This window comes from Haematobia irritans, chromosome 1, assembly GCF_050003625.1.
Source record: "Haematobia irritans isolate KBUSLIRL chromosome 1, ASM5000362v1, whole genome shotgun sequence".
NCBI lineage: Eukaryota > Metazoa > Arthropoda > Insecta > Diptera > Muscidae > Haematobia > Haematobia irritans.
The window spans coordinates 40431779-40575957 of NC_134397.1; the positions used below are offsets into that span (position 1 = coordinate 40431779).

A 144179-nucleotide genomic window follows, 5' to 3' on the forward strand; every position below is an offset into this window, starting at 1 on the left:
TTCTATAGAAATTTTTTTATTTCTATAGAAAATTTTGTCAAAATTTTATTTCTATAGAAAATTTTGTCAAAATTTTATTTCTATAGAAAATTTTGTCAAAATTTTATTTCTATAGAAAATGTTGTCAAAACTTTATTTCTATAGAAAATGTTGCCAAACTTTTATTTCTATATTTCCTAACCTAACTCCCTATACTGATCTCACTGAATTCATGAGCTTCTGAATACCTGTCGATACACTGTGATTTAACAGTAGTTCCCACTGCCCTTCTTGACATCAAATATATCGAACGGTTCGCCAACGATCTGTATATGACGTATCCGTCATACAACTGATGTCGTATCTCTGCTACATTCATTCACATTCAGTTCGGTACGATAATCACAATTGTCGATAATGTTTTATTTTTGTAGAGACTATAGACACAGTGCTGCTGCCTGCCCATAGAGAGTGGGTACTTTAGAATGCCACTTAATAGAGTAGTTGGGGGGCTTTGTTGGTCTTTCCAATCTTGTTCATATTTATTTTGGTTGATTATAATTTGTCTTGTCTATGATGTTATTGTTGGCGCGTCGATTGTGTTCTAAATGCGGCTTACATGTCAATGCAATGATTGAAGAGTAGTATAGGTCAACAATCATAACATTGCAGGAGAGACAATTAAAATGTACTATCTCTTTATTAGGTGAATAGAGAATCGATTTAATTATAAAATCATTAATATTTTAATTTTCATTCTTTTTCATTTGATTGTAGTTTATCGGAAGTCACGCAAAAATGACTTAGTCCATTTTAAATAAACGGTATTTTTTCTTAGTATGTGTTTGCGTTTGTATGTTTCTTGTTCTCCCACTTGCGGCGCTGCGTTTGGCGCGAGTCAAGTGAGTCTGCGTTTTTCGTTGTTGCTGTTGTTTGCATTGTTATTGTTGCTCATTTACATTTTCATTTCATTTGGCATTCGCCCGGTGGAAGTGGATTTGTTTTTTTTTTTATTTATAATTCTTTTGTATTGCGTTTGCGTATTTGTTGTTGTCGCCTAATCGTGTTTGTGTTTTTTTTTTGTTTTTGTATTTCGTGTCTATGCACATGAGTAGCAAATATACAGTCTATGGCCATTGAGTAAAGACTTGATCTAGATTTATGTAAATTTATAGGCCAAAATCAGCTGACATACAAAAACTCAGCTGATCACAGCTGTTTATTGTAGCAAACGAACAAATATATTTAAACGAATAAGGGCCGGTTGTTCAACGTGTTGCTATTATTATTTATCGTGTCTAAATAACTTAAGACATTTTTGCCAATAGTTCAAAACAATTGACATACACTCGAATCGAACACCGAAAGAACATAACATCAAGAAACTCTTATTCTCAAGACGGTGTAACAATGTCCGTTTGTAGGTCTGTTGTAATAATTATACAGCCTTCAATAATGGACCTATCGTTTTGAATGTTTGCCATAAGTTCCTTTTTTCTACAAGCAAGTCAAATTTCTATATCGGTTCAAATTTTACTGCCTTTTCATCAAAATGCAAAATCGTCCCGAGAGTGAACATAAAATGATTTTAGATATATATGTGGCTACTAAACCTCGGCCTTGAATTGTCACCAGGGATAGCATCAGATGGGCACTGAATAGTTTTGTTCCCTACAAATCTCCAGGGATGGACCGAATCTACCCCAGAATGTTGCAGGAATCCTTCGACCTCTTATGTGACTCTTATATTGAATTATTCTCGGCTTCTTTGAGGTATGGGTATATCCCCAAGGCTTAGCAAAGAGTTGAGGTGATCTTCATCCCAAAGGCAGGCAGAATAGTGCAAGGAACGGCTAAGGACTTCAGACCTATTAGCTTGACGTCCTTCTCGCTAAAGACATTAGAAAGAATTTTGGATAACCACAACAGGGTAAATCACATTAAGAGTAAATCTGTGGATTCGGCGCTACACTATGTAGTGCATCATATTGAGATATCTATGGCAAACAGGGAACATACACTGACGGCCACCGTTGTGCAATGGTTAGCATGCCCGCCTTGCATAAAGGGTGATACGGTCAAAATTTGGTCAAGGGAAAACGCGTGTAAATCGGTGAAATCGTTTATTTAACAAATCAAATTAAATTTCTTTTTCAAGTTCAATTAGTATAAAATTCAGGAAAAATATTCAGTTAGGCTTTCGCTTTTCCAAATCCGAATTCCCGGGCCTCACGCTTGACACCTGCCATCAGATTTTGTACAGCCACCTTGTCCACCTTCTTCGCCGCAGAAAGCCAGTTTGCCTTTAACTGCTGCTCGTCCTTAGCAGTTTTTTTGTCTTCTTTAGGTTCCGCTTGACAATAGCCCAGTATTTCTCAATTGGGCGGAGCTCTGGCGTGTTGGGAGGGTTCTTGTCCTTGGGAACCTCCTGCACGCTGTTGGCGGCGTACCACTCCATGGCCTTTTTACCGTAATGGCAAGATGCCAAATCCGGCAAAACAGTACGGAACAACCGTGTTTCTTCAGGAAAGGCAGCAGACGTTTATTCAAACACTCTTTCACGTAAATTTCTTGGTTGACAGTCCCGGAAGCTATGAAAATGCTGCTTTTCAAGCCACATGTACAGATGGCTTGCCCAACCAGATATTTCTTTGCGAACTTTGGCAGTTTTATGTGCTTGAAAATATCTGCAGCATTTCCCCTTCCTTTTGCCGTATAAAACTCCTGTCCCGGGATCGCGCTTTGGCCGTCGTATTTTGTTTATCATCGCGATTTGGAGTCACTACCTTCTTGTAAGTCGATAGTCCGGCTCGATGCACGGTTGTAGACAATACACCCAGCTTATTTGCGGTATCTCGGAGAGAGAGGTTAGGGTTTCGCTTGAAACTACCGGTAACTCTCTTTGTCGTCTCAGCGGCTTCCGGTTTTCGATTTCCCCCCGATCCAGACTTCCTGGCTGTCGACAAACGTTCCCCAAACACTTTAATTACATTTGTAACGGTTGATTTGGCAACTTTTAGCGATTTTGCCAGCTTTTCGTGCGAGTAGCTGGGATTTTCGCGATGCGCGAGCAAAATTTTGATACGCTGCTCTTCTTGCTTGGACGGCATTTTGACAACTGAAGAGTGAATTCCAAAATCAAAATAGGAACAACATTCTACACACACACACCTTCAAAATGAGGGGTGTTCAGGTTTTTTAAATGCAAAATTGAAAGAAATACGTCAAGTTTATATTGACCAAATTTTGACCGTATCACCCTTTACGTGCCAAAAACTGGCCGGGGAACGCTGGGGGATGAATTCATCCCTATTCCACTGGCTTTTTACAGCGGTTATAAGACCAGTAGCTGCCTATGGCTGCCACGTCTGGTGGACCATTACGAAACATCGGAACCATATACAGAAATTCAGCAAGATAAACTGGTTTTCATGGGAATTTGCCCACTTGATCTGCATATCAGAAAGACAGCCGAGGTGATACTCATGAGACTGAAGAGCTTGAACTTACTTGGAAACACGGCTTGTAACATATGTATACGGAACTTGTGGCTTCATTTGGGCCACCTATGCGATGGACTATATGGCGACTCGGTGCGTATATGAGGGCAAGCTAAGATTGTTTATCCCAAGTATAGACGACTGGGAGGAAATGCGTATACTTTTTGGAGATCTGAACATTTATATGGACGGATCGAAAATGCCGGAAGGCATGGGCAGTGATATATACTGCAGGGAGCTAGGAATCAGGGAGTCATATGGAATGGACAACGCATGCAGCATTTTTCAGGCGGAGGTATTAGCTATTGCCAAAGCTGCGGAGCTCCTGTTGATGAGGCCGATATTCAGAAGTGATATCTGCTTTTTCATCGACAGTTAGGCAGTCCTTGGATAATAGTCCTTGGATAATACGAACATAACTTCCAAGGAAGTTAGCTGCTGCCGTACAGAACAGTATAATATAATTCTATGCTCTATGGGAGCCACCGTGGTGCAATGGTTAGCATGCCCGCCTTGCATACACAAGGTCGTGAGTTCGATTCCTGCTTCGACCGAACACCAAAAAAATTTTCAGCGGTGGATTATCCCACCTCAGTAATGCTGGTGACATTTCTGAGTGTTAAAATGCTTCTCTAAGTGCTTTCACTGCAATGTGGAACGCCGTTCGGACTCGGCTATAAAAAGGAGGTCCCTTGTCATTGAGCGTAACATGTAATCGGGCAGCACTCACTGATAAGAGAGAAGTTCACCAATGTGGTATCACAATGGACTGAATAGTCTAAGTGAGCCGGATACATCTGGCTGCCACCTTACCTAACTCTATGCTGGGTACCTGGACATTATAAGGGGCAATGAGGAGGCTGATGTGCTGTCTAAGGAAGGTGCACGTGGCATGGATAACATTATCACGGACGGTTTTCCCCCGCTGTCTTTATATACTTACAGGGTTAACGTCAAATACAATGATTTGTGGAAGGACCGATGGACTTCCTCGGTGGGTTGCAAGCAGACCAAACTGATACGGAACGACAAGAGTAGTAGAAACTCAGGCTTTCTAATGGCGACGAATAGAGAGGATTTGAAGACGTCAGTAGGCATCATAACAGGATACAACCCACTTGGGAAGCACATGGTAAGGATTGGCTTAATGGCCGATGATATTTGTAGATGGTACCATGACCCGGAAGATACAGAAGACTCTTACCACTTTCTGTGACAGTGTCCGGCATTATCTTCTAGAAGAAACAAGATTCTGGGTTCCTTTTTCTTTCAGGATATTACTGAGGTACGTGGCTGTAATTTAAAGGATATACTCGCTTTTCTCAAGGCTTCTGGATGGAAGACCTAGAGAATCGTTTTATTTTCCAAGAACGCAAGGCACATCTCCCTTGCGTTCTGGGACCCTGGCAATGGAATATAGATGACGAAGAGGAAAGAAACAAATATGATGAATCACAATGGACCAACATGGTCTAAGTGGACACCATTTTTTCCTTTCTACGGATTTGGTGTCATCCTCTATAACCTAACCTAAACCTCGACCTTTACCATGAACTCATCCTTTATGATTGGCTATCGAACACCAAAACAATTGCGATTCGACAGACTCTACTTCTGGAGATATCAACGAGTGATTTTGACGTTTCGTTCATCTCGAGGCGAACGAAAATTCTCGAACAGGCACCCTGATTTGGTTTTGTAAGCATCTAGACACCACAATTTTTATCTGATTTGCCTTAAATTGGAAATCTACAGGTATTTTAGGTATGGGCCGAATATGAAGTGTATCGGTCCATGTTTTGGAATAGCGTTAGCGTTATTGCATGAACTAAGCTTCCTTGTACTACACTACCAAACGCAGGACCGTACTAATATGTTATCCACAGACTGTATATGGGTTCACTTTGCAGGTAAAAGTATGACATTTAGCTAAAAACATGAAATTTGTTTTTCAAACAAAAAAACAATAGAAATTTTGTTGAGGTATTTTGATTTATAACAAAAAACATTGAATCTTAGCACATACACATGCAATACAGAAATTAAGTTATAATCACTTGAAAAAAATTTAAATACATAGCCCCAAAAACAATGTATTCATTTTTATATCCAAACGTATTATTTCACCCTGACATCACATTTATGACAGAATAAAACAATATCGATTTGCATGAAAATGTATGTACATATGTACGCACCAATATCGGTCCTAGACACTACACTTAGATATTCTTTTCAGAGGGTTCTCAAAGGTACATCCACCATAGCCTCTCACTGAATAGTCCAAGTGAGCCCGAAATATTGGGCTGCCGCTATACCAAAGATAACAAACGTTCTTCTCTCGGGAATGACAGTAACATATATGGACCTATAGCGTGATCGAGAGGTGTTCTGATTTTATGACTATATCTACATGCCATTTTATCTGGGGATATCGTTATTTCAGTAGTCCCATTGGTAGTTAGCTTGAATCTTTTGTACGCTCTGAAGATTTATCCAACCATCGGTGAAGTAATAGAGATATAACTGATCGTATCTGGAACACCATTGATCGAAACTCTCTAAACAAACGCCTACCCAGTATCCATGGAGAATTAACCGCGGCCGAATGCGACACTCTCAATATCCTCTACATTCTGTCCCCGATTAGGTGAAATCGAAGTAGATGATTTTGGCTCGTTATGAAGCCGTACCCACGTTGAGATGACATAGTTTGATTGGTTTATTTCACTTGAATTGTATCCGGAGTTTACAGTTCTCACTTGCCGAGAGCATTTTAAACTTAAGCTGATGGATGTTCCGGTGCCTTAGAATGACAGTGCAATATATTGTGCCGCCTGGATAGTTCTCAATTGGGCTGATCCATTACTGGCAGCCAAAACGTGACTAGAGTAGTCCATGAGGATACCACCAAACGACTCGTAGATCTTTTGAATCGTCTTCACACCTTTACCAACCAATGCCTTCAGGATCTTCTTTCTGCTTGGGAGCCACCGTGGTGCAATGGTTAGCATGCCCGCCTTGCATACACAAGGTCGTGGGTTCGATTGCTTCTTCGACCGAACACCAAAAAGTTTTTCAGCGGTGGATTATCCCACCTCAGTAATGCTGGTGACATTTTCACTGGAATGTGGAACGCCGTTCGGACTCGGCTATAAAAAGGAGGTCCCTTGTCATTGAGCTTAACATGGAATCGGGCAGCACTCAGTGATAAGAGAGAAGTTCACCAATGTGGTATCACAATGGACTGAATAGTCTAAGTGAGCCAAACACATCGGGCTGCCACCTAACCTTTCTGCTTCCAATTTTTTTGGCTACAAAATCCTCGTGTTACCTAAAAAGCACTTCAAAAACTGTAGGGTTGGATGTGGAAACCTCTGGATAATTTTCTTCAACATCATCATAGCCAGACGGTTTTAACCAGATTACCAAAGACCATGGATTACGACCGTAGAGGGACTGTCTGGTATGAGTACACTAACACAGAGGAACTAACGCCTTTAACTTCTACCTGTATGATATGCAGTCTGGATTTGCTTGATATATTGTCTGCAGAAAGTATTCTTATAGCGGGTGTCATCCTTCGGAGTTTGCCCCAAATGAAATGCACATGTTGTCTTTCCTTTGCGGCTTTAAGGATTCAGAATTGTCGATCAAAACCACCTCCAAATGCTTCCGCAACGTTTATCGCTTATGTGCAGCTTGTCTCCTTTGGTTAGACCAAGGATCTTAGAATCGTTCGGATCTTATCCCTCGTATTTGGTATCTTTAGGGCCAAGTGGAAAATTGGGACGTATGTAGGGATTCCAACCTGCTGAAATTCATATTTTACTCGCTATGTTGCTAGATGACAACGTCAATTTACCACGTTGTCAGAACCTCGAAAACAGAGCTCACCATGGTAACGATTGGAGAGTTAGGACACCGTTATGCGTTTCGGGTGATCTTCATTTATAGCTTAGTAGTCTGTGGAATCAACCTGATTCTTTCTTGGAATTACATCCTAACACTGAGAACCAGATTGCCAATCTGGTAGACCGAATCGGGGGGATACTAGTGTTTAATACGCATGTATCAGACTTTCCCAATCGTCACAGTTATACCCTCAATCTCTATGTGGGGTTGGCCGTGATCAATGGCGAGGCCCTTTATCTCACATAATCATGGGCAATGAAGACTATTCACTGAGCAGCGTTGCTTTTTTTGTTCGGTTCTAAGACAGAATTGTAGGATCTGGACAGTCATTTCCGACTGGAGAGTTGAGTCTACTGGAGCGCAGAGTTGAGAATTCTTTTTCAATGCAATTACAGTCTTCTTCCTTGTGACTTTCCAATTGTCGTTCCTTTGAAGGACTTTGAGACCTTCTAGATGGGGACCACTTTCTTGTGGTCTTCGCAATTCATACAGGATTTCCTATATCTTTAATGCACTCTTGTAAAAATATCTCTGAAGATTCTTTATGGTGACTCCGCATGTATATGAGGGCATGCTAAGATTGATTATCCCAAGTATAGACTAAGCGTATGCTTCTTCAGATCTCCGAACATTTATACGGACGGATAGAAAATGACTGAAGGCACGGGCAGTGGTATCTACTGCGAGGACCTAGGAATCAGGGGGTCTTATGGAATGGACAACACATGCAGCATCTTTCAGGCGGAGGTATTTGCCATTGCGAAAGCTGCGGAACTACTGTAGATGAGACCGATATTCAGGAGCGGTATCAGCTTCTTCATCGAAAGCCAGGCAGCAATAAAGGCCTTAGGAAATCAGCATCTTTCAGGCGGAAGTATTTACCATTGCGAAAGCTGCGGATCTACTGTTGATGAGGCCGATATTCAGGAGCGATAACATCGGTACAGATGTCTTTCCTCCGCTATCTTTATAAACTTACAGGACCAATGTCAAAAAGACGTTGGACATCCTCTGCGAACTGCTAGCAAACCAAACTGACATGGAACGACAAGAGCCGTAAGAACACTGATTTACTGATGGCGACACATAGAGATGAATTGAGACCAATGATAGGCATCATAACAGGACACAACACAATTGGAAACACACATGGTAAGGATTGGCTTAATGACTGACGATATTTGTAGATGGTGTCTGGACCCAGAGGCAACAGAAGACTTCTGTGCCAGTGCCCAGCATTATCCTTTAGAAAAAACAAGATACTGGTCTCCTTTTTCATTCAGGATATAAGGGATGTACGGAACTGCAAGCTGAAGGATATACTTGCTTCATCAAGGCCTCGGGATGGAAAACGTAGAAAGCTCTTTCTTGGGAACTCATCTGGAAACTTGAATGATTGAAGAAGATGAAAGAAAACAACTATGAGGAAACACAATGGATCAACATTGTCTACGTGGGAACCAGACATTTTTGCTACAAGCTGGTTTCATTCTCTATAACCTAACCAAACCTTCTTCAGCCGGCACTAAAGTTAAGTGAATCGCTAAGTGTTATCGGTCGTGGTCAATGGAAGGGTCCTTTATTTCAAGGAATCATGGACAATGAAGGCTATTCACCCAACCGCGTTCTTATCTATGTTTTCCTATGGACAGAATATTGTAGCTCTGTAGAGACAGTTCCGTGATCGGGAGATGTTGTGATTTCATGACATGTCTAGATGCCACGTTGTCTGATCTGACCATGGTGACATCTGAGATCGTCGTTATGCGCGTCATGTGCTCCTCATTTATAATTTGCCTACCTGGGAAAACGGTATCGGAAGGATGTGGGCGTTTAATGCCCATATATCAGATTCCTCAATCGAGACAGTTATCCCCCGAATCTCTAAGTGGTGTTGGTCGTGGAGAATGGAAGAGTGCTTTATTTCACAGAATCATTGACGATAAAGGCTAATCCCCAATCGCGTTTCTCTACTTGTACTGTCTAAGGTACAGATTTGTGAGATTTTCACTCTCTTAGTGGGTTCGATCGTGGTCAATGGAAGAGTACTTTATTTCACAGAATCATGGATATTGAAGGATAATGTCCAGGGACAGATTAGGGCACAGACAATTCCGTCTGGAGAGTTGAATCTATTGGAGCGCAGCGATGATAATTCAATTGCTTTCGATATAATCTGTAAATTCAGTAATCTTCCTTGTCAGCCCGTTGCGTTTAATTACGGGATCTTGAGACCGTATGGATGGGGGCCGCATTCTTACAATCTTCGAAACTCCTACAGGTCTTCCATTGGTAATTTAATTGTTTTCTATATAATCTGTAATTTCAGTTACCTTCCTTGTCAGCCCGTTGCAAGTTTATTGAAGGATCTTGAGGCCGCTTTCTTGCGATCTTCGCAACTCCTACAAGAATTCCATGAGCAATTCGCCATTTTCTTGTTGTTGCGCTTAGGTACTTCAGCTTGTGTACAGATCGAGTAACTCTACCACAAGGATGGGATGTGTACAGAGTGATCTTGTGGTGAGTCGACAAACCTACTCGCCACATGAGGAGTGTCATGTGATCCTTGGTTACAGATGGGACACACGTCATCAACGCTGCCATCAATCACTGATAGATTGAAATTGAGGCGGCTGCATTTGCCTGATCTTAGTTAGACCAAAACTACCCGGGTCTGCCGGGGGAGGTCGTTTTGCTCTGGTGCTAAGGGTGGTGGTCGAGCTCCGAGAACAGAATAAGTCTTGTAGGTTCTCCCCACTTCAGCTACAGTATTCTCATGAATCCTGCTCAGACCTGTCTGCTATGCTGCCTGATCTAGAGACTTTCCTTTGTGACGCTGGATTTCGAGAGATCATCTCTTACATTCGTGGGTGGAGGTTGCCTATTCGCAAGATGGTGAGTTGGATGGCTACTGCGTAAGCAACCCAGGTGCTACTACTTTGACAACATCTAGGCGTGTCTACGCATTGGTCTCCGCATAAAGATGATCCAGGGGTTGTACTGCGGAAACAACCTGTTGCAGTTCTGTGGACAGCATTCTGAAAGGACTGTATGTTATTCCAGTGCATGTTGCTTGTTTGAGGTGTCAACAAGGTTCCGTACCCCATGTGCTGACGATAAGCGACTTGAGATCCGTATTTCTATCACGGAGCATATTACAAATTGCAGTGGCATGGATAGAAGACTTAAAAACGCTATCGAATGTGACCCCGATTTATTTACGACTCTTACATTCAACTGCCTGTGTACTTCTGCCGTCCGTGTAGTGAATAGTCTGGCTCAGGATTTGGTGGCAGATATCCTAAAATTTCTAGCAGTGAAATAACTGTAATTTCAGTAATCTCCCTTGTCAGCCCTTTGCAGTTTCATTGCAGGATCTTGAGACCGTTTAGATGGAGGCAGTTTTCATGCGATCTTCACAACTCTTACAAGACTTCCATTGGTAAATCGCCATTGCGGCTCCTAGCGCACAATTGATAAACACTGTGACCTCACTTAGTGATACTTGAATTTATTTATCAATTTTTATTAAACCTACAACTAAAAAATACACATTTTAAAATATATTATTTATAATCCTTTGATAGATAATTTAAAAAGAAATAACTTTGTTTTCGATTTTTAATTTTTTATTCGTTTTTTTAAGGGTGAAAACTAAATGTTGTTTTTTTATACTGATGTTTTTTTTTTCTCTTTTGCTAACAAAATTTTATAATTATATGTATATAGTTTTATCGTATTATCTAAAAGTATTAACGTTAGGTTTCTCACAATTGCCTATTTCCTAAGGAGAGAGGGGGCGAGGAGAGGGACATATAGACATTATAGAGATTGTGTCCAGGTCCCTCTTTTTCGTTTTTTTTTTCTTGGAAAATGCCTCTGTTTAATTTTTCAATAGTTGATATACAATCAAATTAAAATTGGTTTTCAAGAGTAAAGATATACGCTTGGGGTGTTTATAACAAAAAAAATTTTAGATTATGTATAAGGTAGATTGATTGGTACATAGTTAAAATGATTCAATTTTATAAATACACGCTGATTTGAAATGTCACGACAATGTAAACTTTCTTGTATTCTACTAAGTAGGAAGAAAAACCAAAAGTTCCTGTATGTGGGTGTGTGTGTGTGGAAAGAAAAAATCTGTGTGTTTTTGCAAGAAACTCTGGGAACAGGGGACCAATTATGGATTTGTCTTAAAACCTATTGTGTTGCGCGAACCTTTGTGGTTTCACTATCTTCGCTGTCATCATTGTCGGTACTGGCATTTTCCTCCTTACGTATATAGGTGGGTGGGGCTTGGCCCCTAACACAGGACGATGTTATGTGAACAGTCTTTATGTCTGAACCAGGAACTTCAAACATGGGATCGAGCAAAAGTTGTTCCTGAAATATATAAAACATACAAGTTGAATGAGAAAGAATTCTAAATGAAGGTTTAAAGAACATTTAAATTTATCAAGTTTTGATATGAGTATTTGGGAGTACCGAAAATATTTTTTTTCAATTAGCGTAAAAGTCACGTATATAAAAACAAAATATATACCCTAACTATACACGCTCGAAATTTTGAGTACGTTCAATTGCACCACTTATAAACCGGTCTGAGGCAAAAGTCCTTTGGGCGAGAACACTCGAAATTCATTTAACAAAATCGCTATGGTATACTATGGTATAGCAATTGACGTCAATTGGACATCATTTATGAACTTTGGCAAAACTAAATGACATCTCTAAGCGAAAGTGAGTTGGGCAGTACCCCACTGCCCAAATCACCTCTGGATGGAGAAAGAATCTTTGAGGACTTTTTGGCGTTGGCGTGTAATATAAGCATTCGACCAAGTCGTATTCTCAAAATGTTTTTTGTTTTTTTGTTTTCTTTTTTTAAGAAATTATTTATTATTTTATTTTAGTTTATTTCAATATTTGCAATATTGTATACAATGATCTCTCCTATTTTTTGGGCGTATACATTTTATTTCTATAGAAAAGTTTGTCAAAAATTTTGATTTCTATAGAAAATTTTGTCACAATTTTATTTCTATAGAAAATTTTGGTTTCTATAGAAAATTTTGTCAACATTTTATTTCTGTAGAGAATTTTGTCAAAGTTTTATTTCTGTAGAAAATTTAGTCAATATTTTATTTCTATAGAAAATTTTGTCAAAATTTTATTTCTATAGAAAATTTTGTCAAAATTTTATTTCTATAGAAAATTTTGTCAAAATATTATTTCTATAGAAAATTTTGTCAAAATATTACTTCTATAGAAAATTTTGTCAAAATTTTATTTCTATAGAAAATTTTCTCAAAAATTTTTTTCCATAGAAAACTTGTTCAAAATTTTATTTCTATAGAAAATGTTGTCAAAATTTTATATCTATAGAAAATTTTGTCAAAATTTTATTTCTATAGAAAATTTTTTCAAAATTTTATTTCTATAGAAAATTTTGTCAAAATTTTATTTCTATAGAAAATTTTGTCAAAATTATATTTCTATAGAAAATTTTGTCAAAATTTTATTTCTATAGAAAATTTTTTCAAAATTTTATTTCTATAGAATATTTTGTCAAAATTTTATTTCTATAGAAAATTTTGTCAAAATATTATTTTTATAGAAAATTTTGTCAAAATATTATTTCTATAGAAAATTCTGTCAAAATTTTAGTTCTATAGAAAATTTTGTCAAAATTTTATTTCTATAGAAAATATTGTCAACATTTTATTTCTATAGAAAAACGATAAAAAATGTACCATTTTTGGTAGAATTCTACCAACTGTGGCAACCGTGTTCTCACCACCGGACTGTAGCGACCTACAATCGCTGCGGTAGTATGGTTAGGTTAGGTTAGGCTAAAGTGGTAGCCCGATTAAGTTTCAGGCTCACTTAGACTATTCAGTCCATTGTGATACCACATTAACTAAAAGTACCTATTACATATAGAGCACTTCTAGTTTTAACCGCTGAACCTTCTCGATTATTTCCTTCTTGTGAACCAACCAGATTGTTCCAAAAACATTAGCAGACTGCTTAAGTTAATGTTTTCCAGGTCCGCCAGTAATCTAAAGCTATGTGCCCCTAAAATTGGCTTACGCCTCACACAAAATGCAGGACACTCACACAAGAGGTGTTTGATTCCTTTTCCTCCGGGAGTACAGTCACACTAGCTACATGGCTGTGCCAATGGCAACAGCAGTGGGACATTAGTTTTCTGAAACTCTAAAACGAAAATGAATTGATACTGAACAACACCCGCAATGATGAAAAAGGCTGCCACTATTATCGCCATTATACAATGAAGTCTTGAAGCCTCAGCCAAAACATGATGGTCAAAAAGAGTGACGAGCCGTTAAGGCATACTGACATGATTTGGAAGTGTTACCAACTGCTATGGGACATACATGGCTTTATATCTTTCGTTTCGGCGAGGTTGCTGCCTAATTTTACATACAGACTTCCAAGTCAATTCAGAAAAATGTTCACTTTAGATTCATGCGCATCCCTCTCGCACTTTTAGAACAATGAAACACTCTAAAGAGACCGTTACAAAAACAGCCAAAATATTTTCCTTCCTGGCGAAATTATTATTTTTTTATCATGTAACTAATTTATAATTAATTCTAATTTTAAGCATCATTTTACTTACCATTATAGAACGTAAACCTCTGGCTCCAGTCTGCCGTTCCATGGCCAAGGCGGCAATAGCTTTAATGGAATTTTCTGTAAATGTCAAATCGACATGATCCAATCCAATTAAAGCTTTATACTGAGGAATTAAAGCATTTTTGGGTTCTGTTAAAATGCGAACCAGCATGTCTACATTAAGACTATGGAAGGGCACAATAACGGGGAAACGGCCAACGAATTCCTGCAGACACACAAAACAGAATTAACCATGATGATAAAGCCGCATTACAAAAGGATTCTATACCTACCGGTATCATACCAAATTCGACGAGATCACGAGCTTGTACTTTAGTCAAACATCTATCACGTTCCTCTTGATCATCATCCATTGGACTAGCTGCAGATTGAGCTGCACGACGACCTGAGGAACCCGAAGTGGGTGCACCAAAACCCAAATACTTTATACACCAAATAAAAAAGAATAAAAAATTCAAAAAAAAAGACAAATGTAGTATGAAAATCTTATTTGTGGGCAATGTTGTAAATTTTTTAACAGACCTTTTCATTAAGCCTTCTTGCAATAAGGCGATCCAAACCTGTATAGGCTCCAGAGGCAACAAATAGAATATTTGTAGTATCCACTTGTACGGTTTCACCTCTTAATTTACGCGGTGAATTTCTTTCGGGAACATTAACAATTGTACCTTCCAACATCTTCAACATACCCTGCTGGACTCCTTCACCACCAACATCCCGTAGTTGATGAATACCAGGGACAGCACCAATTTTATCTACTTCATCTAAGAAAACAATGCCTGTTTGAGCACGTTCAACGCTAAAATGGAAATGTAAATCATTAGTGAAAATTCCTTGAAACCCCAATTTCATTTCCTTACTTATAATTGGCATCTTGTAGTAACTTTGATATAACACTTTCGATATCTTCACCCACATAACCGGCTTGCGTCAATGTTGTACAATCACAAATGGCAAATGGTACATCCAAACATTTCGCTATGGTTTGAGCTATTAAAGTCTTACCGGATCCCGTGGGTCCCAGCATTATGATATTACTTTTCTCTAACTTAATTTCGTGATTCTGTTTTTCCAGTATCTCTGAGCCTGAGTCATGATTATGATGATGTGTCGATGAACTTTGAGCCTGCTTAGGAGGTAATTCTGTACCCGATGTGGCAATGGTATGACCAATACCGGTTATATGTAATAAATCCGTTCTCGTGCCCATAGGATCATTCATCATAGCACTATTCGGTGCCATCTGTTGTTGTTGTGGACTAACTTGTGGAAGATTATGATGTATCCGCTTATAATGATTGTATACAGCAACCGATAGTACTTTTTTGGCAAAATCTTGTCCCACAACATGTTTATCCAGATATTGCATAATTTTTTGTGGCGGAGGTGGAGGTTTCCTTTGATTTTTTGCTTCTTCTTTGATATTTCGTTTTGTATCGACCTCTGAGAGTACCACAAAGAAATGATTGCACTTTGCACATTTTACAAAACGTGTGGAGCTAACAAAGGTTTCAACTTGTGTACAGGGGCTTCCACATTTCGGGCATTGCAGAAAATTTTTATCATTTGGTGGTTCTCCAGAACTTGACCCACTGCCTCCGGAAGTACCGCCGGAGGATGCTGATGAGGATGAATTACTACCGCTGCCCACAGTTCCTCCAGTTCCAGTGCCAATGCCTCCACTTCCAGCACCAGCTGCATGTGCTAAGGTTATATCGATTCGTGGATTAGCCGAAACATGAAGGCATCGTGCCGTCAAAGCAGCCAAACATCCTGATTGGGCATGGTGGTTGGGACAATAGAGACCTGTAATTTGAAGTAGTAGATTAAATTTAATTAGAAAAAAATTTTAATTTTTTTAAAGAAAATAAAAATTAACAAAAATCTGTAACAAATGACATTAAAAAAATTTTTTCTATAGAAAACAAAATTTAAATAAAACTATAGAAAATAAAATTTTGAAAAACATGTTCTATAGAAAATAACATAAAAAACCATAGAAAATGCAATTTTCACAAAATTTTCTATGGAAAATAAAATATTAGCAAACTTTTCTCTAGAAAATAAAATTGTAACAAATTTTTTGAATAGAAAATAACTTTTTTTTTAAATTTTCAAAATTTTCTATAGCAAATAAAATGTTGACAAATTTACAAAAAATTACAAAAATTTTCAAATTTATTCTATGGAAAAAAATATTTGACAAAATTTTCTGTTGAAAATAAAATTTTGACAATAATTTTCAAATTTATTCTATGGGAACAAAATTTTGAAAAAATTTTTTATAGAGAACAAAATTTTGATATTTTCTATGATCTTGACAAAATGTTTTATAAAAAAAATGTTGACAAATTTTTCCATGGCAAATATATTTTTAAAACAATTGCTGTAGAAAATTAAATGCTAAAAACATTTCTATAGAAAAGAAAATTTTGGAAAATTTGTCTACAGAAAACAAAAATTGGAAAAATTTTGAAAAAAATTTCTATAGAAAATAAAACTTTTGAAAACGTTTCTATAAAAAAAAAAATTGGAAAAATTTTCTATAGAAACAAATTTTGACAAAATTTTCTATAGAAACAAATTTTGATAAAATTTTCTATAGAAACAAATTTTGACAAAATTTTCTATAGAAACAAATTTTGACAAAATTTTCTATAGAAACAAATTTTGACAAAATTTTCTATAGATTTCTGTAAAAAAAAATAGACATTTTCTATAGAAAAAAAATTTAGACTAAATTTTCTATAGAAAAATATTTGACAAAATTTCTATAGAAAAAATGTTGACAAAATTTTCTATAGAAAAAACTGTAGACAAAATTTGCAACGAAAAAAATTTAGACAAAATTTTCTATAGAAAAAAATTTAGACAAAATTTTCTATAGAAAATAAAATTGTGAGAAATTTTGTTTTTTTTTGATAACTAAATTTACAAAATTTTCTATAGAAAATAAAACAAAATTTTCTATAGAAAAAAATTTTACAAATTTTCTATAGAAAAAAGTTATATGAAAAGATGATGTACAGTGGGAGAAAAGATGATTCAATTTGTAAGAGGAAATTTCCCAAATGTTTTCTCTATAAGGAGTTAGCATAAAGGGCCCAAAATTGAGTTATCTCTCCCAGCCAGATCTATACTAAAGGCTGTGGAAAGGTTCATTCGCCCGAACCGAAACATGTACAGTCCAGGCGTGTATAGATTTGTATCCGGCGTTTTCTTTTCAATGGCTCTATTAACCATGTTCCTTAATCTACCTGTCCATAAACCTCGAAAAATAATTGTATAATTAGATATAATGCATTTGGACGTCAATTGCCTGTTTCGGTATCAGGCTAACATGAAATATAAGAAAAAAATTTAGACATAATTTTCTATGGAAAATAAAATTTTGACAAAATGTATAGAAAATCAAATTTTGACAAAATTTTCCTAAAATTATTCTATGGAAATAAAATTTTGACAAAATTTTCTATAGCACAACATAATTTTGGCATTTTCTATACAGAATAATATCTTGACAAAATATAAATAAAAATTTGACATTCTCCATAAAAAAGATTTTGACAAAATTTCCATAGCACAATATTGAAACAAATTGCTATAGAAAATTAAATGTTGGAAAATTTTCTATAGAAAATAAAATTGTGGAAATTTTTTCTATAGAAAAAAATGTTGGAAAAATTTGCTATAGAAAACAAAATTTTGACAAAATTTTCTGTAGAAAAAAATTGACTAGTTTAGACAACAAACTAGACAAAATTTTCTATAGAAAATAATATATTGACAACATTTATCGAAAATAAAATTTTGAAACAAATTTTCAAAATTATTCTAAGAAATAAAATTCGTTTTGTTTTGTCATTGTTGGTTTATTCTCCAATCATTTCATTGGTTTTGATTTCAGTTTAAAACCATGCATTGACTAAACTACAAGTGTAGCTTAACCAACAGAGGAAAAGAATGTTTGTCAAATTTATTTGGGCAAAGCCCTATAGATTGCAAGATGCTAGGATGGACGCACGTTTCGGAATTACCACATTCCTCATCAGCATCCTCTACTTGCAGCAAAACTATCAACCAATTATCGGAATAAATTCAGGCAGTTTACTAAACCCAAAGTGAACCACACTTGAAAAAAGGATTATGATAGCCGGTATTTGCCGAAATAAATTTGTACAAACATATCTCTTTTCTTTTTTTAACAAAATTTTCTATAGAGAATAACACTTTGACATTCTACACAGAATAAAATCTTGACAAAATTGTCTATGGAAAATAAAACTTTGACAAAATTTTTTATAGCAAATATAATTTTGAAAAAAAATGCTATAGAAAATTAAACGTTGAAAGTTTTTCTATACAAAATAAATTTTTGGAAAATTTTTCTGTAGAAGAAAATTGGAAAAAATTTCTATAGAAAATTTTGACAAAATTTTCTACAGAAAAAAACATTTTGAAAATTTTCTATAATATGATTATCATGTAATATTGATATTAATTCAAAAATATGTGATTTAATTATTATTATTATTGTTTTTTTTGTTTTTATTATTGTACGGTTTTTTCTTTTTTTTACATATAAATTTATATTTATTTATTGTTTCCTATTTAAATAATTTTTACCCATAATATTATTATTATTTTTAGTCTTAAGTCATAATGTTTATATAATTTTGTATTCTATATTTTAGAGTAGTTTTTATTGTAATTTAACCTATATCGGCCCATGGCTTCAAATTACAAAATCGAGCAAATAAATAAAAAAAAATTACAAAATTTTCTATAGCAAAAAAAAAACATTTTAACAAAATTTTCTATAGGAAATAAAATTGTGATAAAAATTCCTATAGAAAATAAAATTGTGAGAAAATACTCTTTAGACAACAAAATTGACAAAATTTTCTATACAAGATAAAATTTTGACAAAATTTTCTATAGAAAACAATAAAATAAAACTAAATTTTCTATGGAAAAACTTTGACAAAATCTTCTTTAGAAAATAGACAAATTTTCTATAGCAAATAGAATTTTGACAAAAATTTTCTATCAAAAATAAATTTTTGTCAAAATTTTCTATCGAAAATAAAATTTTGACAAAATTTTCTACAAAAAAAAATATCAGAATTTTCTATAGAAAATAAAATTGTGTCAAAATTTTCTAAAGAAAAGAAAACGTTGACAAAATTTGCTATAGAAAACAAAATTTTGACAATATCTACTATATAATTATATTTGCTTTAGAAAATAAAATTTTGACTAAATTTTCTATAGAAAATGAAATTTAATCAAAATTTTTCTATAGAAAATAATTTTAACTAAATCTTCTTATATCATGATCGGAAAACTTTCAGTTTTACTTCCTACTTTTTATTGGGATTGTTATAAAAATGCATTACCATGGAAAGACCTATCTAAACCCTCCACAATATCAAGTTAACATAATTGTTATCTTTTCAACACATCATAGCTTATTCCTACACCATCTACGTCTATGGTGTCTATTGTATTTGGTTTTGTTGCTTTTGCTGGTTTTGCTATTTTTTTGTTTTCATAATATGTGCACAGAATGAGGAAATAACCGAGGAAGTTGTGTGGCCAACAAACACTTTACGAGGGGAGTAGAGGGAAACACGTCCCAAAAAATACATGTCCAACAGATAACTAAACTTGACTTAAATAAAATGTTGACCAACAGTCCGTCATCAACTAAGCCAAGTAACCATAACGAAAGGTCATTCATGTCTACCATGCCTGGCACGGCGTATAAAACAAACAAAAAAACACAACATCATAGTTGGTAGCGAAAAGGAAAAACTAGTTTGTTCTAAGCTTAGAGAACTGGGAGGGAGACTGGTTTTGCAGAGTAGATTGGAAATTGAATTTGCCGATTAATGATAGAATAGAAACAAGTATATACGGCCGTAAGTTCGGCCAGGCCGAATCTTATGTACCCTCCACCATGGATTGCGTAGAAACTTCTACGAAAGACTGTCATCCACAATCGAATTACTTGGGTTGTGGTATCATATACTATCACCACGTACCAAATTTCGAGCAGATCGGATGAATTTTGCTTCCCCAAAAGGCACCGGAGGTCAAATCTGGGGATCGGTTTATATGGGAACTATATATAATTTTGGACTAATATGAACCAATTCCTGCATGGTTGTTGGATACCATATACTAATATCACGTACCAAATTTCAACCGAATGGGAAGAATTTTGCTCTTCCAACGGGCTCTGGAGGTCAAATCTGGGGATATATTGGGTCTATATATAATTATGGACCGATACCGACTAATTTTTGCATGGGAGTTTGAGGCCATATATTAACACCACGTACCAAATTTCAACTGCATCAGATGAATTTTGGTCTTCCAATAGGCTCCGGAGGTCAAATCTGGTGATCGGTTTATATGGGGGCTATATATAATTATGGACCGATGTGGACCAATTTTTGCATGGATGTTAGAGACCATATACTAAAACCAAGTACCAAATTTCAGCCGGATCGGATGAAATTTGCTTCTCTTAGATGCCTCGCAAACCAAATCGGGGGATCGGTTTATATGGGGGCTATATATAATTATGGACCGATGTTAACCAATTTTTGCATGGTTGTTAGAGACCATATACTAACACCATGTACCCAATTTCAGCCATATCGGATGAAATTTGCTTCTCTTAGATGCCTCGCAAACCAAATCGGGGGATCGGTTTATATGGGGGCTATATATAATTATGGACCGATGTGGACCAATTTTTGCATGGTTATTAGAGACCATATACTAACACCATGTACCAAATTTCAGCCGGATCGGATGAAATTTGCTTCTCTTAGAGGCCTCGCAGGCCAAATTTGGGGGTTCGTTTACATGGGGGCTATACGTAAAGTGGACCGATATGGCCCATTTTCAATACCATCCGACCTACATCAATAACAACTACTTGTGCCAAGTTTCAAGTCGATAGCTTGTTTCGTTCGGAAGTTAGCGTGATTTCAACAGACGGACGGACGGACATGCTCAGATCGACTCAGAATTTCACCACGACCCAGAATATATATACTTTATGGGGTCTTAGAGCAATATTTCGATGTGTTACAAACGGAATGACAAAGTTAATATACCCCCCATCCTATGGTGGAGGGTATAAAAAACGAATTAGATGCACAAGACCAACAGGGAGGCTAAGTAATACCCTACACGATGGTAAGGATTTAAAAATATGTTGGTACCCATGGAGCCATAAATCCATCAAGGTACAATGGTTAGCATGTCCCGGCCAATCGCTTAATAATCTAAAACGATTTTCTTCATAATTAAATGTTTGTATGGAGTAATCGAGACATTTCGTATCCCGTATATAATAAACAACCATTTAACGTTGAGATATGATTACCTGTTTTGTAATCCGAATTGTAAATCCAAATTGACCTTCTAATTTGATATAAAAGCTAACGATACTACCTATAATTTGGTGTGAAATACATTCATAATTTAACCTACATCCATATAACCCAATTTTTTGTTTTATTTATCTTTGTGTAATTAATTGTTTTTATTGAATGATCTGTTTTATCAATTGTATGAGTACGCTGTGGTCTGTTCACTGGTATCATAATGTGATATGGTATTCATAGGTGTTTATTTTGGGAGAATTTTTGGTAACCGGTGGTACATGCGAAGTATTAAACCCTCGTAAATCGGACAGAAACTATCAATTCTTGGGAATCTGGACAATGTCTGAGGGTGAAACTGGTCCGTTATCTATATATACAACTTAAAAAATAAATCTATTTCAAAATTTGTCGTATTTGTACTTCCTTAACCTCAATACACTTAGCCAAAAATTTTCCAATTCTCGTTGTTGAAGTTAATTTTCGAAATAGCCTTCAATGAGCGAAGCCATTCATTTTTATTTACCTTATTCAACTCGAAACGGTTTACAAGCCAGAAGCCACATGGAGCTAAATTACGAATACGAAGATATTGCAAACAATATTGGTTGAATTTTTTACGAAGAATTCTCGAAAAAATTAATGCGACATTTCGTACAGAGGTGTCTGATATTTATACAAACGAATGGAATAAATTAAGTTATCTTAATATTTTTGCCTACAGAACTATGTGGGAATTCCAGAGGAGATGAGAAATCATGAAACAAAAAATTCTACGCCGAGGAGAGGCGTGGAATCGTTTTATCTCAATTTATCTGTTGCACTTACTCCTGGTTGAAAGATATTATGATTGTACAGTAATTGCATCTCGTCTTTATACTGGTGAATACTGCTCTTCTCTCATGATGTTTAACTGCTAAACATTTAAGGATATTCGCCTCTTTAACCACATATGGACGTCAGAAATACGCACGCAGAATAGTAGATAGAATCACAATACCGAGCAACACTTACGCCTAACATTCTACAGGACTATTTTGACAGCAATTTTGAATTCATCCGACTTTGTGATTTTTGTGATATTCTCCGTCCTAAAAAAGCAGCACCCTCAACAGCATTGCCGACAGAATTTGGGATCAGACAAAGATATCTTATTTGACTTCTTCTAAAGCAATAGGTCAATAAGTCGTGAATTACACAAAGACAGAATAGACATATAAGGAAATACGACAACAAGTGGTATTCTCAATATGTCAACGTCTTTGTAGTACCCACGGTTGGCATTCGAGCCTAAAACAATCTACCAAAATTTGAATAAAATTGTAGCAAAAATGTACGAAATTTAAAAAAAAAATTATTTTGAAGTTCTCGATTACATTTTTTGGTTAGTATGAAATGTTTTTTTCTTTTTTTTTCTTCGAAAGACATTTGTATTTTATTTCAGATTTTTTTCAGTATTTACAATAGTATATATTATGATCTCTCCTATTAGAGACCATTTTTTGGGTGTGTAAATATCCCTTGAATTGTAAATGTGTCGAATTGTAAAGATTTTAAGGATTTTAGTGTATGACCAAACCAGCGTTGCCAGAATTGTTTCACCAAAAACCGCTAGATTTGCCCAAAAAAATAGCTAAAAAAGGCTAAAAAATGCTAAAAAATAGCTAGAAAAAAAAATTTTTTTGTATCAAAAGTCACATTTTTGATTGAAATTTAACAAACTTAAAGGCTTTATTTCACTTACAATGCATATTATTTTCATTTTAATTCCACTTCTGTGAGACTGTAACAATATCTAAGGCATATTAGCTCTGTTTGCGTATTCGATACATTTTGATTACTATCACAAATTTTTTACTGGAAGTCCTTCGTTTTGTGGGAGCTACCTTCCCAACACCTCTATTTTATTTACTTGTTATTTTAAAATATTAAATGATCTAAGCATGCTTTGGATATGGTAAAAAAATAATTTGTCATTTTTTTAAATAAAATTTTAGTTTGGATTTGAAATTGTGAAAAATTCGAAATACATTACTTTTATTTAAATTGTAGAAAATACCTATAGTTTACATTTCCCAGTAAAAATATTTTCCTTTTCTTCATGAGCTATCAAAGTGCTTTAGAAACGTGCTAACGCCAACTTAAATTTCCAAATTCAGACTCGACTTCAAGTAGAAATTATTGTATATATATGTTTTTAAAATAAAGTGTTGAAAAACATCTTTTAATTTTGAACGCTATTTTGGTTTGTGGTTAAGATGCAAAAACTCCTCACATTTAAAGACTATTTCATTAATTCTTCCTTATTTCATGAAAACATACCCATTTTTAAGTTGAATCACTTAATTATAAGGACAAAACGACTTTGTCGTCTTTTGGACAAGGAAAACAGTTTATATAAAAGAAATTCACAAATGCTATTATAACCAAAATTCGCGTTCGTATTTTAAGGAGACGACAATATTTTTTCAGCGCACAAAGCTATTCACATCTACTATTTTAATTTAGTAATATCGTAATAACTTTAGAATATTATAATAACATAAAAAGGATAAACGAGTCAAATGATAATATTCCCAATAATTTACTGACAGTTTATCTAACAAATTTGTATGGTAATAGTAGATTTAAAGTTTACGATAACTTTTATGTATATAATGAAAAAACTTTACAACAAGGTGTATTTGCTACAAAAATGCCCGCATAATGGCTGGACTCATTATTAATGTTTCAACTGAGCTTTGAAATATGTGGAAACCCTTATACTTGCAGCAAAGCTTAGATAAAAACGCCGATTTATCCATATTTCAATAGAAACATGTCGAAAATAAAAAAAGCCAAAAATAGCTAAAAAGGTCATGAAAAAAAGCCAGAAAAAAAGCTAAAAGCTAAATGCATTTTTTTCCCCGCTAAACGTCTTCAAAAAAAGCCAAATCTAGCGGGAAAAAAGCTAAATTGGCAACGCTGGACCAAACACGCAACTTAGAAATTTTAAAGATATTCACCAATTTTGTTAAAATTTTATTTCTATAGAAAATTCTGTCAAAATTTTATTTTTATAGAAAATTTTGTCAACATTTCATTTCTATAGAAAATTTTGTCATAATTTGGTTTCTATAGAATATTTTGTATAGAAAATTTTTTTCAAAATTTTATTTCTATAAAATTTTTTTTCAAAATTTTATTTCTATAGAAAATATTGTCAAAATTTTATTTCTATAGGAAATTTTGTCAAAATTTTATTTCTATAGAAAATTCTGTCAAAATTTTATTTTTATAGAAAATTTTGTCATAATTTGGTTTCTATAGAATATTTTGCATAAAATTTTTTTTCAAAATTTTATTTCTTTAGAAAATTTTGTCAAAATTTTATTTCTTTAGAAAATGTTATCAAAATTTTATTTCTTTAGAAAATTTTGTCAAAATTTTATTTCTTAGAATATTTTGTCAACATTTTATTTCTATAAAAATTCTAAAATCCTACTAATCTACCAAATAGTAAAAAATATAAAATTTTTGGTAGAATTTAAACAACTGTGGTACCCCCTGGACTATCTTTATAGTCGAAATAGTCTAGTCGGTACTACGATTGCATTTCTGTTAATGAGTAAGGCAAATCCTCTACTAAGGGTATGGTCGCACTGGACATATATTTGCCCAAAACGAGTGTCAAACTTTTTTCCAGGAGCACTTTCGAAATATCTGGACAGTTTTGGAAAATAGTCTTATTGTGATGTAGTATGAGCTAGGTTAGATTAGGTTAGGTTAGTTGGCAGCCCGATGTAACAGGCTCACTTAGACTATTTATTCCATTGTGACACCACTGTGAACTTCTCTCTTATCACTGAGTGCTGACCGATTCCATGTTAAGTTCAATGAAAAGGGACCTCCTTTTTATAGCCGAGTCCGAACGACGTTCTACATTGCAGTGAAACCACTTAGAGAAGCTTTGAAACACTCAACATTACTGAGGTGGCATAATCCAACGTTGAAAAACTTTTTGGTGTGCGGTCGAAGCAGGAATCGAACTCACGACCTTTTGTATGCAAGGCGGACTTGCTAACTATTGCACCACGGTGGATCCCTAGTACGAGCTAAAAATGCTTGCTGGTTTGAATGTGACAAAGATATTTTTTATGATTTCCGTCAAATATTTGCCCAGTGCGACCATACCGTGACGCCAGCAAATAAGCTTTAAATAAAAATAGAGGCGATGACAAAATCAGTGATGTTTTACTGGGTCGGCAGCTTTTAACCGAAATCCTCATCAACATAGGGATTATCACATCTGATACTCCAATCTACAATAATAACTTCCAGTGCGAGGATATAACTATTTATGGTCGAAGAAACCTTGTCCATAGGTATTTTTTTTTTTTCAGAAATATCGGAGTTACTTATAGCGCCATTTAAAATCCGTTTGATATTCTACATGTAAAGCTAGTTTATTATGTCCAATATTCACTATGAAAATTTTCCGTATATCAATGAATGAGAAGTAATTTCTTAACATGACATATAATGTCATGTTTCATGGCATATAATATTTACAGTAAAATGTTAGTAATATGATATAAATGTCATATAGTAAACCCAGATCAATATTCGAATTATTGAGTATATGGGAGATGAATTTTTAAACTGACCAAGTCTAAAGGTGGGTAATAAGTTCACGTTTAGCCGCTAAAATCGACACTTTTACAAGTTTACTTTTCTTTAACAATCAATTTTAAAGAATATAAAATTAATTAAAAGTTGCTTTTGGCTATTCCCCATCAAATTATTAGAAAATATGCGTCATAGAAGTATAATTTTATACTTTTTTAGTGATTTATTTTTTATTTTAGCGGCTAAACTCGACCTCGACCTACCTACCTTAAAGACTCAAGCCTACTGAAAATATTCGTCGTCTTATACTTGCTTCTCTCACCCATAACATTAGAATATATAAAAGTTTGCAATACAAGTCTAAAAAAATACTCCCCAAAAACATCAAACTGTACACAATATAGATATGCTGTCCAAAAACTATAGCATAAACTACAAAAGCACACAACAACAATAAAAATAAAAAGCAAAACAATAATTGTGGCAAATAACCACCTTAAAATTAAATAAATCTCAGGAATATCAATACTAAGTGATTAATTGAAAACAATAAAAAAAAACATGATGGCCCTCTATGTAGCTAGACAATTGGTGACCTTGATTTGATAACAGGCAAAGTGCAAGCGTTATGTTGTTTTTTGGTGGAAAAGAAAATCTAGAGTGGAAAATCAAAATTCTGATCAAAAGCAATAATCAATAGTCTAAGTAGTGAGACGAATTTTTATTTTTTGTGGAATACTCAAAACATCCTCACTCATTTGCCTTGAAACATTTTCTGCACTTGGTCAAGAACAAAGGCATCACATTTTTGTTTTGTTTTTGTTTTTTCGGGAATAATCGAGATATTTTTGTGTACAAAGAAAAATAACGAAACAAATAGATCAGCGACAGGTTTACTGGAGGAGAGTTTATTAACCCAAGCAAAAACAAAATGTTACAGCTTCCATCAAGCAGTAGCGTCACAGATCGTAGCGATCGTATGATTATGAAATTGAATTGTTCCCCATGTCAATGGGGCTGGCTACAGCTGCTGTTTTACTTCTGTTATTACTTACACCACTACTTACCTCTTAACCAACAATGATGGACCCCAGCTTTCGGTAACTGCGATAGCAGAACTATGTGGCGAGCCACACTCATAATTGGGCCGCAAAAAGGTGATTACGTTTATTTCCTTCTTTCACTAGATCGGTTTTTGTTTGCTGCCTTATCTTTTTGATGTCGTATAGCCGTCGATGAATTTAATCTAAATGCAAAATTTTGCGTAAATTTATTTTGTATTATGTGTGCTTTGGATATTCAATTTTCTTCTTTGTGTGACCACCAAACCAAAACCACCACCACAATAACACTACTTGGACACTTTTAATTTCGTTGCTTCGCTTGCAATTTCACTTGAGTAATTGTATATTGATGTCTTCCTTTTTTGCTGAGAAAATAAGACGCAGTTTTTCCTCTTTTTTTTTTGTTTTTTATATAAATATCTACTATTGATATTATCCACTTTTCTTGACCTCTTCTCTTTTGCTATTGTCAAGCGTTACGATGACTTTTATTGTGAATCTGACAGTTGTTGATGGTGGGGTATGTTCAGTTAACGCTGAAATAAATTTGACATTTTGTTGTTATTCAACTTGTTTTGCTTTCTTACTATGGTCAGCTGTTCAATCCACAAAACAGTGGGTCAATTGTGATAATTTTCCAGTGTACTAATAATTTAGAAAAAGTTTTGGGTTAATTCTAAATCGGATCCAAAGAAATATGCGCAATTTCTAATAGGAACAGAGTTAAAAAAGAAAATAATTCAAAACTGAATATGATTAAAATTGCTTTGTTTGTCAATAGCACAAAGTAGATAGTCGATGTGAATTCCGGGTTACGGTGACCATTAATCCGGTCAATATGATAGATCTTAGCTTTTTCGGAGACCATTCGACGATTGTCTTCCACTGTTTTGCGGGCGCGGAAACTAACTGTAATTTCACTTAAAGTACATAATACATTTTTACCAGGCGATATTGCTTTTTATTCATCTCTAGAAACCACAAAACCTATTGGGATAAAACAACAATATGAATCCTGAGCACTTACATTAAGGCGTGCAGGTTAGGTGGCAGCCCGATACATCAGGTTCACTTAGACTATTCAGACTATCATTGTGATACCACAGTGGTGAACTTCTCTCTTATCACTGAGTGCTGCCCGATTCCATGTTAAGCTCAATGACAAGGGACCTCCTTTTTATAGCCGAGTCCCAACGGCGTTCCACATTGGAAGGAATCGAACCCACGACCTTGTGTATGCAAGGCGGGCATGCTAACCATTGCAACACGGTTATCAGACCTAAGGTTGTTTTCCGCAAATAAAAAGACTTTTTATTGCATTGTTCCCAACGTTTCGACAATGTTTGTTGTCTTCTTCAGTTTTTTTTTTTTTTTTTGTATAAAACTTAAAATTTAATTTTTTGGGCTTATTTTAGTATATAGAGTAGTTTAAAACATAGTTTTCGAGGTGTAGAAAATTGAAGATTTTTATTTTTTTTCGTCATTTCTTAGTAAGTATAGCTAAAATTTTTTTATAAATTAAATATACATATAAAAAAATGTTTTTAATTTTTTTGATATTTCGCCTAAATGGCCTTTCTATTTTTTTTTTATAAAATTCGCAATGTGAATTACTAAAAATAATAGCACCACAGAAGATTATTTTGCAATGTACTTTTTAAGTATATAGTATACCATATTGCTTATATGAGAAGGAGCCAACATTTTAAAGAGGTCCCAGTACCGGTTGCCACTCGAGAACATTTTACCAAAACACAATCAAACACAAAAATCTTATTTTGTCAAAATTTTATTTCTATAGAAAACTTTGTCAAAATTGTATTTCTGTAGAAAATTTTGTCAAAATTTTATTTCTATAGAAAATTTTGTCAAAACTTTATTTCTATAGAAAATTTTGTCAAAATTTTATTTCTATAGAAAATTTTGTCACAATTTTATTTCTATAGAAAATTTTGTCAAAATGTTATTTCTGTAGAAACTTTTGTCAAAATTTTGTTTCTATAGAAAATGTTGTCAAAATTTTACTTCTATAGAAAATTTTGTCAAAATTTTATTTCTATAGAAAATGTTGTCAAATCTATGGAAAATTTTGCCAAAATTTTATTTCTATAGAAAATTTTGTCAGAATTTTATTTCTATAGAAAATTTTGTCAAAATTTTATTTCTATAAAAAAATGTCAAAATTTTATTTCTATAAAAAATTTTGTCAAAATTTTTTTCTATAGAAAATTTTGTCAAAATTTTATTTCTATAGAAAATGTTGTCAAAATGTCATTTCTGTAGAAACATTTGTCAAAATTTTGTTTCTATAGAAAATGTTGTCAAAATTTTATTTCTATAGAAAATTTTGTCAAAATTTTATTTCTATAGAAAATTTTGTCAAAATTTTATTTCTATGGAAAAATTTGTCAAAATTTTATTTCTATAGAAAATGTTGTCAAATCTATGGAAAATTTTGTCAAAATTTTATTTCTATAGAAAATTTTGTCAGAATTTTATTTCCATAAAAAATGTTGTCAAAATTTTATTTCTATAAAAAATTTTGTCAAAAATTTGTTTCTATAAAAAATTTTGTCAAAATTTTATTTCTATAGTAAATGTTGTCAAAATTTTATTTCTATAGAAAATGTCAAAATTTTATTTCTATAGAAAATTTTGTCAAAATTTTCTTTCTAGAGAAAATTTTGTGAAAATTTTATTTCTATGGAAAATTTTGTCAAAATTTTATTTCTATAGAAAACTTTGTCAAAATTTTATTTCTATAGAAAATTTTGTCAAAATTTTATTTATATAGAAAATGTTTTCAAAATTTTATTTCTATAGAAAGTTTTGTCAATTTGTTATTCTACAGAAAATGTTGTCAAAATTTTATTTCGAATAAAAATTCTATAGAAAATGTTGTCAAAATTTTAATTCTATAGAAAATTTTGTCAAAATTGTATTTCTAATGAAAATTCTATAGAAAATTTTGTCAAAATTTTATTTATATAGAAAATTTTGTCAAAATTTTATTCCTAAAATAATTTTTCAAAATTTTATTTCTATAGAAAATTTTGCCAAAATTTTATTTCTATAGAAAATTTTGTCAAAATTTTTTTTCTATGGAAAATTTTGTCAAAATTTTATTTCTATAGAAAATGTTGTCAAATCTATGGAAAATTTTGTCAAAAATTTATTTCTATAGAAAATTTTGTCAAAATTTTATTTCTATAGAAAATTTTGTCAAAATGTTATTTCTATAGAAAAAGTTGTAAAAATTTTATTTCTATAGAAAATTTTGTCAAAATGTTATTTCTATAGAAAATTTTGTCAAAAATTTATTTATATAGAAAATTTTGGCAAAATTTTATTTCTATAGAAAATTTTGTCAAAATTTTATTTCTATAGAAAATTTTGTCAACATTTTATTTCTATAGAAAATTTTGTCAAAATTTTATTTCTATAGAAAATTTTGTCAAAATTTGATTTTTTATTTACAAAAAGGAATCAGAATTTTGGACATAGAAGGACCTTTGTTGAACAGGTTTTCTATACTACAATTCTTACTAATTTTTATTTAGTAAGAATATTTTCAAAAATTTGACTAGGTTAGGTATAGCGGCACCCCGACTAGCGTCCAAGGTGTTTGACATTACAGTGAATCCATTTAGAGAAACTTTCGAAACACTCCAACATTACAGAGAGGGGCTAATCCATCGCTGGAAGAACTTTTTTATTTTTAGTTGAAACTGGAAAAGAACCCATGACCCATTTATATGTAAAGCGCACATGCTAACCTATGTGCTTTAGAGAAAAAGTTTTGTACAATTTGGAATTTCAAAAATGGCAGATATCTTTTCGAAATGGCGTCTGCAATCTTTTTTTCGTAACGCGGTGAACTTCTCACACATCCGAGAGTGCTGCTCGATTCTATGATTAGAGGTTCCATATAGAGCTATCTCTCGTTAGTTTTTCTAGTACATTTTTTCAATCTCTGACAAGACAAGGGTGTACAGTGAAACCAGTCAAAAGGGGAAACCCACTGACGCTTACGTTTTTTCCATATTGGAGAGGTGTCCACAAATTAAAGTGACAAGTGATCCGTTTCACTAAAATTGTCCACTTTTGAGTGTCCAAATTTGAAAAGTTTCACTGTGCCTCAATATAGCCCCCACTTAAACCGATATCAATACTTGATACCCTAGAATAGGAATTTCTTCGTCCATTACATTATTGGAAATCCGTGATCAAGATCAGATCAAGAAAATCTCTTAATTTCTAATTTCGTTATAAATCAATGATATGCATTTCCCTTCACAAAAAATTCAAGCTTACCACAAATTATTCCCAAATGCCACTTCCTGCTACTTTAATAAAACAAAGATACCTAAGATGTCTTTTTCCTAAAATTTTATTAAAATCCTGGTATAACTCTTCCCTTTTTCGCTGCTTTTTTAAGTTTAGTTTTTTGCTTGTCTTTAACACGTTTGTCCAAATTCTCTTGGCGTTTCTTTTGTCTAGACGATATATCTTTCTCCACCTTTTGTTTACGTTCTTGCCATTGCTTCTTGGACTTCTTCTTTTCGACCTTGCGTTTCTTAATGGCCTTGTACAAGAGTTTTGGATCATCTTTAACCTTTTTACCATCGACTTTATCGAATGCTTTCTTCCAAGCCAATTCGTTTTTGATTTCCAAAGCTTTTTCCGTTTCACCTGCTTCTTTCAATTCATTGATCTTTTTGTCGGTGGCCTTTATTTGTTTCAGAATTTCACGGGGATTTTGATGTGATTTCTTTTTCTTTTGGGCAAAATCGAATTTGGAGAAGACAATTTTACCCTCTTCATTGAACACAGGTTTCGGGACTACGGGTTTAATATCCTTCTTTGATTGTTTTTCATCATCGTCCTGGTCTTGTTTGATTTTCTCATTCTTCATAGATTTTGCCGCTGAAATAAGAACCTTTTTGAATTCTTTATTTTTCTTAAGTTTTTTGGCTTCTTTTCGTTTCTTGGATTTTTCGGTTTGTGGTCCCTTTTTGGTTTTCATTTTATTTTTAATACGATTCAGACGATCTTGCAATTCATCAATTGAATCAGTGGTGGAATTCTGTTTGGTGGGTAGAGGTTTGTTTGAGTTTTTATTTGAAGTCAATAGATAGGCATCATAATCATTATCTGAAAATAAGTAGATGTATTCACTGTTTTTATAAGCAAGGAGTTGGCCACGCAGCAGGCCACCAAAGACATACCTTCTATAGAATCGGGAACATTAAAAGTGAGTAACAGATCCATAATTTTTTCACTTTCGGACCTCATAAAGGTCATCAAATGTTTTTTATCCATTTGTATAGTCATTTTATACAAAGCGGATTAAATATAAATGAAACAATTCTCTATGAAATCTACAACACGTGCGACTTTGTACAAATAAAACAAAAATATAAACATTCAGTTACGTCAAGCTTTGACAAGTGCCATAAGGTATGTTCAGTCAATTTTCATTATATTGTGAATGAATTGTATATGTGCTCTTCTCATCAGTGATGGGATTTTGAAAAGAGACGTACTTTTTATTAAGGCCAAAAATCAAAAACACGCCAAGTTTTTCAAGGTCGAAAGGAAATATTCGTCGGACTGACATAGCATTCCCCTTTCAATTTAAGTACCCTGCCAGCATTTCAAAGCACGATGTTATCGCTATCGCTTCCATAGACTCTTTAGTGACACTATAATGTCCCTGCCAACATTTTTTTGAATTTGGGGCGTTTCTGAGAATCCCCACTACGTCGAAAACAGTCGTATACAATATCCAAAACTCCTCGGAAAAGCGCCGTCACTATTGAGAAGTTGTACCCCGCCAAGTTACTGCAAAAAAGTAACTTGGCGTGAGTGTAATTATTAGGTGCCCTTCTGGATACATTTAGAAGTACGCCAGTAAGAGCCCCTTCAAATAATCAAAGTGCATTTTAAGATAGTTGTAAAAGAATCATTGTGGTCAAGTAAAACACGATTGTTTAGATGTTTATTAATTTTATAAAACAATTATAAATTCTCATAAATATAACATTTATACTACTATCCCATCACATTTAACATATTTTTATGCATTAATGCGCTTTACAGACTATCAGTTATTCCGGACGACAGTGCTCGTGTCGAACATATCCCATATATTGTGCACATTATCAGTTAAGTCCGAAGGCATAATCGATACTGCTGCATGTTTATGGGATCGATAACACATTTATCGATCGTCGTATCGATCAGACACACTGTAAGATTCATTATAAACACCGACATTCTGTCCGGAATAACTGATAGTCTGTAAAGCGCATAATAAAAGATTGATGTTGAGTTACAAGTTACAGTTTGTAGCGTCTATCAGCCAGTGTTTTTATTCCCAATGGAGGCAGCGTGTCTGGAAAAACTATCACTTTATTCTATTTGGAAAGTCAAAAATTGTTCATCAATATACCTTTCACAATTTTAAGCGAAATAAATATGTTTTCAGCACTTCATTATCGTTTTTATTTAAATAAATTATAAGAAGCTAGTTGTGCTTGGTGTTTCACAAAATATAAAATGGCTTTTGTAACAATAGTGATGGCAAAATAATTTCATGCAAATAGTGATGGCAAAATACTATCACAGTTGGCGATTGTTGCAGTGTCACCTTCGAGTCTGTGGTAGCGATGAGGATGAAATGGAACTTTGAAATGCTGGCTGGGACTGAGGTGGGATAATCCGCCATTGTAAAACTTTTTGGTGCTTGGCCGAAACTGGTTTTGAATGCACGACCCTGTGTATGCAAAGCGGATTCAACCTGTGTATGCACCATGGTGCAATGGTTAGCTCAGAACAAGTAGTAATCTATCAATGTCTGGGCTATACGGCGTGAGGGGTAGGACTTTGAGTGTTCTCAAATAAGTTTTTACGAGATTTGTAACACAACCGTGTGACAGTGAAAATCATCTTTCGACGACTCTTTGTACCCAATTTACGTGCTTTAGAATCATTCCTAATAGTTTTAATCAATGGCGCATGACTTAGTGTGTAAATACCCTGCCAACATTTTTTGAATTTGGGGGCGCTTCTGAGAATCCCCAGTACGTTGAAAACAATCATATACGATATCAAAAACTCGTCGGAAAAGCGCCGTCACTATTGAGAAGTTGTACCACGCCAAGTTACTACAAAAAGGTTTCGCATGAGTGCAATTATTAGGTGCCTTTATAGATCAATTTAGAACGACGCCAATAAGAGACCCTCCAAACAATCAGAAAAAGCACATTTTAAGATAGTGGTAAAAGAATCATTGTGGTCGAGTAAAACACGTTTGTTTAGATATTTAATAATTTGATTAATTATTTACAAATTCTTAAAAATATAACATTTATACCACTATCACATCACATTTAACATAATTTTTTGCATTAATGATGAGGTAGAGTTACAAGTAGCGAGTTACATGTTGCAGCGTCTATCAGCCAGTGTTTTTATTCGATGGAGGCAGCGTGTCTGTAAAATATTTGAAAAACAATCACTTTATTCCATTTGGAAAATCAAAAATTGTTCACCAATATACCTTTCACAATTTTAAGCGTAAAATCTATGTTTTCAGAACTTTATTTTCGTTCTTATTTAAATAAAATATAACAAGCTGGTTGCGCTTGGCGTTTCACAAAAAATAAAATGGCTTTTGTAAAAGTAGTGATGGCAAAATACATGTATGAAGTACATTTTGTACTTTATGATATGCTGCCCCCCATCACAGTAGGATGGTTGTAGTGACATTTACGAGTCTGTGGTAGCGATGAAGATGAAATGGAACTTTGAAATGCTGGCAGGGTATAACCATAGCGATAGGCGGTAGGCGAAACATTTTTGCCGCAACGGCAAATACAATAAGCTTGACGGCGAATAATTCCCTTTTTCACGTTTCCTAGCGTTTTTGTTGTCAATACAGCATGCTTTGACAATATTAAACAATGAAGTTGAATAAAAACCTACAATGGCTTGTTATTTGTTGAGTTATTTCAAGAAAAAATAATCTACACGTGTCCAGGCAACAGCAATTCCTAGTGGTGAGTTAAAAAAATTGATAAGCGATGGCAACACCATACCAGTTTTCGCCAAGGAGTTAGAATAAGTTTTAATTTAGCGACGCGCCGCTAGCCGTCACGGTATTCCGTCGCGGATTTTGGGCTTCCCATAAGAAATACACGTAAAAAAGTGTTCGCCTACCGCCTATCGCTATGGTTATATTTACATACTTAACGTGTAACTTCGAACGACTTGGCAAGTTTTTCCGGCATTGGGTACGAGTCCTCAACGAATAGTGCTTCAAATTCATCATCTCCATACTTCTTCGGCTGTCCTGATACGGCTAACTTTGAGTCGAGATGAGTCGACAAATTCGGCGACGGCTTCGACTGGTAAAAACTAGTCGGCGGCGGCTAAAATCGGCGGCGCGACTCGGCGGATTCATTCTCTGGTCCTGAACGTTCTCTTACAACCCATTAATATTACCACTCATGAAACGCAAAAACCACCATGTTGAAATCGAAAAAAGCACACTTCGGAATAATTTCGGAGAGTGATCCATACAATCCAGGTGCAATTTTCTTCAAATTAAAGAAGTAAATCAAAACTACCCGCTAATGCTGTTTTGTGGACATGAAACTTGAGAGCCAAAGCACCATGAAATAAATATTTATTTATTCAAAAATTCTGTAATACAAACGAAGAAGAGAACTGATGTAATTGGCTCTCCAGCCGAAAGAGTAGTTGTGATTATTTAAATAGCGATGGAATAAGTAGAAATTGGTCCCTTATTCGATGCAAGCCATAATAAAATCAATCACGTTAAAATACATAAGTTTTATAGAATATCATACCAAGTGTGTACGCAATAAGGCCGGTACTATGTTCATTCTTGCGAAAAATTTTTATGGAAACCATTATTTCGCACATAGAAAGCGGCGTTTTTTTAGGTAGCTTGGAGCGCTATTTTACAGGGAGCGATATTGGATTAAGTTGGTGGTTGTTGCTTGTTTTTACAAAATAACATTTTATTTTTCCTTGGGCAATTGATCTGCTATTCCTTTGATCCTTTGTATAGTTTCGGAACAAAAATATGGTCCGTGTTTGATTTATAAACCCGCACAAATAGTTTTTAATAAATAAATTATTTCTTAATTCACATTGCAAATGGCGCCGTGCTATAAACGTCAGTTTTTCAACACGAAAAAACAAAGTATCACAAATGGAAAAAATTTCGCAAATTTTTCGCATTTTTTGGTTTTGTATGGAGTTTCAACGCGAAAACCGAACAGAGTACCGGCCTATAGATGAGATGTAAATTCGTCCAAGAACATTACAGTTCAGGTTGCACCAGCCATATATTCCATGACGAAATGAGACGAAATGCGTTATTACAATGAGAAAAAAAACAGAAACCAAATCTAAAGGTCTGGAAGTGTAGATGATGTTATAAAACAATATGAGATTGCGATAATCAACAAATCTAAACGAAACGAACATATAAAGAAACGGAATCTCTACGCCTTAGATTATAAATAAAGCGTACAATTACATTGGCAGTATTGTCTGAACTACGCAGTCTGTCCCGCTTTATTAATTTGCACTCCCAATATCTTCTGAAAGAGTCCCAAATTGTCCATTAAGGTTATTCAAAATTGTTAAAAGTTATTGGCTACGTCCACTCAGCCCCCAATCAACAGAAATAGTATGCGCATTTACGCAATACGCTACGTTCTCATTGTGGCGAATGTATTGTATTAGCTCTCAGCTCTAACTGAACATATTACCCTGTGCAAATATGAATTACCCTAGTATGTGTGTTTTGTAACAGACTGTCAACTGTCATTGTCATCAACGCCTTTGCATATTTTTATTCGTCGTTTTGCTGCTCCTATTCATTATCAAAGAATGACTAATTTTCCTTTAAATGGTTTAAATTGTTTTAAAAAAATTGTTTAAAAAATAGAAAAAGAGCAATAAAAGAAATAATTTTTGTAAAAATACACTTGTCGGTAATAAAGAATAACGGGTAGTAAAGTGTGTGAGCGTTAGTGTTAAAAATTCCAAAAAATAAAAATCTAGTGATAAAAAAATAGCAACACAATGAAGAAACAATTCACAAAAATTAAAATAGCTGCTGAAAACCTATCAAGGTAAAACTTGTGATGCCATATAGGATGATATTTTACTAGAATTTCTCATTTTGGAAGAGGTTCTCGGGTTATAAAAACCCATAAATCCCTTATTGGGGAAAAGTAAACAAAAAAAATATACAGCAAAAAGTGTTGTGGAATGTCTTAAATGTCGTCTGGCTTGCTTTATTAATTGAGCGCCCGAGGCAACAACAAACAAGCCATAACCCAAACCGCACAACAAGTCCCTTTTCCATTACCAACAACACCCCATTCCTATGCTCGTTTGTGTATATGGCTTGGTCGACGACGTTGACGTCGTCGTTGTCTATTCCTTCATGGCCATTAAGGGCGGTGTTTTTTGTTGTTGGCAAATGCAAATCCTTTGGCTCAAATGTATGGATGACCTCAAAAATTCTAATGGATGGGGAGTGTGTAAATGTTTTGTAGGAATTGTAATGCTATGGCGCCCCGTCGCCACCCCTCCCATTTCTCACTTTGCAATGTTATGTCATTGTTTTGATATGATGTTTTGATTATGTCTTCTGTGTATGGCCCACCATAAGCACAATATATTGACCAGTTTGTTTTACCGTTTCTTTTCTTTCCATAATCTTGCAAACATCAATCTCCCTAACGCGCCACCATTGCGAACAAATACATAAAATCCCCCCATGTTTATATATAATCGTCTTCGTTGGCTTCATCATCGTCATCATCGTGGTATTCGCTATTTTGCAGATCTAATAAACCGGATCGTAAAGATTGCGAATTGGAAACTATTGAAAAGCAGGTGGATAAATATCGTGATGTTCTTGATAAAATGGTTAAAAAATTGCCAGCAGGCTCAGCCGATATACAAGACCGCGATAAGCGTATAAAGAAACAAAGCCATTATAAAATTGGTCAAGCCCTGGAGGAGTCATCGAAAGAGTTATCAACTGACATGCCACTGCATCATGTTCTTTTAAACAGCGGTGAGTTTATTTTTTTATATTTTTAATTGTAATCTTCACAAACACGCAAGCAAACTCTCATCAACACTTTTGAAGTATATCACCACCACACATCATATCATTACAAAAAGAAATAAATATGTGGACGAGTGGAGAAGAAGACCTGTGGTAGTAGTAAAACACCGAAATAGATAAGAACCACAAAACCAAATAAGAACAGTAAAAAATAATATACGGATACGTCAAAAAACCAAACGCAATCAACCAACGACCTATAAACTTCTTTCACTATAAATAGTGTTAGAAAATTTTATGCGGGTAGGGAATGTGTTGTTCTTGTCAATTTATTACCAAACATTTCAAATGATTACATTTCGGGGGGTCGTATGTGTGAGATCGATCATGAAAAATGTTTGGATACGGAAAGTTATAATTACTGGAAAGTTTTCATGGAAAACCCCTTCATAATAATTGTACTTCTCGTAGATTTTAAAGCCTAGGTTAGGAATCCTTAAAGTTACCTTAGGAATTTTGTTTCAGCGCCACCTATATGTGAAAAAAAACGATTTCTATACGAATACAATTGTTTGTCAAAAAGGAATAGACAGAAAAGGCAAATTTTAACCAAAGAAAGTTTTCACTGAATTGATAGCTTTCGATCAGTATAAAAACCTCTCCCCAAAAATCTTCCGAATGGCAGTAATATTGCATTAAACGAAATAGAGAAATGTGAGAAAAATTGATGAAAAATGTGTCTATGGAAATAAAATTTTGACAAAATTTTCTATAGAAATAAAATTATGAGAAAATTTTCTATAGACATTAAATTTTGAGAAAATTTTCTATAGAAATAAGATATAGACAAAGTTGTCCATAGAAAGAACATTTTAAGGAAATTTTCTATAGAAATAAAATTTTGACAAAATTTTCTATAGAAATAAAATTTTGACAAAATTTTCTATAGAAATAAAATTTCGACAAAATTTTCTATAGAAATAAAATTTTCACAAAATTTTCTAAGAAATAAAATTTTGACAAAACATTCTATAGAAATGAAATTTCGCCAAATTTTCTATAGAAATAAAATTTCGACAAAATTTTCTATAGAAACAAAATTTTGAAAAAAAAAGTTTCTATAGAAACAATAATTTGAAAAAATTTTCTATAGAAATAAAATTTTAAATTGAAATAAAATTTTAGACAAAATTTTCTAAGAAATACAATTTTAGACAAAATTTTCTATAGAAATACAATTTTAGACAAAATTTTCTATAGAAATAAAATTTTGGACAAAACTTTCTATAGAAATAAAATGTTGACAAGGTTTTTATAGAAATAACATTTTGACCAAATTTTCTATAGAAATAAAATTTTGACAAAGTTTTCTATAGAAATAAAATAGAGAAATGTGAGAAAAATTGATGAAAAATGCTTCTATAGAAATAAAATTTTGACAAAATTTTCTATAGAAATTAAATTTTGAGAAAATTTTCTATAGAAATAAAATTTTAAGAAAATTTTCTATAGAAATAGGATATAGACAAAGCTTTCTATAGAAACAACATTTTGAGAAAATTTTCTATAGAAATAAAATTTTGACAAAATTTTTTTATAGAAATAAAATTTTGACAAAACTTTCTATAGGAATTAAATTTTGAGAAAATTTTCTATAGAAATAAAATTTTGAGAAAATTTTCTATAAAAATAAGATATAGACAAAATTTTCTATAGAAGTAAAATTTTGACAAAATTTTCTATAGAAGTAAAATTTTGGGAAAAATTTTCTATAGAAATAAAATTTTGACAACATTTTCTATAGAAATGAAACTTTTGTCAAAATTTTCTATAGGAATAAAATTTTGGACAAATATTTCTATAGAAATAAAAATTTTGACAAAATTTTTTATAAAAATAAAATTTTGACAAAATTTTCTATAGAAATAAACTATTGGGAGAAGTTTTTTTTATAGAAATACAATTTTGTCAGAATTTTCTATAGAAATAAAATTTTGGACAAAACTTTATTTCTATAGAAATAAAATTTTGACTAAATTTTTTATAGAAATAAAATTTTGACTAAATTTTTTATAGAAATAAAATTTTGACTAAATTTTCTATAGAAATAAAATTTTGATAAAACTTTCTATAGAAATAAAAAGTTTTGACAAAATTTTCTATAGAAATAAAATTTTGACAAAATTGTCTATAGAAATAAAATTTTGACAAAATTTTCTATAGAAATAAAATTTTGATAAAATTTTCTATAGAAATAAAATTTTGACAAAATTTTCTATAGAAATAAAATTTATGTAAGGGAAAATAAATCCGTATATAAAAATTCGCTTCAGCGCCACCTATATGTGAAAAAATGAGTAATATAGAATAATTTTTTTTTGCGATATAATCCTCCATAGAAATTGGCATAAATTGGCCAAACGTGAAGAGATAGAAATGCCAAATTTTAACCGAAGATAAACTGAAACGATAGCTTTCTATTGGAATTCAAACCTTTTGCCAGAAATCTTCCGAATCAAGTGACCACTGTGACCAAATGGAAAAAGATGGGGTTCCAGATTTATATGTGAAAGATAGATCTTTTAGTGCTCTATCCGATGGTAAAAACGGATACAGCTAAATGTGTTTGGGAGTCTTAATATATGGCTTGGAAAAAAGTGGAGGCACTGCTCCTGGAGAGAAAAGTGACCACTGTGGCCGAATGAATCCAGATTCATATGTGAAAGATAGATCTTATAGTCCTCTATCCGATGATGAAAACGGGTATTGCAAAATGTGTTTGGGAGTCTAAATATGTGGCCACGAAAAAGTGGAGGCACTGCTCCTCGACCATGGCCACCACCATGGCCAAATGGAAAACGATGAAATTCCAGACTAATATGTGAAATATGTATAGATATTTTAGTCCTCTATCCGTTAGTAAAAATTGATATCGCAATGGCCTAGAAAATAGTGAAGGCACTACTCCTCAAGAGAAATGTAACCACTGTGGCTAAATGGAAAAATATTGGCATCCAGATTTACATGTGAAAGATAGATCTTTTAGTCTTTGAAAAATGCGTTTGAAGTCCCAAAATATGGCCTGAAAAAAAAGTGGAGCCACTGCTACCCTAGAGAAATGTGTCCACTGTGGTCAAATGGAAAAATATGGGGATTCCGATTTATATGTGAAAGATAGATATTTTAGTCCTCTATTCGATGGTAAAAACGGATATTGCAAAATGAGTATCTGGGAGCCACAATATATGGACTGACAAAAAGGTGACGCATTGCTCCTCTAGAGAGCAATGTGACCACTGTGGCCAAATGGAAAAATAATGGGTTCCTGATTTATATGTGAAAGATAGATCTTTTAGTTCTTTATCCGATGGTAATTGTAATTATATTATAAACTATTGATTTAAAATTTTTAATATTCTCTACGGGAAATGAATCAATCCCAGGTCTGGTAAGGGACTAGTCCCTGGTGTGTATGGATCAGTCATAGGGTTGCCAGATGATGGTTGCCGAAATCCGGGATATTGTGCCGTATATTCCGGGATTTGTCGGGACAAGCTAAACCAGTCACATTTTTCGAAAATAGTAGCCCATATTTTATCACTTGGTATTTCTTTTGGTAAATTTGCATAAACGCCATGTCGCAGTCGTCATAGCCTGCAGACTTTGAAAATCCTAGATATGTTGGAGCCTCTGAAACTTTCTCCCAAGATGGCTGCGATGATTTTATATCAAGTTGTCTCTTGAAAGTCGGATACTACAAGGACGAAAAAGACTATTTTTCATATGTTTGAATGTAAAAATTATATGTTTGGAGCTCAAATTTTTTAATACAATATTTTTACGTGCAAGCATATAATGTTCATAAATTAGCATAATATATTTGGGCCATATATATTAATATGTTAGAACATATTATGTTTGGGACATAAAATATTTGTAAATATACTATGCTTAGATGCAAACATATATTAATTTAGAAATAGCCTATAAACATATATGTGTTTAGAAAGAGAGACCTAGAGCCTTAAAAATATATCCACACAAAGAAAATTGCATTAATTTTTTTTTCTACCAGTGTATGCCCTAAGATGAAACATAATATGTTTGAACATTACCAACAATATTTTGTTTGGACCAATCCTGAAAATATATATGCTTGAAGCAAACTGTGTTTGGGGTATATGTTACAGAAACGATGGGAGCCACCGTGGTGCAATGGTTAGCATGCCCGCCTTGCATACACAAGGTCGTGGGTTCGATTCCTGCTTCGACCGAACACCAAAAAGTTTTTCAGCGGTGGATTATCACACCTCAGTAATGCTGGTGACGTTTCTGAGGGTTTCAAAGCATCTCTAAGTGGTTTCAGTGCAATTTGAAACGCCGTTCGGACTCGGGTATAAAAAGTAGGTCCCTTGTCATTGAGCTTAACATGGAATCGGGAAGCACTCAGTGGTAAGAGAGAAGTTCACCAATGTGGTATCACAATGGACTGAATAGTCTAAGTGAGCCTGATACATCGGGCTGCCACCTAACCTAACCTACAGAAGCGATTTTTTTTGATGGTGTAGGAATTTCGGTGTCGCCAATGACATGAATTTGGGTATATTTCGCATCACAGTGGGCGATTGTTATAGTGTCACTAAAGAGTCTATGGTAGTGATAGGGATAAAATCGATTTTGAAATGTTGGCCGGGATTACAGACTTGAATAGAGTTGGACACCAACCGTGAACTGATAATTATAGTTTGAAAAAATACATTTCACAGAAGAACGTGAATTTAGAATAAAATGCTCAAGTGAAAAAATTAAAACATATGCCTTGAGCAATTGAAATTCCGGGATTTTTGGCAAATTTTGTGAAAGATTCGGGACACTTCCTGGTGGCTAAATTCCGGGACAATCCAGGCGAATCCCGGCCATCTGGCAAGCCTAATCAGTCACAGTTCTGGTCAAAACGTAACCGGCAAATTTATACATTAGGAAATGTCTTGGACTCATTCCAATGAACACGTTCTGGAATAGTTTAGTAGTATCTTAGACTGGTTTCCATGAATCAATCTCGGAGAAACTCATATTTTTCATTTTGATTTGAAAACCAAATATTCGAGAACGCAGCCGTTTCAGATATTCATATTCTCGTCAATTCACTTTATTGGTTAAACTACTTATCGCAATTATTAGACAAATTATTACTGTGCCAATATCTTCAATTATTCTAAGCTACAAGATATCACCTTCATTTGCCAAATGCAAAATAATAGTAAAAAGACAATAACCATTTATTATCGGAATACATTTTTCTGCTTTGAAGGTGTGGGCACGCAAAGATTTTGGCTATCTCTTGAACTTAAAATATGCATTCATTCCAACGAATTGTGAAATTTTACTATCATTACTGAGAGGGGGTAAACCACTGCTAGAAAAAATTATTAGTGTTTGGCCAAAACTAGTATTGAACCAAAAACTTTTTGCATCGAAGACGGTCATGCTAATCGATGAATCTCTACAAATGATGAATCTCTACAAATTAATTATCATCGATTCTTTTCAATTATTCGATTAGTCGAATATAATTTCCTATATTGGAAATCATATTCATAGAAATAAAATTTTGACAAAATTTTCTACATAAATAATATTTTGACCAAATTTTCTATAGAAATAAAATTTGAAAAAATTTTCTATGGCAATAAAATTTTGTAAAAATTTTCTATGACAATAAAATTTTGAAAAAAAACTTCAATAGCAATGAAATTTTGACAAAATTTTCTATAGAAATAAAATTTTGACAAAATTTTCGATAGAAAAAAATTTTGACAAAATTTTTGTATAGAAATACAATTTTGACAAAATTTTCTATAGGAATAAAATGTTGACACAATTTTCTATAGAAATAAAATTTTGACAAAATTTTCTATAGAAATAAAATTTGACAAAATTTTCTATAGAAATAAAATGTTGACAAAATATTCTATAGAAATAAAATTTTGACAACATTTTCTATAGAAATAAAATTTTGACAAAATTTTCTATAGAAACAAAATTTTGACAAAAGTTTCTACAGAAATGACATTTTGACAAAATTTTCTATAGAAATAAAATTTGACAAAATTTTCTATAGAAATAAAATGTTGACAAAATATTCTATAGAAATAAAATTTTGACAACATTTTCTATAGAAATACAAGAACACAAACCTTGTGTTCCAGACCCGCTGGGGAGCCGAGATATTGAGCACATTGTGTTATGGGCCACTCATCCTGGAGAGAAATTTTCAAATTTCATCCAAATGGAAATATGTGGGCTGACAAAACCAACGGGAAATGGAAGTAGTAATCCAGATCTACCCAAGAACACAAACCTTGTGTTCCAGACCCGCTGGGGAGCCGAGATATTGGCCACTTTGTGTTATGGGCCACTCATCCTGGAAAGAAATTTTCAAATTTCATCCAAATGGAAATATGTGGGCTGTCAAAACCTACGGGGACTGGAAGTAGAAATCCAGATCTACTCAAGAACACAAACCTTGTGTTCCAGACCCGCTGGGGAGCCGAGATATTGACCACATTGTGTTATGGGCCACTCATCCTGGAGAGAAATTTTCAAATTTCATCCAAATGGAAATATGTGGGCTGACAAAACCAACGGGAAATGGAAGTAGAAATCCAGATCTACCCAAGAACACAAACCTTGTGTTCCAGACCCGCTGGGGAGCCGAGATATTGACCACATTGTGTTATGGGCCACTCATCCTGGAGAGAAATTTTCAAATTTTTTATTTAAAACATGAGCATGATTAAAATCGAGAGCGTTATAAAACTCTTAACACCTAGGATGTCACTAAAATTATAAATGAATTTAACTCCTAAGAATTTGTTGTTCGTAATCGAGATTATTTTCGTGAGCGTGTTTTTCCGAAATTCATTATTCCCGCACGCTCACGAAGACATTATTTTCGTGAATCACGCTCACTCACGCCGTTACCGTCAGCATGAGTCACGACAATTTCGTGTCACGTGCACACCTCTAATTTCCCATATTTTTATTGCCGGACCTTCAATGAAAATTTAAAATTTCTTGAGTCTAACAGTAAAATAAATGTAGAATTATTAGCATGGATCGCTCGTCAAGTTATCAAACCAGACCTCTTTTCGAGATCAGGGCCTGGGAAGTCCCTTTACTTACACAATAAATGAAGTACCCCTTCACAATAAATGAGTACCCAACTTCAACTGCATAAAAACCCTTTCCTGTCAAATAAATGAGGAAAGTAAATCTTTAAAAGTTCTAAAAAAATAATCATAACAACCTGTTTTTAAAATGTCGGGCACGGGGAGGATGCCTTTATGAGCATATACCGGAAAATGAAGCACCCTCTATATTTCTAGCAATAAATGTAAGATTAAAGGTTTTTACTTAAAAAAATATGTTTTGATATTTGCCCTCGCGGCCATTAATTGCTTAGTTCCCATAAAGGGACCAACTTCTACCAACCCAGCACATTGCAAGAAAATCAGAAAACTTTAAATTAAAAAAAAATTTGAAAATTTCTCTCCAGGATGAGTGGCCCATAACACAAAGTGGCCAATATCTCGGCTCCCCAGCGGGTCTGGAACACAAGGTTTGTGTTTTTGAGTAGATCTGGATTTCTACTTCCAGTCCCCGTAGGTTTTGACAGCCCACATATTTCCATTTGGATGAAATTTGAAAATTTCTCTCCAGGATGAGTGGCCCATAACACAATGTGGTCAATATCTCGGCTCCCCAGCGGGTCTGGAACACAAGGTTTGTGTTTTTGAGTAGATCTGGATTTCTACTTCCAGTCCCCGTAGGTTTTGACAGCCCACATATTTCCATTTGGATGAAATTTGAAAATGTCTTTCCAGGATGAGTGGCCCATAACACGAAGTGGCCAATATCTCGGCTCCCCAGCGGGTCTGGAACACATGAGCTATGTGCGTGAGTAGATCTCGGTTTCTACTTCCATTCCACGTTTGTTTGGTCAGCCCACATATTTCCATTTGGATGAAATTTTAAAATTTCTCTCCAGGATGAGTGGCCCATAACACAAAGTGGCCAATATCTCGGCTCCCCAGCGGGTATGGAACACAAGGTTTGTGTTCTTGGGTAGATCTGGATTTCTACTTCCATTTCCCGTTGGTTTTGTCAGCCCACATATTTCCATTTGGATGAAATTTGAAAATTTCTCTCCAGGATGAGTGGCCCATAACACAAAGTGGCCAATATCTCGGCTCCCCAGCGGGTCTGGAACACAAGGTTTGTGTTCTTGGGTAGATCTGGATTTCTACTTCCATTTCCCGTTGGTTTTGTCAGCCCACATATTTCCATTTGGATGAAATTTGAAAATTTCTCTCCAGGATGAGTGGCCCATAACACAATGTGGTCAATATCTCGGCTCCCCAGCGGGTCTGGAACACAAGGTTTGTGTTCTTGAGTAGATCTGGATTTCTACTTCCAGTCCCCGTAGGTTTTGACAGCCCACATATTTCCATTTGGATGAAATTTGAAAATTTCTCTCCAGGATGAGTGGCCCATAACACGAAGTGGCCAATATCTCGGCTCCCCAGCGGGTCTGGAACACAAGGTTTGTGTTCTTGTGTAGATCTGGATTTCTACTTCCATTTCCCGTTGGTTTTGACAGCCCACATATTTCCATTTGGATGAAATTTGAAAATTTCTCTCCAGGATGAGTGGCCCATAACACAAAGTGGCCAATATCTCGGCTCCCCAGCGGGTCTGGAACACAAGGTTTGTGTTCTTGAGTAGATCTGGATTTCTTCTTCCAGTCCCCGTAGGTTTTGACAGCCCACATATTTCCATTTGGATGAAATTTGAAAATTTCTCTCCAGGATGAGTGGCCCATAACACAATGTGGTCAATATCTCGGCTCCTCAGCGGGTCTGGAACACAATGTTTGTGTTCTTGAGTAGATCTGGATTTCTACTTCCAGTCCCCGTAGGTTTTGACAGCCCACATATTTCCATTTGGATGAAATTTGAAAATTTCTCTCCAGGATGAGTGGCCCATAACACAAAGTGGCCAATATCTCGGCTCCCCAGCGGGTCTGGAACACAAGGTTTGTGTTTTTGAGTAGATCTAGATTTTTACTTCCATTTCCCGTTGGTTTGGTCAGCCCACATATTTCCATTTGGATGAAATTTGAAAATTTCTCTCCAGGATGAGTGGCCCATAACACAAAGTGGCCAATATCTCGGCTCCCCAGCGGGTCTGGAACACAAGGTTTGTGTTTTTGAGTAGATCCCGATTTCTACTTCCATTCCCCGTTGGTTTTGACAGCCCACATATTTCCATTTGGATGAAATTTGAAAATTTCTCTCCAGGATGAGTGGCCCATAACACAAAGTGGCCAATATCTCGGCTCCCCAGCGGGTCTGGAACACAAGGTTTGTGTTTTTGAGTAGATCCCGATTTCTACTTCCAGTCCCCGTAGGTTTTGACATCCCACACTTGTTTGTTTGCTTTCTGAGACACAAGGTATAAAAGATACTATATCTCCATACCAATGATTGTTATGGAGTATTGGAACACCTTTTTGGATAGAGTTCGACCTATATTATACAATTTGATATATTATCTTAACTAATTTGCGCGTTTTGTGCATTTTGTTACAATTATTTTTTGACCATAAATCCATTATAATGTAACTTTAGTTCCAAATTTGACATATAGGGGGCGCTCATTTTGTGATTTTATAACGAGATCCATTATAATTTATTTTCACACACATAAAATTTTGACAAAATTTTCTATAGAAATAAAATTTTGACAAAATTTTCTATAGAAAAAAAAATTTGACAAAATTTTCTATAGAAATAAAATTTTGACAAAATACATTTTTTTGTTTGATAGTTTATTGGAGGCACCCACTATCAAGTTAGTTAATATTTTATAATCTCCTTATAATTTTCACAAATTGATTTTAAAAATCATACCCCATAATGACCAATTTCTGCGATGTAAAATGTAAACACGGTACCTCTTCTGATCACTAAACTCCAAATATCATCATAAGAAATTAAATGGAACCAACACTTTGTTTGTAATGCCAAATTGTTGTTCTCTTTTCTTTTATGGCAATTTTTTTATGATAACACCTATTAATACACTTTAGAGTAGGCCATAAAATTTTCTTTTTGTTAGCATCATTGCTATAGATTTCACATAGCAAAATATTAGAATTCTTTTTATAGATTTGATTTCAATAGCCAAAATTAATCCCATTGAACCATGACACACCTTAACAGCATTCGCATTATGAAAACAACCCAAAGAAGTGTCATTGTCATGGTTAAATGAGACGTTTTTTTGTTTTTGATGTTGTTGTAACCAATTAATAGCATTAAGATGCGAATGAAACGCATAAAAACAAATAAAAAAAGGCATAACATCTAGAAGTGATATGCCGTCAGCCAAGAAAAGTAGGAATGATACGCTTGGTTGATTATGGCTGGCTTTGCTTGGTGGTACCATGTACATCCGTCTCTGATGTAGTAGAAGGGGTCAGATGACTCCCTAACAACTCAATTAACAACGAGTCGATTTTAAAGGAAATGCAAAGTGTAAAAAACATAAAATATAGAAAAATAAAAGTCATTCCCACTCCATTGGGCATTTTAGGTGGTGTTTGCAAGAAGCCAGCCACCTTCTGATATATTACAAAAAAAATCATAAATGTATGAATTGTATGTCATCTCCTCCATTTCACGTTTGTCCCTCCTCCTACTACTCCTACTCCTCCTCCTAAAATATCGCATTATTAATGTTTTGCACCTTAGCACATATTCACGCTGTCTACAGAACATTTGTACATACATGTATATTTACTCTATAGGCCAGACACAGCCAACAAGGTCAAATTGCTGCCGTTGACCATTATAAGGTGAGGCCTACCTACCTACTTACTTATGTGTTTAACAATTTTACTGTCGTCGGTCAGTCTCTTTTTGTATTTATTATGTCCCTCTTTTTTATGGGGGGTGTAGGGATTTTCAAAAACTTCAAAACCATCGAGAGGGAAAAGTGAAAAATTTTGATAGTCTCCCATGTGACTGACATATGCGATATTTAGTCAATGAGAGTTAACAATGCGTCAGCTCAATCGCTTTGCGTCGTTGTCCAAGTTTAGTGTCCAAGAAAATATATAAACAAATATGGTTGGTTAGCACGAACACTGATAAACTCTTTTTAAAAAATTTTTATGGTAGTATGTCATTTAATCACTTTTATTTTAATAAACAACGAGGTAGGGCAACTAGGTTGTGAAAATTAATTTGAAGAAAATTATATTTACGAAACTAAGTTAGCTATTTTATTTCTATAAAAAATTTATTTTATTTCTATAAAAAATGTTGACAAATTTTATTCCTATAGAAAATTTAGTCAAATGTTTATTTCTATAGAAAATTTTTTAAAAATTTTATTTCTACAGAAAATTTTGTCAAAATTTTATTTCTATAGAAAATTTTGTCAAAATTTTATTTCTATAGAAAATTTTGTCAACATTTTATTTCTATAGAAAATTTTGTCAAAATTTTATTTCTATAGAAAATTTTGTCAAAATTTTATTTATATAGGAAATTTTGTCAAAATTTTATTTCTATAGAAAATTTTATCAAAATTTTATTTCATTTCATGTTAGCCTGATACCGAAACAGGCAATTGACGTCCAAATGCATTATATCTAATTATACAATTATTTTTCGAGCTTTATGGACGGATATAGATTAAGGAACATGGTTAATAGAGCCATTGAAAAGAAAACGCCAGATACAAATCTATACACGCCTGGACTGTACATGTTTCGGTTCAGGCGAATGAACCTTTCCAAAGCCTTTAGTATAGATCTGGCTGGGAGAGATAACTCAATTTTGGACCCTTTATTCCTTATGGAGAAAACATTTGGGAAATTTCCTCTTACAAATTGAATCATCTTTTCTCCCACTGTACATCATCTTTTCATATAACTTACAAGTCCCTTAATCTTATTTTTATTTCGTTTTGTTACATAGTAATGCAACAACACGAAATTTATTTTTATATATCTATAGAAAAATTTGTCAAAATTTTGTATCTATAGAAAAAAAATTTATATCTATAGAAAATTTTGTTAAAATTTTATTTCTATAGAAAATTTTGTCAAAATTTTATTTCTATAGAAAATTTTGTGAAAAATTTTATTTCTATAGAACATTTTGTCAAAATTTTATTTCTATAGAAAATTTTATTTTGTCAACATTTTCTTAAAATTTTACGTCTATAGAACATTTTGTCAAAATTTTATTTCAATACCAAAATTTGTCAAAATTTTATTTCTATAGAAAATTTTGCCAAAATTTTATTTCTATAGAAAATTTTCTCAAAATTTTATTTCTATAGAAAATTTTGTCAAAATTTTGCCAAAATTTTATTTCTATAGAAGATTTTGTCAAAATTTTATTTCTATAGAAAATTTTGTCAAAATTTTATTGCTATAGAAAATTTTGTCAAAATTTTATTTCTGTAGGAATTTTTTTCAAAATTTTATTTCCATAGGAAATTTTGTCAAAATTTTATTTCTATTGAAAATTTTGTCACAATTTTATTTCTAAGAAAATTTGTCAAAATTTTATTTCTAAAGAAAATTTTGTCAAAATTTTATTTCCTTTCTTTTTGTTTTGTTATTGTTGGTTTTGTTCTTTAAGCATTGTTGTTGTTTTTATTGCAGCTTAAAACCATACATTGACTAAACTACAAGTGTAGCTTAACCAACAGAGGAAAAGAATGTTTGTCAAATTTATTTGCGCAAAGCCCTATAGACTGCAAAATGGTTGGATGGACGCACGTTTCGGAATTACCACATTCCTCATCAGCATCCTCTACTTGCAGCAAAACTATCAACCAATTATCAGAATAAATACAGGCAGTTCATTAAACCCAACAATGAACCACACTTGAACCTCCCGAAAACAGGTTTTGTATGATAGCCGGCTTATGCCGAAATAAATTCAAAACAAACATATCTCTTTTGGTTGGTTGAGCTACACTTGTAGTTTAGTCAATGTATGGTTTTAATCTATAAAAATTTTTGTCAAAATTTTATTTCTATAGAAAATTTTGTCAAAATTTTATTTCTATAGAAAATTGTGTCAAAATTTTGTTTCTATAGAAAAATGAAGAAGGAGCTCTTTGAAAAATTTGCCAAAACATTAAGAATTCTACCAATCTAGCAAACAGTAAAAACATCTACTATTTTTGGTAGAATTTTACCAACTGTGGCACCACAAGAACATTTAAATCTAAATTGCGAGTGTTGTTCATCCCAGGGCTACCGATTTGCCGATTTATTGGCATTTGGACTATTTATACCCTTCACCACCACCGGTGGTACAGGGTATAATAAGTTTGTGCATTTGTATGTAACGCCAAGAAGGAGCAGTCTCAGACCCATTGTTTTGTATACCGATCGTCTTAGAATTAATTTCTGAGTCGGTTATGTCCGTCTGTCTGTCTGTTCATGTATTTTTTTGTGCAAAGTACAGCTCGCAGCTTAAGTCCGATCATCCTCAAATTTGGCACAGGGGTTTTTTCGGCTCAAAGACTTTTTCGGCTGATTTTGGAAAAAAAAATCGGTTCAGATTTAGATATAGCTGTCATATATATTTATAATTGACTTGTTTATGAACCGATCTCCTTTAAATTTCCTATTTGAATATTTTGTGAGCTAAATCAGTTCAGATTTAAATATAGCTCCCATATATATATTTCGATCGATATGTGCTTATATGGCTCCAGAAGCCATAAAGCAGAGTTTTTGCTTTAGATTTTGATATAGGCCCTCGATTCAGGTTTAGATATAGCTCCCATATATATCTTTCGTCCGATTTGCTATCATATGACCACGAAGCCCAAAATCGTAATCCAATTTAAAAAAAATTTTGCACAAGAAGTACAATTATCTTTCTGGCAATGTATGCCAAATTTGGTCTAAATCGGTTCAGATTTAGATATAGCTCTCATATATATCTTTAGCCCGATTTAAACTCTTACGACTACAAAGGCCAATATCTCTAATACATATCTATCGGTCGATAAATCATAACTGCAGTTTTGGGAAGTAGCCTATTTAAAATTGGTATTAGCCAATTTAAATTTTAAGTCTAGAGATTTTTTAAAAGTCTCACAAATTTTGTCCAAATAGCGTCGGATTTAAATATATGTACATGGGAATATATAGCTTTATATATAGCAACAAACAAATTTTAAAGAATTTGACATGGCATCGAAAATGTAGATCTACAAAGTGGTGCAGGGTATAATATAGTTGAAAAGGTTTGAAATACTCAGAAATGTCATCAGCGTTACTGAGAGGAGGTAAACCATAGCTGAAGAACTTGTTGGGCCGAAACTGAAATTGAAACTATGGCTATGAGTTGAATATTTTGGTGGGAAATGATCTCTAACATTGCTGTTGGGTTTTAATAAATTGATCATAGAATGTTTACTAAGTTTATATTGAGAGTGTGGTTCAAGACCCTACGTCTTTATTGTCTTTTTGTACCCACCACCATAGAATGGTGATGGGGGTATAATAAGTTTGTCATTCCATTTGTAACGCATTGAAATAACAGGTTGGCTGATAAGTCCCCGGTCCGACACATAGATGGCGTCGCTAGTATTAATTGCATATTATTTTTATAAAGTACCAACCTTCAAATGATTCGTGTCAAAATATGACGTCTGTAAGTCAATTAGTTTGTGAGATAGAGCGTTTTTTGTGAAGCAACTGTTGTTATTGTGAAAAAAGGAATTTCATGTTTTGATAAAATACTGTTTTCTGAAGGGGAAGAAAATACGGTGGAAGCAAAAACTTGGCTTGATAATGAGTTTCCGGACTCTGCCCCAGGAAAATCAACAATAATTGATTGGTATGCACAATTCAAGCGTGGTGAAATGAGTACGGAGGACGGTGAAAGCAGTGGACGCCCGAAAGAGGTGGTTACCGACGAAAACATCACAAAAATCCACAAAATGATTTTGAATGATCGTAAAATGAAGTTGATCGAGATAGCAGAGGCCTTAAAGATATCAAAGGAACGAGTTGGTCATATCATTTATCAATATTTGGATATGCGGAAACTCTGTGCAAAATGGGTGCCGCGCGAGCTCACATTTGACCAAAAAAAAAAAACAACATCGTGTTGATGATTCTGAGCGGTGTTTGCAGCTGTTAACTCGTAATACACCCGAGGTTTTCCGTCGATATGTGACAATGGATGAAACATGGCTCCATCACAACACTCCTGAGTCCAACGACAGTCGGCTGAGTGGACAGCGACCGGTGAACCGTCTCCGAAACGTGGAAAGACTCAAAAGTCCGCTGGCAAAGTAATGACCTCCGTTTTTTGGAATGCGCATGGAATATTTTTTATCGATTGTCTTGAGAAGGGAAAAACCATCAATAAAGGGTGATACGGTCAAAATTTGGTCAATATAAACTTGACGTATTTCTTTCAATTTTGCATTTAAAAAACCTGAACACCCCTCATTTTGAAGGTGTGTGTGTGTAGAATGTTGTTCCTATTTTGATTTTGGAATTCACTCTTCAGTTGTCAAAATGCCGTCCAAGCAAGAAGAGCAGCGTATCAAAATTTTGCTCGCGCATCGAGAAAATCCGAGCTACTCGCACGCAAAGCAAAATCGCTAAAAGTTGCCAAATCAACCGTTACAAATGTAATTAAAGTGTTTGGGGAACGTTTGTCGACAGCCAGGAAGTCTGGATCGGGGGGAAATCGAAAACCGGAAGCCGCTGATACGACAAAGAGAGTTGCCGGTAGTTTCAAGCGAAACCCTAACCTCTCTCTCCGAGATGCCGCAAATAAGCTGGGTGTATCGTCTACAACCGTGCATCGAGCCAAAAACGAGCCGGACTATCGACTTACAAGAAGGCAGTGACTCCAAATCGCGATAATAAACAAAATACGACGGCCAAAGCGCGATCCCGGAGGCTGTACACGACGATGCTGACTGCGTTGTAATGGACGACGAAACCTACGTCAAAGCCGACTACAAGCAGCTTCCGGGACAGGAGTTTTATACGGCAAAAGGAAGGGGAAAGGTAGCAGATATTTTCAAGCACATAAAACTGTCAAAGTTCGCAAAGAAATATCTGGTTTGGCAAGCCATCTGTACCTGTGGCTTGAAAAGCAGCATTTTCATAGCTTCCGGGACTGTCAACCATGAAATTTACGTGAAAGAGTAATTGAATAAACGTCTGCTGCCTTTCCTGAAGAAACACGGTTGTTCCGTACTGTTTTGGCCGGATTTGGCATGTTGCCATTACGGTAAAAAGGCCATGGAGTGGTACGCCGTCAACAACGTGCAGGTGGTTCCCAAGGACAAGAACCCTCCCAACACGCCAGAGCCCAATTGAGAAATACTGGGCTATTGTCAAGCGGAACCAAAAGAAGACCAACAAACTGCTAAGGACGAGCAGCAGTTCAAGGCAAATGGCTTTCTGCGGCGAAGAAGGTGGACAAGGTGGCTGTACAAAATCTGATGACAGGTGTCAAGCGTGAGGCCCGGCAATTCGGATTTGGAAAAGCGAAAGCCTAACTGAATATTTTTCCTGAATTTTATACTAATTGAACTTAAAAAAGAAATTTAATTTGATTTTTTAAATAAACGATTTCACCGATTTACATGCGTTTTCCCTTGACCAAATTTTGACCGTATCATCCTTTATACTAACACCATGTACCAAATTTCAGCCAGATCGGATAAAATTTTCTTCTCTTAGAGGCTCCGAAAGGCAAATCGGGGGATCGGTTTATATGTGGGCTATATATAATTATGGACCGATGTGAACCAATTTTTGCATGGTCATTAGAGACCATATACTACACCATGTACCAAATTTCAGCTGGATCGGATGAAATTTGCTTCTCTTAGAGGGTCTGCAAGCCAAATTTGGGGGGTCCGTTTATATGGGGGCTATACGTGAAAGTGGACCGATATGGCCCATTTGCAATACCATCCGACCTACATCAATAACAACTACTTGTGCCAAGTTTCAAGTCGATAGCTTCTTTCGTTCGGAAGTTAGCGTGATTTCAACAGACGGATGGACGGACGGGCGGACGGACATACTCAGATCGACTCAGAATTTCACCACGACCCAGAATATATATATTTTATGGGGTCTTAGAGCAATATTTCGATGTGTTACAAACGGAATGACAAAGTGAATATACCCCCATCCTATGGTGGAGGGTATAAAAATATTTTTGAAAAACTAACTATTCTCTTTCATTGATAGGCTAAGAATTTTCCGAACCGCCCTCGTATACTTCACACTTAATTTCTCTACATAATTTTAGTTCATATAACAAAATGACGTTATCAGTTTTAATTTACCGTAAAAGGGTATCGCGCTATCATCATCCAATCATGGAAAGGCGGTAAACTTTTAGCGAAAGTAGTAAATTGATAAAAATAACTTTTTAGTTTGATTTAAATTTTTGGTGAGTGAAATGTAAAAGATAGGAAAAAGAATTTAACGACTAGATGCTGCAAAGTGTTAGCAATTTAAACAAGTCTATGTTTTTATACGCACCACGATAGAATGCTGAAGGGGGTTTAATAGGTTAAGTTAAATATAGTGGCAGCCCGTTATTTCAGGCTCACTTAGACAATTCAGTCCATTGTGATAGGTTAGGTTAGGTGGCAGCCCTATGTATCAGCCTCAATTAGACTATTCAGTCCATTGTGCCCGATTCCATGTTAAGCTCAATGACAAGGGACCTCCTTTTTATAGCTGAGTCCGAACGGCGTTCCACATTGCAGTGAAACCACTTAGAGAAGTTTTGAAACCCTCAGAAATGTCACCAGCATTACGGAGGTGGGTTAATCCACCACTGAAAAACTTTTTGGTGTTCGGTCGAAGCAGGAATCGAACCCACGACCTTATGTATGCAAGGCGGGCTTGCTAACCGTTGCACCACGGTGGCTCCTATTGTGATACCACAGTGGTGAACTTCTTCAAAATGGTTCCTTATCAAAGGTTAAAGTGGCAGCCCGATTAAATTTCAGGCTCACTTAGACTATTCAGTCCATTGTGATATCAAAATTGTACTCAAAATTGTTTGACCTTCATGTTTTTTTTTTTTTGCAAATAACATAATATTTTGAAAGTGCCATTTCAATGAAGAGCAAATCATTAGAGACCTTTGATTGTCGTGTGTTGGTATTTTAATACACATTTCCTGTCATTACGAATGCATTTTTATAAATGGATGGATGGATGGTTGAATGTCTGGTGGACTTGTAGTGAATATTTAGTTTATGCTCCATCATCATTATATCTCCATCATCCATCTTCTTTAGCATTTTTAGATGTGTTTGTTGTTGTTTTTGTTTTTTTCATCCCGTCATTTATTTCTCTTACAATTTGATTATTTCTTCTCTAATTTATTTTGTCTTGTCTTGTGTCATCTCTTCTGCCTATGGAATTTAACTGCACGCAGGCGATCTTGAAAAGTCATTGGCTGAATGCATTGTCGACAGTGAATTGGAGACAGAATGTAAAGTGGTGCGGCGTCTTAAATTAATTTTAGACAAGGAAATACAAGAGATCTCAACATTGAAGCGTAATGTGTCGCGTACATTACAAGAGTATGCATCTTTAACAAGGAGTTATGAGGTAAGTGGATTATTGCACACAAATTTCTATATATTTATGATTGAATTTTAAATTGATGGAATGCAAATCAATTAGCAGAACAATTTGTATTAGCGAAAAGAAAAGTTTATAAACTAAGCAGTGGCGATTTTACAAGGAAAATGTTGGTATTTTGACCATTTTTGTCGAAATCAGAAAATCATATCTATGGGAGCTATATCTAAATCTGAACTGATTTCAACCAAATTTGGCACGCATAGCTACAATGCTAATTCTACTCCCTGTGCAAAATTTCAACTAAATCGGAGTTAAAAATTGGCCTCTGTGGTCATATGAGTGTAAATAGGGCGAACGATATATATGTGAGATATATCTAAATCTGAACCGATTTCAATAAAATTTGGCACACTTAACTATAGTACTAATTTTTCTTCTTGTGCAAAATTTTAAGCAAACTAGGGTAAAACTCTGGCTTCTGGGGCCATATAAGTCCATATCGAGCTATATCTAAAACTGAACCGATTTCTTCCAAAATCAATAGGGTTCTATTCTGAGCCAAAACACATACTTGTGCCAATTTTCAAGTCGATTGAACTAAAACTGCGACCTAGACTTTGATTACAAAAATGTGTTCACGGACAGACGGTCATGGCTATATCGGCTCAGGAGCTCACCCTGAGCATTTTTGCCAATGACACCATGTGTCTATCTCGTCTCCTTCTGGGTGTTGCAAACATATGCACTAACTTATAATAACCTGTTCCACAGTGTGGCGCAGGGTATAAAAACTCCATTACCGTGACTCGAACTTGGATTGGCTGCACCATACGCGCTAACATTCGCCTTAGCGCATTGCACCACCAACGGATTTGCCATAACAATGTCTAACGAATATTTTAAGACAAAAAAAAAAAAAAACGAAAACCGTTCATGAAATCGTTAACGCCCGTGGACGAAACCGTGAACATTCCGTTTTAATTTTTCGTGAACGTTTCCGTTCTCATTTTGTGTCGGGAGCCCCCATGGAGAAATGGTTAGCATGCTCGCCTTGCATACACATGGTCATGGGTTCGATTCCTGCTTCGACCGAACACCAAAAAGTTTTACAGCGGTGGATTATCCCACCTCAGAATGCTTGTGACATTTCTGAGTGTTTCAAAGCTTCTCTAAGTGGTTTCACTTAACATGGAATCGGGCAGCACTCAGTTATAAGAGAGAAGTGGTGGTATCACAATGGACTGAATAGTCTAAGAGAGCCTGATATATCGGGCTGCCACCTAACCTCATTTGTTACCGTCCGTTCACGATTTTGGAACGTAATTTTTTCTATCCACTTATGGGTCTAGTCTGCTCAGTCTCCTCCTAAAGGGTGATACAGTCAAAATTTGGTCAAGGGAAAACGCATGTAAATCGGTGAAATCGTTTATTTAAAAAATCAAATTAAATTTCTTTTTCAAGTTCAATTGGTATAAAATTCAGGAAAAATATTCGTTAGGCTTTCGCTTTTCCAAATCCGAATTGCCGGGCCTCACGCTTGACACCTGCCATCAGATTTTGTACAGCAACCTTGTCCACCTTCTTTGCCGCAGAAAGCCAGTTTGCCTTGAACTGCTGCTCGTCCTTAGCAGTTTTTTGGTCTTCTTTAGGTTCCGCTTGACAATAGGTTCAATTGGACGGAGCTCTGGCGTGTTGAGAGGGTTCTTGTCCTTGGGAACCACCTGCACGTTGTTGGCGGCGTACCACTCCATGGCCTTTTTACCGTAATGGCAAGATGCCAAATCCGGCCAAAACAGTACGGAACAACCGTGTTTCTCCAGGAAAGGCAGCAGACGTTTATTCAAACACTCTTTCACGTAAATTTTTTGGTTGACAGTCCCGGAAGCTATGAAAATGCTGCTTTTCAAGCCACAGGTACAGATGGCTTGCCAAACCAGATATTTCTTTGCGAACTTTGACAGTTTTATGTGCTTGAAAATATCTGCTACCTTTCCCCTTCCTTTTGCCGTATAAAACTCCTGTCCCGGAAGCTGCTTGTAGTCGGCTTTGACGTAGGTTTCTTCGTCCATTACCACGTAGTCAAACTTCGTCAGCATCGTCGTGTACAGCCTCCGGGATCGCGCTTTTGGCCGTCGTATTTTGTTTATCATCGCGATTTGAAGTCACTACCTTCTTGTAAGTCGATAGTCCGGCTCGTTTTTTGGCTCGATGCACGGTTGAAGACGATACACCCAGCTTATTTGCGGCATCTCGGAGAGAGAGGTTAGGGTCTCGCTTGCAACTACCGGCAACTCTCTTTGTCGTGTCAGCGGCTTCCGGAGCGGAACAACATTCTACACACACACACCTTCAAAATGAGGGGTGTTCAGGTTTTTTAAATGCAAAATTGAAAGAAATAGATCGAGTTTATATTGACCAAATTTTGACCGTATCACCCTTTATATTTTAATTAAACTACATTTCTAAAGTTTTTATCTAAGATTTTTGTCAAAAGATTTCCATTCTGAGCAAATATTACCAAGGCTTAAGAATAATCCCATTTTTTTATCAAATGTGCACCCATAGAAAAAATCATGAACTGCATGTTCATTTCAAAACAATCCGTTCATGAAATTGAATCAACACACATTTGGTGTTAAACGGAGAATAGACGGTCTCAATCTGACAACTATAAAATGACACCATGCGTTGTCAAAACAACAACCAGCGTTCATGATCTGAAAACGTAATGGTTAGGAATTTATAAAAAAAACTCCACTACCGTGACTCGAACTTGGATTGGCTGCACCATACGCGCTAACATTCGCCTTAGGGCATTGCACCACCGACAGAGTTGCCATAAGCACATCTAAGGGATATTTTAAGACATTTCATGGCCAAAGAAAAACGAAAGCCGTTCATGAAATCGTTAACGCCCGTGGATGAAACTGTGAACATTCCGTTTTGATTTTTCGTGAACGTTTCCGTTTCATTTTGTTACCGTCCGTTCACGATTTTGGAACGTAATTTTTTCTATTAGTGTGCGTAAAACTAAGAACCTGCCATTTTTTTTACTTTTTGCCACTTATGGGTCTAGTCCGCTCAGTCTCCTCCTATGTGCCAGTGACCTTTAAAGCAATCCAAGACTGGATATATTCCAGTTTATTAAGGATCAGTCCCAAACAGAGCTAGTGTTAAGATTGAGTACAATGGCTTTGCTCGGGACTCAAAGAGGTGAGAGACTGTGTCCAATTTGTGTGAGTCCTCAAAAACTTTTATCAATATACACCGGATGTTGTTGAGCTTGTTTCCTTTTTACACTGTTGCGACATTCAAAGCAATCCAAGACCATATATCAAGTCTATTGACGATCTGTGACCAGCGAAGCTTGCTCCGTAATGTGCAGTGAGTGTTACCATTGAGCTATTCTGCCAGATTAGCCTAGGATAGGGCCCTCACAATTAATAGGAACCAGATGAACGCTCTCAAGATCATTCAATGAAATTACAAAGGGGCTGACAAGGAAGATTATTGAAGTCGCAGATGAAATAGACAGGAATCTATTCACGGTTCGGAAGACTAAACTTTACAGCATGAACAATCGAATCATAATAAAATTCTTCGTGTATTACTTTGTGTCCATTATAGATAACGGTCATGTACGCCCAGAGAAGGAATATGATCACCTCCTAGAGCAAAATGTTGTTTGTGGATGGTGAACATGTAACGTGTTTGTCGCAACCATGTAATTGTCTCGGACATTGTGTATCTGATTTCGATAACTATTTTATGTTTGATGAGAAAACAAAAATGAGATCTCGTTGCTTTGGACATCTGGAAATCAGTGGAAATTGTCCCTATATTGACACAAGGGGAACTGGCACAATTGTGATACTTAGGTTAGGTTAGATTGAAAAGAGGATTCAGATTGCTCTGTCTCATGTTGCTTGACATAGCCTACGCTTACGTGTTTGTATTGTTGTACGCTGTATCCTTTTTTTGCAGCAGCTCTGGGTGTCGTAACGAATTATCCAATCTGTTTCCAATCTGGGTCAGTTCCCGAATCACCTCTTCACCGATATAGTTTACTCTTCTCCTAGTAAAGGCATGGCAGTGACAAAGGAATTGTACCAAGTCTCATCATCTTCCAAACACGTCCTACATGGACTACATCATCTGCTGCTCCTATTCGACACAGATGTGCTCTCAATTCTAGGTGCCCGATCATTATTCCCACGATCCTCCTGACTATCGCCCTACTCTCCTTGAGTAGATCTTGAGTCTTTCTTATCTCGGTCACCCCATAGTATTTCCGTTGTCCTTCCGGCCGCATTTCATTGGTCCACATCGCTTTATGTGTCTCCCGACCAACTCGGCCCTCGTTGCCTCTACTGGCTTTGCGTTCTCTAAGTTCACTTCCTCGGTGTTCTAGCTATTATCGCCAGTTCATTTGCCTTTACGTTTCTTCTTATTCCGCCATGTCCCGGCACCCATATGATGCGGATCCTGCTGCTTCCCGAAGATTCGTTGACATACGGTTCGCGATCGACCCGTATGTCTGCTATTGCCCTCCGGTAATATGTGACGATGATCAGTTTTTGTGTCCTGGTGATATTTCTGAGCAGTTCTGCTCGCAGGATTGTGATGTGGTCCGGTAATTGAAATAGGATCCCTCTTTCCGTCCTCTCACCCAACGTCGATCCATCAATGTAACCATTTAACAAATTTCGTTATGGCACGTAATTCTGCCCGTAGGATTGTGAAATCGGAATTGGATCCATCGGCGTAGCAGTTATTTTCCTCTGATATCAGTTCTGGGTCCCATTCTCCCAGGACCATTTACTGGCGTCGGATAGGATCACATATTTTTGCGGCATCCGCCATTTCACCCACCGTCTCCCCTATTATACTTAGAAGGTTAGTCATGTTTCGTGTCCAATCTACCAACATCTTCAATTCCAGCCATGGCGGCTACGCTTTTGATCTGAACCTCTACAGGTATTAAGTCCAGTATCGTCTCCAAACCTCTGGTTGACATGGTCTTTATTGCCTTAGTTATGGGCTTGTTGTAGACTTTCTATGTTACACATTCTCTCCATTGATATTCATTAAACTATCGAAGCGTATGCATTTAGAGCATACCGACATATAGAAGTTTAGGTGAGAACACAATGAAATTCATCGTAAGAATTTTACCATCCTATGTCAAAACTAATTTCTCGCCTCCTTACGACAGAAAATTTTTATAAAAAAATTTATTATTTAATTTAACATCGAACGAAAAAAGTATTTCATGGCTATTTGAATTTTGTTATGGGATGATTTAGAATAATAATAATCATGAGGAATGCCGACTTGTTTTTCCCTTTAGCATTTTAATTCCGTAATCAAAGTGACGCCTATGATAAGAAACAATTCATGGAATATTTGAACAAAGTGTCATTTGATGAAAGGAAATTAAAAACAAAACTGAATTATCGATAATTGGCAATTTGTGTGGGGCAAACGTGCGTCTCAGGTATTTTGATAAAAAAAAATATTTATCTAAAAATAGTTATATAGTACATACTTATATACGTTCATTTAATTAGAATTGAAATTTTTTTTTATCACAGTGTGGGAATGTATTCAACAAAAAAAAAGACATACATCTATCTGCCTGTCTGAAAGTTTTTGTTATTCGAAAATTCCATTTTTAGTTGATGCTCTATAAGGGGCATTTTTAATTCTTATCATGTCTTATGGTATGACCACAATTATGATAAGTATGTTAACAAATTATGACAACTATTACACCATATGTACACAGAAAAAAATTTCACGAAAATTTTTCCAATTAAAATTTTAATTGAGTTTTAAAAAATATTCAATTAAAAATTTAATTGATTCAACAAATTTTTTAATTGAAACAAAAGTCAATCACAAAAATTAATAGTATCAATTAATTTTTTAATTGGGTCAATTAATTTTTTAATTGACCTTCAATTAATTTTTTAATTGATACTATCATTTCTGTGATTGAAGACATTTCAATTAAAAAATTAATTGGATCAATTAATTTCGTGATTGAACCAGAAAAAAATTTTTTTGTGTGTATACTCGGTGTTTTGTAAAGAATCAATTATGTCAATACTGTGACAGTATTCATCTTTTGTTTTGGTTTTAGTTCCACGTCGGTGTGCATTGGTAGAGTCAGAATAATGGTCATATGCCAAGGCTTGAACACTATACATTCAATATTCTTTGCGCATACCGAGACTAAAGCTGATTAGTCGTTTTTGCCCAATGTCCATGTTTGACTAGACAATTCGACTTGATCGTTTAATTTCGAATAAGGTTTATTATTCTTCGATAAAACAGAAAAGTAGACCTAAAAATCGTTTGCAACTATGACTTTTAGTCCACAATCCCATGGGATGGGTAAAGCTCATCCGCCAGCGGCTGCCACATCAGTGTTCGTGTTTCGTACGTCTTTTAGTTTTGGAGGAGGTGCATCCAGGGGAGCCTTCTCCGTTTTCTTTAGGTCTGAGACGGGGTACATGAAAACCCCGGACTATGGTACCACAGAAAAAAATATCACCAAAATATTTCCAATTAAAAAGTTAATTGAAGTTGAATTTTTTTTCAATTAATAAATTAATTGGTACAATTAACTTTTTAATCAAGATAGAAACATTAAGTTAATTAAGTCAATGATTGAAAATTTTAAAATTTTTAATTAAAAAGTTAATTGATACAATAAACTTTTAATCATATTCGGAAGACTAAGTCAGTTAAAAAAGTGATTAACATTTTTTTAAATTTTTAATTAATTTTTTTTTTTAACAATCAATTGTTAATCCAATAAAAATTCTAAGCCAATTCAAAAGGTAATTGAAAATAGTTACCTTTTTTTAATTAATAAATTAATTGAGTTTTGCAATCAACATCAATTAAATTTTTAATTGAATCAATTAAAAAATTAATTGAAATTTGGTAATGAAATCAATTAATTTTTTAATCAAGATTTTTTTCTATGCCCAATTAAAACTGTGATTGATACTATCATTTTCGTGATTGAAGACATTTCAATTAAAAAATTAATTGGATCAATTAATTTCGTGATTGAATCAGAAAAAAATTTTTTGTGTGACTGTTCAGTCTGCAAAACCAAAATCACCATGGTTCGATTTCGACGAAGTGTAACCGGTGAAACATCGCTACAGGAGCACTGTTACTTCCCATCTATCGCTGAATATTATTTGACCAGTTACGGAAAGTGCATTTTTTTGCAATTTAATTATAACGGGTTCCGAGGTAAGATTAGTGGGATTGTGATTTTATGGGTCGCTCCGATCCAAGAGGCAAAAGCTAAATGTCATATGTAGCTTGAGCCATTGCGATGGTTAGGTTCGGTGAAGTATAGTTGCAGCACGATAACATATTTCAGGCTCACTTAGACTATTCAGTCCATTGTGATACTACAGTGGTGAACTTCTCTCTTATCACTGAATGCAGCCCGATTCTATATTAAGCTCAATGACAGGTCCTCCTTTTATAGGCGAGTCCTAACGGCGTATCACATTGCAGTGAAACCACTTAGAGAATCTTTGAAACACTCAGAAATGTCACCAACTTTGAATGAACTTTGGTATTCTCTCCTGGGTAATGACCAGAGAGACATAGCTTTGGCAGAGCAGATAGATGACCCCACATTTTGCACGGTGAACGAAGAGGCCACATTAGAATTATGGATGATAGCAGCAATTCGCCAGATACATCCTTAGATGAATAATGCAACCCGTAATTTCACTGAGGTCAGACCACCTCCCCATAATTCTCACCATTGACCGACCCTCCGATTCCGTAACCTCTGAACATCAGACTTTCATCAACCAAAAGAAAAGCAACTGGGAAGTTTCATAGAATTTAAAGGCCGCCGTTTCATGGAGCTCCCTTCCCCCACTTATTTTAATGTTGCCCAGTGGATATTCCGGGACATGATCAACGCAGCAGCTGCTTTCTTCGCATTGCCCAGGTGGGGTTAAATTTCCCTGCAGAAGCGACGGGATTCGCAGACAAGCACGATGAACGCCGTCATGCTTATCCAAGAATAAGGGAACTGAATCTAGAGGTAATTAGTAGGATAGTCGACGAGCACAAGCGGAACACATGGCTTGAGCACCTAAAGCAATGTAACCTATGCACTGACCCAGGTAAGTTGTGGTCATCGGTTAGAGCGCCCGAAGGGATCCATGCTACAAGGGATGATGGGATCTCAATTGCCTTTAGTGATGTGACGGTGACCGATAGAATAGATACTTGAGGTTTTTTAAACGGCAGTTTACTGAGCATCCTGAGAGTAATAGAGTGAAAAGGAGAATCATTCGTCGCACCCGTGGTATCCGAGCCACCGATACACCACAAATTAAGCCCAGTCCAAATGTAATATACAGCGCAAAAACATTCAAGACGCTGGGCTCCAACGGAATTTCTATGCTTATACTAAAGTATCTGGGTATCTGGCTGATACCACAACTGAAGCCAAGCAAAGACTCGAGCAAGGACGATTTGTAGAAAGCGATCTCACTTCTCTCTCTAGCCTTATATTCTGCGTAATACAACAGCTTTGCATGCATAAATAGAGAACTCATCCAGTTCAAGCCGTGACGCAGGCCGGTCCTCGTAGCATTTGACCTATCGAAGGCATTCGATACAATCAATCATGCCAGACTGTTCGAGCACATCGAGAACACGTACCTACCGCCAGGATCTAAACGTTGGATAATAAATTATCTGTGCGGGCCCCTGTCGTATGTGGAATTTAGGGATCTTACCAGTTGTTTCACTACTAAAATTTGATATTTTTTGACGGTGAACAAGGAACATTTTTGTCGCAAACATATACTTGATTGCCGAAATCAGGTACATAATTTTCGAGAACATAACATAGTTGCGACAAACATGTCACATGTTCCCCGTCCAAAAATAATATTTTGCTCTTAAAACATGTGATCATATTCCTTCTTTGGGTGTGGAGACAAAGATCATCTCTGTGCGCAGACACAATTACATGTTGTCAAAATAGTATCTCCCGGGCTTTTATCGCAGTAACCGTCCAAATCGCCATCTTGTGGATGGGCGACAACCAGCCAGCAATGTAAGGGTTGATCTTCACTTTCTAGAGCACGAATCCTGCGTTACAAAAGAGAGCCAGGTTCAACATCAGTCTCGCGGTGGCAGGTTCTATGCACCGGATTGATCCGATAGATCCAGCTCATCAGCCAGCGGCTGCCACATTAGCGTACGTGTACGAGCCAGATTAAGCACTATACCAGACAGGTCTGAATAGGATTCATGGATATACTGTAGCTGAAGCGGTGAGAAGCTACAATGTTAATCATATTCTCGGAGCTCGATCATCACCCGTAGCAACGGTGGGAAGAGACCTCCTACAGCAGATCAGGATAGTTGTGGCTCAACTTATCAGTGATTGACAGCAGCGTAGCTAACGTGTGTCCCACCGGCAACCAAGAGCCACATGACACGCGTCACGTTTTTGCTTGTCCAAATTAACCAAACCAAACTAAAGGGTGATTCTTTTGAGGTTAGGATTTTCATGCATTAGTATTTGACAGATCACGTGGGATTTCAGACATGGTGTCAAAGAGAAAGATGCTCAGTATGCTTTGACATTTCATCATGAATAGACTTACTAACGAGCCACAACGTCGAATTTTCAGTGAATGGGCCCTAGAAAAGTTGGCAGAAAATCCGCTTTTTTATCGACAAATTTTGTTCAGCGATGAGGCTCATTTCTGGTTGAATGGCTACGTAAATAAGCAAAATTGCCGCATTTGGAGTGAAGAGCAACCAGAAGCCGTTCAAGAACTGCCCATGCATCCCGAAAAATACACTGTTTGGTGTGGTTTGTACGCTGGTGGAATCATTGGACCGTATTTTTTCAAAGATGCTGTTGGACGCAACGTTACGGTGAATGGCGATCGCTATCGTTCGATGCTAACAAACTTTTTGTTGCCAAAAATGGAAGAACTGAACTTGGTTGACATGTGGTTTCAACAAGATGGCGCTACATGCCACACAGCTCGCGATTCTATGGCCATTTTGAGGGAAAACTTCGGAGAACAATTCATCTCAAGAAATGGACCGGTAAGTTGGCCACCAAGATCATGCGATTTGACGCCTTTAGACTATTTTTTGTGGGGCTACGTCAAGTCTAAAGTCTACAGAAATAAGCCAGCAACTATTCCAGCTTTGGAAGACAACATTTCCGAAGAAATTCGGGCTATTCCGGCCGAAATGCTCGAAAAAGTTGCCTAAAATTGGACTTTCCGAATGGACCACCTAAGACGCAGCCGCGGTCAACATTTAAATGAAATTATCTTCAAAAAGTAAATGTCATGGACCAATCTAACGTTTCAAATAAAGAACCGATGAGATTTTGCAAATTTTATGCGTTTTTTTTTTAAAAAAAGTTATCAAGCTCTTAACAAATCACCCTTTAAATCAATCTGGACACGTCTCATCCTAGTCGCAGAGTTCCTTGATTTGGATACAAGCTGATGTACCAAAAACAAATGGATGAAACCACAAAATATTTTTACAACTTTTAGTCCGGTTTTAAAGGGTCTCAAAACCGAAACCAGGATTTAAAAAAAAGGTCCTTGGACACTCTAGTGGTGAAGCGGTAGCGGTAGCTAACCACATTCGTGCTCATAGTTCTTCTGCGTTCAAAAACCCGAGGTGTGATTTGGAATTGGTTACCAAAAATATTGGGAACAGAATTAAGATTATGAGGTCTCCGTTTGGAGTCCCAGTATAAGCGAGATCCAATAGAGATTAGTTGAATTTAAAGGTAATGGATTGAAATGAATTTATGATCTACATATTCCATCTCAATCACATTCCAGAATCAATTTTTCGCCATTGATGTCATTCAGTTGATTATGTGTTGACACATAATCTCTTCCATTGTTACCTAATTGAGTTATCTCCAATAGGTGCTGGGTTGAGAAAGAATATTTCATTTCGTTTTTCTTCATTCAATCAATGTGACACCAAACCCACACAGAATTATGGCGGTGAGTGAACTATGCTAAATCTAAAAAAGAAAACGTGAGGTTGTCATAAACTGGAATAGTATAACAGACTTAGGGTGTGTTGTCTTGGCACATCTCCAAATTGCATTGACTCAAATTTCAGCTACAATTCAAACAATCACATTCACATATGGTTTTATGGCGATAATAATTGACTCGTGACTGTGGACATAAAATAAGAGTACAAACAAATGTGGGAAATGCAAAACCCATAGCTGCATTAAGAACAAATATTCGAAAGAGTCAACTTTTAAATTATTGAAAAAATGGTTTTGTATTGCAGATATAGCTCTATAAGTTTAATGTGTTATGAAAGTTGAAATTGTAGGATGCAATTATAGGATTGTTTTTGTTATTGTTGGTCCTGTAAAAAGAAGGATAGAAAAAAACGGGACATCAACCTAATCTATAAAATATAGATATTTTAGCCCAGGAAAACAAACATAAAAGAAGATATATGCCAGAAATCTACATATTATAAATGTACCGACATAAAAAGAATAAATTATAAAACACGGACCATTGTGCGCACATAAATATATAGAAATATAGTTAAAAAATACAGTAAAAAGAAATAGCTTTCAGTGTGAACTCAAACGTAGTGGCGAGCAAATCACAACAAGACCACCAGTTAAAAATGCAAATTTTTCCAATTAAAGTCTTAATTGAGTTTAAAAAAATATTCAACTAAAAATTTAATTGATTCAACAAATTTTTTAATTGAAACAAAAATTAATCACAAAAATTAATAGTATCAATCAATTTTTTAATTGGATAAATTAATGTTTTAATTAACTTGCAATCAATTTTTTAATTGATACTATCATTTCTGTGATTAAAGACTTTTCAATTAAAAAATTAATTGGATCAATTAATTTCGTGATTGAAACAGAAAAAAATTTTTGTGGGTAGTAATGTTTGTAATATTTTAATATATACTTGTTTTTTGTTTTTTTTAGTTAATTTGTGTTAAATTTTCTTTTGTTAAAGTTAATTTTCTTGAAGAAGGTCAACGATGGTGTTCGAAATATTGGAAAGATTTGAGAATAAAACACTATACAAACTACAATTTTATTTAGGTTAGGTTAGGTTAGGTTATGTGGCAGCCCGATGTATCAGGCTCACATAGACTATTCAGTCCATTGTGATACCACAGTGGTGAACTTCTCTCTTATCACTGAGTGCTGCCCGATTCCATGTTAAGCTCAATGACAAGGGACCTCCTTTTTATAGCCGAGTCCGAACGGCGTTCCACATTCCAGTGAAACCACTTAGAGAAGCTTTGAAAACCTCAGAAATGTCAACAGCATTACTGAGGTGGGATAATCCACCGCTGAAAAACTTTTTGGTGTTCGGTCGTAGCAAGAATCGAACCCACGACCTTGTGTATGCAAGGCGGGCATGCTAGCCATTGCACCACGGTGGAACACAATTTTATTTGTTTTATTACAAGCCTTACAAACTCTACAAATAATAAAAAAAAATATTTGAGAAAAAAATCATCTTAAGCTCCTGGACGTCTCAGACTGGCTTAATTATAACAGCCGCGTTTTATCATGTAAAAGATGAAAATACGGGAGAATAAAACTCAAATGTTAATGGCGGCTTAAAATTCCTTAGAGCAGTGCTGGTCTTCCTGGCGGAAACAGTGTTGATATCCTGCAACAGTACGTGATGGGTAAAGTTCAGTAAAAAAAAATCTTCCAGACTTTTCTTGTAAGGGTTCCCAAGGCTTCAAAAAGACTGGTCCACGGAAACTGTGCTGATGTTCTGCAACTGTACATGAATGGGTGAAGTTCAGTAAACAACGTTTTCAAGCGTTTCTTACACACAAAACAAGTTTTTGTGTTCAATCACGAAATTAATTGATCAACTTAATAGTTAATTGAAATGTCTTCAATCACAGAAATCAATTAAAAAATTTATTGAAAGTCAACTAAAAAATTAATTGATCCAATTAAAAAATAATTGATACTATTAATTTTTGTTTCAATTAAAAAGTTTTTTATTGAATCAATTAAATTTTTATTTTAATATTTTTTAAACCCCAATTAAGACTTTAATTGGAAAAAAGTTCGTGAGTTTTGTTTTTCTGTGTACAGGGGATCGTGTTTTCACAATCAATACAGACTTAGCACTCCAGATCCAGAACATTTTGTCAAAATTTTATTTCTATAGAAAATTTTGTCAAAGAATGTTTGTCAAATTTATTTGGGCAAAGCCCTATAGACTGCAAGATGGTTGGATGTAGAGGATGCTGATGAGGAATGTGGTAGAAATTTTGTCAAAATTTTATTTCTATAGAAAATTTTGACAAAGTTTTATTTCTATAAAAAATTTGCCAAAATTTTATTTCTATGAAAAATTTTGCCTAAATATTATTTCTATAGAAAATTTTGTCAAAATTTTATTTCTATAGAAAATTTTGTCAAAATTTTATTTCTATAGAAAATATTGTCAAAATCTTATTTCTATAGAACATTTTGTCAAAATTTTATTTCTATAGAAAATATTGTCAAAATCTTATTTCTATAGAAAATTTTGTCAAAATTTTATTTCTATAGAAAATTTTGTCAAAATTTTATTTCTATAGAAAATTTTGTCAAAATTTTATTTCTATAGAAAATTTTGTCAAAATTTTATTTCTATAGTAAATTTTGTCAAAATATTATTTCTATAGTAAATTTTGTCAAAATTTTATTTCTATAGAAAATATTGTCAAAATTTTATTTCTATAGTAAATTTTGTCAAAATTTTATTTCTATAGAAAATATTGTCAAAATCTTATTTCTATAGAAAATTTTGCCTAAATTTTATTTCTATAGAAAATTTTGTCAAAATTTTATTTCTATAGAAAATTTTGTCAAAATTTTATTTCTATAGTAAATTTTGTCAAAATATTATTTCTATAGTAAATTTTGTCAACATTTTATTTCTATAGAAAATAATATTGTCAAAATCTTATTTCTATAGAACATTTTGTCAACATTTTATTTCTATAGAAAATAATATTGTCAAAATCTTATTTCTATAGAAAATTTTGTCAAAATTTTATTTCTATAGAAAATTTTGTCAAAATTTTATTTCTATAGAAAATTTCGTCAAAATTTCTATAGAAAATTTTGTCAACATTTTATTTCTATAGAAAAAGTTGTCAAAATGTTATTTCTGTAGAAAAAAATTTCAAAATTTTAGCTCTATAGAAAATTTTGTCAAAATTTTATTTCTATAGAAAATATTTAAAAATGTTATTTCTATAGAAAATTTTATTTCCAGCACTCCGAAATGTCATCAGCATTACTGAGAGGGGATAATTCCAGGGCTGTGGAGTCGGAGTCTGAAAATTTTGCTAGAGTCGGAGTCGTACAAATTTTGCTCGACTCCAACTCCGGATAAACTAAATTTTTTAAAACACTTCACTTTTTTGTAACTAAACAAGTTTTTACGCAAAAAATGTTTTATTTCTATAAATTTTATTTCTATAGAAAATTTTGACAAAATTTTATTTCTATAGAAAATTTTGTCAAAATTTTATTTCTATAGAAAATTTTGTCATAATTTTATTTCCATAGAAGATTTTATTTCTATAGAAAATTTTGTCAAAAGTTTCTTTCCATAGAAAATTTTATTTCTATAGAAAATTTTGTCAAAATTTTATTTCCAGCAACCTGAAAAGTCACCTGCATTACTGAGAGGGGATAATCCACCACAGAAACTCCTTTTTGGTGTCCGCTTGAAATTGGGATTAAACCCATGACTCTGGCCATGCAAGACAGGAATGCTAATCATTACACCATGGTGGCTCCCAAATTTGGTCAAAGCTTCGCGTATTTAAATGAACCTTACGGACGTTATCAAAAATTGGTTTTTGTACAACAAATAAGGATATTTTTTGTAATCGCTAAATCTAATAAAATTTCTTTAAAATAAAACAAAATATATGTCAATATATAATAAAGCCATAGCCTTTGAACCAAAGTGGACAGGCAACGAATAATGTATGGCAACAGCTATATTAAATATGTGGAACATGTGTTCATTCATTGTTTTGTTATGACTCAAGTGCTAAATAATTTTATTAGGTCGTCGTAACCTCATCCATTCACTCACTCGCTCACTCACTCACTTACTTACATACAATAAAAATGCATTGTTGAACAATAACACACAAAACAATAATCGAAGATTGATAAGAAGCTACAACAACCCATCAAGATTATTGATTTATTTCCCTCCTTACTTATTTTCTTCTTTTTCCTGTGTTTTTCTAGGCTGCCAAACGTTTAGATGAACCTCAAGCCAAAATCAATAACATTAAAGATCAACAAGAACAATGTGAAGTTAAATTGGAAAAGGAACGTGATATGTGGGCTGCCCAAATGTTTGAACTAATAGCCAAAGAAGATGTCATTGTCCATTGCATAAGGGACTATGTGCTCAACCAAAGAAATTATCATGAGCGTGCTTTATCAAAGGTCAACACTTCGTTGGCCAATATTCAGGATATCATAGAGTCAACGGTGAAATCAAGATTTGGTACCTCGTTAAGTGATCATTTGTCATCAACGAATCGTGAAATATCCTATATCATTGAGTTGTGCGTTTGCTGTCTGGTGGAGAATGGCCTCCATGAGGAGGGTCTATTGCGTGTGGGTTGTGCCAGTACTAAACTGAGACGTATGAAACATGCTCTGGAAGCGCAACATGTTAAAACACCCCTATCGACAGACTATCAGGATCCCCATGTTATTGGTTCCATACTCAAATTGTATCTAAGGGAATTGCCTGAACCTTTGTTAACCTACAGATGTTATGATGACTTTATCCGAATTGTTGAACGTCATTCCGAGGAGGATCGTAAAGTCGCCATAAAAGCCACTTTGGCTAAACTGCCCAAAGCCAATTATGATAATTTACGTTATCTGACAAAATTCCTATGGCTTGTTACCCAAAATGTGGAGTACAATAAAATGAGTTCGCACAATTTGGCCATTGTAATGTCACCGAATATGTTATGGCCTCGTAAAGATGAGAATAATCCCGATGATTATATGGGCCAAGTGAATAGTTCATCGGCTGTTAATATTATTGTGGATTTATTAATCAATCATTGGGAATATTTCTTTGAGGGCGATGTGGATTTCTTTGTAACCCTACAAAGGGGTAAACTCTATATGGAGGATAAAAGTAAATCAAATTCTTCAAATGAAAATTTGGATCGTCATGATGGTGGTAAGTGTAGATCAATGTGTAGATCATTGAAAGCTTAGTTCTGCCAATATATTGCTAATTACAAAATAATTTTTTTCCATAAAAGGTTATATGTGGCATCGTGACATAGACGGGGTGCAAGAGAAATAAGTCGTCGACTGCTTTAATTCCTTTTTATATGCAATAGTATTTTGTTGAATTTTTTTATGTAAAAATTTATGTTTTTTTTTTATTAAAGAAAATATTTTGCTATTTGGAATTCTTCATTTGTAATTCTGTCCATTATAGAAAATGCATGCAATTTTATTTTTCTTTGTACAAAATGCATTGAATAACGTATCTAGAACACGGTTGCCACAGTTGGTAGAATTCTATCAAAAATAGTAGATTTTTTACTCTTTCGTAAATTGGTAGAGTTTTGGTAGATTTTGCAAAACATTCCTCTTCAATTACTAGGTACTTCAATTTTCTGTATGAATAAAATTTGCCATAGAGATAAAATTTTGAGAAAAGAAATCTTGGACAAATTTTGTACAGAATATGAATAAAATTTGCCATAGAGATAACATTTTGAGAACATTTTCTATTGAAATAAAATTTTGACCAAATTTTCTATAGAAATAAAATCTTGACCAAATTTTCTGTAGAAATAAAATTTTGCACAAATTTTCTATAGAAATAAAATTTTGCACAAATTTTCGATAGAAATTAAATTAACATTTTTTTTTTGGAAAAATAATTTTGAGAAAGTTTAAAATTGTAATTAATGGAAAGTATTCTATAGAAATAAAATTTTAAGAAAAATTTCTATAGAAATAAAATTTTGAGAAGAATTTTGACTAAATTTTCTATAAATTCAATATGTTTAAAAATTTATTAATTTTTGTGTTATATCATACAAAGTCCATGGTGAGTAAGTTCCCTCTTTTTGTAAAGTAGTAACTTTCCATTGTTTGTGCAAGCAAAAATCGTTAAAACATTAAAAATTCTACACATTTACAATTCAAGGGATGTTTATACACCCAACAAATTGTCATTAATAGGGATCATTCATTCATTCATTAGAGGGATCATTTATTCATTCATTCGAAGAAAAAGATTTTATATATCAACCTCAAAAATTTGATCAAAATAAGGATTTTTTAAATGTGGTAGATTGTGGGAAACTTTTCTTCAAATTTTCGTAGATTATTTTTGGCACGAGTGGCGACCGTGATCTAGAAACTTTGCTTCTTGGATATTGGGCAAAACTATAGTATAGGCAAATATTTGCCCAAAAAGAATATTGAACTTTTTTGTCCTGGAGCACTTTTGAAATATCTGAATTTTTGGAAAATACTCCTATTGTGATATTAATATATTCAATATGTGGTAAAAATGTTAGCTGGTTTGACGGCGGCGACGAATTCTTTTTTTGATTTCTGTCAAATATTTGCCCAGTATAACCATACTTTACATTTTCATTGCTGGTACAATGAATAAAATGATTTTATTTCTATAGAAAATTTTGTCAACATTTTATTTCTATAGAAAATTTTGTCAACATTTTATTACTATAGAAAATTTTGTCAAAATTTTATTTCTATGGAAAATGTTGTCAAAATTGTATTTCTATAGACATTTTATTTTATAGAAAGTTTTGTCAAATTTTTAATTCTATAGAAAATTTTGTTAAAATTTTATTTCTATAGAAAATTTTGTCAAAATTTTATTTCTATAGAAAATTTTATCTCTATAGAAAATTTTATCTCTATAGAAAATTTTATCTCTATAGAAAATTTTCTCAAAATTTTATCTCTATAGAAAATTTTCTCAAAATTTTATTTCTATAGAAAATTTTGTCAAAATGTTATCTCTACAGAAAATTTTGTCAAAATTGTATCTCTATAGAACATTTTGTCAAAATTTTATCTCTATCGAAAATTTTGTCAAAATTTTATCTCTATAGAAAATTTTATCTCTATAGAAAAGTTTGTCAAAATTTTATCTCTATAGAAAATTTTGTCAAAATTTTATCTCTATAGAAAATTTTGTCAAAATTTTATCTCTATAGAAAATTTTGTCAAAATTTTATCTCTATAGAAAATTTTGTCAAAATTTTATCTCTATAGAAAATTTTGTCAAAATTTTATCTCTATAGAAAATTTTGTCAAAATTTTATTCCTATAGAAAATTTTGTCAACATTTTATTTCTATAGAAAATTTTGTCAACATTTTATTTCTATAGAAAATTTTGTCAAATTTTTATTTCTATAGAAAATTTTGTCAAAATTGTATTTCTATAGAAAATTTTGTCAAAATTTTATTTCTATAGAAAATTTTGTAAAAATTTTATTTCTATAGAAAATTTTGTAAAAATTTTATTTCTATAGAGAATTTTGTCAAAATGTTATTTCTATACCAAATTTTTGTCAAAACTTTATTTCTATAAAAAATTTTCTCAAAATTTTATTTCTATAGAAAATTCTGTCAAAATCTTATTTTCAAAGAAAATTTTGTCAAGATTTTATTTCCAAAGAAAATTTTATTAAAATTTTATTTCTATAGAAAAGTTTGTCAAAATTTTATTTCTATAGAAAATTTTGTCAAAATTGTATTTCTATAGAAAGTTTTTCAAAATATTAATTGTAAAGAAAGTTTTGTCTAAATTTTATTTCTATAGAAAATTTTGTCCACATTTCATTTCTATAGAAAATTTTGTCAAAATGTTAATTGTAAAGAAAGTTTTGTCTAAATTTTATTTCCATAGAAAATTTTCCTAAAATTTTATCTCTATAGAGAATTTTGTCAAACTTTTATCTCTATAGATTTTTTTTTCAAAATTTTATCTCTATAGAAAATTTTTTCAAAATTTTATCTCTATAGAAAATTTTGTCAAAATTTTATCTCTATAGAAAATTTTGTCACAATTGTATCTCTATAGAAAATTTCATCAAAATTTTATTTCTATAGAAAATTTTGTCAACATTTTGTCAAAATTTTATCTCTATAGAAAATTTTGTCAAAATTTTATTTCTATATGAAAATTTTGTCAAAATTTTTATTTCTATAGAAAATGTTGTCAAAATTTTATTTCTATAGTAATTTTTTTCAAAATTTTATTTCTATAGAAAATTTTCTCAAAATTTTATTTCTATAGAAAATTCTGTCAAAATCTTATTTCCAAAGAAAGTTTTGTCAAAATTTTATTTCTATCGAAAATTTTCTCAAAATGTTATCTCTATAGAAAATTTTCTCAAAATTTTATCTCTATAGAAAATTTTGTCAAAATTTTATCTCTGTAGAAAATTTTGTCAAAATTTTATCTATATAGAAAATGTTGTCAAAATTTTATCTATATAGAAAATGTTGTCAAACTTTTATTTCTGAAATGATGGATGCGGCTTTTTCCTATAAACTTCCTATATGCTAACCTTCCCAGCAAAAACTCTCATTACCCGGTAATCATGTATGTAAGCATATTTAAGAATTAATAACCACTTATTAATTGGCATCGCTCTGGATTACATTTCCATACGCATGTCCTAGGAGGAAAGTACTTCTCCCCAGGCATTCTTTCGGTTATGAAATAAGTAGTGCTTTTAGAGCATATAATCACCTAATAACTAAGCACTTTTTCGTAGATACACCAAAATTTGCGAAGTAGCCACTTATTGTCTCAGGCAACCAAATCTCGAAAATATTGGCTTCTATCGCCGATTACAATGGATCAAAATATGATGGCGAGTAATGCTGTAATAGGAGCACTACTTGAATAGAAACGAATATTGTAAACAAAAAATCTAATAAATCATCTAAATAAGATTACACGCAAATTAAATTTTAATTTAAATTTTTAATTTTGATTATTGTTAAATTTATATACACATAATTTTTAAATTAATCTTCTCATCTCAATTAACATGAAACTTAATATCATTATAAAGTTGGTACTGTCATTTATAAGAATAAATTCTTGTTGTACCAGCCTGACATATTATTCAAAATAAATAAAGAAAATAAAATAAAAAAGTTGTAAAAATTATTTTCACACCTAAAATAGAAATAAATGTAGGTTGTTTAAGGGAGTTGGATTCGTGAATTACGTTATAATATATCCAATAGTCAATTCACATTAGGTTCGAAATCTACTAAAAATGGATTTTAAGTCCCTTTTTTATAGGCAAATGGCATTTGAAATCTAGTTTAAGTGCATTTTAAAAGTGTAATGTGAATGTGGTATAAGAAAGCATTTATTTAAAACATAACATGTTAATGGCATTAATTTAAAGCACAATTATTATGAAATATTATTATTAGACTTACCGTTACATTACATATTCTTTTTGATTTTTTAAGTAAAAACACAATTATGTGAATAATTATACCTAATGGTACCAACATTTATTCTATTTTATTAAGTCATTAACAGCCAACTGCATAAGAATTTGAGAATAACAATTCGAAAATTACCGAGAAGTATATATTTTTGTCATTACAAGTTAGTCATTATAACTCACCGCAATGTAATGCAAAGTGTAATGACAGCTGTAGTCCTGGTAATGCCAATTGTAATGAGATGTGGTTACCTAGTTTTTGTTGGGTTGGCACTTACACCACAAATATGGATTAAAATCCTACAAAATTTTCGTAAAACGAAATTGAAAAATTCCCTGTATCAAATTACTGACTTAGTTACCATATTCGTTATAGCCAAAATTCTATTCTTATTATATCTCATTCAAACTGGAATTAAATTGTATTTATTATTTTTCAGATGTTGCTGAAAGTCCACGTTATGGAACAATACGTCGCCAAAAACCATGTGCCCCTTCGCCACCAATGAAATTACAAAACGTGGTTAGTTCAGATCCAAATGGTACATCAACGCAAGATATTGCCAAAAATAATGGCGAATTACAACATAATAATCACCAAAGAGCTAAAGAGTTATTTCCACCGAACAATGATACTACATCAGGAACTATGACTATAAATAACACTCACAACACCACCACGACATCCTCATTAAATAACAATAATAATGGCCATATTGAAAAACCTGAGATTCCTCCACCACCCAAACAATTGCAACTCGATTTCAATGCTTCTAATACAAATGGCGGTGGGACTAACAACACACAACAACACCAATATAATGGTCCTCATCCTCCATTATCTGCTAAACCGGTACCCATGACACGTACACAATTCTTTGGTCTTGATAATTTGCCATCACCCGTTGCCGATCGTAAGAGTAACGATAGTGTTAATTCGATGACATTTAAACCAGATCTCCCGCAAAAGCCAAAAATACCCAAACGACCTATGGTCTTGGGCATACAAACGTTAACAACGACAAATACCAATCGTGGTAGTGATGATGAATCAACTGCAGCAAATGCAACATCTTCATCATCTAATCAACAGAACAATATCAATGGTTCATTTAGGGGTAATAAAACGGCTGAGCAATTGGTGCAGGAACATTGTGATAATGTAACGGCTTTACAGGCCAATATTGGTAGTAGTAATACATCTATACCTTCAGCAATACTTAAGGAAGCAAATCATAATACACATCATACAAATAATGAAGTTAATGCTAATCCCAATTCTAATCCGACATTATTTGCTCCTCCTCCATCTGTAGTTCAAAAAATGACAACAAATCCTCCAAGTTCCCAAAATAATACCCCGCATACAAATACCCATATAAGTCAAATAACGCCAACCAATACGGTGGCCGGTGGTGGCGGTAATGCATTGTCAGTGCATAATGATAATGGAAAGGTTGAAGTACCACGTTTAACTCCTACTACTCCTGTATCACCCAATATGATAATGACACCCAAAAGACCAACTGTGCCTGCTCCCCCTCCACCTGTTATTGTTAAGAAACCAGTAGAGTAAAGCAATTTTACATCTTTGTATCATGTCTGAGTATTTGTTATTGTTTTTTTTAGTTTTATTTATTTTTTTTTTGAAATGTAATGGGAGTTTCCTAATTTTGGGGTTTTTATTAGGCCATGACCTCATTCGTACAGTAAAGTTTTCAATTGCTGACTTTCCCCCATTTTCATGAAGCTCCGTTAGTGCTACTTTAGCTAACGAACTTTTGAACCGAACTATAGACATATCTCTCATATTGTCTATATATTCCATATGTCAGTTAGGAGCTTAACTGCTGAAAATTTTTCAATTAAAATTAACTGGAGAGAAAATATTTGCAATTTACTTTCTGTTAACAGGCAGTTAAAGCATAACGGAACTACATGAAAATGACCGTTAATATAATAATCCACTTAAGTTTGAATTGCAGTAGTTTCAAACACGAAAATGAATTACCGATGCCAATAATAAACTTAATTGCTGTATTTACAAATATAATTGGTTCAAATACACACAATATTTTTTTCGGATTCAATCACGAAATTAATCCAATTAATTTTTTAATTCAAATGTCTTCAATCACAGAAATGACAGTCTCAATTAAAAATTGATAGTATATTAAAATTTTACTTGATCAAATTAAAAATGATTTTGTTTCAATTAAAAATTTTGTTGAATCAATTAAATGTTTAATTGAGTATTTTTTAAATCTCAATTAAGACTTTAAGTGGAAAAATTTTCGTGAACAATTTTTTTTGTGCAGATAAAAAAATGTTTTTTTTTTGTTGTTTGCAATCACGAAATTATTTTTTTTTTTATTGCAAAAGCTTTAATTGCCGTAATGATAATAGGGCTGTTTTCTTTTTGCACTGGATGCAACATTTGTATGGGCTATCCAGAACATCGTTGCCCTGGTATTCTATCCAGAACATCTCATCAGTGCAAGTCGCGCCGATGTTGCCAGATTGTATTTGGATAAAGTGACGCTTCTTCGATTCGCAATAGCAATTTATTGTGACTATTTTATCGAAAAACATGAAGTTCAAAGTGATACATAATCGCAGCATTAAATATTTATTACTAATTGGAGCATTTCATACATTAAAAATGCAAGATTTCACTTCTTTTCTGTGATTGATTTTAAACAGCTGATGACAGTGTTGCATATTTTTGGAGATGTCCTGGATAAACGAGTACTCTGTTTTCTTTTAGTCCTTAACGGCTTAGCATATCTAGTGCTAAAAGAAAACAGCCCTAATGTGTGTTAGCAACGTCAATTGTCCAATTTAGAGATTGAAGCCGACCCTGCTAAAATTTGTCGTCGCCGCCGATTAATAGAACTAACCAGCAGCGCCTCTATTGGATAGTAGTGGCGAAACTTAATCCTTTCATCCGTTCATCAAACAACAAACAAATAATATAATCAGTTATGTAAAAACAGGCTGCCACGATAATTTGATGCATTGAAGCCGGAGCAAAGTTAACAAAAATCTCGCACAGAAGATACGAATGAAATGTAAATTTGATTGTACAACTAATTTCAAAACTATTTGGATAACTTTAATTTGATTTTATAATCGATAATTGTCCGCTGCCGAATAGACAAATTTGTATCGGCTCAACCATAGACCTTATAATACATAGATGAGCCATGGATGTCAAACTATGTTTAACAGTTCCGAAGATTAAGAATAAACAAGAAAAATAAGAGCACGCTTACAATCTCTTTCGTTTTTGTAGTTTGCCAATTTTACACAAAATTAGAACGTTTATGATGCGCAACAGAGGATTTATAAATAAATTAATATATTAAAAGTTCATATTTGAACAAAAAAATTGTGACCAAAACCGCGAAAATACGAAATTTAGTTTTGAGCAGCATTGCTCTTTACGAACAACAAAAAAATAAATGCTCGAAAATTAATGTTTGGGACTGACTGTCTAAGAAAAAATCAAAACGAAATGTCAGAAAATTAATTTTTGGAACTGACACATTTTTTTTAAAGAGAATAGTGGATCATCTATGTATTATGTCTATGGGCTCAACCATCGTACCTTTTTTTCAAATTTAAACAAATATATTTCCAATATTTGACGGCTATATAACAGACGAGATGAGCCTACTTAATTGGCCAAAAATAGTCGACAGCTTCATTCTCTGTCCACTAGTTGATGTTACATTTTTTGAAAATCGATTAAAATCGACTTGTCGAACTTTGATGTTAGTCATAATTGACTTTTATCAGTACCTACCACTCGACTTTACTATTTAGTAGTCGCTACGTCGAAGAATCGGTTTCTTTCACATTTTGAAGAGTCGATAATTCGACTAATAGCGTTTTCGTTTCTGTGAAAAAGTGTTGCCCTATTGTTGCGCTATATGTTTTCTAACTATTGCCCATGTTCCCAAATCCACTTCCAGGTGAATGTGAATCAATTCCACGATTTTCGTGTCCTATAATTCACTTTCACCGGAATTTTCGTGAAATCAATTCACTTGCAAAAGTCTTGGTGAAAGTTGAATTATGTCCAAGATGGGTGTATTTCCGGTTAAAAAATTTAAAATGTTTTATATTTAATACATGAGTTTTATTAAAACTGCGTCATTTTTAATTTAAAAAAATAATAAATTATAATAAGTCCATTGATTCCACTTATTTTGATTTCCGCCTTAGTGCATTTTTGGGTGATTTGTGCAACCCAGCTGGTTACAGAAAAGTTCAAAAAAGAACGTGGAATTAAGAACACCAAATTTTCACGTTCATGGATTTGACGTGAATAGTGGAAGTGGAATTGAAGTGGATATCGGAACATGGGTGTATACTTCAATTCGGATGCCGCTTCTAAGTTATTGCAGCTTCATAATACTGCGAAGGCAACTAAATTTGAACATTAAATTTTACACATTTTTTTTACAATAGAAAAGCCATAAGTCTACACATTTAGTAACAAATTCCACTAGGCGACTTTAGATTTTGTTTGAAAAAACGATTCAACCATTGACTATTCGAATGTTCATGTTAAACTAATTGGCTTTTGACAAAATCCACTACTCGCCTTATAGCGAAATATACACAGAAAAGAATATCACCAACATTTTGCCAATTAAAATTTTAATTGAATTAAAAAAAAAAAAAAATCAAAATTATAATAATTGAAATCAAAATCAATCACAAAAATTAATAGTATCAATTCAATTTTTAATTGAAACAATTAAATTTTTAATTGACTTTAGTGATTGATACTTTCATTTCTGCGATTGAAGACATTTTAATTAAAAATTAATTGGATCAATTAATTTCGTGATTGAAGAAGAAAAAAAATATGTATTTGTGTGTAGAGAAAAGTCGGATACAGATTGTATGGGAACATAATCTAGATCTTTTTACATTACATTAAAATCCAAAATATCGGATTTTCTAAATTTTAAAAAGTCAAAAATTCAACTTGTTGATGCCTAAATTCCCTCCCAATGCCTAATATGGTCGATGATATATGGGCTATGTCCATGCCGCTCTCTGCATCCTATTTCGATTGGTAATTTGGAGTTTCCTGGGTTTAAAAATGGTCGATGGTATATGGGCTATGTCCAAGCCGCTCTCTTTATCCTATTTCGATACGTAATTTGGAGTTTCCTGGGTTTTAAAATTTTTAAAAATGGCGAATGTGAAATTATTCAAGATTTTATACAGCAGGTTTTCCAAGTCTATGAATCCATGATGAGGAGTATGGGCAGAAATCATTGCCGTTTTTCCTTTATTTCACTGTAACCTGCCATCATGAGAGCCTTTCCGATCACGGCTGATTTTAGCAGGGTTTTAAGTAGCGCTTACAGTTAATTGATAAAAGGGGGATAGATATTTGCGCCTAATATCCACCAGATTTAAATAGATTTATTTTAGCTTGATCTTATAAACTTCCCAAAAACGGGAAATTTTTTACATTTCAAAAAGTCTGTCTTTATTTTATTTTATTTTTTTTTTATTTTATTTTATTTTTGTTTTCTTTGTTTGACTTCCTATATTTTAAGAGTCCTTAAAGGTTTTTAAAACCTGACCCAATACTTATCTATATTACTCCTTCCCTTTTTAATATTTTGCTATGTTCTATGTTCCTTTTTTTTATTGTGTATATACCATATAAAATAAACAAAATGAAATTTTACTTAATTTACTTATGATTTTCTTACGCACAATACAAAGAAGAAAACAAAGAAACTATTCAACAAAAGATAGAGATGAAATTAAAGAAAAACTATCGATACACCATGAACCCTCTATAACTTATTGGCATTTTATTGCATGCATTTTTATAATTTTTTTTTCTATTTAGACTATATAATAGAGCATCACAACTGGCAAAACAATAGAAATACTATATATTAAAACTATTTTAAATCTAATGCTTTCTTTAGACTTTACAATAATTTCCAATTGAATGAAACACATAAGCAAATGCGAAAATATCATATTTTAAGTGCTATACAAGTTTTTTGTTTTTGTAATACCCAAAAAACAAGCGAAAATACAAAAATATTTTTGTAATATCTAACAAATATCTGCTGTCATAGTCATATCTATAATAAATAATTATAATTATCTATATATATTCTCTATATATACATTTATATAATGTCATATAAATATTGCTATATCTAAAAACGAAACAAATAAAATTTAATTATCGATCAATAAATATATACATATATGCATAAATGCTTATATATTATTACTACATACTCGTGTCGTATATCCCCAAAATCTAATGTGATTGTAATGATATACAAATATACATGTATTTACATATTTATCATTTAGTTTGTATCTATGTATTAGTAGTATTTACTAACGTATTTATATATGTATCCAAATAAATACATATATATGTATAAGTATATAATTGTATTCATACATGTGTGTGTGTGTTTTTTTTTGTACTCCTACAAAATGTACATTTAATAATGGTCTACTCGTGAAGTTTTTTTTTTTTTTTTTTTTTTTTTTAATTTGGAGGAAAATGAAAATTCTTTTATTTTATGTTTAATCCAAAATTTATTTTATTTACATTTTTTTTTAATTGTGTATATATGTGTTTTTTATTTTTAATTTTGGTTATTTTCAAAGATGATGTATCTAAACGAAATTCCTGTAGGACAGATTATTCAATATGTCCAATAAAAAAATTGTAATAAAAAAAAATCATATTTGCTCAACAATATACGAGAGATGCCTATAGGTTACGTTAGATTGTAGACGATGACAATAATTCTTCGATCGAATTGATATCCACCTAGACCACTATAGGCCCATTTATACGTCTCACTTAAAGTTGCTTAAAACATCCAAGCAGAGGCCCCGATGAAGGCGAATATGTTCCTTAAGCTACACGCCCGCAGATCGGCGAGAGCTTGAAAGAAAAAGGAGCCCCGTATATTGATTCTTCCAAATGGTAATACTGGACATTGACACATGAAGAGGTACGAGTCTTCTCCTAACTTCCGGGTCTAGACCATGGTTGTCACAGTTGGTAGAAATCTACCAAAACTCGCAATTTTTTTACTGATTGGTAGATTGATAGAATTCTTGAAAACATTTTACAAAATTTTCTATAGGAATGAAATTTTGACAAAATTTTCTATAGGAATGAAATCTTGACAAAACTTTCTATAGAAATAAAATTTTCACAAAATTTTCCATAGAAATAAAATTTTCCAAAAATTTTCTATAGAAATAAAATTTTCCAAAAATTTTCTATAGAAATAAAATTTTCCAAAAATTTTCTATAGAAATAAAAATTTGAAAAAATTTTCTAAAGAAATAAAATTTTGAATAAAAATTTTCTATAGAAATAAAATTTTGACAAAATTTTCTATAGAAATAAAATTTTGACAAAATTTTCTATAGAAATAATATTTTGACAAAATTTTCTATAGAAATAAAATTTTCCAAAAATTTTCTATAGAAATAAAATTTTCCAAAAATTTTCTATAGAAATAAAAATTTGAAAAAAATTTCTACAGAAATAAAATTTTGACAAAATTTTCTATAGAAATAAAATTTTGACAACATTATCTATAAAAATAAAATTTTATAAAATTTTCTATAAGGATACAATTTTGAGAAAATTTTCTATAGAAATAAAATTTTGAGATAATTTTCTATAGAAATAAAATTTTGAGAAAATTTTCTAAGGAAATAAAACTTTGACAAAATTTTCTATAGAAATAAAATTTTGGTAAAATTTTCTATAGAAATAAAATTTTGGTAAAAATTTCTATAGAAATAAAATTTTGACAAAATTTTCTATAAAAATAAAATTTTGATAAAATTTTCTATAGGGATAAAATTTTGAGAAAATTTTCTATAGAAATAAAATTTAGAGATAATTTTGTATAGAGATAAAATTTTGAGAAAATTTTCTATAGAAATAAAATTTTGAGATAATTTTCTATAAAAATAAAATTTTGACAAAATTTTCTATAGAAATAAAATTTTGCAAAATTTTTTTATAGAAATAAAATTTTGACGAAATTTTCTATAGAAATAAAATTTTGCCAAAACTTTATATAGAAATAAATTTTTGAGAAAATTTTCTACAGAAATAAAATTTTGACAAAAATTTTTTTATAGAAATAAAATTTTGACAAAATTTTCTATAGAAATAAAATTTTGACAAAATTTTCTATAGAAATAAAATGTTGACAAGATTTTCTATAGAAATAAAATGTTGACAAAATTTTCTATAGAAATAAAATTTTGGTAAAAATTTCTATAGAAATAAAATTTTGACAAAATTTTCTATAAAAATAAAATTTTGATAAAATTTTCTATAGAGATAAAATTTTGAGAAAATTTTCTATAGAAATAAAATTTAGAGATAATTTTGTATAGAAATAAAATTTTGAGAAAATTTTCTATAGAAATAAAATATTGAGATAATTTTCTATAAAAATAAAATTTTGACAAAATTTTCTATAGAAATAAAATTTTGACAAATTTTTTTTTATAGAAATAAAATTTTGACAAAATTTTCTATAGAAATAAAATTTTGTCAAAACTTTATATAGAAATAAAATTTTGAGAAAATTTTCTACAGAAAAAAAATTTTGACAAAAATTTTTTTATAGAAATAAAATTTTGACAAAATTTTCTATAGAAATAAAATTTTGCAAAATTTTTTTATAGAAATAAAATTTTGACGAAATTTTCTATAGAAATAAAATTTTGCCAAAACTTTATATAGAAATAAATTTTTGAGAAAATTTTCTACAGAAATAAAATTTTGACAAAAAATTTTTTATAGAAATAAAATTTTGACAAAATTTTCTATAGAAATAAAATTTTGACAACATTTTCTATAGAAATAAAATGTTGACAAAATTTTCTATAGAAATAAAATGTTGACAAAATTTTCTATAGAAATAAAATTTTGGTAAAAATTTTTATAGAAATAAAATTTTGACAAAATTTTCTATAAAAATAAAATTTTGATAAAATTTTCTATAGAGATAAAATTTTGAGAAAATTTTCTATAGAAATAAAATTTAGAGATAATTTTGTATAGAAATAAAATTTTGAGAAAATTTTCTATAGAAATAAAATATTGAGATAATTTTCTATAAAAATAAAATTTTGACAAAATTTTTTTTATAGAAATAAAATTTTGACAAAATTTTCTATAGAAATAAAATTTTGTCAAAACTTTATATAGAAATAAAATTTTGAGAAAATTTTCTACAGAAATAAAATTTTGACAAAAATTTTTTTATAGAAATAAAATTTTGACAAAATTTTCTATAGAAATAAAATTTTGACAAGATTTTCTATAGAAATAAAATTTTGAGAAAATTTTCTATAGAAATAAAATTTTGACAAAATTTTCTATAGAAATAAAATTTTGACAAAATTTTCTATAGAAATAAAATTTTGACAAAATTTTCTATAGAATTAAATTTTTGACAAAATTTTCTATAGAAATGAAATTTTGACAAAATTTTCTATAAAAATGAAATTTTGACAAAATTTTCTATAGAAATAAAATTTTGACAACATTTTCTACACAAATAAAATTTTGACAAAATTTTCTATAGAAATAAAATTTTGACAAAATTTTCTATAGAAATGAAATTTTGACAAAATTTTCTATGGGAATGAAATTTTGACAAAACTTTCTATAGAAATAAAATTTTGACAAAATTTTCTATAGAAATAAAATTTTGACAAAATTTTCAATAGAAATAAAGTTTTCCAAAAATTTTCTATAGAAATAAAAATTTTAAAAAATTTTCTACAGAAATAAAATTTTGAATAAAAATTTTCCATAGAGAAAAAGTTTTGACAAAATTTTCTATAGAAATAAAATGTTGACAAAATTTTTTATAGAAATAAAATTTTGACAAAATTTTCTATAGAAATAAAATTTTGACAAAATTTTCTATAGAAATAAAATTTTGACAAAATTTTCTATAGAAATAAAATTTTGACAAAATTTTCTATAGAAATGAAATTTTGACAAAATTTTCTATAGAAATAAAATTTAGACAAAATTTTCTTTAAAAATAACATTTTGATAAAATTTTCTATAGGGATAAAATTTTGATAAAACTTTCTATAGAAATAAAATTTTGACAAAATTTTCTATAGAGATAAAATTTTGACAAAACATTTTATATAGAAATAAAATTTTGACAAAATTTTCTATAGAAATAAAATTTTGACAAAATTTTCTATGGGAATGAAATTTTGACAAAACTTTCTATAGAAATAAAATTTTGACAAAATTTTCTATAGAAATAAAATTTTGACAAAATTTTCAATAGAAATAAAATTTTCCAAAAATTTTCTATAGAAATAAAATTTTCCAAAAATTTTCTATAGAAATAAAAATTTGAAAAAAATTTCTACAGAAATAAAATTTTGACAAAATTTTCTATAGAAATAAAATTTTGACAACATTATCTATAAAAATAAAATTTTATAAAATTTTCTATAAGGATACAATTTTGAGAAAATTTTCTATAGAAATAAAATTTTGAGATAATTTTCTATAGAAATAAAATTTTGAGAAAATTTTCTAAGGAAATAAAATTTTGACAAAATTTTCTATAGAAATAAAATTTTGACAAAATTTTCTATAGAAATAAAATTTTGGTAAAAATTTCTATAGAAATAAAATTTTGATAAAATTTTCTATAGGGATAAAATTTTGAGAAAATTTTCTATAGAAATAAAATTTAGAGATAATTTTGTATAGAAATAAAATTTAGAGATAATTTTGTATAGAGATAAAATTTTGAGAAAATTTTCTATAGAAATAAAATTTTGAGATAGTTTTCTATAAAAATAAAATTTTGACAAAATTTTCTATAGAAATAAAATTTTGCAAAATTTTTTTATAGAAATAAAATTTTGACGAAATTTTCTATAGAAATAAAATTTTGCCAAAACTTTATATAGAAATAAATTTTTGAGAAAATTTTCTACAGAAATAAAATTTTGACAAAAATTTTTTTATAGAAATAAAATTTTGACAAAATTTTCTATAGAAATAAAATTTTGACAAAATTTTCTATAGAAATAAAATGTTGACAAAATTTTCTATAGAAATAAAATGTTGACAAAATTTTCTATAGAAATAAAATTTTGGTAAAAATTTCTATAGAAATAAAATTTTGACAAAATTTTCTATAAAAATAAAATTTTGATAAAATTTTCTATAGAGATAAAATTTTGAGAAAATTTTCTATAGAAATAAAATTTAGAGATAATTTTGTATAGAAATAAAATTTTGAGAAAATTTTCTATAGAAATAAAATATTGAGATAATTTTCTATAAAAATAAAATTTTGACAAAATTTTCTATAGAAATAAAATTTTGACAAAATTTTTTTTATAGAAATAAAATTTTGACAAAATTTTCTATAGAAATAAAATTTTGTCAAAACTTTATATGGAAATAAAATTTTGAGAAAATTTTCTACAGAAATAAAATTTTGACAAAAATTTTTTTATAGAAATAAAATTTTGACAAAATTTTCTATAGAAATAAAATTTTGCAAAATTTTTTTATAGAAATAAAATTTTGACGAAATTTTCTATAGAAATAAAATTTTGCCAAAACTTTATATAGAAATAAATTTTTGAGAAAATTTTCTACAGAAATAAAATTTTGACAAAAAATTTTTTATAGAAATAAAATTTTGACAAAATTTTCTATAGAAATAAAATTTTGACAACATTTTCTATAGAAATAAAATGTTGACAAAATTTTCTATAGAAATAAAATGTTGACAAAATTTTCTATAGAAATAAAATTTTGGTAAAAATTTTTATAGAAATAAAATTTTGACAAAATTTTCTATAAAAATAAAATTTTGATAAAATTTTCTATAGAGATAAAATTTTGAGAAAATTTTCTATAGAAATAAAATTTAGAGATAATTTTGTATAGAAATAAAATTTTGAGAAAATTTTCTATAGAAATAAAATATTGAGATAATTTTCTATAAAAATAAAATTTTGACAAAATTTTTTTTATAGAAATAAAATTTTGACAAAATTTTCTATAGAAATAAAATTTTGTCAAAACTTTATATAGAAATAAAATTTTGAGAAAATTTTCTACAGAAATAAAATTTTGACAAAAATTTTTTTATAGAAATAAAATTTTGACAAAATTTTCTATAGAAATAAAATTTTGACAAGATTTTCTATAGAAAAAAAATTTTGAGAAAATTTTCTATAGAAATAAAATTTTGACAAAATTTTCTATAGCAATAAAATTTTGACAAAATTTTCTATAGAAATAAAATTTTGACAAAATTTTCTATAGAATTAAATTTTTGACAAAATTTTCTATAGAAATGAAATTTTGACAAAATTTTCTATAAAAATGAAATTTTGACAAAATTTTCTATAGAAATAAAATTTTGACAACATTTTCTACACAAATAAAATTTTGACAAAATTTTCTATAGAAATAAAATTTTGACAAAATTTTCTATAGAAATGAAATTTTGACAAAATTTTCTATGGGAATGAAATTTTGACAAAACTTTCTATAGAAATAAAATTTTGACAAAATTTTCTATAGAAATAAAATTTTGACAAAATTTTCAATAGAAATAAAGTTTTCCAAAAATTTTCTATAGAAATAAAAATTTTAAAAAATTTTCTACAGAAATAAAATTTTGAATAAAAATTTTCCATAGAGAAAAAGTTTTGACAAAATTTTCTATAGAAATAAAATGTTGACAAAATATTTTATAGAAATAAAATTTTGACAAAATTTTCTATAGAAATAAAATTTTGACAAAATTTTCTATAGAAATAAAATTTTGACAAAATTTTCTATAGAAATGAAATTTTGACAAAATTTTCTATAGAAATAAAATTTAGACAAAATTTTCTTTAAAAATAACATTTTGATAAAATTTTCTATAGGGATAAAATTTTGATAAAACTTTCTATAGAAATAAAATTTTGACAAAATTTTCTATAGAGATAAAATTTTGACAAAACATTTTATATAGAAATAAAATTTTGACAAAATTTTCTATAGAAATAAAATTTTGACAAAATTTTCTATAGAAATAAAATTTTGCAAAAATTTTCTATAGAAATAACATTTTGACCAAATTTTCTACAGAGATAAATTTTTTTCGTTTTGTTTGTTATTGTTGGTTTACTCTTCAATCATTATTTTTGGTTTTGATTTCTGCTTAAACCCATGCATTGACTAAACTACAAGTGTAGCTTAACCAACTGAGGAATAGTATACTTGTCAAATTTATTTGGGCAAAACCCTATAGACTGCAAGATGGTTGGCTGTATATCTGTTACGGAATTACCACATTCCTCATCAGCAAAACTATCAACCAATTATCAGAATAAATTCGGGTAATTTACTCAACCCAAAGTGAACTACACTTCAACTTCCCAAAGTGGCAACTGTGACCCAGACAATATCAACGCCGTTAAGGCATATTCTTACCACATTTTCCCAAGAGAGTTATGTCCAATTATAAATCCAATTAAAGACCTCAATACTTGTTCATCGTATACAAAAAAAAATGTTGATGTAATTAATGTTTTTAATTGAAATGTCTTCAATCACAGAAATGATAGTATCAATTAAAAAATTAATTGATCAAATTAAAAAAAATTAATTGATACTATTAATTTCTGTGATTGATTGTTGTTTCAAATAAACAATTTGTTGAATCAATTAAATTTTTAATTGAATAAAACTCAAATAAAATTTAAATTGGAAAAATTATCGTGAAATTTTTAACTGTGAAATTTTTAACTAAAATTTCGCAATTCCATGAATAACATATAATTTTTAACTGTGAAATTTTTAACTAAAATTTCGCAATTCCATGAATAACATATAATTTTTTTACCTTGGGATTGTTGCCTTTTGAAGCAGCAATCCGTCTGTTCACCTATTTTATGTTTGCTAAAAACAGAGATTGATACTTTCAGGGAATTTGTTACATTGGAATTTGAACTTTTCCATTATTTTTTATTTTACTATTATGGTTGTGATGATTTTGGATATAAATGAAATTGGCGAATGACAATATATTTTTGTTTAGTTTTTGTTTGTGTTATCTCAATTTGCAATAAGGCCTAATATTAATTGAATTATCTGAAAATAAAAGCAACCACACATTGATATATTCTACCATCTAGGATCTCTAGAAACAAATGCTAAAGAATAAAGATATAGTTTTTCAAATAAAAAACAAGGAAGGTGGCTGTTTTCAATTTACACATTTTCATTTCAGCTATACTAAATTTAAGCCAACCAAAAGAAAATCAATAGGCTTAGGAAACCTAAAAAGTGTTTAGAAATTAATTTTGTCTTGGCGTTTACTGGCAAATGGAAGTAGACATAATTCTGTTAGCATTCAGTTTGTCCGCTCATGCCGGACGCATAACATCTTTTTAGACTGTTGATTCTATCAGTTGTTTTGTTCTGTTTTTTTTTTTTGGTAAAAAATCTATTTAAGGCGAATTCATGCATCATGAAATCGGGAAAATATGGCGCATTTGCCAATTCAGCTACGGGCTATGGTAAAAAAACTCATTACGCAAATCCTTCTCTAAAACGTTCAGAGAAGTCTGCCAAATCGGATCTCAAATGTAATAAAGATGACACTAAACCAAAGACTAATAAAGCTGAGGAGGATGAAAAAGATTTAAATTCTGGTTTTGGAGATTATCTAAGATCTAGTGAAGGTAAGTGATGATGAAACTCTAGTTGAGGTTTGATTTTACCTTCTGTGAACTTCTGTAACATTTTTTTCTCCAGAAACTTTTGTCAAAATTTTATTTCTATAGAAAATTTTGTCAAAATTTTATTTCTATAGAAAATTTTATCAAAATTTTATTTCTATAGAAAATTTTGTCAAAATTTTATTTCTATAGAAAATTTTGTCAATATTTTATTTCTATAGAACATTTTGTCAAAATTTTTTTTCTATAGAAAATTTTGTCAAAATTTTATTTTTATAGAAATCCATCGCTGAAAAAAAAATTATTTCTATAGAAAATTTTGTCAAAATTTTATTTCTTTAGAACATTTTTTCAAAATTTTATTTCTATAGAAAATTTTGTCAAAATTTTATTTCTATAGAAAATTTTGTCAAAATTGTATTTCTTTAGAAAATTTTGTAAAAATTTTATTTCTATAGAAAATTTGATTATTAATTTTGTTCGGCTTGAGGTCATAGAAACAATCGATTATTGATTTGTTTTAATATTTATTTCCAATATTTCGGTTAGTGCCACTAACCATCTTCTGGGATTTTGTATCTACATAAATTACAAAAATTAAATTACTTTTAATGTTCACAAATCACAATATTATTTTAGATATAATATATTGAAAATAACTAACGTGAGTTCGTGTGATGCTGTTCGTTCTGCAAGCCACCGTACACTAAGCTTCGTTTGTGTCGATGCTTGTTTATGATGTGTCGATACATTCTCGCGCATTCTTCCGTGTCTTTTTTGAAATTCATTCTCTTGTCAGGAGAGAGATCTATTATATTAAGCATCTCAAGAGTGTATCTACGCCTATGATTATTCTCTTGAGCAAGTATCTCGACGTCTGTGAAGTTGGGCTTGTGTCCTGTTGTTGCACAGTGAGCTGCAAGTGCTGTTTTTTGCTCTACTGATTTGTCTACAGCTTTAAGGTCTGATTTATGCGACGAAAGTCTTGTCTTAAGTTTGGTCATTGTAGTGCCAACATATGCCATTGGGCATATGTTGGACTTGTCTCCATTACATTTAATTTTGTACACTATGTTACTCCTGTCCTCATTCTTTATTTTTGACTTTGTGTTGCTGAATAATTCCTTTACTGTTCTCGATGTGCGTGAAGCAATTTGAATCTTGTCCTTGTTATATACGTCCGATTTGAAAAAACGCTCTGAGAATCCTTCAACGTAAGTCATGGGTTTGTATGATTTATCCTTATAATGGTCCGGCTCTTCAATAGTCTTAGTTTTAATGTTTTCGTCAAGTGTTTTATTTTTAACGCGATTTATTAGTCTGCTTATTATTCTATTTGGAAAATCGTTTGTGGTCAATATTTGTCTTATCTTTATTTCATTCTCCTTGTGGAATTCTGCATCACTTATCCTTAAGATTCGATCTATAAAATTGATTGCTGTCATATGGATTATACTTTTATTGTGTTTTGAATTATAATTTATTAGTCGTCCAGTTGCTGTTGGTTTTTGATACCAATTCAGCCTCAAACAATTATCATCTCTCAATATGTTACAGTCTAAATATGGTAGCTTGTTATCCTTCTCTAACTCCATTGTAAATTGTATTTGACTGTGGAATGAGTTTAATGCGTCAAGAGTACTTTCCACGTCGGTTTTCTTTACTATCGCAAATATGTCGTCCACATATTTTGTTATAATTCGAGGTTTCGGTATCTTGCTTAAGGACACGTCTAGTAGCTCTTCCATGATGATGTCAGCAATTATTGGAGATACTGGAGATCCCATTGGCATTCCTTTCAATTGTTCATATGTCTTATCTTCATATTTGAAGTACCTACTGTCTTTGATACAAAATAGTGCTAGTTCCTTGAAAATATCACGAGGTATTTTTGTATAATTTTTGATTAAGTCCCATTTCTTCTCAATCATTGCAATGGCTAGGTTTACCGGTATACTGGGAAACAGTGATACAACATCAAACGATATCAGGATTTCATCATCTGTTAGCCTTACATTCTTAATCTTCGTTTTAAAGTCAATCGCGTCTTTTACATTGTATTTTGAATCTTTGGTGACGTTCTTTAAGATACTAGATATATATCTGCACATCTTATACGATGGTGCATTGATCGATGAGCAAATTGGTCTCAATGGTGTTCCTTCCTTGTGTACCTTCGGAAGGCCGTAAATCCTTGGGGCTATAGCAGTTTTACTCGTCAATTTATTCTTTTCCTCGATGCTGATTAAGTTTTCTTTATATAATTTTTCCACTAATTTATTATTCTTGGTTTGAAATTTCGATGTTGGATCAATTTTTAACCGTTTGTAACTACACATGTCGTGTATTATCGCATGCATTTTGGATTTGTATTCTTTGCTGTCCATAGCAACAGTTTTTCCACCTTTATCCGCACTTAATATTAAAACATCCTTGTTGTCTTTCAAATATTTCTTCGTTTGAGCCACTGTACCTAGTATAAATTTATCTCTTTTGTTTACGTTTGTCTTGTGTAAATGGTCATCTATCAGTGTTGTGAACTTTGTTCTTGCTATTTCTTGCTCTTCTTTGTCATCTGTAGTTCTCACCAAGTCTTCTCCTTCTGCGATGACTTTCAGTAGAGGAAATTGAGCTCTCGTCAAAGGGAGCGAATACTTCGGGCCTAGTGAGAGAAGCCACTGCACATTTGTTGGTATGTGTTTGTTCGTTGTATTTACAAACCATTGCTCGTTGAACGTTATGTTGATCTCTTTGTTGTGCTGTTGTAGTAGATTCTCAAATTTCTTTCTGTGTGTGGTTTTGTTTTTGTTGATTTGACTGTTGAAAAGAGAAAGTTCGCTGTCGATAAATAGTTTTAGATCCTCATTGATCAAGAGGTCTCTCAATTGAGTATGTATTGATGTAATTTTCTCACTATTGAGCTTGATTTGTTTGTGTTTTTCTTGTATTAGAAGCTTCAAAATTTTTAAGTGAAAATTGTAGTTATGATTTGCTAATGTTTTTTCTACATTTGGCGCGATTTTGTTGTTGCTGTCTGTAAATATATCATATATGTGTTTGGTAGTATTGACAATAAAGTTAGGGATAATTTTATATTAGGGATAATTTTGTCAAAATTTTATTTCTATAGAAAATTTTGTCAAAATTGTATTTCTTTAGAAAATTTTATCAAAATTTTATTTCTATAGAAAATTTTGTCAAAATTTTATTTCTATAGAAAATTTTGTCAAAATTTTATTTCTATAGAAAATTTTGTCAAATTTTTATTTCTATAAAAATTTTGTCAAAATTTTATTTCTATAGAAAATTTTGTCAAAATTTTATTTCTATAGAAAATTTTGTCAAAATTTTATTTCTATAGAAAATTTTGTCAAATTTTTATTTCTAAAGAATATTTTGTCAACATTTTATTTCTATAGAAAATGTTGTCAAAATTTTATTTCTATAGAAAATTTTGTCAAAATTTTATTTCTATAGAAAATTTTGTCAAAATTTTATTTCTATAGAAAATGTTGTCAAAATTTTATTTCTATAGAAAATTTTGTCAAAATTTTATTTCTACAGAAAATTTTGTCAAAATTTTATTTCTATAGAAAATTTTGTCAAAATTTTATTTCTTTAGAAAATTTTTTCAAAATTTTATTTCTATAGAAAATTTTGTCAAAATTTTATTTTTATAGAACATTTTGTCAAAATTTTAGTTCTATAGAAAATTTTGTCAAAATTTTATTTCTATAGAAAATTTTGTAAAAATTCTATTTCTATAGCAAATTTTGTCAAAATTTTATTTCTATAGAAAATTTTATCAAAATTTTATTTCTTTAGAAAATTTTATCAAAATTTTATTTCTAAAGAATATTTTGTCAAAATTTTATTTCTATAGAAAATTTTGTTAAAATTTTATTTCTATAGAAAATTTTGTTAAAATTTTATTTCTATAGAAAATTTTGTAAAAATTTTATTTCTATAGAAAATTTTGTCAAAATTTTATTTCTATAGAAAATTTTGTCAAAATTTTATTTTTATAGAACATTTTGTCAAAATTTTAGTTCTATAGAAAATTTTGTCAAAATTTTATTTCTATAGAAAATTTTGTAAAAATTCTATTTCTATAGCAAATTTTGTCAAAATTTTATTTCTATAGAAAATTTTATCAAAATTTTATTTCTTTAGAAAATTTTATCAAAATTTTATTTCTAAAGAATATTTTGTCAAAATTTTATTTCTATAGAAAATTTTGTTAAAATTTTATTTCTATAGAAAATTTTGTTAAAATTTTATTTCTATAGAAAATTTTGTAAAAATTTTATTTCTATAGAAAATTTTGTCAAAATTTTATTTCTATAGAAAATTTTGTCAAAATTTTATTTCTATAGAAAATCTTGTCAAAATTTTATTTCTAGAGAAAATTTTGTAAAAATTTTATTTGTATAGAAAATTTTGTCAAAATTTTATTTCTAAAGAAAATTTTGTCAAAATTTAATTTGTATAGAAAATTTTGTCAAAATTTAATTTCTATAGAAAATTTTGTCAAAATTTTATTTCTATGGAAAATTTTCTGAAAATTGTATTTCTATGGAAAATTTTATCAAAATTTCATTTCTATAGAAAATTTTGTCAAAATTTTATTTCTATAGAAAATTTTGTTGAAATTTTATTTTTATAGAACATTTTGTCAAAATTTTATTTCTATAGAAAATTTTGTCAGGTAATGCATTGGTGTTTTCAAGCGGATACGTGTACGGCCTAAAAGTATGCAAAGAAAATTATTTATGGTAGGCACAACGGGTTAATCCGTTAACTTTTCAAGCTCAAGGAAAGATTTTGAATGAATTGGACGTGAAACAATTTTTAGCAAAATTTTAATTTTTTTGAGTCACTTTTGAGAACATCTTAACGGTAACGGTAGTCTAAAAACCAAACTCCTTTGAACGTCTATTTGAAATAATATAAGTAAAATTATTATTTTTTATTTTGCAGGTGTTGAAATGATGAAAATGTTTATATTTGCCAATACAATTATGCTGATTCTTACTATGGCCTGGCCACAAGTCAAATTACAATACATTTGGTTTATGCAATGGTGGGATTCTTTAAAAGAAGAATAAACACAAAAACCCAGAATTTCGCAGAACTTCTAACTACCAAAATCAATTTAAATTATCTACAAATAGAGGAGACATCATGGTTGTTGGACCATTTGCCCAAGGAATATTCCTTATGGGTATTATATACTGGTATTCCAAAGGTCTATTGAATCTAATCAATGACTATTATCGCACTGAATTCAATCGAAAATTAAAAACTACTGCAGTAGAAGAGAAAAATTTTGCTTTAAGACCACAATCCTATGATTTGGATGACATGGAGGAATTAATAAAAATGGAAAGATTAAATGATAAAATGGAAGAAGAAGAGCGCAGGCGTCAAGTGATTGGAGATATTGAAATCATTGATGAAAGCTGTAAAGAATCATGTCATCTGGATGGCGATATAGGGAAACGTTGTCATTTGCCAAATCGCAAAATTGAATTTTTCAAATTGATATTACATTTCGAAGATGTTCATATAGATAGGAAATATATTTATTTTAGTTTAGCTTATAATTATCCCATTTGTCCATTAAATGATAGTGTTATTTAATTTTATATATAACATATATAGATATTTGTAAATTTAATAAGAGTAAATTTATTAACAATGCAAAAATTGCATCAATTATTTATTTTTCTAAGTGTAAAAGATTAAAATTTTTAATACTAAATGAAATATTCGTTTGATAGACCCTATTCAGCTGGCCAGAAATAATGCAATGTATTCCTATGGAACACCGTACAGAAATGTTGTTTCAAGAAAAAAATTTTAATTTCCAATGAGAAACTCTTTTTCTGATAAAGTTTTATTATTAAAAAGGCTTAATCATTCCTATTGAAATAACATTTTTTATAAAAATTGTTATCAACAACATGATTTAAAAACTAGTACAGGTAATAGTATTCAGCGAGGTTTAATTTGGAATACACCATTCTTCAAATTTCTGAAGACCTTGTCCGCCAAGCTCAATTAATATTTTTCCGTAGAAATTTTAATCAGAGAACATAAATTAAAAATATAGCACAGAAAATCATATTCAGCAAGGTTTATTTTAGAAGATTTCACTTTTTAAAATGCAGAACACCTTCTTTTTCTATAGAAAAAAGTATTCAGGTAAGCTGAATAAAAATTTCCATATAAATAATGGTATTCAGCAAAGTGTATTTTGGAAAACATCACTCAGCCATCTGAGATTAAGTATTTCTGTGTTGAACATTATTCACTCAGACAGACCCTATAGTTTTCCCAAGAAAAAACTATTTCAGTTGCGAATTTCTAAACGGAATGAACGAAATTAAAAATATATATATTTTTTAAATATAACAAATAAAATGTATGTCCAACAATATATCAACAATCATAAATAATTTTAAAATATAAAATAGATGAGTAACATTGTCAGGAATATGTGTAGGAATATCCAGGACCAGTACAATCTGTAAAGTGATTAAATTAGTAAAGAAATCCTGTTTTTTTCAAGAATTCCTACCTTGTTATTTTCCATTTATTGGCATTTTCCCGAAATTTCTCTTGATGCAAATATTTTTGTATGCCAATGACAAACTGTCGAATATAAATATCATAGTCCATATCCTTTAAGTCCCAATCGAGGCAGGGCATAGTTCCAGAATTCACAACTTCTTCATAATAATTACGGCTTTTATTTTTAAAAATCCATTCATTTAATGAAAAACATTTTCCTAAGAAATCGAAAAAAAATCCATGACGAATTTTGCAGAAATTGAAATCCATCCAAACCTTACCAGCTAAACAGGCTTGTCGAAATTTCTTGGCAATTGGCAGAATCATTTTCCTTTTTCCACCCACTATCAATGATATCAGATCCATTAGAATAGCCGGTATATAATGTAAGAGATATACAGCAATATCATGCATCAGGAAACTTTTACGATATCGAAAATATGGAAACATGAAAACTTTTCGTGTTGGATAAATACGAGACCATTTCAGAGTAAGGCAGCCCAAGCGATGCCAAGTAATGGGATTCGTAACACCCGATGTACAATTTGATATATAAATCCTGGAAAATATAGAAGAAAATGTGAATATTGGAAGAAATTCATATGGAAAAAATGTAATTCAGCTTGGCTGAATAACGATTTTTCAAAAAAAAAAAAAAAATTATTTCTGTGCGACGAAATTAAAATTCCGAAAGGAAAACACAATCCATGAACTCAAATTGTTTTTTATTTAATTCAAAAATTTGTATTCAGCTTTGTTGAATTTTTTAATTTTTTCAGCCTTGCTGACCATGAAGTATTTTATTCAGTCTTGAATAAATTTTGAATTAAATAAAACATAAATTGAATTCAAGTTTCATTTGGAAAATCTAATCAGATGGACTGTATTAACGCTTTCCTTTCAAAATCTTTGTTTTGTCATGTAGAAATAAAATTTTCGTTAGGAAAACGTTATTCAGCCATGCTGAATTACATTTTTTATAAGGTTTAAAATTTGTCAGTCACGGTTTTACTTTGGGATGCCTTATTCAGCTTGGCTGAATTCCAGTTTACAGCGTGCTGTATAATTTGATACATAAATCCTAGTGTGTGTAGGAGAAAATATAAAAATTACGGTGAATTCTTATGAAAAATCTTATTTAGTTGGACTGAATAGATTATTTTTATTTCTGTATTATTATGAAGATCGGCTGAATTAAATTTTTGAGTTGGTTGAATTAAAGATGTCATATGGAAAAATACATATCCGTCTGGGAAATGTTATTCAGCTAGACTGGATTAAGGGGTTCATTTGGAAACTTTTATAAGGTTATGCCGAGTGGAAGTTTCTTTAGGGCATTTGTATTTACCCAGCTTCGTTGCAGATATTGTGACTAAAGATAATGAGTTGGGAAGCTTACGCATTCGTTTAGAAAAACTTATTCAGCTCAGCTGAATAAGTTTTTCTAAAGTTCACACCTAGTCCACTTTTAGTAGATTTGAAAACCAATTGAGTTATAGCATTCATTTACAAAAATTTATTCAGCTCAGCTGAATTAAAGTTCACGCCTAATTGAGTTAGTTAGCAAATGATGGTTGAAATCTACTAAAAGTGGATTTTGGAAGTATAATGTGAATGAGGTATCTTATTCAGCTGCCCGGACGAAAAAGACTGTTTTTCATATGTTTGGGCGTAAAAATTATATGTTTGGAACTCAAATTTTTTAACACAATATTTTTAAGTGCAAGCATATAATGCTCATAAACTAGCATAACATGTTTGGGACATAAAAAGTTTGTAAATATAATATGCTTAGATGCAAACATATATTAATTTGGAAATAGCCTATAAACATATATGTATTTAGAAAGGGAGACCTAGAGAGTATGCTGCAAGTAAAATAATGGAAGTAACCAATTGGCGCCTTAAAAATATATCCACACAAAGAAAATTTCATGAAAATTTGTTACTACCAGTGTATGCCCTAAGGTGAAACATAATATGTTTGAACAGTACAAACAATAATTTGTTTGGACCAATCCTGAAAAGCAAAATGTGTTTGGGGCATATGTTACAGAAGCGATTTTTTTTAGTGTGTGTGAGAAATAAATTTATCCCTTGGAAAGATGTATTCAGCTAGGCTACAATACACAATGTATTATTAAAATTTTATACAGCAAGATTTTTATCCAAAAAACTTTATTCATCTAGCCGGAACGTAATACGTAATTCAAAGAAACCCCATATACAGCTAGACTGCCTTGAGGGTTTTTTTTACAGAAAACTTCACACAGCGACATTGGATTAAAGTTTTCTATAGAAAATATATATTTCGCTAAACAGAATTATAAATTTTGGAAATTCTTATTCTGAAAACGTTTATTCAGCTAGCCTGAATTGAAGGTTTTCCATATAAAACCTTATTCAGCCACGCTGAATTGAAGGTTTTTCATATAAAACCTAATTCAACCACGCTGAATTGAAGGTTTCCCATATAAAACCTAATTCAGCCACGCTGAATTGAAGGTTTTCCATATAAAACCTTATTCAGCCACGCTGAATTTGAGATTTTACATATAAAACCTTATTCAGCCATGCTGAATTGAAGGTTTTCCATATAAAACCTTATTCAGCTGCGCTGAATTAAAGTTTTCAGAAGTTTGAGGAAGCTTATACAGCCCTAAAGAGTGAAGGTTTTCTTTCGGAAAGTATTATTTCTTGTTGATGAATAATCTTATTCAGCTATGTACCCTAAAGCATAACCCCTTGACTATATTGGATATGATCTTGCTGAGATTTGCTGTGTATATCTCACCTTCCTTGTGTTGCTCTGAGTGCAGTCATAATCATGGAATTAACCACATAATCCACTGGTATTATATCGCAAATTACATCTTTATCACCCAAAATACTACTAAGCGAACCTTTACCGATTTCCATCATTATTCCCGTTATACCTTGAATATTATCTATCCATCCTGGATAGGGTTCACGATGTGATGCCGTAACAATCGAAGGTCTCACAATAACAATGGGCAGAACATTTTTGTAATCATTAACAATTTGTTCAGCTATGGATTTGGTAAAGGTATAGGTATTTGGATGTGGTCCCTGAGAAAGAAAAGAAAATATCTTCGTTAGGTTTTTCTATTGGATTCATTAAATGTATTAAACTTACTTTTATATAGTTGGCCAAACTATCAAAATATTCATCAGGAATTTTCAAGGTACAACTTATAAAGAATTTCCAATCAACTGGTGGTAAGGTTGGATAGATTTCTTCATCAACATATTTGCGTCCAGGATTACAGTAGGCAGTCGAAACGTATACGAAACTCTGACAAAAGTAGGGTAGAAAGTTAGGTTAGGTTAAGAAATGAAATTTTGACAAAATCTTCTCCGAGGCTCGTCCTCAGGGAAATTACAAACAAATAACTCATTTTCTATGGAAAATTTAGTTATTTGAAAAAATTTTCTATAGAAATAAAATTTTGACAAAATTTTCCATAGAAATAAAATGTTGACATTATTTTCTATAGAAATAAAATTTCGACATAATTTTCTATAGAAATAAAATTTTGACAAAATTTTTTATAGAAATAAAATTTTTTGTCAACTTTTTATTTCTACAAAAAATTTTGTCAAAATTTTATTTATATATAAAATTTTGTCAAAATTTTATTTATATGTAACTTTTTGTCAAAATTTTATTTTTATAAAAAAAATTGTCAAAATTTTATTTATATATAATAACATTTTGTCAAATTTTTATTTACATATAACATTTTGTCAAAATTTTATTTTTATAGAAAATTTTGTCAAAATTTTACTTCTATAGAAAATGTTGACCAAACTTTTTCTATGGAAAATTTAGTTATTTGACAAAATTTTCTATAGAAATAAAATTTTGACAAAATTTTCCATAGAAATAAAATTTTGACAAAATTTTCCATAGAAATAAAATGTTGACATTATTTTATATAGAAATAAAATTTCGACAAAATTTTCTATAGAAATAAAATTTTGACAAAATTTTTTGTAGAAATAAAATTTTTTTGTCAACTTTTTATTTCTACAAAAAATTTTGTCAAATTTTATTTATATATAATTTTATTATTTTTTTTTATTTATATATGAAATTTTGTCAAAATTTTATTTATAAATGAAATTCTGTCAAAATTTTTTATATATAAAATTTTGTCAACATTTTGTTTATATATAACATTTTGTCAAAATTTTATTTTTATAGAAAATTTTGTCAAAATTTTACTTCTATACAAAATGTTGACCAAACTTTTTCTATGGAAAATTTAGTTATTTGACAAAATTTTCTATAGAAATAAAATTTTGACAAAATTTTCCATAGAAATAAAATGTTGACATTATTTTATATAGAAATAAAATTTCGACAAAATTTTCTATAGAAATAAAATTTTGACAAAATTTTTTGTAGAAATAAAATTTTTTTGTCAACTTTTTATTTCTACAAAAAATTTTGTCAAATTTTATTTATATATAATTTTATTATTTTTTTTTATTTATATATGAAATTTTGTCAAAATTTTATTTATAAATGAAATTCTGTCAAAATTTTTTTATATATAAAATTTTGTCAAAATTTTATTTATATATAAAATTTTGTCAACATTTTGTTTATATATAACATTTTGTCAAAATTTTATTTTTATAGAAAATTTTGTCAAAATTTTACTTCTATAGAAAATGTTGACCAAACTTTGTTTCAATAGAAAATTTTGTCAAAATTTTATTTCTATAGAAATTTTTGTCATAGTTATATTTCTATAGAAAGTTTTGTCAAAAATTTATTTCTGTAGACAATTTTGTCAAAAAATTATTTCTATAGATTTTTTTTTAATTTTATTTATGTAGAAAATTTTCTGAAAATTTCATTTCTATAGAAAATTTTGTCAAAATTTTATTTCTAAAGAAAATTTTGTCAAAAATGTATTTCTATAGAAAATTTTGTCAAAAATGTATTTCTATAGAAAATTTTGTCAAAAATGTATTTCTATAGAAAATTATGTCACAAATTTATTTCTATAGACAATTTTTGTTTCTATAGAAATAACATTTTGACAAAATTTTTTACAGATATAACCATTACCGTATCTAGACGTTTTTAACCAGGGGGCTACAGCCCCCTATCTATACTACAGTAACAATATATAATGGAAAATCATATATAGGTTTTCACGTTCTAGGGGGAGCTAATTTTTTTCTGGAGGGGGCTAAGCCCTCCCCCAAAGGCCTTACTACGCTTATGGATATAACATGTTGACAAAATATTTTTTTGTAAAATTTTCTTCTAATTTTGGAAGATTATTTTTGGCTCGAGTGACTACCGTGTGTAAAAATTTCATTTCTATAGAAAATTTTGTCAAATTTTTATTTCTATAGAAAATTTTGTCAAAATTTAGTTTCTATTGAAAATTTTTTCAAAGTTTTATTTCCATAGAAAATTTTGTCAAGATTTTATTTCTATAGAAAATTTTGTCAACATTTTATTTCTGCAAAAAAAAAAATCGGCAAAATTTTAGTTCTATAGAAAATTTTGTCAATATTTTATTTCCATAGAAAATTGTGTCAAAATTTTATTTCTAAGAAATTTTTTTTCAAAAATTTCTCTAGAAAATTTTCTCAAAATTGTATTTCTATAGAAAATTTTGTCAAAATTTTATTTCTATAGAAAACTTTGTCAGCATTTTATTTCTGCAAAAAATTTCGTCAAAATATTAGTTCTACAGAAAATTTTGTGAACAGTTTTTCTATAGAAATAAAATTTTCTGTAGAAATAAAATATTGAAAAAATTTTCTATATAACTAAAATTTTGCCGTTTTTTTTTTTGCAGAAATAAAATGTTGACAAATTTTTCTATAGAAATAAAAACTTGACAAAATTTTCTATGGAAATAAAACTTTGAAAAAATTTTCTATAGAGAAAATTTTCTAGAGAAATAAATTTTTGAAAAAAAAATATTAGAAATAAAATTTTGAAAAAAAAATCTATAGAAATAAAGTTTTGACAAAATTTTCTATAGAAATAAAATGTTGCCAAAGTTTTCTATAAAAATAAAATTTTGACAACATTTTCTATAGAAATAAAATTTTGACAAAATTTTCAATAGAAATAAAATTTTTTCAAAATTTTCTATACAAATTAAATTTTCTATAGAAATAAAATGTTTACAAAATTTTCTATAGAAATAAATATTTGACAAAATTTTCTATAGAAATAAAATTTTACCAAAAATTTTTCTATAGAAATACAATTTTGGTGAAAAATTTCTATAGAAAGAAAATTTTTAACAAAATTTTCTATAGAAATAAAAGTCTGAGAAAATTTTTTATAGAAATAAAGCTTGATTATTATAGTTCGTGTGATGACAGCATATGGATCACCTTTGATCCCAATAATCTACAGCTATTATTCCTAATTTCATGATTGACCACCTACCTTCAGTAATGGCATATCTTTACACATTTCCAATAAATTCCATGTGGCCACAGCATTAACTCTAGCCGCAACTTTTAAACGTTCATTGAAACGTACCGTAGCTGCACTATGGAAGATTATATTCACCTCAGCACATAAAACCTTTTTATCCACATTACTGAGACCTGTTGGGAAATAAAATAAATTGCGAAAATAATGAGAGTAAATTTTTCTCATTCTCAACAAACTTACCGAAATCTTCTCTCTCAATATCTCCCGCCAAAAATTTCAATTTACGCAAACGTTGCGGATAGTGTGTGCGCAGGCGTTCAAATATTTTATGCGTACAAAATTCATTGAAACGTTGTTGGGGACTTTTACCATATTTCTCTCTGATCAAAATGTAAATGCAATTCAATTGAGGAAAACTCCAGAGAAGCTTTTCCAACAGACATTTGCCCACAAAACCGGTGGCACCTGCATGGCAAGAAAGAAAAAAAAAAACAGACAATTGGATGAACACAAAATTTTTACCATATGATGATAAACTTGCAACATAGACAAAGTGATGGTTGTGGCTATTTTGACCAATCGATTGCATGATCAGACAACATAATAAACATTATCATAATGATGATAATGATGATGATGGTGCATAATCATTATCATGTATTTTGTTATATGGTCTAGTAATTAAAAATTATGAAAGTTTTAATGCAATGCCATTTTTTTCAATTGAAAAGAAAATTTATTTGATTAGATAAGAAGAAATATACATTTTTTAATTAATGAACAATTTTATTAATTAATTAACAATTTTATTAATTAATAATAATTTTTATATTTATACTATTTATTTAATTTATTTTTTGAAAATATCCCCTTACCTGTTACGAAAATAACAGCATCATAATAGAAATCCATTTTAGGCTGATTTTTTTAAAGACAACTAAATTTCAATTTATTTTTATTTTTTTTAAACAATAAAACAAAAAAAGTATTTTTCTTTTTTATTTGTTATCAAAATTTTATCCTTTTTGGTAATCTTATATAACTGAATTGTAGTTGAAATTTATGGTCTAGTTTGTTTTTTATTGTCCGTCAATTTTTCATTTACTCTAGATTTTAATGTTATGCTCTATTCGAAGTCTTTAAGTCAACTGAAAAAACTATTATTGGCTCGTTTAAAGAAAGTTGATTATTTGCTTGCATTTTGGAAAGCTTTACTCTCTTTATCTCGGCTCCAGGAAAATCTCTTCATTAAGCCAAGTATTTGTAGCTTTGAATTTTGTGATATGTTATGATTTGAGTGGCTTCTATTCGTAGCTATTAATTTTGTAAAAAAGTTTGTCAGTAGAATCAAAACTATTAATTATTAGTACACTGTGCTACTGGTTTTAGGGATTTATTACAATAGCAATTTCGTCCAATCACAAAAAATTTTTCTCCTACACTGAAAACAAACTATACACCTTGTATGAAATATTATGCAACTCAAAGCTTAGGACACTCGATTTACACATTATTTTTTTTTATAACCAAATTTTATTTATATAGAAAATTTTGTCAATTTTGTCAATTTATATAGAAAATTTTGTCAAAATTTTATTTCTATAGAAAATTTTTTCAATATTCAACATTTCTATAGAAAATTTTTTCAAAATTTTATTTTTATAGAAAATTTTTATTTAAATTTTTTTTCTATAGAAAATTTTTGCAAAACTTTTATTTCTGTAGAAAATTTTGCCAAAATTTTATTTCTATAGAAATTTTTTCAAAATTTTATTTTTATAGAAAATTTTTATCAAAATTTTATTTTTATAGAAAATTTCTAACAAAATTTTATTTCTATAGAAAATTTTTGCAAAACTTTTATTTCTGTAGAAAATTTTGCCAAAATTTTATTTCTATAGAAAATTTTGTCAATTTTTTTTCTATAGGAGACTTGGTCATAATTTTATTTCTGTAGAAAATTTTGTCAAAATTTTATTTCTATAGAATATTTTGTCAAAATTTTATTTCTATAGAACATTTTGTGCAAAGTTTATTTCTGTACAAAATTTTGTCAAAATTTTATTTCTATAGAAAAATTTGTCAATATTCAACATTTCTGTAGAAATTTTTTTCAAAATTTTATTTTTATAGAAAATTTTTATCAAAATTTTATTTCTATAGAAAATTTTTGCAAAACTTTTATTTCTATTTTCTATCGAAAATTTTGTCAAAATTTTATTTCTATTGAAAATTCCTTCGCCCTATCTTTTTAGGAGTGCAAAGGAATATATAATACAAATTTTGGGAAATACAAATATCCAAGTTCATAAAATCAACTACCTTAATGCAATATTTTTCTCCATTATTTTTTTTTCAGTGAATCCCACCTTGAAAGTCACTTTATGGATGATAATAGCCACAATACCAAAAATGTGTGTCTCCTGTGCCCAATATGGCTGTATGGCTGAAGTAATGCCAGGGAATAAGAAAATTTTTATTTATATAGAAAATTTTGTCAAATTTTTATTTTATAGAAAATTTTGTCAAACTTTTATTTATATAGAAAATTTTGTCAACATTTTATTTCTATGGAAAATTTTGTCAAAATTTTATTTTTATTGAAAATTTTTATCAAAATTTTATTTCTATAGAAAATTTTTGCAAAATTTTATTTTTTAGAAAATTTTTATCAAAATTTTATTTCGATAGAAAATTTTTGCAAAATTTTATTTCTGTAGAAAATTTTGCCAAAATTTTATTTCTGTAGAAAATTTTGCCAAAATTTTATTTCTGTAGAAAATATTGCCAAAATTTTATTTCTATAGAAAATTTTGTCAATTTTTTTTTCTATAGGAAACTTGGTCATAATTTTATTTCTGTAAAAAATTTTGTCAAAATTTTATTTCCATAAAAAATTTTGTAAAAATTTTATTTCTATAGAAAAATTTTATCAAAATTTTATTTTCATAGAAAATTTTTGCAAAATTTTATTTCTGTAGAAAATTTTGCCAAAATTTTGTTTCTATTTTTTTTTTGTCAAAATTTTATTGTTATAGTAAATTTTTATCAAAATTTTATTTCTATAGAAAATGTTTGCAAAATTTTATTTCTGTAGAAAATCTTGCCAAAATTTTATTTCTATAGAAAATTTTGTCAATTTTTTTTCTATAGGAAACTTGGTCATAATTTTATTTCTGTAGAAAATTTTGTCAAAATTTTATTTCTATTAAAAATTTTGTAAAAAATTTATTTCTATAGAAAAATTTCTCAATTTTTTTTATAGAAAACTTGGTCATAATTTTATTTCTATAGAAAATTTTGTCAAAATTTTATTTCTGTATAACATTTTTAACAAAAGTTTATTTCTATAGAAAATGTTGTCAAAATGTAATTCTATAGAAAATTTTTGCAAAGATTTATGCCTATAGAAAAATTTTGCAAAATTTTATCTCTATAGAAAGTTTTTCAAAATTTTATTTTATATAGAAAATTTTGTCAAAATTTCATTTATATAGAAAAATTTGTCAATACTCAATATTTCTACAGAAATTTTGTTCAAAATGTTATTTATATAGAAAAATTTTGCAAAATGTTATCTCTATAGAAAATTTTTGTACAATTTTGTCTTTATAGAAATTTTTTGCAAAATTTTCTATATAAATAGTATAGAAAATTTTGTCAATATTCACAATTTCTATAGAAGATTTTTGTTTGGAAGTTCACATCCAAAACACTGTAAATACTCCAATCACGGCTTAAGAAATTCAGCACATTCAGTGCAACGGCTGTTGAAATGTTGGACATCCATCCTATGACCAGCCCATGTTCACTTAATGTTTTTTTGCTCCAATTTTGCACCACTTCCGGATCCAAAAAGAACATTTTCACTACCTGTTTGGAGACGATTTGTTTGCTGGGTAGTGTATATATTTGCAATACCCAGGAGGTGACGAGGAATACACATTGTGTCTTCGGCAATAATGCCCAGGGCCGTTCCCGGCACGGTTTCCACTCGTGCCAAAAATAATCTACCAAAATTTGGAACGTATTTTACCAAAAAAACTACCAAACAAAAAAAATTGCAAAATTTTATCTCTCTAGAACATTTTTGCAAAATTTTATCTCTATAGAAGATTTTTGCAAAATTTATTTATATAGAAACTTTTGTCAAAATTTTATTTATATAGAAAATTTTGTCAAAATTTTATTTATATAGAAAATTTTGTCAAAATTTTATTTATATAGAAACATTTGTCAATATTCAACATATCTACATGAATTGTTGTTAAAATTTTATTTCTATAGAAAACTTTTGCAAAATTGTATCTCTACAGAAAAATTTTGCAAAATTTTATCTCAATAGAAAAAATTTGCAAAAAAATGTTTCTATAGAGATGAAATTTTGCAAAATTTTTCTATAGAGATACAATTTTGCAAAATTTTATCTCAATAGACAAATTTTGCAAAAGTTTTCTATAGAAATAAAATTTTAATCACAATTCATGTAGATATATTGAATATTGACAAATGTTTCTATATAAATAAAATTTTGACAAATGTTTCTATATAAATAAAATTTTGACAAAATTTTCTATATAAATAAAATTTTGCAAAAATCTTCTATAAAGATAAAATTTTGCAAACATTTTCTAGAGAAATAAAATTTTGCAAATTTTTTTTATTTCTATAAAAAATTTTGTCAAAATTTTATTTCTATAGAAAATTTTGTCAAAATTTTATTTCTATAGAAAATTTTTTCAAAATTTTATTTCTTTAGAAAATTTTATCAAAAATTTTTTTCTATAGATGTTTTTGCCAAATTTTATCTCTATAGAATTTTTTTTCTATAAAAGTTTTGTCAAAATTTTATTTCTATTTATTAAGTACCTCTTAGTTAATTCAAGATTTAATTTAAATAGAAATTATCGGGATCTAATCAATCTCTATTCATTGCTAATGGTCGAATTTCCATGAGAGGCCTAAGTTACCATGAGAAGTAACAGTTAATTGGCAATAGAATAAGGAAACCGCATCTGGAGATATGTAAGGTAGGCCAATTTTTTCAAAAAAATTTTTAGATTAAAGAAAATCTAAAGGACGCACATTTCAATGACGAGTATCCTAAATTTAAGGAAGTAAAATCTTAAAGCAAAAGTTATGAACTTATAATTTTATTAAAAACTTATTTTATAGAAATTTGCCCTTCTTGTTGTGTAAACAGCCACAATTTTTTCTGTGAACAAACCCAATTTATTGATTACCAAATTATTGCTATATTCAAAAATTTTCTTTAATCATACCGCTTCGATTTAAACCACTGATGTATACCTACTTGTTAACTGTTCGTTTGATGACATTTCTTGATCGAAGAAAATCTTTAATTAGCCTCTTTTGTTCTAAATATAAAAGTTTTTATTTACAAAATAATTAACTTAGTTTTAAGTACATACATTTCATCACTTTTCTAAAATTGAACTATACACAGATATATGAGAGCGAGCGAGAGGTATGTGGTGAATGTTTGAGTACATATACCCATAAATTATTTTAAATAATTATTTTTAATGTTCATACAATTTGGATATTTATAACTACTCCACTGCACATATATCATCACAGATGGTGGAGTTGGTTGACCTCCTGTTAGTGTCAATTATCCACTTTTACAAATGTGTATTACTCACATCCATCTCGATACTCCATACAGGTTCTTTGGTTGCTGATTCGGATGAATTTTTCTCCAATGGATTCGCTACATTCTCCTCCTCGCCACCTTTAATTTGTAGTGGAGCTGGTGTATTATTGGCTCGGGGAGTTAACATGAAACAGGTACATATACCACCAAATATACTTAAAACACAATAGGAGCTTAATGATAATGCTACATCGAATTTTTTCAGGACATTAATAAATGGAGCCGACAACAGCCATACACGAGCCCATGTAACTACTGAGAAAACATAAGGGATTTTCTTATTCGCTGGCATTACTTCAGCCATACAGGCTAAAATCATGGATTGGGCACAGGAGACACACATTTTTGGTATTGTGGCTATTATCATCCATAAAGTGACTTTCAAGGTGGGATTCACTGAAAAAAAAATAATGGAGAAAAATAATGCATTAAGGTAGTTGATTTTATGAACTTGGATATTTGTATTTCCCAAAATTTTTATTATATATTCCTTTACACTCCTAAAAAGATAGGGCGAAGGAATTTTCAATAGAAATAAAACGTTGACAAAATTTTCTATAGAAATAAAATTTTGATAAAATTTTCTATAGAAATAAAATGTTGACAAAATTTTCTATAGAAATAAACTCTGCACAAAATTTTCTATAAAAATAAAATTTTGACAAAATTTTCTACAGAAATAAAATTTTGACAAAATATTCTATAGAAATAAAAATTTGACAAAATTTTCTATAGAAATAACATTTTGACAAAATTTTCTATAGACGTAACATTTTGACAAAATTTTCTACAGAAATAAAATTTATATAATTATGGACCGATATGGACCAATTTTGCATGGTTGTTAGAGACCATATACTAACATCATGTACCAAATTTCAGCCGGATATGATGAAATTTGTTTCTCTTAGAGGCTCTGCAAGTCAGATCGGGGGATCGATTTATATGGGGGCTATATATAATTATGGACCGATATGGACCAATTTTTGCATGGTCATTAGAGACCATATACTAACATCATGTACCAAATTCCAGCCGGATCGAATGAAATTTGTTTCTCTTAAAGGCTCTGCAAGCCAAATCGGGGGATCGGTTTATATGGGGGCTATATATAATTATGGACCAATTTTTGCATGGTTGTTAGAGACCATATACTAACACCATGTGCCGAATTTCAGCCGGATCGGATGAAATTTGCTTCTCTTAGAGGCTCCGCAAGCCAAATCGGGGGATCGGTTTATATGGGGGCTATATATAATTATGGACCGATGTGAACCAATTTTTGCATGGTTGTTAGAGACCATATACTAACACCATGTACCAAATTTCAGCCGGATCGGATGAATTTTGCTTCTCTTAGAGGCTCCGCAAGCCAAATCTGGGGATCGGTTTATATGGGGGCTATATATAATTATGGACGGATGTGGATCAATTTTTGCATGGTTGTTAGAGACCATATACCAACACCATATACCAAATTTCAGCCGGATCGGATGAAATTTGCTTCTTTCAGGGGCTCTGCAAGCCAGATCAGGGGATCGGTTTATATGGGGGCTATATATAATTATGGACCGATATGGACCAATTTTTGCATGGTCATTAGAGACCATATACTAAAATCATGTACCAAATTCCAGCCGGATTGAATGAAATTTATTTCTCTTAGAGGCTCTGCAAGCCAAATCCGGGGATCGGTTTATATGGGGGCTATATATAATTATGGACCAATTTTTGCATGGTTGTTAGAGACCATATACTAACACCATGTGCCGAATTTCAGCCGGATCGGATGAAATTTGCTTCTCTTAGAGGCTCCGCAAGCCAAATCGGGGGATCGGTTTATATGGGGGCTATATATAATTATGGACCGATGTGAACCAATTTTTGCATGGTTGTTAGAGACCATAACTAACACCATGTACCAAATTTCAGCCGGATCGGATGAAATTTGCTTCTCTTAAAGGCCTCGCAAGCCAAATTTGGGGGTCCGTTTATATGGGGGCTATACGTAAAAGTGGACCGATATGGCCCATTTGCAATACCATCCGACCTTCATCAATAACAACTACTTGTGCCAAGATTCAAGTCGATAGCTTGTTTCGTTCGGAAGTTAGCGTTATTTCAACAGACGGACGGACGGACATGCTCAGACATACTCAGAATTTCACCACGACCCAGAATATATATACTTTATGGGGTCTTAGAGCAATATTTCGATGTGTTACAAACGGAATGACAAAGTTATAAATACCCCCCATCCTATGGTGGAGGGTATAAAAATGACGAATGCACAAACTTGATCTCAGTATTTAAAATATTTTCCGGGTTAGGTTAGGTATAGTAGCAGCCAGATATTTTTTAGGCTCCCTTCTTTACTATAAGAAATGTGTCTACTCACTTTCCGAATGACTAAAGAACCAGCCCAGACATCCGATTAGACCTGCTATAATATTGCAAGCTCCTGCCCATTGCCATTTCCATTTGTTATGCTTCAAAGTGAAATGTAAAGCCAAGAAACATCCAGCAATCTCGGAAAATCCTAAAATAACAGAAAACAAAGAGTAAGTACCTAAAAAACACCTTTAGATTATATTTTCGAAACTTACCCATAGCTACTGTATTTGGTATTAAATAATCTCTACCAAATGATCGAATATTCAATAGCATACCCATGAAATTTATAATAAATGCCGCCAAGGCTAAATGGGCAGCTAACATATGTGTAACGGCTCGTGGTCCCTTCCATAAATCCAACCATTTTGCCGGTGCTGGAGCTGTACGAAATTTATCTCTTAATTTTCGTAATTGTTCCTCGAAATCCTCGGGTATGTTACTTAGGCGATCATTAATGGCAGCACCCTCTCGAACTATGGCAGCTACTTGCCCTACAGCTTTATCATCGCCATTTTTCAATAGCCATCTTGGAGATTCTGGAGTCCACTGCAGCAGCAGTGTTAATATTAATGTAGGGAATGTTATACCCAAATATATGTGAGTCCAACTGTGAAAGAAGGATGAGAGTGAGGGTAAAAATATGACACCAATAGACCAGAATGTGTCATAGAGTATTATGGCTCCCAAACGATAGGATCCGGAAGTTATATCGGCAACTGAAAGAGATGTCATAGACAAAAATTAACATTTAATGGAATATTTGTAAAAGGAAGAAAATGAGTTTTGAGAAAATCTCAACTGATTTATCCGGTAACAATAGGACGTCTGATGTGTTCAGGACTCAAAAATTCGGATTAATATACCCCTGGAATTATTGAAATCTGCCACCGAAGAACCCACGAGTTGAGATTCAATTGCAAGAGGTAATTCCTCCTGGTCATTGATTGCAACCCGATAATAGGTCTTAAGACGCTTCATTGGAACTGTAACATGCTGACGACAAAGAGTACTGAAATGGATAAAGGACGTTTTGTTTACCTTGGTCCCAAGGATTAAACTCTGTAGCAGAAATTGTCTCACCCGATCTGTCTTTAGAGAAGACAGAAAACTGCATACTGACGGAGAATATCCTTCACTATCAATGTCTTTGAAATAATTTAGAGATCCAGGGATCGATACCATGATTGGTGAGCAGTTTGCCAGACAGGATACACGCCATCACTGCTACACCATCTCAGAGACGAGGAAACCACCCTGCTGGATGATTTGAATATAAGAACCCTCAACCCACATACCGGTCTTTGTCGAAGCTCAAAAGACTGTAGACTGTGTGTAGACCATAGGCATGCATGACCCTATGGGAGGATTTCTAAAAATATGTTGCTGAGAAAACATGTCCTTTCTAATTTCGCACTGGAGACATCAAAGTTGTCAGATAAGAGCATTCCGGGCAGAAACCTCGGGCGATGTATTCAAGACTTACGACTTGTGAGCGGGAAAGTGGTACAAGCATCTAGAGAAGACATATCTTGGATCCAAGCACCACGCGTAAAGAAAACATCAATATTGAATTTTGGGGCAGACTCCGAAACACGTGAAGGCCGTTTGCTGACAATTTGAAGAACACCCTCTCCGAGAAAATTTTGTAAGCAAAGCGCAAAGTTGAGCCTTCCGTGACCTTAGATCGGTCAATTCCCCTATGGTCACCAGCAAGGAAGACCTACAATTATTGACCCAGTTGGTCTGGCTTCGAGGATGCTGAAGCACTTTGGAGAGAATACCGATGTTTTTCTCAGCAGAACATTTAATATTGGCTGATCATCAGTATGGTTTCCCCTGAAGCATGAATACAACCACTGATTTGTGTGAACTAGCAACCAAATTTAAGGATGGACTGAAAAGTCCTCATAAATTTTCCCATACAAGGGCCCTTCGACAATAACCATATTCATGTGTTGAACTAAATAAGCAAACCAGACGCTCGATATTCATATTCGTGACCACATTTACGCACTTTCAAGAATCCCAAAGTTCCCAAAAAGTATTTGACAATCTGTTCGTTTTTATGCGCAAGTAATTCGCAAAAATGTTGCGAACAGAAATGAGATCCAGAGAGACTGGGGAAAAGATAAGACGTTATAAAATATGGACATATCGTTTGGTGGTCCCCTTAACGTTTACGCGGCCCCCGTCCTGCGCAAGGATTTTCACTCTTAGATTCTGGAACTTGAAGCAATCAATCACGGCACTTGTTAGCTCCAATGTCACTTTTAGTTACAGAAAGATTAATGTCCATCAGGTTCGACTTCAGAAGATATCTAAAATCAATCGACGACACCAGTGACAGACGGCAGAAACATTCACGGTTCTGAAAGCTAATCCGTTAGTACTCCCCTCAAAGATTACGCGGTCCCGTTCTGCGCAAAATACTACGCTCAAGGATTTTCACTCTTGGATTCCGGAACTTGGATATAATTAACCACTGCACTTGATTAGATCCAATGTCACTTTTAGTTGGACACATTCTGAAAGAGTAATGTCCACCGTGGTGCAATGGTTAGCATGCCCGCCTTGCATACACAAGGTCGTGGGTTCGATTCCTGCTTCGACCGAACACCAAAAAGTTTTTCAGCGGTGGATTATCCCACCTCAGTAATGCTGGTGACATTTCTGAGGGTTTCAAAGCTTCTCTAAGTGGTTTCACTGCAATGTAGAACGCCGTTCGGATTCGGCTATAAAAAGGAGGTCCCTTGTCATTAAGCTTAACATGGAATGGGGCAGCACTCAGTGATAAGAGAGAAGTACACCAATGTGGTATCCCAATGGACTGAATAGTCTAAGTGAGCCTGATACATCAGGCTACCACCTAACCTAACCTAATGTCCACCAGGTTCGACTTTAGAAGAGATACAAAATCAATCGAAGACACCAGTGACAGACGGAATTGAGGCAGAAACATTCATGCTTCAGAAAGCTATCACGTACAACAATTCTAATGGGAGGATGACCGCAATTTTTAAGGCAAGCACATCAATGCTGAATGGTCATGGACCTCACATAACCTGAAGTTAGGTTAGGTGGTAGCCCGATGTATCAGGCTCACATAGACTATTCAGTCCACTGTGATACCACATTGTTGAACTTCTTCCTTATCACTGAGTGCTGCCCGATTCCATGTTAAGCTCAATGACAAGGGACCTCCTTTTTATAGCCGAGTCCGAACGGCGTTCCAAATTGCAATGAAACCACTTAGAGAAGCTTTGAAATCCTCAGAAATGTCACCAGCATTACTGAGGTGGGATAATCCACCGCTGAAAAACTTTTGGTGTTCGGTCGCAGCAGGAATCGAACTTACGACCTTGTGTATGCAAGACGGGCATGCTAAGTTGGTACCAGGTCTGAAGGATACGAGACCTTCAGACCTGGTAGCAACTTCATTCTATGTAGAGACAGCTCGCTTCCACAAATTTGATGTAGATGTTTGAAATTTTCTTAATTTCGATGGATTTGTAGATGGGCCCTGAATCCAAAGGTTACACACTGGATATATGAGAGATTAATAAGGCTAATCTTGACATACGCGTCAATCTGGTCTGGTGGAAATCAATGGAGAGGAAGTGCAACATAAAAATTGTACAACGGGTCCAACGCACATGTTGTGTTGGCATAACTGGGGCAATAAAGGCCACATCAACCACTGCCATGGATGACAATTAAGATGTTGGGAGAATGGACGGGAACTCGAAACATCAAAGAATTTTTGAGAAGACCGTGGGTGAAATGATGAATGCCGTAACAATCCATGATCGTATACCTGAGGTGACCATAGCTGAAGAGTTTGACATTCTGACGCCAATAAGATGGTTCTGGGAAAATGGGACCCCAGAAAAGATACCAGACGGAAATAACCCTCCAGTTTTTTGGTGCCAATTGACCCCTATTTCCAAGCAGTTGGAATTTTGTACTGGTCATGGGACTGGTTGTATTTAGCCTATTGGTAGCAACTTCATGCATTTGGCTTTAGAACACAATGAACCTATCCTATATCAGTTAACTGCTAGACCGGTGGATCGAAGATGAGTGAGTGGTGACACCGATATCCAATTGTGATTACCGGACCACTGAACAATCCTGCAGTCAGAAGTGCGTGTCATAACGGAATGCTCGGTAATAACACGAGGCCACCATACGTGACCATTTTTAGAGAATGCCAGAGAGCAATGAGGGCATTAGCAGATATTACGGTTCCATCGCGTACCGTATTGCAATGTAAAAGCATTATCAACGATTACTTGCATCCTCTGAGAACTTTATTATGCAGTAGCCGGAAAGGCCAAAAGAGACCTCATACAAAGAGATTTTGGTTAATGACCAATGGATGATATTATTGGTAATAACAATCTCTGCCACACTCATAGATTCCCCTAATGCAATATTGCACCTTGTACTATATTCTATGTCAAGTTGTATATTACCCACAAATATGGATATTTTGAATATGCTGTAAATTAGTGTAATACCAGATAATCCGAACTACCAATTTGGCTGTTATAAAAATTAGTTGATAAATGATTGATGATATATGACATAAAAATGTTAATTCCTCCTCGATATTTAATATACTTACATATAGCTTGGCCCGAGGTAAACATGATAGCACAACAAACAGCCGACAAACATCTAAAGGCACAATGTAAACTAAAATCTCTAGCATATCCGGTTATGACACCACACACGATCTGTAGCATCTGACCAATGAAGTAGACATTGCGAGGACTTATACTGAAAAATAAACGGGAGTGTGAAAATCGATCGAAGATTCCAAGCAAATACATTTTCCAACTTACAATAACATCATCTTGGTAGCGGTTACACCACCCACCAATACCCCAAAAAGATGCCAATATTGAGTCCAAGCCACAAAAATATCTCTCAGGCAAACCAAATCGAATTGCATTATCAATGATTGAAAATCAAAATTGTAGAGGAATTTTGAACATTCTCGACGACCCATGGCCGCATCATCAATGTAACATTGATTGGGAGTTACCGATTGATTTGCTGTTAATCCTTCGACATCACATTGAAATTCCGAGCCAGGATATAATTCAGGAGCGGTGAATATAATGCAGGCCATAAACCATGATGCTGGTATCTTACACAGGAATATAATGAGTATGGTTCGAAGCTGCCATATACCAAAATCACCAATAATTTGTCCAATTATATCAGTGGGTGGAGTAGATGGTTGTGATGGGGCAGGTATTCTCTCATGATCTGGATCTCTTGAGGGATCATTTTTCGTATGCACATCATTGGGTTCTGGGGCATCCATGACATAGCCCATATTACGTTGACCCATTTTGGGGGTGTGTCTGGGTGAATTTGCTCCTCCATTTCTTTGTGTACCATTCGATTGAGGCATTGTTGACTAAGTGTTTTTCGTGTGATCCTGAAATCTGTAGAATATCCTTCGATTACCACTTGTTAGCTGGCCTTTATTTCCTTCTCTCTAGATTTAGCCTCTCATAGTTGAAAATCTGTAAGTGAATGAATTGAAAAATTCCATTTTTAAGATTTTTTAACAAATCGACAACGAGAGGGCTCGTCGTTGAGTTAGATATTAAATTCAAATGCTTCATGCTTCCATGAACAATTCATTTCAATTAATATCAATTTATTCGTATTCTATTCCATTGGCTATCAAGTATTGCATTGGTCTCCCATCCCTTTTGGTTAAGTGAATAAAATTGAATCTTGGGTTTTTTCGTAGTTTACCATCTACCATCTCGAAACCGCAAAATTATTCCTCGACGTAATCATCATGCCATGCCCGGGAACTTATTGGGGGGATAATATCCAATAATGTCACAGCTTTAGAAAGCGCGCATGTTTTTTGTTTTAATTGTGGGGCATAACCTTGATTTGCTTGCTTTCGAAACAATTTCATTTCATTAAATCTATGGAATCAATTAATTGCGTGCGCAAATTGATTATGGCGAAAATTAAAATATTAATCAATTAATAGAGAGAAGCAAAATAAATATGTTCTTCTTAAAAATTACCAGACTGGCACACAGTTGCCAATCGAAAATTACTAAACCAAAAAAAAATTATTTCTAAAGAAAATTATGTTATAATTTTATTCCTACAGAAAATTTCCTCAAGATTTTATTTCTATAGAAAATTTTGTCAAAATTTTATTTTGTCAAAATTTTATTTCTATAGAAAATATTGTCAACATTTTATTTCTAAAGAGAATTTTGTCAAAATTTTATGTACAAAGAAAATTTTATCAAAATTTTATTTCTAAAGAAAATGTTGTAGAAATTGTATTTCTATAGAAAATTTTGTCAACATTTTATTTCCAAAGAAAATTTTAATGTTAAATTTTATTTACAAAGAAAATTTTATCAAAATTTTATTTCTATAGAAAATTTTGTCAAAGTTTTATTTCTAAAGAAATTTTTGTCAACATTTTATTTTTATAGAAAATTTTGTCAACATTTTATTTTTATAGAAAATTTTGTAAACATTTTATTTCTATAGAACATTTTGTCAAAATTTTATTTCTATAGAAAATTTTGTCAAAATTTTATTTCTATAGAAAATTTTGTCAACATATTATGTCTATAAGAAATTTTGTGAAATTTTTCTATAGAGAATTTTGTCAAAGTTTTCAATAGAAAATTTTCTTTTTATTTCTATAGAATTTTTTTTCAAATTTTTTTTTTCTATTGAAAATTTTGTCAAAATTTTATTTCTATAGAAAGTTTTGTCAACGTTTTATTTCTATAAAAAATTTTGTTATAATTTAATTTCTAATTTTGTCAAAATTTTATTTCTGTTGAAAGTTTTGTCAAAATTTTAGTAATAAAATTTAATTTTAATTTTGAAGATAATTTTGTCAACATATTATTTATATAGAAAATTTTTTCAAGATTTTATTTCTATAAAAAAATTTAATCAAAATTTTATTTCCATAAAACATTTTGTCAAAATTGTATTTCTAAAGAAAATTTTTTACTTAAAAAAAAAATTATGAAAAGTTGATTTCTATAGAAAATTTTCAAATTTCAAATTTTATTCCGAAAATTTTGTCAAAATTTTATGTACAAAGAAAATTTTATCAAAATGTTATTTCTACAGAAAATTTTGTCAAAATTTTATGTACAGGGAAAATTTTATCAAAATGTTATTTCTAAAGAAAACTTTGTCAAAATTTTATTTCTAAAGAAAATTTTGTAAAAATTGTATTTCTATAGAAAATTTTGTCAACATTTTATTTCCAAAGAAAATTTTAATGTTAAATTTTGTCAAAATTTTATTTACAAAGAAAATTTTATCAAAATTTTATTTCTAAATAAAATTTTGTCAAAGTTTTATTTCTAAAGAAATTTTTGTCAACGTTTTATTTTTATAGAAAATTTTGTCAACATTTTATTTTTATAGAAAATTTTGTCAACATTTTATTTCTATAGAAAATTTTGTCAAATTTTTCTTTTTATAGAAAATTTTGTCAAAATTTTATATCTATAGAAAATTTTGTCAACATTTTATGTCTATAAGAAATATTGTCAAATTTTTCTATAGAAAATTTTGTCAAAGTTTTCAATAGAAAATTTTGTCAAAGTTTTCAATAGAAAATTGTCTCAAATTTTATTTCTATAGAATTTTTTTTCAAATTTTTTTTCTATAGAAAATTTTGTCAAAATTTTATTTCTATAGAAAATTTTGTTATAATTTAATTTCTAATTTTGTCAAAAGAAAAAAAAATCTGTCAAAAGAAAAAAAAATCTGTCCATAAAGCTCGATGAATAATTGTAAAATTAGATATAATGCATTTGGACGTGAATTGCCTGTTTCGGTATCAGGCTTACATGAAATATAATTTTGTCAAAATTTAATTTCTGTTGAAAATTTTGTCAAAATTTTATTACTAAAGATAATTTTGTCAACATATTATTTCTATAGAAAATTTTGTCAAAATTTTATTTCTATAAAAAAATTTAATCAAAATGTTATTTCCATAAAACATTTTGTCAAAATTTTATTTCTAAAGAAAATTTTTTACTTAAAAAATATTGTGAAAAGTTGATTTCTATAGAGAATTTTGTCGAAATTTTATTGCTATAGAAAATTTTGTCAAAATTATATATTTATAGAATTTTTTTTTCAAAATTTTATTCCTACAGAAAATTTTGTCAAAATTTTATTTCCAAAGAAAATTTTAATGTTAAATTTTGTCAAAATTGTATTTACAAAGAAAATTTTATCAAAATTTTATTTTTAAAGAAATTTTGTCAAAGTTTTATTTCCAAAGAAATTTTTGTCAACATTTTATTTTTATAGAAAATTTTGTCAACATTTTATTTTTATAGAAAATTTTGTCAACATTTTATTTCTATAGAAAATTTTGTCAAAATTTTATTTCTATTGAAAATTTTGTCAAAATTTTATTTCTATAGAAAATTTTGTAACATTTTATGTCTATAAGAAATTTTGTCAAATTTTTCTATAGAAAATTTTGTCAAAGTTTTCAATAGAAAATTTTCTCAAATTTTATTTCTATAGACAATTTTTTCAAATTTTTATTTCTATAGAAAATTTTGTCAAAATTTTATTTCTATAGAAAATTTTGTCAACATATTATTACTATAGAAAATTTTGTCAAAATTTTATTTCTATAAAAAAAATTAATCAAAAATTTATTTCGATAAAACATTTTGTCAAAAAGTTATTTCTAAAGAAAAATTTTACTTAAAAAAAAAAATTGTTGAAAATCATTCCATAGAGAATTTTGTCGAAATTTTATTTCTATAGAAAATTTTGTCAAAATTTTATTTCTATAGCAAATTTTGTCAAAATTTTATTCCTAAAGAAATTTTGTCAAAATTTTATTTATATAGAAAATTTTGTCAAAATTTTATTCCTAAAATAATTTTTCAAAAATTTATTTCTATAGAAAATTTTGTCAAAACTTTATTTCTATAGAAAATTTGGTCAACATTTTCTTTGTATAGAAAATTTTGTCAATAATTTTATTTCTATAGAATATTTTGTCAAAATTTTATCAGTTTTTCAGTTTGGTTTTCTCCGATGAGAAGCCATAGTAACGACCACCGTAGCGGCAATGGTCGCTTCCTCCTCGTATTCATCGACCATAGGGTAAAAATAAATGCAATAAATTATTGGCCTGACAAACACTTCGGCTACCGACTAGAGAACGGCTGCGATCTACCGCAACCGACCAGTGTATTTAGTAAACACCAATATTCGCAATCACACAAATTGGTTACCCATACCTCAGCAGTTTGGTATTATCTTATTTGGTACTCTCTCAATTCTCTTGAGCTAATGCCAACTGCTGGTAATTGTTGTTGTTGAGTGCAATCACACTTAAGTGCCACACTCGTTTTTTGTTTACCGTGCGTTGTTACGATGTCGATTGTTTTACGATTGCAAGACACTGCAAACGAACATTGTTATATACTAGTGGTATTTTTATTCTCGCATTTGTATCAATGTAAAAGATCGCATGGTAATTGGTGTCTTACTCACTGCCACCGACATTTTGCGGGTAAGATTGCAATACGAAAACAAGCCACCGGTTGCAGTTCTCTGCTACAGACCTTGGTCATATGAATAGGACTCCGTATCATCACATTAACCACTTTTCAACCAAGAATGAATTGTGACCGCACAATGGCCACCAAACTCGCGGGATGCCTGTCAACCCGTTGCGCCAGGGGCATTTTGCAGTTCTCTGCTACAGACCATGGTCATTCGAATAGGACTCCGTATCATCACATTAACCACTTTTCAACCAAGAATGACTTATAACCGCACAATGGCCACCAAACTCTCGGGATGTCAACCCGTTGAACTTTTGCGCCAGGGGCATTTTGTAGAGTAAGGGTGTTTCGCCGGAAATGGGCCAAAATACCGCAGATCGTGCAGCGTTTGAAGCCCGTAATTCGTGTCAGAGGTAGCGAAATCGAGAAAATCTAAATTGATTCTAAAATTTGACCTTATTTACGACATGCATTTAAAGAACAAAATTAAAAAAAGTGTAAAAATATAACACTTTACTTGGTTGAATTACGTATTAGCCACTTTTTAAAGTTCAGATATAAAAAATCATCTTGACTCTACGGACAAAATACTTTTATTAGAAATTTTATTGGAAATGAAAAAATTAGAGAAATATGTCTTCTATGTTAAGCAAACAAAAACTCTTTGTGCTCAAGACAATAGTTTTTTTTTCAGTGTATGTGGAAATTTTAAATTTATCTTCGCGCACTATTTCATTTGCATTGATCTTCTTGTGGGAATATATTTCATGAAATCCATCTAAACTACGATGACGGGGGTTTCAAAGAAAATTCTTTTGTTTGATCCATGGTGGTGAGTATTCACTTGTTCCTATTCATGGTAACTCCAAACATGATTCAAGGCTTTTCAAAAAATGTTCGATTTACAAATACTTACATTAGCATTTTGCCTCACGCAGGTATGAATTCTTGAAACTTAAACATGCACTAGTTTAATGTTTTAAAATATAAATTTCTCCAACAACAAAACATGCAAGCTACTCATAAATTTATTTAAAATATTATACAAGTATATATGGGCTGTTGCAATCTTGAGGAATTAAATACATCTGATACATATGGTTATTGATTGTTGTAAATATTGAGAATAATGAAGTTAAGAATGAATATTATTTACGTATGTATTAAGAATTCATTTAATTATAAATCACCATAACATATTTCTCACATTTAATTGTTTCGTATGATAAAATAAAAAAAAAAGTTTTCTGCTGGCGAAAAATCAACAAATATTGAATAATTATTTATATAGTCAATACTGTTTGACATATGGAAGAAGAATAACTGTCGAAAATAAACAACAAAATAATAACAAAAAAAATGTAATTATGTGTCGAAAATGGAATATAGAGGATTTGTCATGTAAACAGTTGTGGGGGCATCGCGATTCACAGAGATGTGAACGTGAGTAAAAATTTAATCAGTCTCACTTATGCTAATGATAGCGAAATATTATTGACGCATGATTATTTTAAAAAATCATCACCTTTAATATTTATAAAATAAATATTAAAGATTAATGCCTATATGCAAAACAATTTATTGACAGATTATCGAATGAATTTATATGGTAAAAGTAGACTTGAAGTTTTCTTTAACTTTTTTGTATATGGGGGTAACATGACAAATATTTATTATTGGTGTCACATCAATATGGGGTCATGTTAAAACCACGATTGCCACAGTTGGTAGAATTCTACCAAAAATTGATTTTATACATTTTTAATAGATTGGTAGAATTTTTGAAGTTTTGGTAAATTTTGTAAAACATTCTCCAATAAAGAGATTCTTTATTTTTCTACAGAAATAATATTTTGCCAAATTTTTCTATAGAACTAAAATTTTGAGAAAATTCTCTATAGAATTAAAAATTTGAGAACATTTTCTATAGAAGTAAATTTTTGTGAAAACTTTCTATAGAAATAAAATTTTGCCAAAATTTGCTATAGAACTAAAATTTAGAGAAAATTTTTAATAGAAGTAAAGTTTTGTGAAAACTTTCTATAGAAATAAAATTTTGAAAGATTTTCATATAGAATAAAATTTTGATAAAATTTATTATAGATATTACAAATTAGACAAATTTCTATAGAAGTAAAATTTTTGGCAAAAATTTCTATAGAAAAAAAATTTTTGACAAAATTTTTTATAGAAATAAGACTTTTGACATAGTTTTCTATAGAAATAAAATGTTGACAATATTTTCTGTAGAAATAAAACTTTGACAATATTTTCTGTAGAAATAAAATTTTTGTCAAAATTTTAGTTCTATAGAAATAGAACTAAAATTTAGAGAAAATTTTCTATAGAATTAAAAATTTGAGAACATTTTCTATAGAAGTAAATTTTTGTGAAAATTTTCATATAGAATAAAATTTTGAGAAAATTTATTATAGAAATTGAAAATTAGACAAATTTCTATAGAAGCAAAATTTTTGACAAAATTTTCTATATAAAAAAATTTTGACAAAATTTTTATAGAAATAAGACTTTTGACAAAGTTTTCTATAAAAATACAATTTTGATAAAATTTTCTATAGAAATAAAAATTTGAAATCATTTTCTGTAGAAATAAAATTTTGCGAAAATTTTCTATAGAAGTAAAATTTTGTGAAAATTTTCTACAGAAATAAAATTTTTAGAAATTTTTATATAGAATAAAATTTTGAGAAATTTTTATATGGAATAAAATTTTGAGAAAATTTTCTATAGAATTAAGAATTTGAGAACATTTTCTATAGAAGTAAAATTTTGTGAAAACTTTCTATAGAAATAAAATTTTGAGAAATTTTTATATAGAATAAAATTTTGAGAAATTTTTATATAGAATAAAATTTTGAGAAATTTTTACATAGAATAAAATTTTGAGAAAATTTTCTATAGAATAAAGTTTTGTGAACATTTTCATATAGAATAAAATTTTGAGAAAATTTATTATAGAAATTAAAAATTAGACAAATTTCTATAAAAGCAAAATTTTTGAAAAAATTTTCTATAGAAAAAAATTTTGACAAAATTTTCTATAAAATAAGACTTTTGACAAAGTTTTCTATAGAAATAAAATGTTAACAACATATTCTGTAGAAATAAAATTTGGCCAAAATTTTCCATAGAATTAAAATTTTGAGAAATTTTTATATAGAATAAAATATAGATTTTTTTATAGAAATAAGACTGTTGACAAAGTTTTCTATAGAAATAAAATGTTGATACAATTTTCTATAGAAATAAACATTTGAAAACATTTTCTGTATAAATAAAATTTTGCCAAAATTTTCCATAGAACTAAAATTTTGCGAAAATTTTCTATAGAAGTAAAATTTTGTGAAAATTTTCTATAGAAATAAAATTTTTAAAAATTTTTATATAGAATAAAATTTTGAGAAATTTTTATATAGAATAAAATTTTGAGAAAATTTTCTATAGAATTAAGAATTTCAGAACATTTTCTATAGAAGTAAAGTTTTGTGAAAATTTTCATATAGAATAAAATTTTGAAAAAAATTATTATAGAAATTAAAAATTAGACAAATTTCTATAGAAGCAAATTTTTTGACAACATTTTCTATAGAAATAAAAATTTGACAACATTTTCTGAAGAAATAAAATTTTGCCAACATTTTCCATAGAACTAAAATTTTGAGAAAATTTTCTATAGAGGTAAAATTTTGTGAAAACTTTCTATAGAAATAAAATTTTGAGAAATTTTTATATAGAATAAAATTTTGAGAAATTTTTATATAGAATAAAATAATAGAAGTAAAATTTTTAACAAAATTTTCTATACACGCAAAAAAACGTTTGGAAAACGTGTACCGAAAACGTTTTTCTTTTGTTGTTAAATTCTTTTGAGTTGCTTCGAAAATTTTAAACTTTTGTCACCAAAAAATAAATCGCTTGTTACAAAATTTTTAAACTTTTATCACCAAAAAATAAATCGTGTAATACAAAATTTTTATTTTTTCATTAAATTAAATTATTTTTGAAGCAACAACACAGTCCATTTCGTTTATATCAAGCACTGTTCTTTTCTGACTTTAAGTCTTTAATAAGACACATTTTACAGTTCATAGTAAACATTTAATATAGTTTTATGTAATGTTGAACATATTTTCGGAATCTTCCGAACATAACTGGAATATATGTAAAAAAACAAAAAAAACTTTTTGGTGTTCGGTTGAAGCAAGGATCGAACCCCCGACCCTTGGCATGCAAGGCGGACGTATCAACCACTGCTCCACCGTGTCGAACTAAATGTATATTTCGTGGGTATGGTATATAAATATAACTTATACGGATAATTGTCTATTGATGACAATAACAGCTACATAGCTCAGTGGATAGTGTGTTGGCTTACAAAATGCATGGTCCACGGTTCGATTCTCCGTACAGGCGAAAGGTAAAATTTAAAAAATTTATAAAATCGAATAATTTCTTCTACATTGTTTGTATTACAGAAAAAGGTACTAAGAACTAAAAAACCTCATGGAAGTAAGAAAGATGTGAAGGAAAATGCAATTAGCCAGAAAAGATTGTTTTTTAGTTAGTCTTTATGAAATTGTTTTTACATACTGGAAAAGAATAAACGTTTATAACAAAAATACTTTTTATATATACTTTTCTTCCAAATATATTTCCTTACAGCGAAAAGCAAATAAGAAACGAACTTTGTTTGTCTAAAATTTCGTTTGGGAGGAAAGATTTTTTTTTGCGTGTAGATATAAAATTTTGACAAAATTTTCTATAGAAATAACATTTTAACAACATTTTCTATAGAAATAAAATTTTTACAATATTCTTCGTAGGAATAATATTTTGACAAAATTTCCTATAGAATTAATATTTTTAGAAAATGTTCTATAGAAATAAACTTTTGACAAAGTTTCTATAGAAATAAAATTTTTGATAAAATTTTGTATAGAAATAAAATTTTGACGAAATATATATAGGAATATAGGAAATTTTGGCAAAATTTTCTATAGAAGTAAAAATTTTTACAAAATTGTTTATAGAAGTTAAATTTTGACTAAATTTTCTATAAATTCAATATAATTAAAAAATTTAATTTTCCTTTTAGATCTTACTATTGAAATCCATTGTGAGTAAGTACTCCTTTTTTTTAGAAGTAGTAACTTTCCCACCATGCAAGCTAAAATTATTATAACATTTAATAGTTCAAGGGATATTTATACATCCAAAAAATAGTCGCTAGTTGGAAAGATAAAAATATATAATAATAGATAAACTTCTAAAACAAAATAATAAAAAAATTTTTTCGAATAAAAACATTTTTTTTCATACTTTTCACAAAAATTTGATCAAAAACTTCAACATAAATTTTTTTAAATTTGGTTTTTTTTTTAAATTTTGGTAGATTATTTTTGGCGCGAGTGGTAGTCTTTAAAACGAATATACGAGTACTTCACAAACTTATATCGATCTTACAAAACTCGTGGACCATGGGTAAGGCTAATGACCTATCGGAACACTTGTGAATAAACTAAAGTATTATCTATTTATCAAACAAATTTATTTTTATTTGTGTATAATAGATATGAATGCTATTAAGGTTCACATATTGTCTTTTTTTTGGAAGTTGACTTAATTGACAAATAAACGTCTTTACCTTTATAGCTCGATGTTACTTTGATAAATGCTAATTGTGTTAATTAATACTAAATATCTCTTTTGTGTCAATAGGGAAGTTTTTGGTAATTTCGATAAAATACACGCAAAAAAAATAATTCTTTCCTCCCAAACAAAATTTTAGATAACCAAATATAGAGGTCAAATCTGGGTATCGGTTTATATGAGGGTTATAAATAATTATGGACCGGTATGGACCAATTTTTGCGTGAATGTTAAGGACCATATACTGACACTATGTTCCTACAAGAGGGTCCGCAAGCAAAATCTGGGGATCCGTTTATATGGGAGCTATGCGTAAACGTGGACCGATTGCGTTGACCATTTGCAATACCATCCGACCTTCATCGATAACAGTACTTGTGTTAAAAATCAAGTCGGTAGCTAGTTTCGTTCGGAAGTTAGCGCGATTTCAACAAACGGGCGGACGGACGGACATCGCTAGATTGACTCAGAATTTCACCCAGAATATATATACTTTATGGGTCTTAGAGCAATATTTCGATGTGTTACAAATGGAATGACAAAGTTAATATACCCCTCATCCTATAGCGGAGGGCATAAAAAATTCTTTTCTGGCTAATTGTAACTCTCCTCACATCTGACTCTCTTCCACGAGGTGTTTTAGTTCTTAGCACCTTTTTCTGTGATACAAACAATTTAGAAGAAATTATTTGATTTTATATATATATTTTTTTTATTTTTACCTTTCTCCTGGACAGAAAATCGAACTGCGGACCATACAACATACTATCCACTGTGCTACGTAGCTGTTATTGTCATCTAACAGAAATGGTAAATTTTTTACTGTCTGGTAGAATTCTTGATGTTTTGGTAGATTTTGCAAAACATTCCTCTCCAATTTACATGTAGTTAAATTTTCTATAGAAATAAAATGTTGACAAAATTTTCTATAGAAATAAAATTTTGACAAATTTTTCTATAGAAATAAAGTTTTGAGAAAATTTTCTATAGAAATAAAATTTTGAGAAAATTTTCTATAGAAATAAAATTTTGCAAAAATTTTCTATAGAAATAAAATTTTGCAAACATTTGCTATAGAAATAAAATTTTGCAAAAATTTTCTATAGAAATAAAACCTTGACAAATTTTTTTGTAGAAATAGAGTTTTGACAAAATTTTCTATAGAAATAAAATTTTGACAAAATTTTCAATAGAAATTAAATTTTGATAAAATTTTCTATAAAAATAAAGTTTTGGCAAACTTTTTGTATAGAAATAAAAGTTTGACAAAATTTTCTATAGAAATATAACTTTGAAACAATTTTCTGTAGAAATAAAATTTTAACATAATTTTCTATAGAAATCAAATTTTGACAAAATTTTCTATAGAAATCAAATTTTGACAAAATTTTTTAAAGAAATAAAATGTTGAGAAAATTTTCTATAGAAATAAAATGTTGAGAAATTTTCTATAGAAATAAAATGTTGAGAAAATTTTCGTTAGAAATAAAATTTTGACAAAATTTGTTAAAGAAATAAAATGTTGAAAACATTTTCTATAGAAATAAATTTTTTACAAAATTTTCAATAAAAATAAAATGTCAACAAAATTTTCTATAGAAATAAAGTTTTGACAAAATTTTCTATAGAAATATAACCCTGACAAAATTTTCTATAGAAATAAAATTTTGAGAAAATTTTCTATAGAAGTAAAATTTTGATAAAATTTTCTATATAAATAAAATTATGACAAAATTTTCGATAGAAATAAAATTTTGAGAAAATTCTCTATAAAAATAAAATTGTGAGAAAATTCTCCATAGAAATAAAATTTTGAATAAAATTTTCTATAGAAATATAACTTTGACAAAATGTTCTATAGAAATAAAATTATGACAAAATTTTCGATAGAAGTAAAATTTTGACAAAATTTTCTATAGAAATAAAATTATGACAAAATTTTCTAAAAAAATAAAATTTTGACAAAATTTTCTTTAGAAATAAAATTTTGATAAAATTTTCTATAGAATTCAAATTTTAACAAAATTTTCTATAGAAGTAAAATTATGACAAAATTTTCGATAGAAATACACGTTTGAAAAAATTTTCTATAGAAATAAAATTTTGACAAAATTTTTTAAAGAAATAAAATGTTGAAAAAATTTTCTATAGAAATAAAATTTTACAAAATTTTTCTATAAAAATAAATTTTCAACAAAATTTTCTATAGAAATATAACTTTGACAAAATTTTCTATAGAAATAAAATTATGAAAAAATTTTCGATAGAAGTAAAATTTTGACAAAATTTTCTATAGAAATAAAATTATGACAACATTTTCTATAGAAATAAAATTTTGATAAAATTTTCTCTAGAAATAAAATTTTGACAAAATTTTCTATAGAAATATAATTTTGACAAAATTTTCTATAGAAATAAAATTTTGACAAAATTTTCTGTAGAAATAAAATTTTGACAAAAGTTTCTATAGAAATAAAATATTGACAAAATTTTCTAAAGAAATAAAATGTTGACAAACTTTTCTATAGAAATAAAATTTTCTTTAGAAATAATATTTTGAGAAACTTTTCTATAGACATAAAATTTTGACTACATTTTCTATAGAAATAAAATTTTGACATAATTTTCTATAGAAATCAAATTTTAACAAAATTTTCTATAGAAATAAAGTTTTGACAAAATTTTCTATAGAAATAAAATTTTGAGAAAATTCTCTATAGAAATACAATTTTGAAAAAATTTTCTATAGATATAAAATTTTGACAAAATTTTCTACGGAAATACAATTTTGAAAAACTCTTCTATAGAAGTAACATTTTGACAAAATTTTCTATAGAAATAAAATTTAAACAAAATTTTCTCTAGAAATACAATTTTGACAAAATATTCTATTGAAATAAAATTTTGACAAAATTTTCTCTAGAAATAAATTTTTGACAAAATTTTCTATAGAAATAAAATTTTGGCAAAATTTTCTATAGAAATAAAATTTTGACAAAATTTCTCTAGAAATAAAATTTTGACCAATTTTTCTATAGAAATAAAATTTTGGACAAAATTTTCTATAGAAATAAAATTTTGACAAAACTTTCTATAGAAATCAAATTTTGACAAAATTTTCAATAGAAATAAAATTTTGACAAAATCCAATTTCTTTAAAAATTTAACTTTCGTATTCTTTCGGGCAGTTGTGAGTAAGATCTTCCTTTTTGTAGACTTTTTTAATATTGGTATATTTTCTTCAAATTTTGGTAGAATATTTTGGGTACGAGTGGTAACCGTGTTAGCATGCCCGCCTTGCATACATACACCCATAGAAAAAATCATGAACGGCGTTGTCATTTCAAAACGTTTCGTTCATGAAAGTGAATCAACACACATGTGTTGTCAAACTGAGAACAGACGGGGTCAATCTGACAACGCTAAAATGACACCATCCGTTGTCAAAACAACAACGAGCGTTCATGATCTGAAAACGTAATGGTTACGAATTTATAAACAAAATTAAAAAAAAAAAGATTTCCGCTACTGTGACTCGAACCTGTGTTGTGCGCACCATACGCGTTAACAGTCGCCTTAGCACATTGCACCATCGGCGGAGTTGCCATAACAACGTCTAACAATTATTTTAAGATTTTTTATCGAATAAGAAAAACGAATGCCGTTCATGAAATCGTGAACGGCCGTGGACAAAATCGTGAACATTTCGTTTTGATTTGTTGTGAACGTTTCCGTTTCATTTTGTCACCGTCCGTTCACGATTGTGGAACGCAATTTTTTCTATTAGTGTAGAGTAGTGGGTTAAAAATAATAATAATAAATAAATAAACCCGAATTTTTTATAACAGTTGCAATGATTGTTTCTTATTGTTTTTTTTTTGTCTTTTAGAGAATCTTTTGTAGCGTCAAAAGAAAACTTCCTTAGAAAAGAAAACTCTTCTTTCATGGTAAATTATTAGGGTTTATTCAAATAAATCATTGTGAAAGTACAAATTTATGTTATAACTTTATCATTTTTTCTTTGCTGTATAAAAATAAAACGGCCACTTCTGCTAAATATAAATAAATAAATAAAATAAAAATTATCACTTCTGATAAGAAATTTTAGCAAAACCATTAAAAAGGAACTATTCGAAAACTTTTCACTTTAGTTGTTTTAGTATTAATTTAATTTGTAAAAGTAATTTTTTTACTTTCCAATTTATTTACTTAATGCGTGACCCACTTAATCCATTATAAGAAAATATAGGTAACGAAAATTGATTTTTGTGTTTAGTTTTTCTGCCTTTTGTTTTAGCCATTTTTATTTTTAAAATACTTTCAACCGCGTGTATACTGCCAATTTTCAAAAAAAAAAAATCACACACCGGCTAAATTGTAGTCAATGCGGAGAATGAATACACTTGAACTTGCTAATGGCACACATTTCATAAAATAACCAAAATTTATTATTTTATTAAAACCTCTTAATATTAAGAGGCAATCTTCAGAATTTCAAGCAAAAACACTTTTCCTTAGAAAGTTTTGTCAACTATAGCACTCAATCAAAATTTACTGATATTTCCAAATAAACCAAAGTTGATAACATTTTTTTTTCATTTATTGGCCCTTTCAAGAAAAAAGTAAACTTAAAATCACACTAAACTATAAATTTATGGCCGTACCGAAAATTTCACTTGCAATTAATTCTACAACCCGGAAAATATAACAGACCCGTACGTAGAACGAAAGGAGTACTAAAAGTAACGTTCGCACAATTTGAAATTTGTTATAAAACTGATAAAACCCTTTGCACGTTACTATTTACGAACCTGAGTTGGTTGATTGGTCTTCGTTTGTAGAAAACGAAGAGATTTTTCACGAAGAACTAAAAGAACGCTAACGAGGAAACATTTACTACTGCCAAGCAGTAGGCACAGCGTAGTCGGCAGCAAAAAACACATGGCCTAAGCAAAAGTAATGCCGATATTAATGTTGACATTGTTGTGAAAAAGAGACGTTGACGTCAACGTCAGCGTCATCGTCAACTTTCAACGTTGGGATAGCGTTATACCAATGAATGGGATGAGAATATTTGGCGCAAATAAATTTTATTGTGTTGATTTGAAATAAGCGTTTGTATGTTTGTATTTTTTTTATCAATTTTAAGATATATCAAGATTAGCAATCGAAGAGAAAAATACCAAGGCCTTCCAAATTGGGGCCTCATTTGATTTAACTTAAATTTCATTTAATTTAGATTAGGGCAAATCTGGGGATCGGTTTATATACAATTATGAACCGATTTTGACCAATTTTTTCATAGTTGTTAGATACAATATATGTTACTTACACTACGTACTTAATTTCAACAGTATCGGATGAAATTTGCTCCTCCAAGAGGCTCCGGAGGTCAAATTTGCGGATCGGTTTATATAGGGGCTATATAAAGGGTGATTCTTTAGAGGTTAGGATTTTCATGCATTAGTATTTGACAGATCACGTGGGATTTCAGACATGGTGTCAAAGGGAAAGATGCTCAGTATGCTTTGACATTTCATCATGAATAGACTTACTAACGAGCCACAACGTCGAATTTTCAGTGAATGGCCCCTAGAAAAGTTGGCAGAAAATCCGCTTTTTTATCGACAAATTTTGTTCAGCGATGAGGCTCATTTCTGGTTGAATGGCTACGTAAATAAGCAAAATTGCCGCATTTGGAGTGAAGAGCAACCAGAAGCCGTTCAAGAACTGCCCATGCATCCCGAAAAATGCACTGTTTGGTGTGGTTTGTACGCTGGTGGAATCATTGGACCGTATCTTTTCAAAGATGCTGTTGGACGCAACGTTACGGTGAATGGCGATCGCTATCGTTCGATGCTAACAAACTTTTTGTTGCCAAAAATGGAAGAACTGAACTTGGTTGACATGTGGTTTCAACAAGATGGCGCTACATGCCACACAGCTCGCGATTCTATGGCCATTTTGAGGGAAAACTTCGGAGAACAATTCATCTCAAGAAATGGACCGGTAAGTTGGCCACCAAGATCATGCGATTTGACGCCTTTAGACTATTTTTTGTGGGGCTACGTCAAGTCTAAAGTCTACAGAAATAAGCCAGCAACTATTCCAGCTTTGGAAGACAACATTTCCGAAGAAATTCGGGCTATTCCGGCCGAAATGCTCGAAAAAGTTGCCCAAAATTGGACTTTCCGAATGGACCACCTAAGACGCAGCCGCGGTCAACATTTAAATGAAATTATCTTCAAAAAGTAAATGTCATGGACCAATCTAACGTTTCAAATAAAGAACCGATGAGATTTTGCAAATTTTATGCGTTTTTTTTTTTTTTTAAAGTTATCAAGCTCTTAACAAATCACCCTTTATAATTATTGACTAATTTGGACCAATTTTTGCATAGTTAGAGACCATATACTAACACAACACAACAAATTTCAACCCGATCGGAAGAAATTTGCTCCTCCAAGAGGCTCCGGAGGTCATATCTGGGGATCAGTTTATATGGGGGCTATATAATTATGGACCGATATGGACCATTTTTTGCATGATTATTAGAGTCCATATACTAACAACACTATATTTGAAGAAACGGTTGTGAAATAAAATATTAAATAATTTTGTTTTTATACCCTCCACCATAGGATAGGGGTATATTAACTTTGTCATTCCGTTTGTAACACATCGAAATATTGCCCTAAGACCCCATAAAGTATATATATTCTGGGTCGTGGTGAAATTCTGAGTCGATCTGAGCATGTCCGTCCGTCCGTCCGACTGTTGAAATCACGCTAACTTCCGAACGAAACAAGCTATCGACTTGAAACTTGGCACAAGTAGTTATTATTGATGTAGGTCGGATGGTATTGCAAATGGGCCATATCGGTCCACTTTTACGTATAGCCTCCATATAAACGGACCCCCAAATTTGGCTTGCGATTGCTCTAAGAGAAACAAATTTCATCCGATCCGGCTGAAATTGGATACATAGTGTTGGTATATGGTCTCTAACAACCATGCAAAAATTGGTCCATATCGGTCCTTAATTATATATAGCCCCCATATAAACCGATCCCCCGATTTGGCTTGCGGAGCCTCAAAGAGATGAAAATTTCATCCGATCCGGCTGAAATTTGGTACATGATGTTTGTATATGGTCTCTAACAACCATGCAAAAATTGGTCCACATCGGTCCATAATTATATATAGCCCCCATATAAACCGATCCCCCGATTTGGCTTTCGGAGCCTCAAAGAGAAGAAAATTTCATCCGATCCGGCTGAAAATTGGTACATGATGTTGGTATATGGTCTCTAACAACCATGCCAAAATTGGTCCATATCGGTCCTTAATTATCTATAGCCCCCATATAAACCGATCCCCAGATATGGCCTGTGGAGCCTCTAAGAGAAGCATATTTCATCCGATCTGGCTGAAATTTGGTACATGGTGTTGGTATATGGTCTCTAACAACCATGCAAAAATTGGTCCACATCGGTCCATAATTATATATAGCCCCCATATAAACCGATCCCCAGATTTGGCTTGCGGAGCCTCAAAGAGAAGCAAATTTCATCCGATCCGGCTGAAATTTGGTACATGGTGTTGGTATATGTTCTCTAATGACCATGCAAAAATTGGTCAACATCGGCTCATAATTATATATAGCCCCCATATAAACCGATCCCCAGTTTTGACCTCCGGAGCCTCTTGGAGGAACAAAAGTCATCCGATCCGATTGAAATTTGGTACGTGGTGTTAGTATATTGTCTCTAACAACTATGCCAAAATTGGTCCATATCGAACCATAATTATATATAGCCCCCATATAAACCGATCCCCAGATTTGACCTCCGGAGCCTCTTAGAGGAGCAAAATTCATCCGATCCGGTTGAAATTTGGTACGTGGTGTTAGTATATGGTCTCTAACAACCATGCAAGAATTGGTCCATATCGGTCCATGATTATATACAGCCCCCATATAAATCGATCCCCAGATTTGTCCTCCGTAGCCTCTTGGAGGAGCAAAATTCATCCGATCCGGTTGAAATTTGGAACATGGTGTTAGAATGTGGTCTCTAACAAACACGCAAGAATTGGTCCATATCGGTCCATAATTATATATAGCCCATATAAACCGTTCCCCAGATTTGATCTCCGGAGCCTCTTGGAGGAGCAAAATTCATCCGATCCGGTTGAAATTTGCAACGTTGTGTTAGTATAAGGCCGCTAATAACCATGCCAAAATTGGTCCGTATCGGTCTATAGTTATATATAGCCGATCCACAATCACACAAAAATTGGTCGATATCGGTTCATAATCATGGTTTCCACTCGAGCCAAAAATGATCTACCAAAATTTTATTTTTATAGAAAACATTGTCAAAATGTTATTTCTATAGAAAATTTTGTCAAAATTTTATTTCTATAGAAAATTTTGTCAAAATTTTATTTCTATAGAAAATTTTTTCCAAATTTTATTTCTATAGAAAATTTTTTCCAAACTTTACCTCTATAGAAAATGTTGTCAAAATTTTATTTTGTCAAAATTTTATTTCTATAGAAACTTTAAACTTAATTATATACGTATTTAATCGGCCTTTCTTAGTTTAATATATACCACGTATGGACTATGTGGTATATATTACGGTGTTAGGAAGTTTTAAGATACCTTGCCATCGGCAAGTGTTACCGCAACCCAAGTAATTCGATTGTGGATGACAGTCTTCAGTAGAAGTTTCTACGTAATCCGTGGTGGAGGGTACATAAGATTCGGCCTGGCCGAACATATGGCCGTATATACTTGTTTATTCCTCAGTTTTATTTCCTTCACAACCAAACCACACTTTAGGGGCTATATGTAAACGTGGTCCGATATGGCCCATTTTCAATACCATCCGGCCTACATCAATAACAACTATTTATGGTAAGTTTCAGGTCGATAGCTTGTTTCGTTCGGAAGTTAGCGTGATTTCAACAGACCGGGCGGACGGACATCGATAGATAGACTCAGAATTTCACCACGACGGGAAATATATATGTATATATACTTTATGGGATCTGAGACCAAAATTTCGATGTGTTACAAACGGAATGACAAAGTTAATATACCCCCATACTATGGAGGAGGGTTAAAAAACAGTCGTCTTTATCTTTTCGATCATGATCATAAGTGATCATAGCTTTAGAGGTGGAAGGTGTTATGAGGATTTCAGAAAGGCCCTGCCATAAGGCCTTTCTGAAATCCTCATAACACCTTCCAATGCATGCCTTTATTTAACAAAATTTGATCGAGTATTATTAATTTATTTAATAAATTTGCGAATACCATTTAATTGGATGTGTTTATATAATTGATATATTCTTGAAAATTGAATGAATGGCAAAAAATTCAATATCATGGAGTAATGGAGACATTGGTGTTATTTTTCGGATTAAATTAAAGAGGTAATGGAAATTTTTATAGAAAATATTGATATTTTTTCTTAACATATCTAAAAAGTATTTTTACAAAAAATACGAAATCTATGGCAATACCACAATTGTCGTTCAATTTAGATAATAACATTTTCTAAATATAATAATAATAATTATTATTATACATATTTAGAAATGTCTATTATTGAAAAAATCATTTCGTTATATAATTATTCATTTAAATGCGTTAAAATTGAAACAAAATTGTTGAAAACTCTTGCGCCCACTTGTATAATAAATAAATGTTTATAGAAATCTAGATTACATTAATATGCATATTAACCAGCAGCAGATTATTATATTCTTCTAATGTCATTGATTTAAAGTGAATAACAGTTGCTGCAAATGGAAATGAGTTAGTAAGTGATCGCATTGAAAATATTAAATAATAAACAAGTTCGAATAGGCTGAGGTCGGAAAGAAGCGAATATATTATATCCTAACCGATGCACTATGTGCGGAAATTGAAAATTTGCGGCAAAAATTATTTACAATCAATCTAGTATCGCCAAACATGGTATATCGATATATCTTATCAAAATCAAATGTTACCAACAAAAAGGGAGTCAATCCCCCTTATTCCAGGTGCGTTACTATAGAGGGGTCGAAATTGTAATTCCACTTGGAATACTATAGAATATACTCTTAGATGGAGTTTAATTTATATTTGCTTATTTTCCTTATTAAGAAAGCGCCTTATCCCCAGAACTTGATGTAAATAGTATGGTTAAAGTGGCAGCCCGATTAAGATTCAGGCTCACTTAGACTATTCAGTCCATTGTGATAAATAGTATAAACCAGTTGCCATTTTATTAAATTAATTTTATTAATTAAAATTAAACAAATATTAACCATCAAAGTCACATTCTTCGGTATCTAACTCTAATTCCGTCCCTCTGTGTTTGTTGTTCGCAGGATTCCGGTCGCAATTATTAACCGATTTTGATAAAATTTGGTACAACACGTTTTCTTGGTCAAAGGACAAACAAGGTTGAATTTCGAAAAAAATGGATCAAAGTTACATATAGCCCCCATATATATGTATCGCCCGATTTCGACAAATTAGACCATACTGCGCTTATTTACTTCCCGATTGTCTTCAAATTTAACACAAATCAATTTTTTATAGTACCCTTAAAGTGTGCAAAATTTCATTAAATTCGGTTCAGATTTAGATATAGCTACCATATGTATCGCCCGATTTTTCCAAATTTGACTATAAAACCCTTACATTTATTTTAGTATGGGCAAGTTTGGGCAGACAAACTTTACAGCACGTAAAAGTATACTTCCTCACGAACAATAATAAGCAAAAATTTTCATTAACAATCGTTAACATTTCTAGTTCTATTCCTCGCAAATATACGTATGTGTTACAATTTTCACATATAAACCGCACTTTTGAATCCATAAATTCAAGTTCAAAAACAAAAATATTTTGTAAAGTCTTTACAACATTTTGAACTACTAAACCTCCTCTTAGAATCTACATTTAAAAGTTTTCTTTATTCACGTTTATTGCGAAAAAAAATTAAGCACGAAATTTTTCAATTTTTGTTCGCCTTGATTAAACGCAACTGGCATAAATTTTGGTAAACATTGGCAGCCTTTTTCGCCTGAACAGGGTTGCCAAGTTTTAAATTAACTTTCGATTTTTACTTTCCAAGATGTTCTATAGTAATTTCAATTGGAATATCTAATAATTTGTCATTTTGAAAATTTGACTTTTTGCCGTTTTTTTGCGATTTCCGCCCATAGTGCGATGGATCGAAGAAGGGCAAGACGACGGGATTGGGCGTATGTATGGAAGACCCAGACAGCGAAATGACTCGGATATAGCAAGAGGCCACAAAACATGAATATTTTCACAAATAGCTAAAATGGATGGCGGGCCATGCTGCATTAAGAGGAAACGATAAGGCGAATGAAAGAGCGATAAGAGCTAGGACATATACACTGAAAAAATATTTACGTTGTATTAAAGATTACTCACTCTAAATTTTAGGATGCGCAATTTACACAATATTAAGGACAAATTTCTTTAAAATAATAAAATTTGAATTAAAAGAAAGTTCTTAATCTTTGCTCCAAAACATTTTTTAAATTATATTTTGGAAATTTGCATTCCTCCGTTAAGTCGTATGTCTGTGAACTAAGGAACATTTTCCTTAAAGTAAGCTAAACATTTTCGGTTTAAAGAAATCCTCCTTAAATTAACTGATATCTGGAATCTTTAGTTTTTGGAAAAAATACCTCAAATATAGGCTAAGATATATTTTGAGGATTTTGTATCTTTGATTTCAAGTTTTTTGTTTGTTTTGGAAATAAGAAAACGTTTTTTTACTATAATGTACCTGTTATAATGTGGATTTTTAAACTGTCATTTTTGTACGTGAATAGCTATATCTATCCCAAAATGAGAATCCTAGATTTAAAGCTAGATAGATCCCCAAAAAATGTCTTTATTTTAAAGAAGGTACATCTTTGTCTTGGAATCAATACCAATATCCTTAAGGGAAGGTCAAAAACCTTGTTTTCAAGTTTTTTTTTTTAGGGAAGTGAACTTAAAGAACGCAAAGGCCATAGAGGCAACGCGGACCGAGTTGGATGAATGGGCACGGACCAACGGTCGGAAGGACGACGAAAATACTATGGGGTGACCCGGACAAGAAGAACAAGTATATACGGCCGTAGGTTAGGTGGCAGCCCAATGTATCACGCTCACTTAGACTATTCAGTCCATTGTGATACCACATTGGTGAACTTCTCTCTTATCACTGAGTGCCGCCCGATTCCATGTTAAGCTCAATGACAAGGGACCTCCTTTTTATAGCCGAGTCCGAACGGCGTTCCACATTAGAGTGAAATCACTTAGAGAAGCTTTGAAACCCTCAGAAATGTCACCAGCATTACTGAGGTGGGATAATCCACCGCTGAAAGACTTTTTGGTGGTCGGGTTAAGAAGGAATCGAACCCATGGTCTTGTGTATGCAAGGCGGGCATGCTAACCATTGCACCACGGTGGCTCCCGTAAGTCCGGCCAGGCCGAATCTTTAACACGTTGTTGGATTGTGTATCTCTCCATGGTTCAAATTGAGTAAGTCTGAAATTGAGTAAGTAGAAATAGAATAGAGATGTCAAATAAAATTCGGAAAAAAAACTTGGCGTTTAGGTGTGGTTCACACTCAACATCGGCCCTTACAATTTAACCACCCTTTATTAAACAAAAACAAGTATATACGGCCGTAAGTTCGGCCAGGCCGAATCTTATGTACCCTCCACCATGGATTGCGTAGAAACTTCTGCGAAAGACTGTCATCCACAATCGAATTACTTGCGTTGTGGTAATACTTATCGATGGCAAGGTATTTTAAAACTTCTTAACATCGTTTTCTAAATTGGGAGTTAGTCCATACGTAGGAGCCACCGTGGTGTAATGGTTAGCATGCCCGCCTTGCATACACAAGGTCGTGGGTTCGATTCCTGCTTCGACCGAACACCAAAAGTTTTTCAGCGGTTGATTATCCCACCTCAGTAATGCTGGTGACATTTCTGAGGGTTTCAAAGCTTCTCTAAGTGGTTTCACTCTAATGTGGAACGCCGTTCGGACTCGGCTATAAAAAGGAGGTCCCTTGTCATTGAGCTTTACATGGTATCGGGCGACACTCAGTGATAAGAGAGAAGTTCACCAATGTGGTATCAAAATGGACTGAATAGTCTAAGTGAGCTGCCACCTAACCTAACCTAACCTAGTCCATACGTGGTATATATTAGACAAAAAGTTATATATATAGGTAAGTCTACAAATAATTACGAATCGATATGGATTTTTGCGCGGTACATGGAGAGCCAGAATTTAAATATGGGGGTCGCTTATATGGGGGCTACAATTATGAACTTGATATGGACCAATTTTAGTGTGATTGGGGATCGATTTATCTGAGGGCTATATACAACTATATACCGATATGGACCTAGTTAGGCATGGTTGTTACGGCCATAAATAGCACAATGTACCAAATTTCAACTGACTCGGATGAAATTTGCTCCTCCAAGAGGCTCCAAAACCAAATCTCGCGATCGGTTTATATGGGGGCTATATATGATTATGGACTGATATGGATCACTTTTGGCATATGTGTTAGAGACCATATACTTACACCATGTACCAAATTTCAGCCGGATCGGATGAAATTTGCTCCTCCAAGAGGCTCCGCAAGCCAAATATGGGGATCGCTTTATATGGGGGCTATATATAATTATGGACCAATTTTTGCATGGGTGTTTGAGGCCATATATTAACACCACATACCAAATTTAAAGTGAATCAGATGAATTTTGGTCTTCCAAGAGGCTCCGGAAGTCAAATCTGGGGATCGGTTTATATGGGGGCTATATATAATTATGGACCTATGTGAACCAATTTTTGCATGGTCATAAGAGACCATATACTTACACCATGTACCAAATTTCAGCCTGATCGGATGGCATTTGCTTCTCTTAGAGGCTCCGAAAGCCAAATTTGGGGATCGGTTTATATGGAGCCGGATCGGATGAAATTTGCTTCTCTTAGAGGATTTGCATGCCAAATCTGGGGGTCCGTTTATATGGGGGCTATGCGTAAAAGTGGACCGATATGGCCCATTTGCAATACCATCCGAACTACAGCAATAACAACTACTTGTGCCAAGTTTCAAGTCGAGAGCAGACGGACGGACGGACGGACGGACATGCTCAGATCGACTCAGAATTTCACCACGACCCAGAATATATATACTTTATGGGGTCTTAGAGCAATATTTCGATGTGTTACAAACGGAATGACAAAGTTAATATACCCCTATCCTATGGTGGAGGGTATAAAAAAAGGCCGATTATATACTTATATAATTCAGTTTGACCAAAATTTTCTATAGAAATAAAATTTTGACAAAATTTTCTATAGAAATAAAATTTTGGTAGATTGTTTTTGGCGATATGGACCAATTTTTGTGTGATTGGCGATCGGCTATATATAACTATAGACCGATATGGCCCAATTTTTGCATGGCTCCTAGCGGCCATATACTAGCGCAATGTACCAATTTCAACCGAATTGGATGCATTTTGCTCATCCAAGAGGTTCCGGAGGTCAAATCTGGGGATCGGTTTATATTGGGGCTATATATAATTATGGACCGATATGGACCAATTTTTGCATGGTTGTTAGATATCATATACTAACACCACGTATCACCTTTCAACCGGATAGGATGAATTTGGCTCCTCCAAGAGGCTCCGGAGGTCAAATCTGGGGATCGGTTTATATGGGGGCTATATATATATATATTTATGGACCGATATGGACCAATATTTGCGTGGTTATTAGAGACCATATACTAACACCACGTACCCAATTTCAACCGGATCGAATGAATTTTGCTCCTCCAAGAGGCTTCGTAAGCCAAATCTAGGGGTAAACTTCTGTGAGTCTGTGTATGTATATGTTTTTAAGGCGCCAATTGGTTACTTCCGTTCTTTTACTTGCAGCATACTCTCTATCTCCCTCTTTCTAAATACATAAATGTTTATAGGCTATTTCTACATTAATATATGTTTGCATCCAAACATATTATATTTACAAAAATGTTTTGTCCCAAATTAATATGTTCTAACATATTAACATATATGTCCCAAACATGTTATGCTACTTTATTAAAAATATATGCTTGCACTTAAAAATATTGTGTTAGAAAATGTGAGTTCCAAACATATAATTTTTACACCCAAACATATGAAAAACAGTCTTTTTCGCACGTGTAGGGATAGGGATATTGTTGGTGGATAATGACACTAATTTTTCAACTACCCCAGTTATTTCCCATTATAATATCCCATTATATATTTTCAATATTTTTTATACCCACCACCATAGAATGGTGACGGGGGTATAATAAGTTTGTCATTCCGTTTGTAACACATCGAAATATCGATTTCCGACTATATAAAGTATATATATTCTTGATCAGGGAGAAAT

At 31.4% G+C, this 144179-nt stretch overlaps 7 protein-coding genes across 10 annotated transcripts; 3 read left to right on the plus strand and 4 right to left on the minus strand.

The window, feature by feature from the left end:
* Positions 1-11001: 11001 nt before the first annotated feature.
* ClpX (Caseinolytic protease chaperone subunit) lies at positions 11002-27634 on the minus strand. The gene is made up of 6 exons (XM_075289945.1): positions 27136-27634; positions 14918-15863; positions 14580-14856; positions 14330-14479; positions 14041-14262; positions 11002-11780 (listed from the first exon to the last, which is right to left on the minus strand). The coding sequence occupies exons 1-6, from the start codon at positions 27206-27208 to the stop codon at positions 11598-11600; spliced, it is 1851 nt and encodes a 616-aa protein (XP_075146060.1). The 5' UTR covers positions 27209-27634; the 3' UTR covers positions 11002-11597.
* A 3865-nt stretch (positions 27635-31499) lies between these two features.
* Surf6 (Surfeit locus protein 6) lies at positions 31500-32560 on the minus strand. Its single transcript, XM_075289946.1, has 2 exons — positions 32361-32560; positions 31500-32286 (listed from the first exon to the last, which is right to left on the minus strand). Exons 1-2 carry the CDS (start codon positions 32464-32466, stop codon positions 31526-31528), a joined length of 867 nt encoding a protein of 288 aa, XP_075146061.1. The 5' UTR covers positions 32467-32560; the 3' UTR covers positions 31500-31525.
* A 4441-nt stretch (positions 32561-37001) lies between these two features.
* RhoGAP92B (Rho GTPase activating protein at 92B) lies at positions 37002-79165 on the plus strand. Its single transcript, XM_075289948.1, has 5 exons — positions 37002-37307; positions 38028-38263; positions 56800-56975; positions 72301-73261; positions 77997-79165. Exons 1-5 carry the CDS (start codon positions 37258-37260, stop codon positions 79130-79132), a joined length of 2559 nt encoding a protein of 852 aa, XP_075146063.1. The 5' UTR covers positions 37002-37257; the 3' UTR covers positions 79133-79165.
* A 12847-nt stretch (positions 79166-92012) lies between these two features.
* Positions 92013-97679, plus strand: Xport-A (exit protein of rhodopsin and TRP A). Its single transcript, XM_075289951.1, has 2 exons — positions 92013-92355; positions 97333-97679. The coding sequence occupies exons 1-2, from the start codon at positions 92142-92144 to the stop codon at positions 97458-97460; spliced, it is 342 nt and encodes a 113-aa protein (XP_075146066.1). The 5' UTR covers positions 92013-92141; the 3' UTR covers positions 97461-97679.
* Xport-B (exit protein of rhodopsin and TRP B) lies at positions 97537-98061 on the plus strand. Its single transcript, XM_075289950.1, has one exon. The coding sequence runs from the start codon at positions 97537-97539 to the stop codon at positions 97993-97995; it is 459 nt and encodes a 152-aa protein (XP_075146065.1). The 3' UTR covers positions 97996-98061.
* Positions 98062-98711: 650 nt separating this feature from the next.
* LOC142220685 (putative fatty acyl-CoA reductase CG5065) lies at positions 98712-106503 on the minus strand. Its single transcript, XM_075289949.1, has 8 exons — positions 106249-106503; positions 105614-105838; positions 105383-105546; positions 102086-102244; positions 101723-102018; positions 99210-99487; positions 98936-99146; positions 98712-98882 (listed from the first exon to the last, which is right to left on the minus strand). Exons 1-8 carry the CDS (start codon positions 106283-106285, stop codon positions 98816-98818), a joined length of 1437 nt encoding a protein of 478 aa, XP_075146064.1. The 5' UTR covers positions 106286-106503; the 3' UTR covers positions 98712-98815.
* Positions 106504-110744: 4241 nt separating this feature from the next.
* Positions 110745-133490, minus strand: LOC142220688 (organic cation transporter protein). 4 transcript variants are annotated; one of them, XM_075289952.1, is made up of 6 exons: positions 133354-133490; positions 118292-118984; positions 118072-118226; positions 113657-114160; positions 113449-113589; positions 110745-111446 (listed from the first exon to the last, which is right to left on the minus strand). In XM_075289952.1, exons 2-6 carry the CDS (start codon positions 118867-118869, stop codon positions 111019-111021), a joined length of 1806 nt encoding a protein of 601 aa, XP_075146067.1. In that variant the 5' UTR covers positions 118870-118984; positions 133354-133490; the 3' UTR covers positions 110745-111018. The 4 variants fall into 4 exon arrangements, with proteins under 4 accessions (XP_075146067.1, XP_075146068.1, XP_075146070.1 ...); XM_075289953.1 differs by lacking the exon at positions 133354-133490 and adding an exon at positions 124227-124371; XM_075289955.1 differs by lacking the exon at positions 133354-133490 and adding an exon at positions 124176-124307.
* Positions 133491-144179: the final 10689 nt, after the last annotated feature.

What these genes read in the sequence shown, in the direction of transcription:
- Xport-A (XM_075289951.1), top strand. Translation starts at nt 92,142, where the DNA reads ATGAAATCGGGAAAATATGGCGCATTTGCCAATTCAGCTACGGGCTAT. An exon ending in TTATCTAAGATCTAGTGAAG is followed by an intron (nt 92,356 to 97,332) that starts GTAAGTGATGAT and finishes TTTATTTTGCAG; the next exon opens with GTGTTGAAATGATGAAAATG.
- Xport-B (XM_075289950.1), top strand. Translation starts at nt 97,537, where the DNA reads ATGGTTGTTGGACCATTTGCCCAAGGAATATTCCTTATGGGTATTATA.
- Surf6 (XM_075289946.1), bottom strand. Translation starts at nt 32,466, where the DNA reads ATGACTATACAAATGGATAAAAAACATTTGATGACCTTTATGAGGTCC. An exon ending in TGTTCCCGATTCTATAGAAG is followed by an intron (nt 32,287 to 32,360) that starts GTATGTCTTTGG and finishes ACTTATTTTCAG; the next exon opens with ATAATGATTATGATGCCTAT.
- ClpX (XM_075289945.1), bottom strand. Translation starts at nt 27,208, where the DNA reads ATGAGTGTGGCTCGCCACATAGTTCTGCTATCGCAGTTACCGAAAGCT. An exon ending in CTACAAGATGCCAATTATAA is followed by an intron (nt 14,857 to 14,917) that starts GTAAGGAAATGA and finishes TTTCCATTTTAG; the next exon opens with CGTTGAACGTGCTCAAACAG. An exon ending in TCGAATTTGGTATGATACCG is followed by an intron (nt 14,263 to 14,329) that starts GTAGGTATAGAA and finishes GTGTGTCTGCAG; the next exon opens with GAATTCGTTGGCCGTTTCCC.
- RhoGAP92B (XM_075289948.1), top strand. Translation starts at nt 37,258, where the DNA reads ATGAAGAAACAATTCACAAAAATTAAAATAGCTGCTGAAAACCTATCA. An exon ending in GCTGCTGAAAACCTATCAAG is followed by an intron (nt 37,308 to 38,027) that starts GTAAAACTTGTG and finishes GCTATTTTGCAG; the next exon opens with ATCTAATAAACCGGATCGTA. An exon ending in TTTGGATCGTCATGATGGTG is followed by an intron (nt 73,262 to 77,996) that starts GTAAGTGTAGAT and finishes ATTATTTTTCAG; the next exon opens with ATGTTGCTGAAAGTCCACGT.
- LOC142220688 (XM_075289952.1), bottom strand. Translation starts at nt 118,869, where the DNA reads ATGCCTCAATCGAATGGTACACAAAGAAATGGAGGAGCAAATTCACCC. An exon ending in GCTACCAAGATGATGTTATT is followed by an intron (nt 118,227 to 118,291) that starts GTAAGTTGGAAA and finishes TTTATTTTTCAG; the next exon opens with TATAAGTCCTCGCAATGTCT. An exon ending in GTTCTTTAGTCATTCGGAAA is followed by an intron (nt 111,447 to 113,448) that starts GTGAGTAGACAC and finishes TTTTTTTTTCAG; the next exon opens with TGAATCCCACCTTGAAAGTC.
- LOC142220685 (XM_075289949.1), bottom strand. Translation starts at nt 106,285, where the DNA reads ATGGATTTCTATTATGATGCTGTTATTTTCGTAACAG. An exon ending in TGCTGTTATTTTCGTAACAG is followed by an intron (nt 105,839 to 106,248) that starts GTAAGGGGATAT and finishes CTTGCCATGCAG; the next exon opens with GTGCCACCGGTTTTGTGGGC. An exon ending in TCGACAAGCCTGTTTAGCTG is followed by an intron (nt 99,147 to 99,209) that starts GTAAGGTTTGGA and finishes TCGATTTCTTAG; the next exon opens with GAAAATGTTTTTCATTAAAT.